This window comes from Colossoma macropomum, unplaced genomic scaffold, assembly GCF_904425465.1.
Source record: "Colossoma macropomum unplaced genomic scaffold, Colossoma_macropomum, whole genome shotgun sequence".
Classification (NCBI taxonomy): domain Eukaryota; kingdom Metazoa; phylum Chordata; class Actinopteri; order Characiformes; family Serrasalmidae; genus Colossoma; species Colossoma macropomum.
In genome coordinates, this window is record NW_023494804.1 from 15,690,383 (window position 1) to 15,815,196 (window position 124,814).

The following is a 124,814-nucleotide window of genomic DNA, read 5'->3' on the forward strand; positions in this document are numbered from 1 at the left end:
ATTGATTTATCAGTCTACTCAGACTTTAGCAGGAGCTTCAGTGTTTGTAAAGAAAGAGTTCGTCTAATGAGCATGTTTGCTGTGTGCCAAGGTTAATAGTTAATAGTTAACCATAAATTCATGGTATTTCTTTTGAACGTTGTATGTTCATTGTATGTTTTTTGTGTAGTTGGTAAGTATTCTAAAAGCATTCTCAAAATGTAAAAAATAACTGTATACTACAAATTCCGGCTTTTATAAAATGTAAGTTGGACTGAATACAGATACTTAATGTCTGTATTCTGAATATGTATTCCCAACCCTGTGTACAGCTCAGCGGCTAGGCTAGCAGTCCGCTAAAAAAAGGGTTGTAAGCCATATTTGAATAACAATGCTGGGTCAAAAAAGGCTCAGGGATACGGTGCTGCGCAATTTCAATAACACAAAAAATAACACCAAACCCACGTTTTAGGCCGGAAAGCCCAATTTAAGGGCACACGTGGGACTATCAAAGTATGCACTAGCCAAGTGTTCTAGAACGCGAGTGCGCAGATTGGAACGCGCCCAGTGCGGCGTGTAATGCTCTGGCTGACCGCTAGAGGCCGCCTGTTTTAATGTGACGTGTTCATGTGCGTTGCCTTGCCTGCCAGTCCGGTTTCTGCTCTTCCAGGATGAAGATGTTTTTTCCTTTTTAAGCAGATTCGGCGATGTTGACCACAAGAACGCACCAAAACAATACATGACAGACTCCACCAGCACAGCAGACTCGGGCGGCTGCGCTACACGGCGCCGGTTTAGACGCAAAAGGAGCGAAAGTGAAGGTCTGTACGAAACTGTGCCAGTTGGACAAAAGACGGAGAGGAGGATGATGATGATGATGCTGAAGGTGGCGATGATGATGATGGCTGCGGTTCCGTGTTTGAGGCTCGTAAGCTCTGAACATGTGGCTCCTGCAGCTTCTTTTGGCCTTTTTTTATCTCGCGTGTGTTGGCTTCCTGTTGAAACTCCGCGTTCCACCTTAAATAGTGCAGCGGTTACATTGTGGTGCCTCAGGCGCCACAATGTAATTGCTGCACCATTTAAGGTGGAACGGGTTATTCCAGCAAGCACCTAAAGTTCGTGTTGTTAATCAGGTTTTTGGGCTCTAATATTAAAAATAGTACCCCCTGGGTGGACACTGGTTGTTTATCGATTATTCACTGGCAACTTTCTCTTTCTGTTGACTTGCCTTTCCTCAGGTCAGAGTGTGTTTAGGTGGGTGTAATCAGCCAGATGTGGCTGTGAACCTCACAACTCATCACTTTGCTTATATTTAACGTATTTAAGGTGACAGATTCATTCCCGCTTCACATCATCGCCATCTGACTAACCCTCGTCTATCTGTGGAGGTGGAGGCTTTAATTTGTACGGGAGTTTTTAAAGTTTTCAACCTTTTGTTTGACTTATTTTCACACTGACACCTTTCTAGTGGTCATAAATCCTGTCTTCAGTGTTTAAACTAGCTTTAAGGTCTAATAGAGGGGCATTTCAGGAAGCAGACCTGCTGGTCATTGAAGGGGAACGCCACCTAATTTTCAAAATCTGCATAACTAAAGGGTTAGGGTGTAAATAGAGTAATTCCGAGTGGTTTGGTGTGAAATGCTCTGTTCTGGAGAAACTTACCAAGTCAGAACTGTTCACAGTGATGGTGATAGGAACCAAACATCCACCTCTAAAAGCTCCCTCACAAATACATGAAATGGCTAGGAATATGTGTAAAATGTATCTTTAAAATCCATTCATGGTGGAGGGACATATTCTGGGGCAAAATAGTTCCCAATGAAAACTTCTCATTCCAGATTTTCCACTATTTTCCCATCAGCAACATTCCATATAAACCTCAGAAGACTCGTGTAGGTTCACTGGTGGTTTTGGGTAGTAAATAAAATGTCTGTATTTGTGTTGTAGTCATGGCGACCCCTGGTTCCTATCACCACCACTGTAAAGACATCTGAACCATTCCACACTAAACCACTCTGTTCACATCTCACATTGAGTTATGCAAAGAATTCAGAAAATTGGTGGAATTCCCCTTTAAATGAACAACTGCTTTATGAAATGCTCTTCAGGTTCTCCTGATCAGCGTAAGCAGTAAAACCTCTGTGTCCTCCTGACCCTCAGGGCACAGGTGCAGTGGACTGCTCTAACTCACCTGGCCTAAAGATGAGGAAGAGTTTGGACAGCGGCTTCATTGCTGAAGTCGTGGTGCGTCTGCTGCTGCTGGCTGTGTTCCTGTAAGTCCTTTCACTCATGCAGAGATCCAGCTGCTATAAATACAGCACACAAGTGCTAATTAAATCTACATGGTGTTTAGTGAGTTCATGTCTTGTGGTACGATGACGGTCCACGTCAAGGAGCCTGTCATTTAGATCGAGCCCAAGCTTGTTGTATATACAGTTGTATGCAAAATATTTGGCACCCCTGGTCAAATCGCATCATTATGTTGTGTTGGTTTTTTAAGTGTAAATAAGTGAACACATACTCTACAGAGACACCCTTCTGCACATTTTAATGTACACTTACTGTTTATTTGCTGAATTTAGCATATTGGGGGTAAAAATATAACAATGTAAATAAAAACAAAATTAAATGATGTGCAAATCATTTAAATCCTATATTTCATTGAAAATAGTACAAAGACAACAAATCAAAGGTTGAAGCAGAGAAATTATGTTGTTTTTTGAAAAATATTTGCTGATTTTGATTTTGATGCCAGCAACACATTCCGAAAAAGTTGCGACAGGGGCATGTTTACCACTGTGTTTCATCACCTATTCTTTTAACAACAATCTGCGTTTGGGAATTGAGGAGACCAATTGCTGTAGTTTTGAGAGTGAATTGTTTTCCCATTTTTGCTTAACATAGGATTTCAGCTGCTCAACAGTTCGGGGTCTCCTTTGTCGTATTTTTCATTTTCTAATGTGCCAGATATTATCAGTGGTGACAGGTTTGGACTGCAGGCAGGCCAGTTTAGCACCTGAAATCTTTTAATATGGAGCAATGCTGTTGTAATACATGCAGAATGTGGTTTGACATTGTCTTGCTGAAATAAGCAAGGCCTTCTCTGTAAAAGATGTCGTCTGCATGGCAGCATATGTTGCCAAAACATGTATATATCATTCAGCATTAATGGAGCCTTCACAGATGTGCCAGTCACCCATGCCATGTGCACTAATGCACCCCTGTACTATACCATCATGAATACTGGCTTTTGAACTGTGCGCTGATAACGAGCTGAGTGGTCTTTAGCCCGGAGGACACAGTGTCCATGATTTCCAAAAAGAATTTCAAATGTTGATTCGTTGGACCACAGGACACTTTTCCACTTCCCCTCAGTCCTAAGCCTGTGCAGTGATTTCCACTACAGAATCATGTCTGTTTTTAATGCAGTGCTGTCTGACGTCCCAGAAGACACAGCCAGCAAATACTGGTTTTTGGCCTTGTCCCTTTCATACAGTGATTTTTCAGGTTGTCTTAATCTTTTAATGTTATCATTTATGGCAGATAATGAAAAGCAAAAGTTCTTTTTTATGTTGAGAAATTTCACAGAGTGGTGAACCCTCCTCATCTTTACTTCTGAAAGACTCAGCCTCTCTGGGATGCTAGTTTATACCCAGTCATGTTATTGACCTGTTGCCATTTAACCACCAGGTGTTTTTTAGCATTACACAACTTTACCAGCCTTTTGTTGCCCCCGTCCCCGTGGCATCAAATTTAAAATGGCCATATATTTAAAAAAAAAAACAATAAAATTTCTCAGTTTCAACATTTGATATGTTGTCTTTAAAGCACTTTCAATCAAATATAGGGTTTAAATGATTTGCATATCATTGCATTTTGTTTTTATTTATATTTTTTACAGCATCCCAACTTTTTTGGAAATATGGTTGTATTAAATCCAGCAAATAAACAGACATTGTGCACCAAATTTAACAAAATATGCAACCTGACCAGCCGTATTCAAACTACTGTATATAACTGTGTTGGTAAACAGTTTGGTTTACGTGTTGAAAGCAACAACAGAGGCTTTCACAGTAATCCAGTGCTTTAACCGTGGACACAACAGAAAACAGGATAGTAAAGGTGTTTTTTATACTTTTCCATTGCCAAACGACCCGTACTGTACCTGAGCACCTGTGCTGAATTTGTCGAGGTACCGTATGGGTGGAGCTGCTATTAGTGCAGACCATTGATTGGTGGGGAAAAAAGTGTATCCGTTTGGAACATTTTTCTTTACTACAGGACGCAGTAACAGCGAATTTCAGAAATTCCATTCATTTTCTGCATAGATAAATCTAGCGTCGACCCACAGTTCCTAATGAGGGCGTGACGCCAACTACAGAACAACATATCTTCAGAGGCCTGTAGACTCAAGTTATACACTGCTAATAAACAGAACTGTGCAGCTTGTTCAGCATATCAGTGGATGACTGAAAAGCTGTCCCTGAATATTACAGTATTAATATTGCAAACCCAACAGCCCCTATATCTCAAGGTTCTGTGACTTGTAACAACAGCAAAACCCTCTATGGTGATATATGAAGAAAGTACTTTTTTTCACAGCGACTGTTGGGGTTTAAGCTTTCATTACCTGTAACTATATTAGCATCGTAGCTCCAGAGCTAAAACTAAAGCAGACTTCAGACACCAAACACGTCTTGGCTGACTGACTACATTTGGGGTAAACTGTGTGAATTAGATTTTTTTACTGAACTGTCACGTTAAGGAACTGATTCAGGTGGCTGTTGGGTTTTCAGAGTGACGGAGGAGCTGTCTCCGTTCAGCCGGGAGATCCAGCCGGAGGAGCTGTGGCTCTATAAGTTCCGGCATGTGAAAAACGACCGCGTTCCCACCTCACTCATGTTCGTAAGTGGGTTCCTGCCTTCATTCCTGTTGATCTGTTTGGTGAAAGAGACTAAAGGTCCTCTGGACAGTGTAAATTGCTGTGGATGATTTCTCTGTGTTCTGTTTTTCTATCTTTGCTGTAGAGCATCGCTCTCTTCACACCACTTGTCACCATCCTCCTGTTTGCACTCCTGAAGCAGACTGAAAAGGGGGATGTCAAAGAGGCTTCGCTGGGTGAGTCACGCACTGACAAAGACAAAACACATTATATTGGAGATACAAGTAGGCCTGGGTATCATTTGACAATTTTCAGTAGTGATCCTGATCCTATAGCAATTCATTTTTCTAGTGACAAACAAGACACAGTTTATTAATAACAATTTCATCTTCTCCTCTTCTTGACCCTCCACATGAATCACTCCTCCAGAAAACTGTACTTAAAGCAACACTGTGTAATATTTTTTGTTAAAACTGAAAGAAGTAGCATTACAAAATGTCAGAGGCGTTGGGTCAGGAGTTTTTCACACCACGTCGTACGTCTTTACGTATTAACGTCACACACACAGACTCAAAAAGAAGGTCTGGCTCGGATGTCATCAGTGTTATACTGATGAAGATATGATGACAATAGTAGATAATTCATTCACATCCTTAGAAGACGCATCCTTCACCAAGTTTGGACTAAGATCTCTTGTGATACCCTTTAAATGCTCCTGCTAAAGTCAGATTGATCCGCTTGTGGGGGTCCACCAGAGAGGGCTCCAAATCACCAAATCCTACGTAGTGTTGCTTCAAAAAAACAAAAACAACATAAGGGTGGAAAATACGTCTCAGGTCTCCTGTGGTGACAAACAGTGTTAATCCATATCACTGATTTGGTAATAGCTTCACTGTAGAATGTGCTTAACCCCTAAATATAGTCGTTTTAGTGCACCGTTTCTATGTAATTCGCTGAGTTTAACATATTGGGGGTAAAAAAACATATATCAAATTGTTGTTTTGTATGTGTGAAAAATTGTCATTTCTCACACATACAGCTTCACACAGATTCACAGATTCACAAAAGCTTTCTTAAGAGAAATCTTGTAAAGTTCTTAAGACAAACACTAAGAATGTTCTTAAATGCAATTTTCAAAACAAGTTCTCAAATATTCTCTTGAGATAATCTTAATTAGTGCCTACAATTTTCTTATGTAGGCTGTGGCGCATTTTACAGCTTAAATAAACGCTGCAAGATACATCTAGAATTTGTATTAACTGTTATTTCTGTTATAAGTTTAATCCGCTCAGGGGCGCAAAACAGAGGAAAAACATCAAACCTAGCATTTAAAAAAATTAGCAAACGAGATCTAGAGGAGACGGAAGAAACAGCCAACAAGAAAAAATCCTCCTTGGAAAATAGGATAATTGTGGGGTGAAGGCAGAAGAGACAATAAGGAGCAGCATACGAGTTTGATCAGTTTAGATGCTCAACTCATCGATTCTTATAGCACAAGACAAGTGTGAGTTTGTCGTAAGGTTAAGAAAACATTTAAGAACATAATGTTTTCAAGAATTCTTAAGAAGTTATTTGAAAAATAACAATTTTTCATAACTTTTTTTTTTCTTACGAATGAAGTTAAGAAAAAACAAACATTTACGGTGATTTTCTTTCTTAAGACACTTTTTTGAGTCCGGCCCCTGATTCTGATATCTGATGCAGCATGAAATCTCATTGTGTAATATTGTAAAGAAGGTCATATAAATGTCTGTAACGTCTGTCTTTTATCAACTGATCCTTGAACTGCTCTATTTGAGCGGTGTTGTTTGGGTCCCAGCCTTCCGCCCAATGACAGCTGGGATAGGCTCCAGCACCCCACTGTGACCCAGAAGGATAAGCGGTTTAGATGATGTGTGTGTGTGTTTGGGTCCCACAGCTCTGCCATTTTCTGCAAGTCACACTTACTCATAAACCACTTCTCTGACGCTGATACGTTTATAGTACTTGAGTTATCTCAGTTACTTATTTCATATTTAGTTGTTGAAAGACATCATGTTTAAAATACCAGAAATGAAGAAGCGCTACGGAGGTCACAAAAATGAAACAAAAAGGCAGGTGCTCCTGGGGCGTGGGTGCAGACATCATGTTTATTTTAGCTTTTTACTCTCCAGTGCAAAACAATCTCATAATATGAGTGCTGTATCAGTATTAACTTGTCTTTTGGCTGGATGTTTCCTCAGCTGTGACGTTGACTCTGGTACTGAATGGAGTTTTCACTAATGCTGTGAAGCTTGCTGTGGGAAGGTGAGTGCTGAGACATTAATCCAACCCCTCTGACCACCAGTAAAAAAGAGTATTTATCTGGAGTTTACAGGACCATATAATTTAAAACTGAATTCTACACACTTATTACATGCTTTGCTAATGAAATTGAGAATATAGGAAAAACCCACTAGTACTGAACCTGCTGTTTTCTCTGAGCTCCCTCTCCCTTCTTTACTCACCCTCTACTAAGGCTTAATGTTGTCTGATTGAAAGCCTTAAGCTCTCCAGGCTTTTCTCCACTTTACAGTGAGCTGTCTTTTATCTCTGTTCTTTTCCTCCAGGCCACGTCCTGATTTCTTCTACCGCTGTTTCCCGGATGGTCAGATGAACCCGGAGCTGCGCTGCAGCGGTGATCCGGAAGTGGTTATGGAGGGCAGGAAGAGTTTTCCCAGCGGACATTCATCATGTAATTACACATTCTCTCTTTTTCACATTACATTGGCTTCTAGGAACACGTACCTTGTACTTAACCTCACTGACCTCTTTATTAGAAACACCCACCTTGTGCTTCCATTAACTGGCCACTTTATTAGAAACACCTACCTTGTACTTCCACTCACTGGCCACTTTATTAGAAACACCCACTTTGTGTGTCCACTAACTGGCCACTTTATTAAAAACACCTACCTTGATAAAGTGACCAGTGAAATATAAAGGCAGTGATAGAGTTTCTGTGTTGGTATTGTGATTGTATTGAGCTGTGCTGTTTGACTGTGCTCTTCTGTGTTCTGCTCTGTGTTCAGTTGCGTTCGCTGGTCTGGGTTTCACAGCACTGTATATTGCGGGGAAGCTGCACTGTTTCAGTCCAGCTGGCCGGGGAAAAGCCTGGAGACTGTGTGCCTTCCTCACTCCGCTCCTCTTCGCCATCATGATCGCCCTGTCCAGAACCTGCGACTACAAACACCACTGGCAAGGTGAAGACTCCATACAGTATTTACACTGAGCCCATATCACACACACACTTTCACTTGGGAAAGTATCTCTGATTAAACAGGAAGATATGGAGTTAATTTTGTGCCAAAATGTTTGAGAGAAGATCCTGATGTTTGAGAGAGGAATGTTCCAGTTTGAGAGGATAGCGGTGCTCTGAGCACGCAGCTAATGAACTTGAACACACTTGTCAGCACCAAGTGCGCAGATAAACACCTTTGGATTTGCTCAACAAAACACTCTGGTTTCATTCAAAACTTGAAAATCTGCACAACAGTGTTTTTCCCTCTCAAAACTCGAACGTGCAAAACACTCCGGTTTTCACTCAAAACTGGAAAACCTGCTCAATCATGCTCTTCACCTTCAAAACTCGCACGTGCACACAAATCATTTCTGCCCTCGGCTCTGCAGCGCGCGCTCAACTTTCACATCTGCTCGCTGTAAAATGTCTGAATGTTTGTGTCAAAACTCCAGCCAATCAGAGCTGCCGAGGGGCGGTTCCTGTCAGCGCACCAATCATGGCATCTTTTCTTGAGCAGCTTTATGCCAATTGGTCAAGGCACGTTCGTGGCTGTGGTATTGAGTTAGCTAGTGTGCTTATAGCCTTCTGACATTAGCTAGATGGTTTATAGCTTTCTAGTATCAAATTAATAGAAATGATTGATCAGTTATGCCCTGTCATAAATAATATCGTATTAATCTAACATTTGTTTTGTTGAGCAAATCCGAAGGTGTTTATCTGCGCACTTGGTGCTGACAAGTGCGTTTAAGTTCATTAGCTGTGCACTCAGAGCGCCGCTGTCCTCTCAAACCGTGACATTCCTCTCTCAAACATCAGGATCTTCTCTCAAACATTGTGGCACAAAAATGAACTCCATAGGAAGAGGTTAAGTGTGAACACAAGCTGGAGTTAAAAAACGTTCACGTAGAGCTGGGCAATATCACAATATTTATCATTATCATGCAAAATTACATCACAGTATGTCACAGTATGCTTTTCTGAGCATATCGTGGATATTGCCATTATTTAAAAATCACTTTCCAACTGCATGCTTCATTATAATGAGAGTCTGATTAGTCCTGCTTAATTGATTCAGTGCAGCACAGTGTGTGAAATGTTGAATATAAGTAATTGGATTCATAGTTTTTGCTGGTGTTTAAATGTGGCATTACTTTGTCTGTTCATATTAAATGTCAGAAATAATAAATATCGTGACATGTTTCATAAAAATCTTCCTGAAGTGTTGTGATATTACACAGAGGTGGGTGGGGTAGTCTAAATCAATACTCAAGTAAAAGTATTGATACTTAGGAAAAATAATGACTCAAATAAAATTAAAAGTAAATAACTTGAGTAAAAGTACAAAAGTATCATGTCAAAAAACTGCTTAAGTACTGAGTAACTTACAGAACTGCAGTGCAATGTCTTAGTAAATTCAGCTTCTGTCAGCACAGGATCTGAAGTTTGTACGGCTCTATTTTTCAATTTTTTTTTTTTGGTTATTTTGGTCTAAAATAAAAAGCTAAAGCTCTAAAATCTAAAATCGTTGTGACCAATCAAAAAGCAGTACAGATGTTGTCAACAGCAAAACAAAATGAAAACAAAATGGCCGCTACTGTGCAAAAGTGGCTAAGCATGGTGGACAGAGGAGAAAAATTAAGTGTCGCTTTTGTTTTTTACAGTCAAGTTTTTTCAGCTTTCAAGAGAGCTGAAAAAAAATCACTATATTTTTGTACATGATCCAGAAATGAAGGAGCTGTTTATTCTGAGAATCTTTGTGCCAAGGATGAACGCAAGAATCCCAGTACGGTTTAAGGGCTGCATGTGTGAACAACGTAAAGCCCGAACATTACTGTTAAAAATATCCTGATAATGTACCAGGTTTTGAGTCTGAAACGGTCTTATGAAGCTGCAAGTGTTTATTTAAAGTGATACTTTGGTAAACAGAGTGATTCAGAGTGGTTTGGTGTGAAATGGTTCAGATTTCTTTACAGTGGTGGTGATAGGAACCAGTGGTCACCATGACTACAACACAAATATAGACATTTTATTTACTATCCAAAATAACCAGTGAACCTACACGTGTCTTCTGAGTTTATATGGAATGTTGATGATGGGGAAAATAGTGGAAAATCCAAAATAATATGTTTTCTGTGGGGACTGTTTTGCCTCACAACACCCTGCATGTATTCTTCCACCATGAATGTAGTTTAAGTTCTCAAAACTATCATAATATAATAACTTTCTGTGAGGGAGCTTTTAGAGGTGGACATCTGGTTCCTATCACCACCACTGTGAACAATTCTGACTCTGTAAGTTTCTCTAAACCTGTGTTTACATTTCAGCTGTTCTATTATGCATGAATTTAGTAAAATTGGTGCAATTCCCCTTTAACAATGCTACACAGTTTGATCTCAGACACCAAACATGTCTTAGCTGGTCGTCATTCAGGGAAAGGAGGAAGTTATGTAAATTCTTTATTGTTATTGCCATAAAGATACAGTATCTTCTGTTATTTTGACCCTGACGTTGTGTGTTATGTCTCTTTGTGGTTCCCTGCAGATGTGTTGGTGGGATCTCTGCTGGGATTGGCCTTCTCGTACCTGTGTTACCGTCAACATTACCCCGCGCTGAATGAATCAGACTGCCACAGACCGCTCCGGCTCAGAGAGACGACACAGTCTGTGCAGAACCGCAAACAGGCTAACACAAGCTACCTCTTGCCTCTATAGGACCCTAACTATATTAGCCCCTAAAACCCGTATGATGGAATATATTGGAATACGTTGTCAGTGTTTTACAAAGTTATAAGAAATATGTTCTGCATTTTGATGCATTTTTAATATATTACATTTTGTATGGGTTGAAATCATGAACTGTATGGGCGTGTGCAGAGTGGCCAAGTATGCCTCAGGCATTGCCCACAACCTAATGCTGCCAGATTCTTTCCTGTGTTGCCTGTGACCTACGAGGACCAATTTCTGTTTTGGAATGTTACAGACATTAAAACCAACTCACGTTTCCAGGCCCCTCATAGAAACATGTTTTTTTTGTAGCTACTGTTGTGAGGTTGGACAGGTTTTACAGAACGCTGGTAAAATCCCATCAAACCTAATGAGAAACTGTAAAACAGACTCTGTTTGTATCACAATACCTACATTTGGAATGGGGATCTTCACCAGCATTCTGTAAAGCTTGTTCAGCTTCACAGCAGTAGCGATGAAGTAACACATTAGTGGGCAGAGCCTGGATGGGACAATTGCGTATTGTAGAAAGTAGTCTTTGAGCTTTGTTTTTGCTTTGGGCTTTCTGTTTTAGATGTAAGTGAAAACACGTCTGCTGGGTGTGTGGGACCTAAATTTGCACCATTTTTAAAAATATTTCTCCATACCTCAGTGGTTGAGATGTAAACAGAGTGATTCAGAGTGGTTTGGTGTGAAATGGTTCAGATTTCTTTACAGTGGTGCTGATAGGAACCAGGGGTCACCATGACTACAACACAAATATAGACATTTTATTTATTATCCAAAACCACCAGTGAACCTACACGTGTCTTCTGAGTTTTATATGGAATGTTGATGAATGGAAAATAGTGGAAAATCAAGGGAAGAAAATTAGGGACTAATCCCTCCACCATGGATTGCTTTAAAAAGTTAGGTAAAAATCTTCTCAAATCTATCATAAAACAAAGCCTCAGACATCAGGCAATGTATTCGTAACTATTTTATGTAATAACTTTCTGTGAGGGAGCTTTTAGAGGTGGACGTCTGGTTCCTATCACCACCACTGTGAAAAATTCTGACTTGGAGCATTTCACACCAAACCACTGGGAATTACTCTGTTTACATCTCAACTGTTTAATTATGCAGAGAATTTTGAAAAATTGGTGGAATTTGCCTGTAAGGATGGGTGTGTATGTGTGTGTGCGTGTACAGTATAAATGTCCCTCGGTCGCTGTGTTTATGAAGGTGTATGTCAATAAAGATTATTACAGCCAGTCTAATGGATGGTTCTTGCATCATTAGTGTATGTTGGGAATTTTCTTTTACATCATCATCATCAGTCACTCCATTTGCCCTCTCACCTAGTTAGATTTAGAAAAAATAATTTTAATATAAAATTGTATTTTTCCATTTTCCCCCCTTAATGTAATCGATCAGCCATGTTTGGTGCCTGAAGTTTGCTTATTTAGTCTTAGCACAGGAGCTAAGAGGCTAATGTAGCTAACAAGCATTGGACACTGATTACCATTGTGCTAACTATGCATTATCACTTGCGACAAGCCATCGTGATGTTATACATGCTGTATAACACTATAAAAGTTGATATAAATTAAGACAAAATTCAGGTTTCAGTACGTTTTTAGCTGGTAATGTACATGTTTATAGATAACAGTGAGTCATACAGTGTCAGTAACCGCATAATCAAGTCTATTAGAGATTAATGAACATCTCCACACAGGTTAAAGCAAGTGTGATGATTTAGACATGCAGTTAGCACCATGCTAATTTGTGGGGTATAAGCTTCCATTACTTCTAAGCTACAATAGCCTCATAGCTCCAGTGTTAAAACGAAAGAAGCAAACTTAAGACATCAAATATGTCTTTACAGAATATTCACTGGTTTTTAACTGAGCTATGTTTTATTGGCATGCACTGGCTGTGATCAATAAGGAGTGATCACTGAAAGAAACCTCCCAGATATGAGCCTATATCAGTCTGCTACCTTGATGACAAGATGACAGTGTGCCACTGCTGGTCGACCCTCGGACCACCTAAGTTACTGTACTGCACACAAAATCTAGTTTTTAATCCTTAAACAGATTTTAAACCTAAATTTATTTTGAAAAATAAAAATATTATAAACAGCTGTGAGAAAAAATGGCTAGGCCTAAGAAAATGATTTTGAACATGTTGCTGACACAGTGCTGGATTAAAATAATTTTGCTGTTGTTGGAAGAAAACCTCGTAAACCTTTACAGGCAAAAGGAAAAAACCTACTTTACTTTTAATGTAAGTCAATGGAACCACACTTTTTTCCAGGTCGTTTTGGGTTATTTCTTTTGGTCCTTTCTTCATGAAATGTACACACAATGTAAAGAGCAACAGGCATTTTTAAATTTTGCCAAAAACTACAAGAATGGAGATACGAGGTTTTCTTCTGAGAACAGTGATTTACTAAACTAATTTACAAAGGATAATGAAAGAAAATAGAAGGAAAAATAAGTAAATTGGACTGTAAAAGTGGCATTTTTGTCTAATATTCTGTTTTTTACCACGGGTGAACCTCCCGGAAATGCTGAGCAAAAAGCCAGTAGGCCGCCAGCTTTGTCGTCAGCTGGCCAACAGTGGCCTGATATCCTCTTACTGTCTGAGCTGTTTTGGTGTAATAAAGTCACGCTCCATACAGGCCTTGCCAAAAGCAAAGGTCAAACAGCAGGACGCACAGCTGTACACTACTGATTCATCTGCTCATCTGAGAGACAATAAACTGCTCATAAACCTGCTCTACTAAATATTAAAATAATTTAGGTTTAGGAAACAAACCAGCACTGCAGGTTTGTAATTTATCATATAGCTGTATATAGCCTACCCTGGAACTGGACAATGTTGTTGCCAGTTAAAAACCATTATAGTAAACTGATGGGAAAGAAGTACTGGTACATTACTGTGCATAAGTTAGAGACCATCCTGCATTGTTTTAATTGCCAGAGTTTGGCGTGTCCATATTTTGCTTTTGTCAGAGCTTCCAGTTTCACTTTCAGTTTCTCAAAAAAAAAGTGGTTCAGCATTTTCTGGTAATCCCAAACAAAGTCGGCGATGTTGAGGCTTGGACTCTGGGGAGGCCAGTGGAGTCTACCAGGTCTTCCATGTGGTTGTTAGGAGTCCCTGTAGCTTTTAATCATTTTTTGAACTCTAGTTTTGGAAACAGAATCACTTCATTTCACCAAGAACGTTACACATACAAGGAATCACTACTACAATGAACAGACCAGACAGCACACAAGTATTAAAGTAAGGGACAAATAAAACAAAAACTACAATAAGTAGAATACAGATATTCCTTTTTTCCCCTTTGAGAATAAATCTATTAAAGAATACATCAAATTTAATAAATGTATTCAATATTTGGTGAATTGATTAAAGAGTAAATTCACTTTCACCTTTTCCTTCATTATGCAAGTAGATAATCTTATATCTAATCTCATAAATGTCTTCTAAAGAAATGAATAGCTTGTACTTAAAGGGGAGGTCCACCATTTTTTCAATATTTCTGAAAAATTCAGTCCTTGAGATGTAAACAAAGTCATTTGGAGTGGTTTGATAAGAAATTGTTCATTGTAGAGAAACATACAGACTGAGATTTCTTTACAGTGGTGGTGATGGGAACCAGGTGTCACCATGACTACAACATAAATATAGACATTTTATTTACTATCCAAAACCACCAGTGAACCTACACGTGTCCTCTGAGTTTTATATGGAATGTTGATGATGGGAAAATAGTGGAAAATTTAAAATAATACGTTTTCTTTGGGGACTATTTTGCCTAACAACGCCTTGCATGTATCCCTCCACCATGGCTTGATAAAAATCAGTTAATTAAAATACATTTTAGGCCAAAATTGTTTAACAAAACTATCAGAAAACAGTGTCTCAGACATCAGGCAGTGAATTCATAACCATTTCATGTAATAACCTTCTGTGAGGGAACTTTTGTGAAATATGTGAACAATTGTGACTCAGTAAGTTTATCTAGAGCAGAGCATTTCACACCAAACCACTCTGAACGACTCTGTTTACATCTCAACCATTTAATAATACAGAATTTTTGAAAAATCTGTCAAGTTTCCCTTTAATGACTGGAAATGAATTCAATGAAGGTTGGTCTCTGACTCTGTGGTCTGTACACGTTGCTCTTATGGCATGTTTAGATGCAAACTTATAATATGTATAAACAAGTATTTGTGTAGTATGTTAAACTATTTTTTGTTGTTGTTGTTAAAATGAAGTATTATTCCCTTATTATAAAGATGATTCTTCAAGGGTTCTTTAGTAAAGAAAAGTTCTATGTAGAACCATGAACATTCAAAGAACCTTTTGCATGATTAAAGGGTTCTTTGCATCGTGAAAGCGTTCTTCAGATTGGTGAGGAATGCGCTGTAGATGGTTCTATATAGAACCTTTTTGAAAAAGGTTCTGCTATTGTTATGATGTCAAGCCTGTAACGATAGAAGCATCCATTTCAGTGCTATATAGAGCATTTTTCAAAAAGATTCTATGCATCCATATTCAACACAATCTCAAAGCAATGCAAAGAACCCTTTAATCATGCAAAAGGTTCTTTGAGTGTTCATTGTTCTATATAGAACTATTTTCTTTTCTAAAGAGCCCTTAAAGAAGCATCTTTTTAAGTGTGTATTGTTAGGGAAACCTGATCTAATCCTGTGCCTGCTGTTGATTTCTATCACCATCTTTATCTTATTATCTTTAGTATCTTCATAATGTCCTCCTGACTCACTGATCCACATTGATACGTTCACTGAATGACCTCATGCTCACATGAGCGCTGATATTTCACTGATTCCTCCTCTCAGTCGACCTTTATCCTCTTTCAGAGCAGCTCTGTGTGTATTTATATCCTGCGTGTTTTCCTGCAGTGTGGAAAACACTGTGAGCTGAAACGCGGTTCTCCTCGCTTTTTGACCCTGCTGTGTGCCCGTATGTCCGAGCTGGAGGGTAGGACTCTGTTTTGATGTCACATTGTTAGCTGTGAAACTCGATTTTGTGGTTATAATGTGTAAAACCAGGAGAAATACGTCACTAGTCTTCCATCCTGAGGGCTCGGTTGTGTGTAACCGGCGCTGAGAGGAAAGTTAATGATATCTGTGAGGGGTATACATTATATATATATAGGCGATGTAAATGTACTTATTCTGACCCGTCTTCGTGTTTTGATGACCGATTATCTTTCTGTGGTCATTTTCTGTCGGTTTTTAACATTTTAAAATAGTTGTCTGTGTCCGGATCCTATATAATATATTATATGTTAGTCTTTTGTTGATAGTATTCCTGTTGTTGTCAGCGGTTGATGCTGTTTTCAGTGGACTGACTGTCATTCACTGTCTGAAGTCTCTCCAGTTCCATTTTTGCCATCTGTGTATGTTTGTTTGTTTGTTTACGTCACAGACGGTTCAGTTAGACAGACATTAACCAAAGGTCGGGTTTGTCCAGTAGAAGAAGAGATATATAGGACAGTCTTCACTTTGGATTCAAAGAGGTAGTTTGGACAAAAACCAAATGTACACAGTTAAGCCCCTTACCCAGAATGTCAGTCAGCCAAGAGATATGATATACGCTCCTATCTGAGAGGTTTCTCTAGGATTTTATTCAGTGATGTTTACTCCTGATTGACCACAACTAATAAAACAGCTCGGTTCAAAACAGTGAATATTCTTTAAAAACATGTTTGGTGTATGAAGTTTGGTTCTATAGTTTTAGTACTGGAGCTATGAGGCTAATGTAGTCATGGAAGCCTATAGCCACCAATTAGCATCATGAAAAAACAGGAGTGCTCAATCCTGGTCTTGGAGATCCAACACACCTGGCTCATATAGTCAGATGCACCTGAAGACCTTGATTAGCTGGATCAGGTGTGTTAGATTAGGGTTGGAGCTAAACGCTGCAGCTGGTAGATCTCCAGGACCAGGATTGGGCACCCCTGATCTAAAACATCAGTCATGTCTGCGCTGGATCCACAGTTTTTGAGATGTAGAAGCGGACAGTTGGGTAGAATCGATTTTTATTTTATGTTATCTGGCTAACTGAGATACCCTGCTTTGTGAAAATCAGGTGGATATTTTTTCCCTCTTTAGGCTTCAGAGGTGCTGTGTCATCTATTTTGTAACTCTGGGTTATTATAGTTCACTAAAGCTATCTCTAATGTGAAAAATAGAGCTGCACAACTGTGCTTATAAACTGAAATAAAAATAGAAATGACTATATATAAACAAAATAGAATTACTCAGAATCAACCTTTAGTTTTAGTTTTTGCAGTGAATGAGAGTGTAATAAGTTTTTTCTGTTTTCGGCCGTGTTTAAGGAAAGTTGGAGCCGAGATGAGCTCAGTCTGCTGCTGTGTTCATCCTCATCAAATACCTTCTATCACAGTGTTCATCATAATACCAGCAACTACAATGAAACTGAAATAATAAAAAAAACTAAGACTATTACTTTTTAGACAAATAAAACAAAACTAATACTTTTAATGCACACTAACTGAAAGCAAATGGAAAAAAAAAATAATAAAAAAAAACGAATAAAAATTTCATATGTATAACTCTGTAGCTATAAAGTAACTTTGCTCTAAGTTGTTTTTCTCTATGTGAAATATGAGTGGGATTTTCAGAAATGTTCCAAAGCAGGTCGGTTTTTGTCCTACATAGTTTTTCCTCTGAATATTAGTGGATCCTCTGAATTACGAGATTGTGTATACATTTTCGCTACATGTGAGCTAACACTGCCGCACACAAAATTGACATTATCGCACTGACCTCACAAAAACACCCTAAACAAACCTGCACGCTTTGTCCAGTGTGGTAGTTTATTGTCTTTGGCAGTAGTAGAGTACATTAGGAGTGGCTGGTGTTACTATATAACAATAGTGTTGAAGTTTAGTCATATATCATTTCAGTGCGCAGGGGTATTAGCAGTGTTCATATATCAACTCCTTAATGACCTCATAATTCAGAGAATCAGTGGCATTTAGAGCGAAAAGGTACACAAGACAAAACATACCGGCTTTGGGACATTTTTGTGTTTTGATCCCCAGATCTTTAATCCTAAATCCAGTTTAGACCCAGAGTTTCTAATGTGGGCATGACGGCATACAGAATGACACAACTTCAGAGGTCTACTGGACAGGCTTGACTTTTGCCATAGCTGGCTGACTGACAAATATCATCGCCTCATAATGACATCATGGTCAAGAGTCCATTGTGTAAAAATGAAAATCCCCCTGATGTGATGTGGTCATGTGTATCCATTGCAATGGGGCCACCAGCCCTCATTCTGGAGATGTGTCCTGTTGCAATGAGTTTCAACCCTGATCTCCATCTGATTCAACAGATTCTCAAAATATCTCTGACGGATATTTCTTAAAGCAAGCTCTACTAAGCTGGATCAGGCTTAGGAAAAAAAATCACACAACCCAGTTTTCCCCTTTGAACTAAATGTAGACAATCACCATAGTCATGTTTGGAGTCTGAAGTTTACTTCTTTAGTTTTAACACTGGAGCTATGAGGCTAATGTAGCTAACAGTTAATGGAAGCGCGGTGCTAAATGCATGACTAGATCATCACACATTTGCCTCAAACCCTGGACAAGAAGTAGGGACAAAATTAAGGCTTCAGAATGGCTGCTAGTGTCTTAGCTATGCTAACATACTTTTGTCCATGTTTATAGATAGCAGTGAGTCAGAAACCACATAATCAAGTCTATTAGAGATACTGAACAGCTCCACACACTTTGAGGCATGAGATGACTAGCACTGTATAGGTATAACCTTCTATTACTTGTTAGCTACATTAGCCTCATAGCTCCAGTGCTACAACTAAAGACATCAAAACATGTCTTGGCTGATTGACTATGTTTGAGGTAATAGGGGAAACTGCAAATTAGATATTTTGCTTAGCTATTTCTTTAAGCCAAAAGTAACAGAATTGTGCTTTGTGAAACAGACGCAGTAGGATGGTTGGTGATAGAGAATGATTTGGAGCAGGTCAGCCGGCTGGCAGTCACACAGAGTAAAGGTCATCCAAGACCATGACCTTGGTTGCTTTACCGCCGTGGTGTGCTAAATCTGCCCTGTGAAATCTGCAGTGACCTGAATTTTCATGTATTTGATTATGGAACAAAAGTTAGATCTAACTAGATGTTAGCATTTAAGCACAAAATGTTAGTATTTCTCTAGCATTGTATTTCTGTGTCTGCCTAAAGGCAAAGCATGTAAACGTAGGGAACTATTTTGTATGTGTAAAGCAATTTGGTCACTTCTAACATGATTTTGAATGCTTGTTTGCTTGTTTTGTTTTGTTTTGTTTTTGCCCCATCTGGCACACTCAGCCCCTAACACACATGGGTCAGGCTTTATGGCCTGCACCCTTAAAAAAAGTTTTTTTAAGTTCTTTGTTAAAAACAGTGTCAACTTCAAGAACCATTCAAATGCTTCTTTTCCTGTTTAAGTGGTTTTCTCTGTGAAGATAACTTGTTGTATATGGTTCTTTACAGAGGTAAATATGGAACCCCTTTTATCCTAAGATGTACTTTTGGTTATAGTCATATTATGACGTTATGAAATGTCATAGTAACACTATAAACTGCCTGTCGAAAGTTATTTTTAGTACTTCGGCCAGAAGTAAGAGTACAATTTGAATGATGTTCAGACCAAAGCTTTGTGTAAGTAAGTGTAAATGGGTTTGTACAGGAAAAATGTGGACCGAAAGATTTACAGATGTAATGTGTTGCAGGTTGTGGAGCTCAGGGAGGAGGTGAGGGGTCCTGACTGGATCATGATCGAACCCCCTGAGCCGTATGAACCAGTTCAGCAGCACTGGTTCTACAACCAGAAGACGGATGGCAGGGACTGCTGGCAGCCCTTCAGCAAGGAGGACTCTCAGAGGCTGGAGGACGCCTTCGCTCGCGGTCAGTGGGACTTTTATTAATGATTTACACTTTTACATTCATTACTGTTCTTTTACTATTTTCAGTCACTCAAAGTTTTCAATGTAACCATTTAAAAGCTAATATACAATAATAGAAATATCACTATTGGCACCCCTGGTTAAATTCCTTGTGTTGATTTTCTTAGTGATATTAAGTCAACACATCCTCTACAAAGAACACATTTTAATGCACAATTACTGTTTATTTACTTAATTTAACAAACTGAGGGAGAGCAAAAAATGTGGCCTGTGCAAAAGTTATGGCACCTTTTATATTATGTGTTTTTCCAATATTTTAAACTCAGCAAATAAATATAAATCGTCCACTAAAATCAAAAATTGGCCCATTGGTATTGAAACTCCCCCATACCACTGTACTTTTAACGTTGTTCAGTCATTCAATATATTCAAAACAAGTTTCATGCAATAATTAAAAGAGTGAAAAATGGAAATCATGAGGCTTATGCTGTCAGTGTGTGTATTCTGTGTGTAGCAGGTGAGAGTGAAGGTGAGGTGATCATAGCAACAGAAGGTCGGCGGTATGACGTGTGTATAAAGGAGAGGCGGCGTTATGCTGTTTATTGGGATCAGACATCCTCGGAGGTCCGGCGCTGCTCCTGGTTCCATAAAGGCAGTAAAGAGATGAGCTACACTCCCCACACCGAGGACATCAGTGACCTGCTGGAGGTGAACAGCAGCAGCATCACTGCATCAGCCTCTAACCTGTTTGTAGGGCTGCAAATCTGTGACCTCACAACCTCTGACTTTCATTACAATTCTTTCGGATTCCACCTCATTTCAGTATGATTTGGTTGATTTGACTGTTTTAATACTGACCTACGTTGAAACTACACTGAATACACAAATATAATACAGACATAGAGGGGTGAGATGCAGCTGGGAGTCATATTTGATTCTTCCCCATCCTACAGGATGCCTACATGATCGCTGTGACCCTGGAGGAATGGAAAAGGAATCTGGAGCTGCCCACAGGGGAAACGGTCATCCTCCACAACCCAAAGGTACTCTCACAAAGTGATGGGGAGTCGATTCTTCGACTCTGACGCATCTGGGATTTGGGGTCCTTTCTTGGCTAACAGCTGAAATTTGACGATGTGACAAACGTAACGTCATGATCGGTTCAAATGAATCGTTTTTCCCAAAGTGTGTTATTTACCGTTGAAGCCTGGCTGTTTTGACGGTGTGTGGAATCAGCTGGAAACTTCTTGTGTTTGTGTAACATTTTTTTTTTCCATTTTCTGCCTTGAAGAGCATTGCAGAGCACTAATGTTACCCTGTTAGCTTAATTTAGTCCTCCCATCTATTTCATGCCAGCGCTGATCACCAGCTGCTGTAAACACAAACTGTGGCTGCAAAATGTCTTCAAGATGTCTGCGCTTCACATTAAACATCAACATGTGCACTTCAAGTTTTTCACAAATATTCTTCATATTCATCTGGAGGATGGTTATTTTTAAATGTGGTTAACTGGTAAAAAACAGCATTTTGTTCGGGGTAATTTTCATAAAGCTGACTAAATGAGTGATTTTCTCAAAATTCGTTTGAAATTTTGTATTTCAGACCACATCATTGCTCAGCTTCTGTCTTCCTTCTGCATGGCTGCTCCACAAGCCTCTTTGTGAATTTGGCTGTATTTGTTTCCTTTTAATAATTAAAAATGTATAATTTCTTTTCTTTTTTTACTTTTTATAAGCGTGTTTAGTAATTTAGTCCAGCTTCCATCTGAGGAAATTCCAGTAGATTCGGAATAAATTTGTATTTATGTATGGTAACGTTACCCAGCCAAAGCTTTTTAAACTCATAGTGATCAGTATCACTGTGACCTGTGACCGCTTTTAAAAGTGCCAGTGGGAATACGGGCTCTATGCGGAACCAATTACAGGTCACACTTGATTATGAAGCGTTTGTCTTTTTTGTTATGTTTTTAAGATTTCCCACACTTTTAGAATAACAGTGAAGATCATTAAACTGTGAAATTATGTAGGGAGCAAAAAAGTGTTCAAAAAATCTGTTTTAGATTCTCCAGCAGCCTCCCTGAAGAAAAATGTACATTTACAATGTATATTTTGAAAACAAATCCATATACAGGCCTAATTTCACTGTTTATATTTGTCTTGGAAACAAATTTCAAGCATTTGTTATAGTCTATAAATCAAAATGTCTTTAACACTGCACAACGTTCTTTGGTAAACTGAAGGTTTTTTGTGTAACCTGGCATACTTTTATCTGATCACATGGCCTAGCTTTCAAACACAGTGTGTAGGACCTTAAAATTACTTTTTTTAGCAAAGAAACCAGTTTAGATGAGATACGTTTTATATAAAATAATGAAATATAGTTGTTGCCATAGGGCAACAGCATATAACTGTGATCTGCATTGAATACAATTTGAGTAAATGAATACACTGCCATTGGTCACTGTTATTTTATTTCAACTTGATGTTTTTACCTTGACTAACTATGTGTACTCTGCGTACCCTATATGCATTGCAGCATGTAGTTCCATTGTCACATGCTGTGTGACAAAAAAAGGCAAAAATATTATATTATTACTTTTTAAAAATATTTGTGTTACTAATGCTTAGGGCTAGGCATTACGACAATATATATTGTTAACGTGATAAGTAATGTCACAAAACAATATATTATGCTTTTCTGAGCATATTGTGTGTATCAGCAGTGCTTGTAGACCCTGACCAACTGCATGTTTCATTATAAAGCAAGTAAAAGCCCAGTTTAACTGGATTTAGTGCCAAATGCTGAACAGAAGTCATTGTGTTCATACTTTGTGATAGTATTTTTTAATATAGCACTCCTGGTTCTTTGTTCTCAGTTTCAACTGATCAGATGTCTGAAAAAATAAATATCGTGACACATCATGTCCGTGAAAATTTCTTGAAATATTGTGATATATTTTCTCCACCTCCAATAATGTTCCTTCAATAAGAAGAATCACAAATGTTTGTTCATGTATGTTTCATAATCCAAGATCTGGTCGTTTGTGTATTGGTTTGACTGATGGTTTGACTGATGGTTTGACTGATGGTTTGTGTTTCCTCTCTCAGCTGATGACTCAGCACCCAAACTACTGCAGAGATTTCCCTCCGTCGCCCGGCGAGCGCACACAGGCCAGGACTCTGAAGAGAGGAATAGAGAATATTCCAGTGGAAATCCCTCAGGGTGAGTCCAGACCCCAGAAACGATATCCGATTATCATATTTTAGCATATGTTTGTGATAAAGTAATAGTTCAGCAAAAAATTCAAATTTCAATCCAGGTTACACAGATTCACCCCTAGATACTCCAAATGTAGTTTATCATCTGAGACGTGTTTGGTGTCTGAAATTTGCTTATTTAGTTTTAGCACTGGAGCTATGAGGCCAATGTTGCTAACAAGCGCTGGAAGCGTATAACACTTTTACATAAAACTGATTCTGAATCACTGTGAATCAGATTTGATTCAGATTGAGCTCTGGTAGATAATACTAATCTGTTAAAGCATAACAGACAATCCAGATCACTTCACTCAGCTGAGGCAGGCTTACAGCACTGATCTCTCACAGCTCAGCTGGTAGAAGATCATTGTCTTACAGATCTCCTAAACTCTGGAGCAGCATTCAAGGGAATGCATGATTTCAAACTCGATGTCCAGATAAAAAATGTATTTGTTTAGGTTAGGATATGCCTCAAAGTGGCTCATTTTTTCCTGATTTTCATTTAGACTGTATTGTTTTTTTTTATCCTTTGAATATTGTATTTATATTCCTCTATAAAGCACTTGGAGATTTTGTAAGTAAAGTGAAAAATGCAATATTTTAATTGTTGTTGTTGTTGTTGTTGTTGTTGCTGTAATGCAGAAGGTTAAGCACTCAACACTGTGTTCAGTATCTGTCTTGTTAAATGTGTGATATTAGCTGTGTGTGTGTTTTCTGCAGGAGAGCCGGACTCGGTGGATCATCTGGTGTTTATGGTACACGGGATTGGGCCAGCGTGTGACCTGCGTCTGAGAGGCATCGTCCAGTGTGGTGAGATTAAACTCCCTACCTTCTTCACCTGTGGCCTGTGAGGATGTTTGCTTTAGCTCGACAGTAACATTACACTATATATTTTGAAAGTGAGATTGAGTGCTGATCAGTGCTGACATCACAGCACTGGGAGAAAGTGGGTTTGTCCTTTGGCTTTATTGCCAAGGTAGCACTGTCACTAACATTGGCACAAATATTTGCACGTAGGATATTGATTTTCTTTAAATAAACCTGATTCAGCTTTAATATGTGCAGTTATTGCAAACTGACAAAGAGTGTGTTTACATGCACTAAATAATCTGAAAACTGCAGAAAATCAGATTGTGTCAGTAACTGTTTTAGTGTGTTTACACTTACTAATCTGATCACTGCAGAAAATCAGATGTGTCAATAACTGGCTCACTGTGTTTTCATGCTCTTGGGTAATCAGATACTGGGGAAACTCCGGGTCTACATGAGTCAGGCTGTAATCGGATTTCGGTTTTACAACCGGCCAATAAACTCACAGAATAAGATGTAACGTAATGAAACTCAAACTCAAACTTCATGCTGCAATTACTTTTTATTAGCTATTTAAAAAACTTTTAACCTTAATGTCAGAAAATATGAAGATTAAGAATATTTAAATCCTTCATTTCGTCAAGCAGAGAAACAAAAGTAATCAGAGTGAAGGTTTACATGCACTGAAAAACCCCATTACTGAGCTCAAATCCAGCCTCTTTATCAGATTTGTTAATCAGATTTCTAGACCTTAATCTGCTCTAAGAAATCAGAGCGTGCTGATTACACAACCCACTTAATAATCTGATAACTGGAAAAGAAACAGTTATGATTGTGTTATTGTTGTGCATCTCAAAGAAAACATGATCATTTGGACCAAAAACATTATGAAAAGGTAGCTGTCCCCAAACATTTGATGGTCAGTGTAGCTCCCTTTGTTTAAATGAATGTTTAAATTAATTAATAAAATAATTCTTTTTTTGTTTGTTTTTTTTTGTTTTGTTTTTTTTTCTTTTCAGTGAACGAGTTCCGCAGTGCGTCTCTGACACTCATCAGCAGCCATTTTAGCTCTACTGTGGATCAGGAATCCATCGGCCGCGTGGAATTTCTGCCTGTAAACTGGCACAGAGTGTTACACGGAGAAACCACAGGAGTGGACAGGTCAGATAAACAGACATCACTAATGGGATTAAAAAATCCTACACAGACTCAGTGAGAGAGGAGGAGGTTAAGTCTGCTCTTATAAAATAGAGAGTTCCAGTCCTAAAATCTGATTGGCCGAGCAGCATAAAAACCTGTTGTAGAATCCATGATATACGCTCACCTATGACCGCCTCACAACAACTGAACTCTGTATTACTGCGCCACGGCACAAAAAAAAACTCTTGTGCTGTTAATGGAATAATCTTTGACTCTCATGCTACTCACATGGACCACCGAGTATGTTGATGAAGTAAGAACCCGTTTTTGATCAAACTGAGAGGCTGACAGCTTATGTTCTTAACTAGAACTAGGCTGGTCAGCTAGCTGACAGGCTAAAAGATAGCAAACATCCTAAACACCTCCATCATTAATATCACAAGCTTAAATTAAAGTACTTACGGTATGATTCACTGTAAAGCGGCAGTATAAAAGTCAAAAAATGTCACTTGAATGGCTGACACGCTTTAAATGTTCATGTTTCAGTCAGAAGTCACGTCAAACCCAGGATGAATCCCAAATGGGATTCCTAAATAGTTTGCTAGCTATAAAAGTTTTGAAATTCTAGCCTCTACAGCCAAATAGTGCATCATTTGTCGAGTATTGATGTGTCTGAGTCCCAAATGACTATTTCTTAGTTATATTTTACACCGTTGGGCTCCAATATTTAAATTCCTATGTAGTGCACTATGTAGGGAGCAGGGAGCCTTTTGAGATTCAGCCCCAGTGTGAGAAGAGGGCGCCGCTGTATCGGTAAAAAATAAGACTCACAGTGGTAATTTGGTGACAAAGAAGTACTTATAAAGCGAAGACTTTTGCATTAAACAGTGATATGTTATCATATGTTCATCGTTATACGGCAAAAAGTTTTCAAAAATCATGAAATGACCGCAGTATACAGCGATGGGCGGCCGATTGTTCTCCTCATTCAGCGATCCATGGCTGCTTGACAGCAATACCATGCTCTAAAGGAACTACATTTCTTGTCGGAATACTTGTTTATGTCAACTATTGTTATTAAAAATAACTTATACAATTTCTCAGAAAATAATTTATCATATTTTATGTTGTCCGCCATTTTTAAAAAGCAACAAAAAAGAAAAAAATTGCATTGTGCCTAACAGCACCCGGCCTCTCGTGGCTTCTTGATTTATTATATGCTCACTGTCCACTTTATTGGAAACACCGGCTTAGTAAAGTGGATGAAGTAATTAGAGCACTAATAGGCCTTTTTGTGGAAATGTTCAAAACACATGTAGATGAACTTAGTTGTTCATCAGTCTGTTTGGTGTCTTTAGCTTTGCACTGGAGCTTTGAGGTTAATGTACAGTACTGTGCTAAAGTCAGAGATTTAATTTCCAGACAGAACACCGTTAAGGTACAAGTTATTGATTTTGTTTTTTTTTAAAGAGATATTTTTAAGGAGATTACATAAGATAATCCACTTGCATAAGGAAGATGAAAGTCAAAGGAAAGTAAGTGAAGTTTCTGAAACTGGAGTTCAAAAACTGATTTAAAGCTACAGAGAAAATGGGACCCCTAACAACCACCTGGAAGACCTGGTAGACACTAAAACTGTCCCCATCAGATAAACAGCACTTAAAGCTTTCATCTTTGAGAGAGAGGAGAAAATCAAGCTGCTTCAGATCTGAAAACATCCACAGGTGTTTCTGTCCATCCTTCCACTGTGAGAAGACAACTCAGCGCTATGGGTCTGAAAGGATGTGAAGCTGTCAAGAAGCCTCACTGAGAACAGGAGACAGACACATCAAACAAAGAAGCTGAACAGTGGACTGACCACCCCAGAGTCCAGACCTCAACATCACTGAATGTGTTTGATTACTTCAGAAAATGATGAACCAACATCTAAGACTGAACTTTGGAGGTGTGTCTGCAGATTTCTTTGAGAAACTGAAAGTGAGTCTCCTAAAAAGAGTGGAAGCTGTGTTAAAGGTATAGAATGGACACACTAAATACTGAAAAATGTGGTAATTATGTATATAATGTTTTCTAATTTTGATAATAAATGAATAGTGATCTCTGGCTGGGCAGCACGGTGGCGCAGTGGGTAGCGCTGTCGCCTCACAGCAAAAAGGGCCTGGGTTCGATTCCCGGCCAGGCGACCGGGGTCCTTTCTGTGTGGAGTTTGCATGTTCTCCCCGTGTCTGCGTGGGTTTCCTCCGGGTACTCCAGTTTCCTCCCACGGTCCAAAGACATGCAGTCAGGCCAATTGGAAATGCTGAATTGCCCCTAGGTGTGAATGTGTGTGTGATTGTATATGTCTGTCTGTCTGTCCGCCCTGCAATGGACTGGCGACCTGTCCAAGGTGTATCCTGCCTTCCGCCCAATGACAGCTGGGATAGGCTCCAGCACCCCACCGCGACCCAGAAGGATAAGCGGTTTAGATGATGTATGTATGTATGTATGTATGTATGTATGTATGATCTCTGGCTTGTGCAGGACTGTAGCTAATGAGTAAAGGAAGCTTACACCTCATCAATTAGTGGTTCAGTATCTCTAATTACTTGTAGTGTGCATGTAAACAGAGATTTCCATTGGATATGTTGAGTAGAGTGAGCATATACAGTGGTGTAAAAGTGTTTGCCCCCTTCCTGATTTCTTATTCTTTTGCATGTTTGTCACACTTAAATGTTTCAGATCACCAAACAAATTTAAATATTAGACAAAGATAACACAAGTAAACACAACATGCAGTTAAATTTCCCTAGCCGCACCCAGGCTGATTACTGCCACACCTGTTCTCAATCAAGAAATCACTTAAATAGGACCTGCCTGACAAAGTGAAGTAGACCAAAAGATCCTCAAAAGCTAGACATCATGCTGCGATCCAAAGAAATTCAGGAACAAATGAGAAACAAAGTAATTGAGATATATCTGTCTGGAAAAGGTTATAAAGCCATTTCCAAAGCTTTGGGACTCCAGCGAACCACAGTGAGAGCCATTATCCACAAATGGCAAAAACATGGAACAGTGGTGAACCTTCCCGGGAGTGGCCGGCTGACCAAAATTACCCCAAGAGTACAGCGACGACTCATCCAAGAGGTCACAAAAGACCCCACAACAACATCCAAAGAACTGCAGGCCTCACTTGCCTCAGTTAAGGTCAGTGTTCATGACTCCACCATAAGAAAGAGACTGGGCAAAAATGGCCTGCATGGCAGAGTTCCAAGACGAAAACCACTGCTGAGCAAAAAGAACATAAAGGCTCGTCTCAGTTTTGCTAGAAAACATCTTGACGATCCCCAAGATTTTTGGGAGAATACTCTGTGGACTGACGAGACAAAAGTTGGAAGGTGTATGTCCCATTACATCTGGCATAGAAGTAACAGCATTTCACAAAAGGAACATCATACCAACAGTAAAATATGGTGGTGGTATTGTGATGGTCTGGGGCTGTTTTGCTGCTTCAGGACCTGGAAGACTTGCTGTGGTAAATGGAACCATGAATTCTGCTGTCTACCAAAAAATCCTGAAGGAGAATGTCCGGCCATCTGTCCGTGACCTCAAGCTGAAGTGCACTTGGGTTCTGCAGCAGAACAATGATCCAGAGCACACCAGCAAGTCCACCTCTGAATGGCTTAAGAAAAACAAAATTAAGACTTTGGAGTGGCCTAGTCAAAGTCCTGACCTGAATCCGATTGAGATGCTGTGGCATGACCTTAAAAAGACGGTTCATGCTCGGAAACCCTCCAATGTGGCTGAATTACAACAATTCTGCAAAGATGAGTGGCCAAAATTCCTCCACAGCGCTGTAAAAGACTCATTGCCAGTTATCGCAAACACTTGATTGCAGTTGCTGCTGCTAAGGGTGGCCCAACCAGTTATTGGGTTTAGGGGGCAATCACTTTTTCACACAGGGTCCTGTAGGTTTGGATTTCTTTTTCCCTTAATAATAAAGATCTTCATTTATAAACTGTATTTTGTGTTTACTTGTGTCATCTTTGTCTAATATTTAAATTTGTTTGGTGATCTGAAACATTTAAGTGTGACAAACATGCAAAAGAATAAGAAATCAGGAAGGGGGCAAACACCTCAGTCTTAATCTATAATCCGAATGTATTCAATCAGATTGGCAAAAATCTTTTCATGTAAACACAACCACTGCTAGCTTCATTAGCTTTGAAACTCCAGTGCTATAAGTAAAGAAGCAAACTTGCATTTAAACTTACAAAAGTATATTACATAGCTAAAAACTCTAGTAACAAATTCTGTCCATATTTTTGTCCTCTTTTTAAATAGATAATTAGAGTTTTTGCTGTTTCTTTAAACTGAGCTCTCTCTCATATCAAACAGAGATATTGAGCGGATCACTCTGCCCAGCATCAGCCGCCTAAGACAGTTCTGCAACGACACAGTGTTGGATCTGTTCTTCTACAACAGCGCCACCTACTGCCAGACCATAGTGGACACAGTGGCGTCTGAGATCAACCGCCTGCACAGCATCTTTCTGCTCAGACACCCACACTTCTCAGGAGCCGTGTCTGTGGTTGGACACAGCCTGGGTCAGTAACTTTGGCCTTTACTAACAACTTTATGACGTAAAGGAATCATTTGATGAGACACTCACATGATTTTCTACTTACCCCAAATGCAGTTGATCAGCCAAGACATGTTTGGCGTCCAAGTTTTTTTTCTTTATGAGGAAAATGAATATTAATTTCTCATTCTCTTGTAGGCTCATTAATCCTTTTTGACCTCCTGACCAATCAGAAGACAGGATCAGAAAGCTCGGAGCCAGAGGAGGTTTGTTTGCTTCTACATTCATATCTGAATTCACTAACAATATCTGAGGAAATATTACAGTAAACATGATCCCATCACGACTTTTAATGTTTATGGGCTTTCAACATGTACTATAAACAAAGCTGTAATTCAGATTTTCATTTTTGTTTAGGCAGCAGAGCATAATGAAGACTTCAGCTCTCTCCCTGACTTGGACTGCAATTCCTTCACGAGCCTGGAGGAGGCGCTGAAGAATGCAGGGCTGGAGGAACATCTGAGAGTGCTGCAGAAAGAGCAAGTGGACCTGGAGGCTCTGGTGAGGCTTCAATTCAACTCATATACCAAAACACATGTGATGGGCTAACTACCCATTAGTGGGAGATTCAGTTCATAGCAGTTCATAGATAGCAGCTCCAGTCTACTGAGAGAAAGTATGTGCAAAAGTGAAATGGATTGTTCTTAACCTTTGAGTTAAATTTGGGTCAAAATTAGCAGTTCATAAGGCCTTTAGTAGAGTTGAAGGGGAATTCCACTAATTTTTCAAAATTTCTACGTAATTAAATGGTTGAGGTGTAAACAGAGTCATTCCTCCACCATTTTTCATGGTGGAGGGATACATGCAGGGTGTTGTGAGGCCAAATAGTCCCCAAAGAAAATGTATTTGTCCAGATTTATGACTATTTATCATCATCATCAATAATCCATATAAAACTCAGAAGACACGTGTAGGTTCACTGGTGGTTTGGGATAGTAAAAAAACATGTCTGTGTTTGTGTTGTAGTCATGGCGACCCCTGGTTCCTATCACCACCACTGTAAAGAAATCTGAATCATTTCACACCAAACCACTCTGAATCACTCTGTTTACATCTCAAGGACTGAAAATGGTGGCTTACCCTTTAAGGCAGTGTAGACTTTGTTCTTTTCTTATGTTTTACAAACAAAACCGTGCTCTTAGATTAGATTGTTTTTTCAACAGCGACTATATACACAACCCCAAATTCTTATTTGGAGAATGCAAATAAAAAAAAATGTTGAAAAATAGACTTTTATTACATTGGAGACAGCATAAACGCAAGATATTTCATGTTTTGTCTGCTCAGTTTTAGTTCATTTGTAAATATACATCCATTCCTGCCAATCAGGCCTGCAACACATTCCAAAACGTTTGAGGTGATTTAGGGCTAGTAATGAGGTAAAATAAATTATGAATGTGATTTAAAACAGCCAACAGGTAATCATGATTTGTTACAATAACAACATCCAGGAAAACCTGAGTCCTTTAGGAGCAAAGATGGGCCGAGGATCGCCAATTCGCCAATAAGCACTTGAGAAAATTATTAAAATGTTCAAAAACAATGCTCATCATTAGGAAGGGATTTGAATATTTCAGCCTCTGTGAGGCTCAGCATAATTAAAAAATGTAAGAAATTTGGAGGAATTTGAGTGCATAAAGGGTGCTAGCTTAAGCTGAATAACTGAGCTCTCTGATGGTCCCTCAGATGGCACTGCGTGAAGAATTGTCATTCATCATTAGCGTTTGAACCACACATGCTCAGAATTACTTTGGCAAAACTTTGGCACTACAATACGTATTTACATCCACAAATGCTGGTTAAATTTTTACTGTGCCAAGGAAGCCTTACGCTAACCGTGTCCAGTAGCGCCGTCGACTTCTCTGGGCTCGGAGGCATCTGGGATGGACTATCTTACGGTGGAAATGTGTATTGTTGTCAGACTATTCAGGTCATTTTTGGAAGAAATGGACACTGTGTACTCAGACTGTTACCAGCAACTAGTCAGAAAGCCAGCGTCTGTCATGGTGTGGAGGTGTGTCAGTGCTCTTGGCAAAGATCACTCACACCGCTGCGATGGTGCCATACTAAAACATACATGGAGATTTTTGAGCAACATATCGCTGTTGTCAGAAGAAAACCTTGTATCTCCAATATGGTAACTTTACGGGAAAAGCAATTAACCTGCTTCACTTTTAATGTAAGTGAATGGAACCAGACATTTTTCCAAGTCATTTTGGGCCATTTTTTGCAGTCCATTGTTCATGAAATTTACACACAATGTAAAGAGCAACAGTCATTTTCAAATTGTCTCAAAAAGGGAAAAACGACAAAATGAAGATACACGCTTTTCTTCCGACAGCAGCGATACGCTGCGTTCAGGACAACATTTTTTCCAGGGACCCCCTGCATATTTCAGTCAATACAACACCATATTATGCACACATTACAGATGTGTGATCAGTTTAGAAACACCTACTAAGTAGTTATTAGCCATTTTATCAGAAACGCCACTCTTGTATCTCTACTATGTAGGTGTACAGTTACAGACTGTAGCCCATCTGTTGCTGTAGAGTTAATCAGGCCCCTCTCTCCTGTCCATTAATGGAAAAAGACCACCACAGGACCATTGCTGTCCAGATGCTATTTGGGTGGCAGGTCACTCTCAGCACAGCAGTGATACTGACATGCTTGTGTGTTTTACTGTGCAGACTTTCTCCTAATACGACTTTCTGTTTTCCAGATGCTGTGCTCTGAGAGAGATCTGAAAGAGCTGGGAATCCCCCTGGGCCCCCGCAAGAAGATTCTCAACTATGTGAAGAAATTGAAGGTATCTGAGGCTGTAATTTGAATGTCATGTACTGCAGCTTTAACTCTGTGTGGAGAGGGCAGAGCAGGTCACAGCGAGACTTCCTCTGAGACAGAGCGGCGCTGTGGCTGTTTGACTGGAAGCTAAAGCTGATAGGGCTTTATTGTTTCTGAGGTACTTGTCTCATCCTGACCCTGTTGCTCTCCTGCTGCTCCAGCTCCATGCTCCAGCAGCCCAAACCGGAAAACATTCCCAGAAGTCCTCCAGACTGCACAGTCTGATCCAGGAGAGCCCGCCCACCACCAGCGCCGTGGACTACCAGCACTTTGACGTTGGCATTGGACAGGTGGAGCGAATATTTACTCTTTCTATATTGACTGCTGTGTGTGCTGAATCTTCAAGGACACATTATAAGACAGATGAGGGGCTTTATATAGATAAGTTAAAATAAATGTACATTGAATCACAGTACTCTTTGAAAATGAAATGACCCATATCTTGGAAAGTCACATGTCCTGTCAGCCTGCAGCAGTTTAGTCCCGCCCATTCAGCCTACAGCAGTTTAGCCACACCCATTCGGCCTACAGCAATTTAGCCACACCCATTCGCCCTACAGCAGTTTAGCCACACCCATTCGCCCTACAGCAGTTTAGCCACACCCATTTGCCCTACAGCAGTTTAGCCCCGCTCATTTAGCCTACAGCAGTTTAGCCCCACCCATTTAGCCTACAGCAGGTTAGCCCCACCCATTCGGCCTACAGCAGGTTAGCCCACACCCATTCGGCCTACAGCAGGTTAGCCCCACCCATTCGGCCTACAGCACTTTAGCTCCACCCATTCGGCCTACAGCAGTTTAGCCCCACCCATTCAGCTCATTTACAAAGATCAGTCTTTAACAAAAACAGCCAGTTTAATTCTAAGAGATAAAGAGGGGTTGGAAAAGGGTTGTGTAGAAATTAATCAAAATGTTTTTTTGGTACATAAAAAAACAAAGGAAATATTTCTGCCTTCAGTTCTGTTTACAGAAGGACAGCGTGAAGTTCAGGTTGCTGTTGTGTTCTGTAAACATCCGTGATGCCCTCTGTACTGTAACATAGCATTTTTTATGTGACATTAGCTGATCAGCTGTCTTGTCTTGCAGGTGTCGATCGATTACCCTCAGCTGGCCTTCCACCCTCAGGCCTTCTTTGCCTTCGGGTCACCAATAGGAATGTTCCTGACGGTCAGAGGCCTGAAGAGAATCGACCCAAACTACAGCTTTCCCACCTGCAGGAGCTTCTACAACATCTTCCATCCTGTAAGAGCAACACAAAACACAGCGTCTAAGAATCAGGAGCTGTTCACAAAAACAAAAATCAGTATCAGTGTATTCCTAATAATCTGTCCTGTCCTCGTGTGCAGTTTGACCCGGTGGCATACCGGATCGAGCCCATGATTCTGCCTCCAGACATGGACGTCCCGCCCATGCTGATGCCCCATCACAAGGGGAGGAAGAGGATGCATCTGGGTAATTTCTACCACTGACAAATATCTGTAATAGGAGCATAAAATTGCATCAGTTTGAAGGTTATGATTCAACTGCACCAATTATGGATGTTGCAGCTAATTAATTAATTACAACAATATTCAGTAAAGAATGTGCTCACTTTCTGGCCATGATAAACTTATTAGACTATTAAAAAATTTGTATTATTTTATTCTCTATATTCCACTACCGAGAAAACAAGGCTATTCAGTTCCATTAGTGTAGTCAGCATATTGTAAAAAAATAAATCTGAATTGAAAAATGTAATTCTTAATTCCAAACCAAAATTAAAGGGTCCATAGCTGACATTTTTCTTGTATTTGTCACCTAGTCCACTTCATTTTTTGTAACATTGTGCACCAAAAATGGTCAGAATTCCCTTTTATGTGACCATTTTCCAACCTTATATTTAAATTAAACCATTAAACAGGCTATTTTTGTCACTGTGTCTTGAAGACTGATATATCGTTGTTGTTGGAAGAAAACCTTGTATCTCCAAAATGGTAACTTTACAGGAGAAGGAAAAAACATAATTTTCTTTTAATGTAAGTCAATGGAACCAGACTTTTTTTCCAAGTAATTTTGGGTCATTTATTTTGGTCCATTCATCATGAAATTTACACACAACGTAAAGGGCATTTTCAAATTATGTCAAAAACCGATAAAAATGGAGATACAGGGTTTTCTTCCCACAGCAGTGAAATGTAAATGAACTGAACTGAAAATGAATTAGCTGCACTGTACTGTGCCTTTTTCAAAGGGATGTCTGGGCTGAAACACACCTTTAGAATAACTTTAGAACAAATGGGCGAGGTAAACTGCTGTAAGCTGACCAGAAGGAGTACATGGAAATGATTATTTTTTAATTTAATTTATTTATTTGGCAGGAACAATACAGATAAACATAGTTACATAAAGTGCAGTGCAAGTAATATGATGTAAAGGACATCTAGCTTAATGACATCACAAAAACAAACAAAAAAAACAGCCATTTTGCAGCTTAGTTTGGAGTGTACAGCCTGGGGAGTAAATGGTACACTTTACACATAACAGTGTTTACATGCCACATCAAATTGTTTTACTTTAAAAAAAGTGAGGAAAACCTTCTTTTTCAATGTTATGGGCCCTTTAATAGAATTTTGAGTTGGCCTGGGGTGGTCTGAAGAAGGGTAATAAGGGTCTTTTCCTGTCTGTGTGCTGTAACAGAGCTGAAAGAGGGTCTAACTCGAGTGGGTTCGGACCTGCTGGGCTCGTTAAGGACCGTGTGGCAGAGTTTCTCTCAGCTGCCCACTCCGGCGCTGGCTGAAGGGGGCGCTACAGCTGCAGCATCCCCACTGACTGAGGACATGGAAAGTGAGTCAATACCAAAAGCACTGTAGAACTTTAAGCAATGTTACCATCAACCAAACCAAACACATAGGCTACTGTGGTTGTTACATTTGAGAAAATAAAAATGCCAAAAAAAGTACTTTTTGTAATCTCTAAATGTGATGCTGATAAAGCTGAATGAAAGTAAACTGAACTGTGAATGAATATTTGTGCTAATTCCAATGTGGTCAAGTCTATATCAAAGCTACTGCTGCATGTGCTGCATGAACTCCATCTCTGATGCTCCTCAGCGTCTCCGGTGGAGGATGAGGAGAGGAAGGAGGTGAAGGTGGGGAGGCTAAATGGTGGTCAGCGGATCGATTACGTCCTCCAGGAAAAACCCATCGAGAGCTTTAACGAGTACCTGTTCGCCATCCAGAGTCACCTGTGCTACTGGTGAGAGAGCACACAAACATACCACAGATATCACACAAACATCTGCCAGAAAGTAGTCAAAGACATCCCCCATGGTAAGACCGCTGCGGTGACTGGTGGTCCTCCCTGCCAAGCTGATCCGTCTGGCGTCATAGATGTTGTTCCATTGGCTGAAATAACCCGCACGATTTAAACTATGTTGCTTGCATGAATGTCATGGATGAAATGGAATATAAACTTTAAACCATTACTAAGAACATTTTGCTCACCACAGTGCTCGTAAAGTAAGCTACATAGACAAACATCAAATATACTTCCAAAAATAATCTTTTCTTTTCTTCTTCTTCTTCTTCTTCTTATTATTATTATTATTATTATTATTATTATTCTATTATTTTTCTGCAGTGAACAGGTTTTTTGTAGTATGACGTTAGCATATATTCATAGAAATACTTGATGGAAAACCCTGTTACTGTCCCCTTGTACATATGTTAAGGGGAATTCTGCCAATATTTCAAAATTTCTGTATAATTCAGTGGTTTGGTGTGAAATGGTCCAGATTTCTTTACAGTGGTGCTGATAGGAACCAGGGGTCACCATGACTATAACACAAATATAGACATTTACTATCCAAAACCACCAGTGAACCTACACAAGTTTTATATGGAATGTTAATGATGGGAAAATAGTAATAATCTGAAATAATACGTTTTCTTTGGGGACTTTTTTTGCCTCACAGCACTCTACATGTATCCCTCTACCATGAATGGGTTTCAAGTTCTCAAAACTACAATAAAACAATGTATCAGACATCAGAGCGTTTCACACCAAACCACTCTGAATGACACTATTTACATCTCAGCCATTTAATTATGAAGGAATTTTGGAAATCGATGCAAATTTGTAATTGTGCAAATATGTCATGTTGTTTTTTTTGCAGGGAGTCTGAAGACACGGCTCTGCTGGTTCTGAAGGAGATCTATGGGAACGGTCCACATAAATCATCTCCTTAGCAGTAATGAATTCACCCTAGAGTGTGTATGTGTAATGACAAAAAGACAAAATGGTGTTGCACTGCCAAAACCACTTGTGCTTGCTCGTGCTTCATATTCATGTTTACATGTGTAGCCTCTGACCCCAGCAATACCGAGGTCCCAGTCCAGGACCAGGTGCCCACGACCAGTCGCACAAAATTATTGCATTAACTACCAGCAATACGGATCCAGATTTGAGTACCTCTGTTTTATGCCATGTTCACAGCAAGGCCAGTAATCTGCTCCAGGTTTTCTTCTCAGCCAGCAAGCTACTGGAGGAGATACCTTCTTAAAACGATAGTTCAGCTAATATTATGAACACACGTTCTGACAAAACCGTTTCAAGACTGCTGCTACTGTTTTGAGCTATATGACATACTTTTGTCTTAATTTTAATGATAACTGTGTTATACAGTCTCAAAAACCAGATCAAGTCAGTAACAATTTACTGAGGCATTCGTAAAGCTACAAGACACCAACATTAACCTATATAACATTTATGAAGGCTCATTCTAACTATCCTCACTTTCATAACAATTTCTTAGATGAAATGACCTAAAAAGTGATAAAAACAGCCTTTATGACAGCATAATTCAATCACTCAGATGTAAACAGAGTGATTCAGAGGGGTTTGGTGTGAAATTATTTTATATGGAATGTTGATGATGGGGAAAATAGTGAAAAATCTGAAATAATAAGTTTTCTTTGACTATTTCGCTTCTGCATGTATCCTTCCACCATGACTGGATTTTCAGAACTAATTCTCAAAACTATCATAAAACAGTGTCTCAGACATCAGGCAGTGTATTCATACCCATTTCATGTAATAACTTTCTGTGAGGGAGCCTTTAGAGGTGGAAGTCTGGTTCGTATCACCACCACTGTGAACAACTCTGACTCAGTAAGTTTCTCTAAAACGGAGCATTTCACACCAAACCACTCTGAATGACATCTCAACCATTTAATTATGCATAAATTGTGAACATTTGGTGGAACTGCCCCTTTAAAGACTTAATTGACCTAACAAATGCTGCCCTTCAGCAGGTCTATTCGAGATTCTTAAACAGCGACAGGGTTTGAGGGAAGTGACTTAGGCATGCCATTAGCACCATGCTAATTGGTGTACATAAGCTTCCATTACTTGTTAGCTATATTAGCCTGCTGAAGTGGGGTGGGCTGTAAATTTGATTTTTGGTTGAAGTATCACTTTAAGAGTGACATTAGAGCAGAATCTCAGGCCCAGTTTGGGAAGCCTATGCACTGCACATGTTTGCATTTTTCCTGCTCTGGTAGACCTGACTCAGGTGTGACCTGGCCAGGTGAGTCAGGTGAGTTAGAGAAGGTGGCAGAGTCTGGGGTTCCTCCTGCCAGTGTTCCCAAGAAGACCAGTGTTCTACTATAGACCCCTTACTCTGCGCTACTTTGTGGTCTGAAACTCATTTTTGTGTGAAAACAAATATTTATTGTCTCTTTAACCACTGTTTTCTAACTTTTCCATGAATATAATGAAGGATTCATCACACTGTATAGACATCTGTGATGTTTTATATTAAAATATTTAACCTACACAGTCTGTCCTTTTTTTTTTAAATATCTATTCATTCTCCTTTATTACCTCAATTTTAAAGAATGTCCACATAGACTGAAGTTATATTAAAGAGTCTGTATAGTACATTTTTCTTTCACTTTTCACTGCTTTGAAGTCCACTTAAATAACTGTTGTGTGGTTATACGTACCAAAAACATTAAATTTGTATATGACCATATTCCATCCTCTCTTTATCCCTTAGAATTAAACATATTGTTTTGTTACAGTGCCTTTAAGACTGGTATATATAAATGAGCTCTGTTCTGATTGGCTGTCGATCACTCAAAACCCAGTCCAGGCTGAAACACTCCTTATAACTTCAGTGTAAGTGGATAGGACTAAGTTGCTGTAGGCTGAATAGTTAGATATATGTAAATGTATTGGTTTCTGTGACATCACAAAAACAATTATGAATTAAAAAATCGTCTGTCTGTGCTTTCAACCTCATCGCACAGTATGTTAGTGTGTGTTGCGCTGGTGTGAGTGGATCAGACACAGCAGTGCTGTTGGAGTTTTTAAATACTGTCCACTCACTATCCACTCTTAGACACTCCTACCTTGTTGGTCCACCTTGTAGATGTAAAGTCAGAGACGATGGCTCATCTGCTGCTGCACAGTGTGTGTTGGTCAATCTCTCATCCTTCATCAATGGTCAAAGGACGCTGCCCACAGGATGCTGTTGGCTGGATGTTTTTGGTTCTCAGTCCAGCAGCACTGCTGTGTCTGATCCACTCGCACCAGCGCAACACACACTAACACACCACCACCACCACGTCAGTGTCCCTGCAGTGCTGAAAATGACCCACCAACCAAATAATACTTAATAATAAAACAGTCTGTAACTGTAGAACTATGAAGTGCTCCTATATAGTCAGTGGAGCTGATTAAATGGAAGATGTGTACAGAGTGTAGTGATGTTAAATCCAGTAGATAAATATTAATTGTGTTTAAAAATGTGCAGTACTGTATGTCTGTAGAGGATGTGTAACTTATTTACACACAGAAACAACAAAAATACAAAATATGGAATTTGACCAGGGGTGTACCAACTTTTGTGTACAACTGTATTTGAATCTCAGGAAAAAAACTGAATACAAGAAAAAAGTAGGATATGTGTCCTATATATGACATGATGAATAACTGATAGCACTGGTGATTTTAATGGGTACATCAAGAATAACACGTCCACCCCGTCACACAAAACAGGGAAACATTTTTATGAGATGTTTTTTTTTCAATATTTAGAGAAAAGTTGTGCGATTTCCTGCTAAAAAATGACATTAGAAGGTCTAACTTTGGTAACAGCAAGAATTAAAATATCAGACCTCATCATAATTATCTTTGTCACAAGTTCAGTGTGATTGAGTTGTACATCTCAGTGTTATAAGAAATGTTTACTTATAGGTGGAAAGTCTGTTTTTGAAAAAAAACCTCAAATTTACTTGTGCGTTTGGCACAGAATTTCTTTTTTTGAAGGGAAAATACACTGCACTGTCTAACAATTTAAAGAAAAAAAAATTGTGAAAAACTTAATATTCCTCACGTTGTGCTTTAAATGAAAAATTGCTATACTATATATACTATAATATACACTAAAGTTTCAAAACATACACAGCCTGTTTTGAAATCATAATTTCTGTGATGTCATCCACCTATTCAACTTACAGCAGTTTAGCGCCCACCCATTCATGCTAACGTTACGTTATGTGTTTCAGCCTGGCCTGCTTTCTGAATGAGGCCATAGCCGATTTATGAGGAGCCTGGCCACTTCCTATTTCCCCCATTATATCAAAAACTGGACTGCAAAACACCACAGGGCACCCACGAGCAAGTCCTCAATGAATGGGAGTAAATGAAGCTCAATGGCTAAAAATGAAAAATTAAATAGTCTCTAATCACTCGCCCAGAATGTTTCTTTAATTTTAGAAAGTAGAAGGATGTATTTCACTAAAAAAACAAAGAAAACTTACCTATATATTTCCTTTTTTTCTACAGCAAACGGGTTTTGGGCAGCAGAATGCTGGCATTACTGCTATTGAGTGCTGATTGGTTGGCGAGCGGAGCAGCTCATTGGCTGTTCACGCTCACAGATGTCATGCATATACATGAGATGCCATTTTAAACTCCTATAACTCGAGTTTAAAAGCTCTTAAAAATATAACAGCAGTGCTAAAATGTTTTATGCTGTTCTGTGTTCAGGAAATAAATGTATCCTCTCACATTATAAATGTTTAAGCATTTCTAAACTATGATTTTGCTCAAATGCTCCATCTGAACCCATTCACTTTGGACTCGCTCGGGAGCGCCCTCTAGCGTTTGAGAAACCTGGAAAACATTACAGAGTGGTAATTCTCATCTCTACAAGCGCCCTGATGAGGCACAATGCAGGACTAATCAGAACAGAGCTCATTTACATAAATTAGTCTCAAAGGCACAGTAACAAAAACAAACTATTTAGTTCTAAGGGATAAAATGGTCATGTAAATATGAATACTGACTCTGTTTAGTGTTTTTGGTACATAAAGCTCCGCTAACATTACAAGTGGACCTTAAGGGGAAAATATAAGATGTATGTAAAATGTAGGATATGAGCCCTTTAAAGCCCACTGTGTCTTTAAAGCGCATTCCTGGCATAGCCAACACGCCACCGGGAAACTCGAATCATTTCCCATATTACCAAACATCCTTTTCCTTACAGAGGCATGCCTGCCCTCCTACTCTCTCTCTCCCTCTCTCTTACTCATTCTCAGACTCTCCTCATCCACTTTTCCTGTTTTGCTGCTCAGCAAACCGGCCCTTTAACTCCGGAAAACTCAGTAACTTCTGAAACATCTCAGCGAACTCTGGCGAACAAACCGAGGTGAGTCTCTTGCTGTTTACTGAGCTTTTACTGTGTTTTCAGACATGGTTAAACCGCTGTTTCAGCAGCGTCGTGTGTTCTTGTTCGAATTTTCCGTTCCACCTTAAATAGTGCATCAGTTACATTCTGGTGCCTGAGACGCCAGAATGTAACTGCTGCACCATTTAAGGTGGAACGGAAAATTCAAATAAGAACACACGACGCTGCTGAACAGAACGGAAGATTCGAATAAAAAGCCTTATAAACTTCGTTATGATTAAAGACTGTCATACTTTTGGTGATTCCAAGCTGTTTTATGTTATTATTATGTTATTAATGTATAGATTAATGATCACTAATCGGCTTTTAAACATTTACCTTTTTACGGTAAATTTAATTGGTCATTTCAGGCGGTTATGTAAAGTTAGTTAGCTAATATGTTAGTAAGATAAAGTAGATAAAATGTGATCTTAGCTTAATTTTATGTCCCTAAAAGACTATTGTCATATTTTTAATTGCTGATTTCAAACGGTTTATATTCATATTGACCGTTTTGTTTGTAGTTCATGCATTCATTGATATTCGATCTCGGCTAAGTTAACGCTAGCTAGCTAACTAACTAACGTAGCTAGCTAGCTAGGTTAGCTAATTTAAGTTGGATTACCAGTAAGCACGTCTTATCAGTTATCCTCGTGATTTTAACATTTATAGGTGATAAATTCATATTTTTACTCGTTTGTTTTCTGTTTATTAACGTTACACAGACAGATAATGTGTTTATTTTGGCGCTAGCTTCAGTCTGCATTAGCTTTACACTCGGTTTCCATGGAAACCTTTAAAAGTAATGCGAGTAATTCATGTTGCAGAAGTAATATTACTCAAATTAAATGGATAAATGTGGAGACTATAAGGTGACGTGGTGATTATTTTTTTTAAGACATCGTGGCCACGAATTCATGCATTAAGGCCACAAGTTAAGTTTCTAATAATTTGTGGCCCAAGTATGGTAAATTGTCACCTCAGTATAGTCAATTGTGGCCTCAAAATATTATTTTACTGCCTTGATGTATTAAATTGTGGCCTCAATATAGTAATTTGTGGTCTCAAAATAATGATTCATGGCCTCAGTATAGTAATTTGTGGTCTCAATATAGTAATTTATGACATCAAAATATTATTTAGTGGTCTCAGTACAGTAAATTGTGGCCTCAATATAGTAATTTGTGGTCTTATTGTAGTACTTTTTGGCCCCATTATAGTAATTTGTGGTCTCAGTACAGTAAATTGTGGCCTCTGTGTAGTACTTTGTGGCCTCAAAATTTTAATTAGTGGTCTCAATATAGTAATTCATAGCCTCAATATAGTAATTCATTGTCTCAAAATATTCATTTGTGGCCTCGATTTATTTATTTGCAGCCTCAAAATTTTCATTTGTGGACTCAATACAGTAAATTGTGCACTCGAAATATTAAACTGTAGCTTCGAAATAGTAATTTGTGCTGTATTTGGTGTTCTTTTTGTTTGGTATTCCACCTTTTTACCGTCAACTAAACACTCAGATCTCTTGTCTTTGGCCACAGTTTTGTTCTTCAGGCTGAAAGCTCTAAAATACAGCAGGTGGCTTATTTCTGTTGGCTAATTTGTCATATTTAACCTTTTTGAGGGGAAAATTATACTTCACAGACTAAAGCACATCCGTGTGGGTATAAAAAAACACTCTTTGTTTTTATAGTCCTCCTGCGTCTGGGCCAGGATGAGCTTCAGACACAGTGTTTACATTCAGAACCTCTGAGCTGTTCTCAGAGCTTCACCTGAACAGAGCCCTGTTTTTCACAGCTTCACACGACGCATGCTTCATAGCACAAATCTGTCAAATCCCCAACAGACGGGGGTGAGGGGGGTGGGGGCTGAAACATTCCTGTGTTATTATCCTGTAGTGCACAGAATCAGAGAAAGTCTGAGAAGTGTAAAGACCACCATAACTTCGCCACTGACTACAGAGGTGTAGCAGATATCCTAATGTTGGATGGAAGGCTGATGATGTTTACAGGCTAAATATTGCCAAATAAAAGATGTAAAACTTACGAACAGTACACAGCATCACTGTACAGCAGTGGTTCTAAACCAGTCCTCAGGACCGGCCCAACACGCAATGCTTAGTCAGCGTCTCATTCCAGTTTTCTGTTCCAGTTTAAATGCTGCAGCAGGTACAGGTGCTGAAATGTAACTGCTGCACCATTTAAGGTGGAATGGAAAATTCGAGTAAGAAACCAGCTTCAGCTCCGTGCGTTGTCGCTGTTTTGTGTTTAGTTGGTGATTTTAAGCTGTTTATCATCAGTTTAGCTTCAGTTAATATATTGATTAATAAGAAAGAGTTAATGTATTGATTAGTGAGCAAAAATGTGGACCATCTGTTGGTCCTGAGGAGCTGTTTGAGATCCACTACTCTACACATACGGAAATAGATTTAACAATTAGGCCTGTCACACTATAACATAATCACACTTATTTGAGATGATCAGTTATTTAAGCTGACTGCAGTTATTTTCCATAGTCGTTAGATTTCAGTCATATTAAGCTGCAGCAAACAGAATGTGAATTTGAGGCAGATAAGGGTCAATAAAAAAAAAGCAGTAAATGCATTTTCTAATACATCATGGGAATTATGAATATAAAAGTTCTAACAGTTCTAACTTGGTGCTCTAAACTGTTTAGAGCGCAGCAGTGAGTAATGTTTGTTTACTTGTTAGCTGTGTAGCTAATTCTAGTATTTTTAGCGCGTATGCTAGCAGAAAGAGTGTTTTTTTGCTTATATTTTCAGTCTTTTGAGGAAGATGTAGCTTTACACATAATTCTGTGTAAATATAGATGTTTGTGTGATTGCACACTGTATTGATCCGACACTACCTTTTAGGCATTTTAGGCCTGTGTTTTAATAGTTGGAAACAATGAACAGATTCAATTGTTAATCGAAATTTTTTATAATAATTTAACATCAGTTACAGTTTCATGTGAATAGGATATGCGTTAAATGGTATTGGTACGCTATCAGTATCACTATCTCCAAAAGTCTAAACATGTCAGGTGGTGCCACCATTCAACCATGTATGGTTGTTCAGTAATTTATCAAAAAAAGTAATTTAGTAATGTAAAATTCTAAATAAAATAGTTTGATTTTATGTTTCAAAACTTTAAAATAAATCCCATGTTGCAAAATAATGTCAGGTGGTCTGACCTCAGGAGAACCATGAATGTGGAATTGTTATTATAATATATTTTTTTTTAAATGTGAGTATAATGAAGGTCAAATCTTTCTACGGGTGTCTACGTAGATGCCTGTTTAATTTGAAATTAGACTGAAAAGTCAGGCAGCTCAACCAGTCAGTCAGATGGAGAAACCAGACCAGCACAGTTTAATAACTGAAACAAGCAGTTAAAAGATTTGATAACACTCACTGTGTTTAAGAAAGAACATACACAGAGATATAGATGCAAATATATATGCAAATAAAATTAATCGTAATTTTTGAAAACCTTATTTGTCGTTGACCCGTGTGCTATTTTATATATGTGCAGTTGACATGCTCTGTATGTTCACGTGGTTGGAATCACTGACGTGCTGATCATAGAGGCGGGATGTGGGACTCCTCTGTTATTATATTCCTTCTTTTATGGGTTACTTTTTTTTAATGTTTTTTTGTTATGAAAAGTGTGAGTAAGGGCACGTGGGAGTTAGCTAGGCAACTTTGAGCAGCCCAGCCTGAGCTAAAAGAGTGTCCTACAAAGCTGACATCATAGTTTATCTTAATGTGACTGCTTTTCTTAAAATTATACCAAACCTTACACAGTACTGCAAACAGGAACAGAAACCACACATTCATAATGGAAACTTACTGCCTATTTATTCTTCATGCATTCTTTCAAAACAATCTGAAGCACACATTGCAGCTAAATAAGTTTCTGTTTCCATTTGCGTTGCTGTGGTTTGGTATAAAGAGCTGATATCCTCCTTTATTTTTCTTCTATTTTATTTTTTTCTATGAGGTCCACATATAACGTTTGTGTGGGTATGTACCAAAAAACAGTACTTCATTTTTACATGACCATTTTCCCAGCCTCTCTTTATCACTTAGAATAAAAGTTACTGTGTTTGTTTTTGTGACATCACAAAATCAGAAGAGTTAAAAACAGGTTCTTTTTGCAGCTTAGTTTCCACGAATGGACAGTGTGGACTGAAGGGTGTATGTTTTGTAACTTTTACAAACATCAAACTTTATTTTAAAAAGGTGAGGAGAATTGAGTTTTACATGATATGGGCCCTTTAAGAAACAGTCCAATCAAAATAAACTGCGATGTCAGGTTTGTAAGACCTTCATTTAGCATAAGACAGGACTCTGACAAAAGCCGTAAATTGTCACTTGCATGGATGATACACCTCAAATGTGTTTCAAACCCAGGCTGAATTTGTCACTTGCATGGATGACACACCTCAAATGTGTTTCAAACCCAGGCTGAATCCCAAATGGCTCTGTACTCCCTAAATAGTGTGCTGGATATGAAAGTTTAGAGATTCTAGCCTCTACAGCCAAATGGTGCGTCATTTATCAAGTATGGTTGAGTCCCAAATGACTGTAAAAGCAATAAGCGACAAGAAGCTGTCCGTTACTGCGATTTTATCAGGAGCAAGGGAGTTTTACTCCACTTTGCATTGTGCCTAAGAACACCCTTCAAAACAGAAACCTCAGTTGACACTCCTGACCGGGCCATATACTGAAGAACCCGCACACCAGAGGCTTCTGGCTGACCCCTGCCCTCTGTCTCAAAGGCCTTCAGTGTCCACCCACTCTCAGGAGGCTTTTACAGCGTTTTTCCTCTGAAATGCCTCAGAAACACAGCAGCTATTGAGAGCGGGGCGTTTCAGTGACTTAGTGTTCCCTTAAATGCAGATTCCTCTTCAAAGATCTTTCCAAATGCAGAAAATTCAAGAATACAAGCTTGCGTGCCTATTGCATCATATCAGATTCTCTTTTTTCTGTGTTATTTTCATGCTGCTTGGCGCTGAGAGAGGGTGAGGTTGTCTCCACCCATGCCGTGAGAGCATAGAGATGTGGTGATCTAGCAGTTGGAAGGACTAGCAGGAAGGGAAACACTAACAGGTGGTAAGACTAGCAAGCTGGAAAGGAAAGTTAGCAGTGAGAAAAGAGCAACAGAGAGAAAGCTAGCAGTGAGAATGGACTCACAGTTCCTAAGACTATCGATTGGGAAAGATTAGCAGTGGGAAAGGACTTACTGGTGGGAATGGACTAGCAGTTCCTAACACTGTCCGTTGGAAATAGAGTAGTAGTCAATAAGATTATCAGTTGGGAATGGACTAGTAGTGAGAATACACTCACAGTTCCTAAGACTAGCTTTAGGAATGGACTAGCAGTTGGTAAGGCTAATGTGGGAATATATTAGCAGTTGAACAGGCTAGAAGAGGGAATGGACTAGCAGTGGAGAAAGACTAAAAGTTGGTTGGACTGGCAAGAGGGAAGGCTAGTAGTGGGAAAATACTAGCAAGTCATAAGGCTAGCTATGGGAATGGACTTGCAGTTTGAAAAGAGCAACAGTGAAAACACTAATAGCGGGGAGATTTGAGCAGCTGGAAAGGCTAGAAGTGGGAATTGGATAGCTGTAGAACAGGTTAGCAGTTGGTTGGACTGGCATTGGGAATGGGCTTGCAATAGCTAAGACTAGAAGCAGAAATCAGCTACCAGTTGTGAATAAGATGGCAGTGAGTACTTCCTATTTTCTATATCTGAGACTACGCTCTGCACTATGTGCATACAGGGTTCCATGGAACACTCAGTTGAAGAACCATTCCTTACTGGATCATTTGTGTGATCATGTATCTTAGTCTTAGTCTTACATTTGTATGATCTGGTTATTTGATTTAAGAACTCTCCTTTAGGTGCAGTAGAGCTCTGGAAAAGTGACCTGGTAACATTCAAAATTTCCGCAAATTGGGATATGGTGTAGCGTGACATTTTTGTGTCTTCTAAGAATTTGTCTCATCAGTTAATACACTTTAAATTAGCTCACAGGATTTGCATCACTCCCTGCTTTTCGAATAACAAAAATTGTAACAGATGTCAGCTGGGTTGAGTTGGAGATTGTGTTTATATGTTTTGGTTATGTTCAGTTGTGAAAGCTTAATGGCTGTATGTCACATAAATCTTGTCTGGTTATTTATCTGTCAACATTCCTTTGTCTCCAGCTTTACTTTTGCTTCTTGATGGTTCTACTTTGACACTTACTGTACAACAAAGAAAAGTCATGATTGCAGCCTTAACTGTGGCCAAGAAATCAATCAATCCTTGAAAGGCTGGTTAGTAATGGGGAAAGAACTAGCAGTGGTGATGTAGAGATTGTTGGGCCAAGTCTCTCTGTCTGTTTTAGTTTTTGAGTTGGTTGATCCCTGACGTGGAACTGAGTGAAAAGCTGCTAATACAAACAGTTTGTTTCTTCACGATTAAACAGGCATTTACCTGTTTAACACCCCATTTCAGAAAATGTTTGAGGCTAAAAATGTAAAATTTAGTTACTTGTAAATATTTAAGGATTTTTATACTGATAACGAGCTGAACTTTAAATATCAGAGATGTTAATTAAGCTGTAAAAAATCAAATATTCTTTTTTTTTTTTTTTGCATTTTCATTTTCACAGTCAGAGTGAAAATTCTGCCGTCGTGACCGCTCTGTACGCTCTTTCTCAGGTTCTGGTTCCACCATGTGTGTAGTGAAGTGTGTGATGGGCCTGTGTCCCAGAGGAAGAGGTTGAGTAAACAGGGGGATGCTTCCCAGCCTCAGATTGCTCATGCTCCTGTGCTTCTGAATGACCCCAAATCCGCTTCTCCTCACTTTCACTACCCCACACTCTGTATTTCTCTAAAAGGAGCTTCGCTAGAGCACTAACTTAAGAAGGGACGCTTCTTTAAGCTCTTCCTTTTAAAAGTCTGAGGTCATGTTTCTTTCTTTTTCTTTTTTTTTTAAGTAGTTGGCAAAAAAAACCAACACATTTGCACAAAAATCCACTTTCCACAGATATGTTTGGGCAAAACTTCATTGCATAGCTAAGAACAGTAGCAGCCGCCCTGAAGACTTTTATCCATACTTTAGTCCATGTTTATGGATAACAGTGAGTCATACAGTGTCAGAAACCACATAATCAAGACTATTAGAGATACTGAACACCTCCACACAGTTTGAGGTCAGTGTATGATGATTTAGACATACAGTTAGCACCATGCTAATTGGAGGAGTATACGCTTTCATTGCTTGTTAGCTACTTTAGCTTCATAGCTCCAGTGCTAAAACTAAAGAAGAGAAATCCAGACACCAAACACATCTTGGCTTATCGACTACATTTGGGGTCAGAAGGGATTCTTCACCGAACTGTTCCTTTTAAGTAGCTAATTTGGGAAAGCATAGTTCCTTAAAGCCCTTCCTTGTAATCGTCTGAGGTTACGCTTCTTGTCTGTCAGCTTTTTTTAACCGTCAGAGTGGCACTGTGAGTAAAAGCCGGCAGTGTACAGAGTATTTGTGTATTCTTAACTGAATTAGCTTCTGTACTAACCCTTAAGTTTTTCAAATGTGCTATTGGTATACTCTTTTTGTAAGTATGCTTTTGTTTTACTTTTTATGTGTTTATCAGAGATATACTAAACAAAATTATACTCAAGTACACTTGGCTTAAACTGATAAGTGTACAGAAAAGTGTAAGTATATTTGGCCTGTGCTTGTACTTATACTGGTATGTATTTATATAATAGTAAACTTTATAAAGTGCACTGTAACTAAAAACTAAAAAGAGGATTAGAAGTATATAACTAGTACCTATAAATTTTATTAATATTTCACTGAATGGTTGCAGTACAAAATGATAAATTTACTTAGATGTAAATTAGTTGTGTTCATAATTTACTACTCTTACACCTAAAGTATACTTTTTTGAACTAAAAAGTGGGCCAATTTCATCCCAAGAAGTATTGAAATAGTATACTTACAAGTACAGAATTAGTACACTGATATTAGTATACATACTGCATTAAGTATACTTGGGAAACATACTTGGACTTGAATTTATTTAATAAGTGAACTTTAGGTATACTTTTTTGGTAAAGGAATCTTGTGTTGCATCTTAAACGTAATGTAACAGCCATTCTCTTTAGCTACTCATCTTCTTTTAGCTCTTCTCTGCTCTGCTGACCATCCCTACATGACTGCAGTACTGTGCAATTTAGTGTTTTCTCAGCTCTGACAAAGCTGATATAATTTATTGAGTAATTACAGAGTGTTTGAGGAGGAAGAACTCTGGACTGATGCGTCCGAGGACCTCAGGATCTGACACTTTGTTGTACTTCCTCGTCTAACCACTAGATGTCAGCCTGCGCACAGTTCTGAATGTGACCCATGCAGTGTTTACAGGCTTAATAACCTTAATATTAGTTCAATTTAAGTTTAAGATATATCTGCTCTCTTAAAAGAATGGTTCTTCAAGGGTTCTGTAGTAGAGACAATGGTTCTATATTGAACCCTGAACTCTCAAATAACTGTTTGCATGCTTAACAGTTTCTCTGCATAGTAAAATGGTTCTTCAGACTGATGGAGAATGTGTTGTATATGATTCTAAAAGGGTTCTTCTGTTGTTAGGTTGTCAAGCTTGCATACAATAGAAGAAAAATTTTTGGTGCTGTGTAGAACCATGTACAACACATTCTTCATCGGTCTGAAGAACAATTGTACTATGCAGAGAACCTTTTAAGCATGTAAACAGTTCTTTAAGTGTTCATGGTTCTATATAGAGTCACTGTCTTTACTAAAGAATCCTTTAGAATCATCTTTTTTAAGAGTGTGGGATAGTAACCCTAAACTAATTAGGATCATGGGAGAGGGATGATGGTGTGTGTATGTGTGTGTGTGTTTTTGTGTGTGTGTGTGTGCGTGCAGCACTCTAACGGAGACTGCAAGAAAAACGCAGTCCTGGATGTTTTTTTTAACTTCAGAGTGTTTGGTGTGAAATGGTTGATTGTAGAGACTCAGGTTTCTGTACAGTGCTGGTGATGGATTGTGTCTCTTCACTATTAATGTGTTTTAAAATTACATTTAAGGCTGTGAGTGAATGAGTGAGTGAGTGAGCAGGTTAGAAATGTGGCACCACTGTGAGAGGACAACTCACTCTCTCTTTCGTTCTCTTCTCTTTCTCACTCCATTGTTATTTATCTTTCTTTTCTCATTTCTTTCTTTGTCTTTCTTTCTGTCTTGCTTTGCTCTCATTTTTCTCATTCCCCTTTCTTTCTGTCTTTCTCTCTTTTTTCTCACTGCCCCTTTTTTCTTTATTTTTCTGTTTTTTTCTTTCTTTCTTTCTTTCTATTGCTCTCTAATTTTTCACTACTTTCTTTTTTCTTTCTTTCTTTCTTTCTTTCTTTCTTTTTCTTTCTTTCTTTCTTTCTTTCTTTCTTTCTTTCCATCCCTCTCAGTTTCTGTCTTTTTCACATCCCTGTGATTGATGTATTGATTGATGTATTGACGGCTCTTATTCAGCGCTCAGGTTTTCCTGACTCAGCTGAGTGTGTGAGATTACAGTAATAGTTTGTCCTGAGTGATGTAACACTTTTTCTAGTAAGTAAACAAGCAGAATGTTATACTGCTGCCTAACGAAGCCTTTCATTTACAACCCCGTTTCTAAAAAAAAGTTGGGACACTGTGCAAAATGTAAATACAAACAGAATACAATGAAATTTTGTTTTTTGAAAAAACTTCCCATTTTCACGGTGGCGCAGTGGGTAGCGCTGTCGCCTCACAGCAAGAATGGCCTGGGTTCGATTCCCGGCCGGGCGACCGGGGTCATTTCTGTGTGGAGTTTGCATGTTCTCCCCGTGTCTGCGTGGGTTTCCTCTGGGTACTCCGATTTCCTCCCACAGCCCAAAAACATGCAGTCAGGCTAAATGCTAACATGCTAAATTGCCCCTAGGTGTGAGTGTGTGTGTGACTGTGTATGTCTGTCTGTCTGCCCTGCGATGGACTGGCGACCTGTCCAGGGTGTATCCTGGCTTCCGCCCAATGACAGCTGGGATAGGCTCGAGCACCCCACCGCGACCCAAAAGGATAAGCGGTGTAGATGTATGTATGTATGTGCCCATTTTGAAATAGATGCCAGCAACACATTCCAAAAAAAGTTGGGACGGGGGCATGTTTACTGCTGTGCTGCATCACCTCTTATTTTAACAACACTCTGTAAGCGTTTGGGAACTGAGGAGACCGATTGCTGTAGTTTTGAAACCTAAATGTTTCTCGTTATTGCTTGATACAGGAGTACAGTTGCTCAACAGTTCGGGGTCTCCTTTGTCATATTTTTCATTTCATAATGTGCCAAATGTTTTCAGTGGGTCACAGGTCTAGACTGCAGGCAGGTCAGTTTAGCACCCGGACTCTTCTACTGTGGAGCCATGCTGTTGTAATATGTGCAAAATGTGGTTTGACATTGTCTTGCTGAAATAAGCAAGGCCTTCCCTGAAAAAGACGTTATCTGGATGGCAACATATGTTGCCAAAACCTGTATATATGGTTCAGCGTTAATGGAGCCCTCACAGGTGTGCAAGTCACCCTTGCCATGATCACTAATGCCCCTCAGACCATCACAGATGCAGGCTTTTTTAAACTCTTTAGCCTGGAGGACACAGCGTCCATGATTTCCAAAAAAGAATTTCAAATTTTGATTCGTCAGATCACAGGACACTTTTCCACTTCGCCTCAGTAATCTTAAATGAACCTGAGATTTCTCCGGATTCTCTGACTCTTTTAATGATATTATGTACTACAGGTCATAAAATCCCTAAGTTCTTTTTTACGTTGAGAAACATTATTCTTAAATTGTTGCACTATTTGCCTGTGCAGTCTTGCACATAGTGCTTCTGGAACACTCAGCCTCTCTGGAATGCTCTTTTTATACCCAATTATGTTACTGACTTTTTTTAAGCATTATACAACTTTACCAGTCTTTTGTTGCCCCTGTCGCAACTTTTTTTAAATGTGTTGCTGGCATCAAATTCAAAATGGGCATGTATTTTTAAAACCAATTAAAAATTTTGCATAGCATCCCAACCTTTTTAGAAACAGTTGTACATTAATGTATACTCCCTTATTAAAATCAGCAACTTTATTTCCACTTTTTTATCAAGAAAAATAGTCTGAAACGGACTCTGTCCTGGTTTGTTGGATAAAGCTCATGCTTCTTTACCCTGCAGTGAGTGGCTTCAGCTGGTCACTGATAGACCCTGAGCTCTTCCACACTTTAAACTGCCACCAGATACTCAACTAGACCATCAGTGGAGCTACCAGCACACTGTAGAGGACAGTAACCCTTAATTTAGTCTGTACGAGTCAATATGCCACTGACACCAATGTTAACCATGTTTGTTACAAAAGATGTTTTTTCAAGGGTTCTTTGGTAAAAGCAATGGTTATGTTTAGAACCATGAGATCTATATAGACCCATTTCATGCTTAAATGGTTCTTTGCATGGTAAATTGGTCCTTCATGTATATGGTTCTATATAGCACCAAAAGGGGTTCTCCTACTGTGACAAGCTTGACATGGTAACAGTATCAGAACCCCCAGGAAAATTCAAACAAAAAGCTGGCATGGCAAATGAGAAGCTGACTTCAGCCTCATAAAAACTCAAACACTGAGAGACATGTTACAAGAAGCTATTCTACTTTTGTTTCCTGCCAGAGATGAGAGAAAAGTGGCTTTAGCTGAGCTAAAGCTTAAAGCAGAGCAAAGTAAGTCAAAGTGTTTTCGTTAATATTATATTTTTTAGTTTAAAGTAGTACATTAACACATACTGAGACATATTTGCAGTCACAATGGTAAAATGGACATAAAATGTTGTGGCTCCCAACATTTGCATTTGGAATGCTGCATCTGGAATAGGTAGAAAACTGACTATGTTTAGATAACACTATTGTTTTCTTTTCCAGGCCCGTAAAGGTTAGTAGAACCAGTTTTTTGAGTCATGAAGTCATGGGGGTTATTTATGTTTTTCTGACAAGGCGCAAGACTTTGCATGTCTCAAATGATCTGTGGTTATCTGCATGTTTTTGCATGCTGGCCTGCTCTGATCTGATAAAGTGCAGTGGACCTTTCTGCCCCACCTCAGTCTACCCTGCACTCATCCAGTTAAAAACTTACCTGCTGGCCTTTTTATAGCACTCTGTATAGCAATCTTCATTCATCTTTATGGTACTTTTTATAGTAGTCTTTACCGAGACCTGGAACAAATGTTCAATAACGTTCAATAATTAAAATCTCTTTTATTTAAGGGCCCATGTCCTATTCTTCATGACTTTGTAACCCCTGATATCCATTTATAAAGTTTTGCCCACCAAAAACAGTAATAATTCATTTTTAAAGACCATTTCCATGCTCTCTTCATTGCTAACAATTAAACAGGCTGTATTTGTTACTGTGCCTTTAAGACTGATATATGGAAATGAGCTCTGTTCTGATTAACTATGTGTGTGAGTGGGCAGAGCTGAAGTAATGTAGGCCTAATAGGTGGATATGTGCAAATATGTGAAACATTACAAAATCAGTGAATTCAAAATGGGCTGTTTTTGCAGTTTAGTTTCTATATATAGACTGAGTAAATAGTACTTTCTGGAAACTTGTTTACATTTTATTTTTATGTTTTATATGCATTTTGTATCTCTTATTTCGAAATGGTGAGGAATATTCAGTTTAACATGATTTGGGCAATTTAAACAGAACAAAGGTTTTCATTTGTAATTACCTTAAAATGCATTTTACAGATTAAAAGCCATAAATATTAAACTATCCTCAATACAGCATTCAGAATATTGAAAATTTAAATGAATATCAATCCCATAACCAAGAATCATATATAATCTTATAGAATATGTGTACTGTTACATCCCTGCTATATGACATAACATATTAAAGGGGAATTAAAGTTTGTTGTGAAATTATTCAGATTTCTTTACAGTGGTGGTGATAGAAACCAGGGGTCGCCATGACTACAACACAAATATTGACATTTTATTTACTATCCCAAACCACCAGTGAACCTACACATGTCTTCTGAGTTTTATATGGAATGTTCTTGATGGTAAAACAGTCTGAAATAATAAGTTTTCTTTGGGGACTATTTTGCCTCATAACACCCTGCATGTATCCCTCCACCATGAATGGATTTTAAGTTCTCAAACCTATCGTAAACCAGTGTCTCAGACATCAGGCAGTGTATTCGTAACATTTCATGTAGTAACTTTCTGTGAGGGAGCTTTTAGAGGTGAATGTCTTGGTCCTATCACCACCACTGTGAACAATTCTGTCTCTGTAAGTTTCTCTATAACAGAGCGTCTCACACTAAACCACTCTGGATGACTTTGTTCACATCCTAATGATTGATTTATGCAGGAATTTTGAAAATGAGTGGATTTCCTCTTCAAAAACCTGAAATCAGTAGTTAAAATCAACTCTGAACACATAAGCTCTTGTATAAAGTTCTCTGTTTAGGTTTTGTTTGACAGTGAGCTGCTACAGTTTGGACTATTGTGTGTGTGTGTGTGTAAGTGTGTTTTCTGGTTGAGGACCAACTAAAAAGAGCTGATGAGATTTGACCCACATTACACGCAGCACACTGAGCCTTAATTAGACGTTCTCAGGAGATCCCTGTTCTCCAGAGATCTGCCTCAGTTCCACACTCCATCAGATCCTCATCCTGAGAGGAGGGGCAGCAAAGAGGTTTGACCTTTGACCCCAGTCACATGTTGGTGTGTTTTCATGCAGAGCTGAAGCTGATTGTTTCAGATTATCGATTATTTTTAATCAACTTAAAACAAACAGTTGTTGTGGATTAAAGCAGCTTAGAAAGAACCACACACACACACACACACACCTCCAAAAAAACACACACAGAGTGGAATATTTCTCATCAGGCTGTGAACTTTTGTGCGTGCCTGTATATATGTGTGTATGTAAGTGCATGTATGTGCTCGTTTTTCCATCTTTGTGAGGGCTACATGTCTTAAGCTGTCACGTCGTATCAATGTGTCACGTCCTGTCATTGTGAGGACGTTTGTTGTTATCACCACAATTTAAACTATAGGAGCAGAAAACCTGCCTTTTGGGTCCCGTGGTTGAGGTTAGGGTTAGAATTAGGTGTAAGTGTAGTATTGTTTGGCTACAGTAATACAACAATCAATAGAAATCAATGGAAGTCCGCACTAGCAATGTAAGTCAAACGTATATGTGTATTTTGGGCAGGGCAGGGGGGAAAGGGTTAGTATCAGGTTAGTCCAGTTTAGTTTGTATAGTGCAGTTTACAGTTGATATCATCACAAAGCAGCTTCACAGACATATTACGTCTGACCAATGGAGTGTTTGTATAGTTGTATGCAAAAGTTTACACACCCCGTTTGAATTCCATGTTTTGTTGATTTTCTAAGTGTAAATATGTTCATCCTCTACAGAGACACACCTAAATATGACATTTTCCTTCAGTATATTACATAGAAAAAAAAAATATATATATAAAATGATCCACAGTCTATTGTGCATTCATATGTTCAGAAGTGTGTCTCTGTAGAGGATGTGTTACTTATTTACACTCAGAAAATCAACAAAACATGGAATTTGACCAGAGGTGTTTATACTTTTCTATCATCTATACAGTCAGTGTATATTTCAACTCCATGATTGTAGTCTCTCGTTTGACTTGCTGTACTTACTGATGTTGCTGTATCAGTGCTGTTATTTCATACTACTCAACGTTCTTCATATATAAATTCAGTGTAGCAGTAGCCGGAAATAACTTTGTACTCGGTTAACCGCTTGGGTTTGGTTTTGCTCATTTGTGCGAGTATGTCATGTTACGTGACATTGCCAGGGATGCATTGTTAAGGACGTGACTGAGATGGCAAGCATAGCGCAGCTGTATCAATAATGATCCTAGTTATTCTAGCTAATGTTAGCTAGGCCCAGAAATACTGAAAATATATTTCTCTGACAAAATTAACATGTTTGCATGTTATCCATTGAGGAGAAGAGACAACAACTCCATACTAGCATCCAATTAGCTGTGTTAGCTCATTTGCTCATCTGAAGGGGCAACTTCCGTCACTTAACCAATACAATAACCTTCTATTTCTTTCAGTTTTTTTTTTAATAATAAACAACCCTCTGCCTGCTTTATGTTTGGCTTTTTATTTTTGTATTTATTATCTGTTGTAGTTTTCCTGCAGGTAACCGAACATTAATTATTAGGGATACTCAGAAATTAAAATTAATCAAAATGCGTATTGCTGCTTCGGTTTTATCAAGACGGTCATCAAGGGAAGATGTCATATAAAAGCTGTGTTTAAACGAGAAGACTACAGTCATAGCAACTGTGCACTGCAGCTGGGCTTCAGCCTGGAAATACGGATTGGTCAAAAGGGCAAAGTAGGAAAATGTGTTAATGACCACTAGTTTCAGCACCACAGTTTTTTTTTAATTAATACATAGTGCAGTAGTATTGAGTGGTCTCTAATACTTATTTAAGTTGAAAATAGTCACGAAAGCCCATGATTGATTGATTGACTGTTTTTTTGTTGAAAGGACAAAATGGCTCTTCTTAACGTCGGGCTTGCCGACCCCTGAGTGAGACCGATCAGAAGCAATAGAACAATTCACATGCTGTGACATCACAACAACGACTAACTGGTAGTCTGGTGCACCGTGTTCAGCGTTCAAACCTCAACGCTATCTAACAAAACCTCGCATTTCCTTTTTTGTTGTTAATATAATAACATCTTTTTTGTGGCATTTAAAAATACCTGTTATTATTCACATTGTGTGTAAATTTCATGATGAGTGCTTAAAAAAAATGGACCAGATCTTTGGGAAAAAGCCACAGACTTACATTAAGTAAAATACACTCTTAGCAAAACGGTTCTTTGTAGTCCCAAAAAGGGGTCTTTGGTTTGTAACAATAGTGGAACCCTTTTTGGTGCTGTATAGAACCATCTGCAGCAAATTCTCCATCAATCTGAAGAACCTTTCACCATGCAAACTCTTTAATCATGCAAAGGGTTCTTTGAGTGTTCATGGTTCTATATAGAACCATTTTCTTTACTAAAGAACTCTTGAAAGAAACGTTTTTTAGGAGTGTATGTTTTTTCTTTCTCCTGTAAAGTTATTATTTTGGGGATACAAGGTTTTGTTCTGACAGCAGTGAAATGCTGGTCTTTATGGCCTAAAAAACCAGGCCTGAATCTTTAATATATAATTGCAGTTTAAATCGCAGTCACAGTGTTGGTAAAAAAAAAAGGCAATTAGATATTTTCCCTGAAAAATTCAGCCCTGGTTTGAGGAATGCATTGACTGTAGTGTGTGTGAGAGAGCTGAAATAGGTGGGATTAGCTGACGTGTGTGTGTGTGTGAGAGAGAGAAGTAGGTGGAGTCAGTGGAGGTGTGTGTGTGAACTTGGCTGAGTTCCAGCTGCTGAGCGTTTCTCTGCTGTGTCACTGCTGCTCCTCTGGACTCCAGCAGCAGATCAGCATGAGCTCAGCCTGAACACCAACACTAAGACTAACACTGACGTGCCTCAGCGCTAAGATGGGGGGCTCTTTATCCCAAAACAAGAAAAGCGCCGGGGTCGTGACCTCTCTGAAGCAGAAGAGCAGCAGCCTGTGAGTTCCAGTCCATTTAACTAGTAACTTATTCATGTCTGAATAGCTTTACATAGTGATTATCAACACAGTCGTGTCTTCAGCAGGTGAACACGTTTACCTGTTGAGTGCTATTTATGACACCACAGTACACTGCAGGCATATTTAACTGCTCTGACTGTTAATAGCATTATCATTATTATTAATTTTATTAAAAAAAACCTTCACACCTCATTGAATGCTTGCTTTAATATTGATTGGTGGTGCATAAACCCTTAAGATCTCAGGCTTATTACACACTCAGGCTTACCACTCAGTTACTACAGTGACGTTTTGTGCAAACTGTCTGAGCTATTCTTACGTTACAGAAGTGTGTAATAAAGCTTTTGGCCTGCTCGTGGGCCCTGACCATTTAAGGGGTTAAAGGAACAGTTTGGTGCCAAATCAAATTGAAGCATTTTTCACTGTATTGTTACTGTAAGACATGTTTCACGTTCTTCATTTTAGGCTAACAAGCAATGTAACGTACACCTTTTAGCGCTTGGCTGCCTGCATGTCTGTCAAACTCTGAAGACCGGCTTGTAATAGATTTGCATGTTTATGCACTTTTGTACAGATAGTCTGCAGTTTTGATGACGCATGTGGTCGTATTAAGGTCTAATGCTAATGATCAGCGCACTGATAGTAATACACGCACAGTCATTGCTGCTGGGGGTCGACAGCTGGTCTACACACGTAAAAAAGATGGTTCTTCAGGGGTTCTTTAGTAAAGTAAATGGTTCTATATAGAACCACGAACACTCAAATAACCCTTCGCATGCTTTAAGGGTTCTCTGCATGGTGAAATGGTTCTTCAGATTGATGGAGAATGTGTTGTAGATGGTTCTATAGAGCACCAAAAAGGGTTCTGCTATTGTTACAATGTCAGGCTTGTTATAATGGAAGAACCCTTTATGGTGCTATATAGAACGCTTTTCAAAAAGGTTCTATATAGGCCCCATCTACAGCAGATTGTCCATCAATTTGAAGAACTGTTTCACCATGCAAAAAAATTAATGATGCAAAGGATTCTTTGAGTGTTCATGGTTCTATATAAAAGCATTTCATTTACTAAAGAACCCTTGAAGAACCATTTTTTTAAGTGTGTATTTCTTTCCCTGGCCCCACTGTACACTGTCTGTTCTCTACTGTTCTGTTCTCAGTGCTCGTATACATATTTGTATATTTTGGGCTAAATGATTTTGAGGAAAATATTAAGGCCAAAAATAGTTTGTTTTTCTCTGTAATATTGTCAGTGCGATTTAAGTCGTGATTATTTTCTATTAATTAATTCCAGGCCTGTTTTTTTTTGGCCACTCTTTCTGGCTTGAGGCTCGCACACTGCGCCAGACTGCCAGTTAGTGGAGGCTGTGATGTCACAGCACATGCTCTTTTGATTGGTCAAACTCATTTGCAGGCAAGCTCAGTGTTATACAGTGTTATAAGGGTTAGATTTCCACACTTAAAACAACACTGTGGATGATGTAAATTAAAACAGCAGCCCGTTCAAAAGGTTAGATATAAAAAATGTCAATGTATTGTCGTGTGCAAAAGTTTTAACTCCCCTTTTTGACATGTTTTTACATTTTAATTGTCTATTAAAATGTGCAGAAGTGTGTCTCTGTAGAGGATGTGTAATTTATTTACCCTCAGAACATCAACAAAATATGGAAATTTGATTTTGCATGTGGCTGCATGTTGTATAGAAGAGTTTTTTGTCTGGTGTTTTGTATGGTTTGCCCGTTGTTATTGAATGTATTGTGTTTGTGCAGGTCTTCTGTGGTGCTGCGTGTCCTGGAGTAACTATGTTCTGTTCCTCACTTAACACATCTGTGATAAAGTTGACTTTCACTTTGACTCTTATGTAATTTCTGACACAGTTAAAGACGCTGTTATCTAAAAAAACAATACAAAATAGTGTATATAATGAAATGGTGTGAGAAACCGCAGCAAGTCTTTTCTGTTGCTGGCATGTCTTGACATTTAGAGCAAAAGAAAAACTGTAAATCAGATTTTTATGCCAAACTCTCACTTTTAGACAATTTTACAGATGAACGTATGTTATTCTGATGCAGTCACATGCCTTGAGCATGTTTTATTGTCTGTGTAACCGAACACTCCTTTACAAACAGCTCCCCACCTATAAAGGACAATAAGACGAGTCCTACTGCAGTATAATGCTTTAGCACACATGGATATTTCAGTGTGGCCTTATTTGCACAGCGTTCAGTTCAGATCCTGTTAGATGAACTGGACTGTGTGGCCTCTTTCTATGAATTAAAGCTTTCATATGATCGTATTGAACTTGTTTGTTGTGGTTTTGCCGATAGGCAGATTAATTTGAGCTGTAGTCAGTCATGAGTTTTCCAGCAAGCCTGTAATTACTGTACTGTGTGTGTTTCCTTCTGAATGCTCTGCTGAGGCTTTTACTCAGTGCACTGCAGTGCCACCTGCTGGTCAGTCCGGGTATTGCTGAGTGTTTAATCAGAAACGTGAGGTGAAGTAATGTTTATTTGCATACACAAACATGCACTCCCTCCTCATTTCTGAGTCTGTGAAGCTCCACAGGGAGCTGTGCTACTAAAAATACACAACTACTTTTACTGTGTGAAGTTCATGTGGCCATAGAACGATTTCATTCTGTTGGTTTATATGGCTGATAATCTAATTTCACTGTAACAAATTGAATTTGGTGCAGGATTTGATGTGTGTCGTTTCTAGTTAAGGCTCCATTAGGCCACGAAGGGCAGCTACAAAAGAATTTGGATTGTGGATTTATAGAAATTTGAGGTTGGTTCTCTTTCATTCCTTATTAAAAGGTTTGGGGTCAGATTCACAAACACTTTCTGAAGAAAAAAACTTGCAAACGTTCTTAAGACAAACACTAAGAAGTTCACAAGAATGTTCTTAAATGCAATTCTCAAAAGATTTAAGAAGTTCTTAGATATTCTCTGAAGATAATCATAAATAGTTCCTTAAGATTTTCTTAATTGTTTTCCTAGATATGCTACATTGCATTTTACATTTTACCATAAATGACACGAAATGCATTTTAAATGTATTAACTGTTATTTCTGTTATTTAGTTTAATCCACTCAGAGGAGCTTATAGGAAAAACATCAAACCAAGCATTTAAAAAAATGAGCAAACAAGATAAGCAAGATCTAGATTTTTCTCCGTAAAAGAAAATAAGAGAATTCTTAAATTTTTTGAAGAATAACTTTTTTTTCTTTTTATTTTTTTTGCTTAAGATTTTCTTTCTTAATACACTTTTGTGAATCCGGCACCTGAACTGTTGGAGAGATCATCACTGAGGTAGTCAGTGTCAGGAAACTCCCTGAGTGCATGAAGAAGCAGTCTTGGATCATCACATGGGTATTACAGGGCGTGTGCCAGGGGCAGTTGTGAGAAAATGTCATTTTTGGCTCATGGTGGGAACTTTACTTGCAGAACAGCAGAAAAATGAAGTAATTTGTCAATGTGTATCAGCTGATGATGATCCTGACGCTGTCCACATCTTTCCTGTACATCTGCTTTATTTTCTCCTCCAATCACTGCTTAGCAGCCATCCCACTATCTGCCTCTACCACTGTGAATCTGAAGCTCCAGATATTCAACAGATGAGCCTGGGGCATCTTTATAAGTGAGACCGGACTAGGGCTGAACAATTTGAGGAAAATATCTAATTGTGATTTTTCTGATATCACCACTGCGATTTAAACTGTGATGTCTATACATTTAAATTCTTGCCTGTTTTTTTTGCCAAGAAGACCAGAATGTCCCTTTTTGACTTTAGGCTTGATCCTTGAATGTAGTGTAGCAGACTGCCGGAAAGTTGTAGTTGTGATGTCACAACACATAGAGGTTTGGTTGGGTCTGATTGGTTCAACTCAGGAGTCGCAACCCAAATGTTAAGAAGGGCCATTTTGTGCTTGTAACAAAAATCAAACCACCTTGGGAGCTACAACATTTTGTGTCCATTTTTCCATCTTCGCTGTGAATTTGTCTCAGTATGTGCTGATGTGCTAGTATAGGCTAAAAATATAATATAAACACAAACTCAGAGCAAGAAGCTTTTCCTCAAAAGTAGATAGTTTCTTGTAAAATTTCTCCTAAAGTTTGATTTTTTACAAGGCTGAAGGCAGCTTAACATTTACCAGCTTCTTACTTCAATTTTCCCATTCCACCTTAAATGGTGCCTGAGGCAACAGAATGTAACTGCTGCAAAATTTAAGGTGGAATGAGACAATTAGAACAAGAAGGTGGTGAATGAGAAACTGACTTCAACTTCGTAACTTTTTAGTGTTTGACAGTTTGTCACTGCAGATTAAATGTATCAGAAAACCAACTGGAGTGATTATAAATTCAAATAAGCCCGTTCATCTCCAAATTATCGATGTTCGTCTTAAATCTTTCTCTTTGCCTTTTCGTTAGCTGCTAGCTAGGTGAAATTATTGCCTGCGTTGCTATGGTGACCAGCAGTCTGCGCGCTGATCTTCAGGGTTAAAGGGTGAATTAGCAGGTATACACTAACTCCAGTGTTTAAGCCTATTTATTGTTAAAACTGTGTTAAAATGATCAGCAGAGCTTTATTTTACAGCTTTTTATTTTACCTACGAATCTAATTCTGCTGGAACAGGGCAGTAAAAGAGCGGCATGCAGCTCCAGAGCCACAGGTTGCCGACCCCTGATCTAACTTATCTACAGGTAGTTCACAAGCTCTGTGTTGTTAGGTTCAATTTCCCCACTTAAGACGTGTTTGATAGTGCAGGCTATAATTCAAAAAACTGCAGCTCTTGCAGTTTCAAAATTGCACTCAAATTGCGATTTCAATATAAAAATGATTAATCTTTCAGTCCTACAAATACGACAGAGCAGAGGATGCTCATTTCCAAAGCCAAATATAAAATGTCAGCCGCCTAAATAAAAGAAAAAAGTTTGTTTTGCTTTTGTTTGTTTTAAGTTTGCTGCTTTTTCCATCTTTACGTACATTTTAGCTGTCCGATTTTAACTTATGTTGTCTTCATCGGGCTAAATGTTGTGCTTGTGAAGAGTGAATACTGGACGCATGCTTTATAAGGAAGTGCTGCATTTGGTTGTTGGGTTTGTGTTACGCTGGGTACTGGTTAATGTGTGTAATCTTGCCATTGTTTTGTCTCTGTCGAAAAAAAATGCACTTACAGCAGTGATGTGTGCTCAGTACGGTGATTATGCAGCCGTTGTGGTGCTGCATAGGCCAACTTTGTAATGCAAAACATGTTTTGAGGCGTGTGAACATAAAGTGTAAATTCTGTGAATTATTGCTTTGGCTGACAATAAGCCTGAAGCCATGGAATCGTATGGCATGGTAACCACGTTACTGGTGAAAAATATATTTCTTTACTTTCGCTTTTAACTAGGTTTTTATTCTTTCTCTTGTTTTTACTGGAATGTTACTTCTATGTTCTTGTTAGTTGTATTTTTATTGTTTTCTTTGTTTATTCTTTTGTACATTTTAATTTTAATTATTATTAAAATATCCCCTTTTCTGGTATTGCTTTTATGTTTTTTATATGTTTATTTTTTTTATCTTTTTTCTCTTCTTCCTCTGTTTTTACTTTGTACTGTGAAGCACTTTGAGCTGCCTTTGTAATGTATGAAAGGTGCTATGTAAGTAAATATTATTATTAGTAGTAGTAGTAGTAGTAGTAGCAGTAGAAGTAGTAGCAGTATTAGTATTAGTACTATAATAAATGGATGATTATCAGAGGAGAGCTTCATCAGTGTAGATTTTGTTATGCAGTACTAAGATCATCTGTAATTCAACAGCGGCTCCCAAAAAATTACCGTCTGGTTTATGCCACCACTGCGGTCAATGGCAAGAGTTGGGAAAGTAGTTTGTCTGTTGCGGCTCCATTTAAAAATGATGGAATATCCAGTTTGCCGGTGTCTGACTACCGCTTACATGTGAACACAGCATAAACTGCTGTAGGTGGAAGCAGATATATGTAAATGTGATTGTTTTTTGTGACATCACGATTCAAAATGAACTGCTTTTGCAGGTGTGTGTTCATTTATGGACTGTATGGACTGAGCAGTGAGTGGTTCTGAAACTTTAACAATGTTTATATATTGCGTCAAACTTTTAAAAGTGAGAAGAGTGCCTTTTTCTGTGATCTGGGCCCTTTACAGCTGTTGTTCTCAGTTGCACGGCTGCTGGAGTTGCTGCTGTTTGCTTTTGTAGGGCAGAATATTCCTTAAAGAAATATTTATGGAGTCCCAAGGGAGTCTCTGCAGAAACGGAGTGGATATTCAGTCCCTGTTTCAGTCATGATGGTTAATCAATGACCACCAGATGGCACCATGAGCACGTGCTGATGAAACGGTGATGGGGAGATTCAGGTCAGCATGTCTACAGTGTGGACATTGTGGGTCAACATCAACCTTTCCACACTCACTGGAGTCACATTTCATTATATTTTATAAACTTTTATGTTAGATAACTGTTTACATTATTTGTAAGCTTAGAAAAGCATTTCATTTATTTAAAATTTATATTTATTGTGTTTTTTTTCCAGGTAGGACAAGTTTATAAAGAAGATAAAATGGACATAAGATGAGCCAATAACTCAAAGTCTGCCAATAAATAATCTTTTTTTTTACAGCATTTACATAAAAATGCAAGCTATTTTGCATTGTATGAACATTTCATAATAAATGGACCAACAGAAATGGCCCAACATTACTTGGAAAAGTCTTGTTACATTAGTGTACATTAAGGCCAAGAACATTTTATCTCCTTCTATAAAGTTACTGTTTCTGATAAAGTTTTTTTTTTATTATTTCTTTTAAGCCAGTGATGTCAGACCTACATAGTATATGAACACATAGGCCTACATATCCACCTCTATGGGGTCTCACATACAAAGGCACATCTTAGTTTTAAAGGGCCCATATCAAGGAAAAATGACAATATAGTGTTTATAAACATTATATCTTGTTAAATCTTGAAACTATTCACTCTCCAGTGGAAACTAAGTTGCAAAAACAGCCTGTTTTGAATCAGTTAGTTTTGTGATGCCATAATACCCAGCACAATTACATATATCCATTTCCATTTAGCCTATAGCAGTTTAGCCCCACCCATTCACGCTCAAGTCATAAGGAGTGTTTCAGCCCTGGACCGCGTTTTGAACAAGGCACAGCAGAACAGAACTCATTTACATACATCAGTCTTAAAGTAGCAATAACAGTCTAATTGTTCAAATATGAGGGATGAGAGAATTTGGAAAATGGACATTTAAAAATGAATTCTAGCTGTGTTTGGCACATAAACATAAATGTCATTAATGGACCAACACTAAAATACAAGAATAAAAGTAGGAAAGGGGCCCTTTCATTATCCAGTGTTGCAGTAAGGCTGAGACTGAGTTAGACGCCTAACTGAGGAGTACAGAGTTAATTTTCTTACAAATAAAAAAGTTACAAATAAAATAATAGTGGACACTTCTAGGCTGGTTAGGCTAGTTAGTGCTAGCATCTGCAAACCCGGAAGGTGCTACAGCTTCATTCAACAGCTGAGTTTACCTGATATATCAATTTCCAAATTATATATTTAACTCAGGGAGACACAGGACCCTGCGCATTTGTTGATAGTGCTTATAATATTGGACATGTCATCCCAGTCCTCTCTGGCAGTTACATGCTCAGTTCGAAGTGCTCCATGTTTGAGGCAGAGCACAGCTCCTGAGTGGGCGTGGCTACGTGTTCAGAAGACCTGACACTCCCAATGAGTTGACCAGTATTGAGTGCAGGTGAATGCCCTCTTCTAAGACCGACCCCTTGGTAAAAATATGTCAAAACTCGGCCGCCATCTTTGCAACACCGCCGGGCAGTTATTTCCAGCCGTACAAGACCAGACTAGTCTCTCTCTGAATGACGAGAGACCAAAATGCTCAAAACTAAGGGTCAAATTACCATTTAAAAACAGATTTGAAATCACTGATAAAATCGGTCAAAAGCTTCATAAGTAGTTTGTAGCATTTGGCTCAATAACACACAAAAAATGCATAGTTTTTGGGTTGTTCTGGCTACTGCGCTCGCATAGATCTCCACTATGAGGGAGGCTTTCCCCAATCACGGCATAAGCAGCAAGCTGATAGGATCAATTTTATTGAAAGGCAGGACTTTCTCCCTAAACAGACGCCATGTTGACAGTTACTAGCTTTGCCATTCATATTTCAACAATTGACTGTCTATTCTTTTATAATGCCTGCCAAAAGTCAGAAGCAAAAAAGCAATTCCAGAAAAAAATGATACCTGAAATTAGAAAACATTAAAGCAAAAACTGGCAAAATGAGTAATACATATAAATCACAATGAGTAAATAGTAATCCTTTTGAAAAATTAAGTTTGATTTAACGTTGATTTTTGCATTTGTAGCATATTTTGGAGATTTTGATATTTTACATTTTGCTTGTGGATTTTAGTATTTTATTTAAAACTTTTGGCACAAAATTAACTCCACAGAAGAGTGGTTGCACAAACACCGAGCACATTTTAGTTTTGTTGTGTCTTTTTAACACAAGCTGTATTGTTTGATCACCCCCTGCATTGCCACCCAGATGCTCCAGTCTCCATGACGACAGTTCTGAGCTTCTGTTGTCATGCCAACCGTCTGACTGTTTGTTTCTCCAGCACATTTTGGCTGCTGTCTTGCACAGTGTAGTGAGCCTCTATATGCACTAACTGTGGGACTTTTATAGATTGTTTCAGCGCTTTCTCAAAACACTGGATCTTAAAGCGATAATTCAACAACAAACCTAAATTAGCCAGTTTTTCACTTTTATTTTGAATGTAGTTTGGTGTCTGAAGTTTAGCTTCTTAGCTTTAACATAATCATAATAATATATTTAGGCAACATAATTGTACCATAATCCATTGAAATTATATTTTGTAAGTTGTATTGACTCCACACACCCCGTCTCGTCTCCAGGCTTTTTATTTTATTGTTCTGTTTTAAAACATTAGGTTATGAAAAGGCAAATACATACTTTTCACCTGGAAAAACTTACTTAAGGTTCACAATCGGACCTTAAGACCACCGTTGTACTTTTTAAGGGTACATTTACATTGTTTGTACCTTGATGAATGAAAAATGTACCTGCACAGAACCTTTATTTCAAACAGTGTGTGACACACTGTTATCTATGAACATGGACTAAAGTATGGGCAGAATTTAGGCTTGCTGTTTTTAGCTCTGTGACTTTTGTGTGCATGTCAGAGAGTTGTGGACAGCTGTAGCTCTCTGCTTTGTGACGGGGTTAAAAATAACAGTGATTATTATTGCTTTACTGTAACAGGCATGAAATTTTTGCCTTGGAGCAGGAACATTAAAATGGCCCATCATGCACATAACACGTTCGCATGAGTTGATGTACAGATAACATATTTGAATGGTTTTCCTATAAAACAAATTGTATAATAGAAAATGTATGCATTTATTAAGATTTATGACTGTAACCAGTTGCACCAGCAGTGATTGTGTTTGTTTATGTCCTGCATACAGTCATAATTAAACTTCCCTTTATCTCTTATAATTAAACAGGCTGGTTTGTTACTCTAAAAGGGGAATCCCACTAATTTTTCAAAATGTCTGCATAATTCAGTCATTGAGAAGTAAAGAAAGTCATTCAGAGTGATTTGATGTTAAATTATTAAATGTAGAGAAACTTGCCAACTCAGATTTCTTTACTTCATTTCTTTCTTTTACATGTCTTTCTTTAAAAAGTTGACAGTTTATTTATTATACAAAATGGCCAGTGAGCCTACCATGTCTTCCAAGTTTTTGTATGTAATGTTGATGTTGGTGAAACAGTGGTAGCCCTGAGAAAATAGGATATCTAAAGTAAAATAATCTTCTTTTATTCTACTCTTTTGCCTCACAACACCCTTCATGTACCCCTCCACCATGAATGGCTTTTAATATTTTTTGTTTTAGGCCAAAACCTTGCCTCAAAACTATCACAAATCAATGTCTCAGTCATCAGGCAGCATATTGATAACCATTTCATGTAATAAGTTTCTTTGAGGGAGCTTTTAGAGGTGGACGTCTGGTTCCTATCACCACCACTGTGAACAATTCTGACTGTCTAAAAAAAGGCATTTCACACCAAACCACCCTGAATGATTCTGTTCACATCTCAACCATTTAATTATGTAGAAATAAAAAAAAATGGTTGAATTCCCCTTTAAGATGGATATGTAAATGAGCTCTGTTTTGATTGGCTGTGGCTCATTCAAAAAGCACTCCGAGCTGAAACACTCCTTAACAGCTTCAGTGTGAGAGGCTAACCTGTAGATATTCCTCTTGTGACATCACAAAAACAATTCAGTACAAGCCATTTCTGCAGTTTAGTTTGCATATAAACTGTACTTTACAGTGTTTATGTACAACATTAAAGTCATTGCAGTTTTAAAAAGTGAGGAAAATTGGGTTGCATCACTCAAGCTAGCTTTTGAGTTTAGAAGCAAACAGATATTTCCACCTTCACTTAAGCAGCTGTAAATAATCTATTTTGACTCTTAATTTAGTAAATTCTGTATTTTAATCATTGTGCTTTTTTTGTTTTTTTTTAATAGGATGTCGATTTTAGTTGGAAATCATGTGAATGTTAGCTGATTTTTGTAGCTCGGGTCAATTTGACTCCAGAAATAAAAGCTGTATCTTGTTATGCAGTATTATGGAGGATTAGGTAAACATGTGTGGGTTCTAAGGACATTTTCTGAGTGTTTTGGAACACGTAGTGCGGCTGAAAGCCATAATGAACTGCAGCTTCACATGCAGACAGAAACATAGACATAAATAATTTAATGTGCTTGTTTAGGTTACTTAGGTTAGTTCTTATTAGGTTAATGGCTCTTTATTCTGCTTTCAGATTTGCGCTCCATCAGCTGATTCAAATCAAAACACTGACGTTGGCATTGTGCTCTGGAGATGTTGCATAAGAGAGAATCTGTCTTTTTTGTTAGCAAGGAATAGATTAAAAAGACTATTGTTGCTGGATTAAAGTGAATAGCTAGCCTGAATTAGCATGGCGCTGCTAACTGCTGTTGGGCAACGTGACGCAGAGAAAAGGCTTCTTATCTGCCATAAAATCCCTGTAGCACGTGACCACAAGTGGTTTATTGCTTTTATAAGACAACAGAAATATGATATATAATTAAAGACACACATTTTCACTAAAGAACTTAAATTAATAATCTCACTGAACAGTACTTCCACCAGGACACGTGGGTCATGTTAGCAGGCAAACAAAGACTGCTAAAGGAGGCCAAGAACTTTCAGCCACCTATCGTTGTGGTCATTTCTCAACTTTTAAAACAGCATCTGAACGTATCATAACACAGCAGTGTTAGAAACCTTAACTTTAAAGAAATTACCACAGCACTGATAATGCTAATTTCCACTAGCATCTCTGTACGCTTTCATGTTGTGTTAGCATCAGGCTAATGCTGCATGTCTGTTTTCCCATACTGTGATTAAATATGACGACATTTGAAGCGTGTAAGACGTTTAAGTTACATATTCTAGGATAGTTCAATCTCTACCGTATCCATTTATCACCAACTTGAGGAGTCGCCAGAAAACCCGGAGTCGTGCGTCACTAATATTTGCAGTTTCTGCCATCAGAAAAGTGGTTCCAGCACAAATTATATAACAAATAAAGGTAGAACAATACAGGTAGAACACTTTTCAGGCAACATTGTATTTGAATAGTACTCTTCAGATGCTTTGTATGTCCTTTTTTTTAAGTACTAAACATCTACTAAATTCATCTTCATTTTCTATAACTCTTTCTTAATCCTGGCTCTAATCCAAAACTTAACCTCAACCCAAAACCTAAGTCCTATGCTCACTCTGGTCCTACTCCTAACCGTAGCCCTAGTTTCAACAGATCGTTTGTTAACATTATGTGTAGAGGTGGGCAACATGGAAAAAATATAATATCCCTATATAATAATAATATAATATCCCTAAGCATTACTTAAAGTGAGACATACAAAGTAAAGAATGTTACTTACATGCATGTTACGTGCTAAAAATGTATTTAAAATAGAGCTGACATAAAAGTCCTAAATAGCACCAAGCTAACACCACTAGCTTGACGCTAACATTGCTACCATGATGAAAATACAAGGAGCATTATTGAGTGCTGGTTTAAAAACAGATTTCTATGTTAGGCAGTGCTGTGTAATGGCACTGCTTTGTGTCACAATGCTTTGTGGCACTGCTTTCAAAGAATACTAGCAAAAACTATGAATACAATGATTTATATTCTGTATTTCACATGCTATGGACTAATCATGCTCTCTTTATAAACAGACATGCAGTTTGGGAGTGTTTTTAGGTACTGATGATTTTTTACAGTATACTCAGCAAAGCATATTGTGGCATACTGTGATATAATTTATCACGATAACAATAAATATCGTCATCTTGCCCGGCAAACGCTCTCAAAAAAGGTGATTCGTTAGTAAAGATGAATGTTTGTACATAGAAGAAAATGGCCACTCAACACTCAAAGAATATTTGCACACTCAAAGGGTTCTTTGCATGGTTAAATGTTCTATATAGGATCTTTTTGAAAATGGTTCTATATAGCACCAAAAACTATAGAGCACCAAAAACAGAACCCTTTTTGGTGCTGTATAAAACCATATACGCATTCTCCGTCAATCTAAAGAACCATTTCACCATGCAAAAAACCTTTTTAGCATGCAAATGGTTCTTTGGGTGTTCATGGTTCTATATAAACTCTTTTCTTTACTAAAGAACCCTTGAAGAACCATTTTTTTTAAGAGTTCACTGTTGTGTACTATCCAAATAAAGTGAGACCCTTTTTTCGGCTAATCAGATCGAGTGGGTGGAGCTAACTGTCTGTTAGCTGTGTTAGCGTGTTTGTTTGAGCTGTTCTGTTAATCTGAGCGGTTGTTGCTTCTTCTCCTGAGAGTCTGTGTTCTCTGGGCATCGTCCCTGTTCTGACTTGCCGCTCTCGTCTGTCTCCAGCTGTGCTATTTCTGGATCCGCAGGGACGTTGGTTAAGAGTTTTTGGCTCTCTCTCTTCCTGTTCTTTTTGCCCCAGTCAGGTCCATTTCCCTCCGTTATTCACCCCAGAACTTCCGGTGACCCGGACAGTGGCCGTAGTGGGCCTGAGTCTGCATTAGAGGATTAGGCCGTGTACTCAGCCCCCATTTACAAAAGAGTTGATGCTTTTTTTATTTTACATTTCCATCATTACTGGATTAATCTCTGTTACTTGGTTTAGAATCGTCTGCACCGTCTTTGAAATGATGAGTGTTTTTTTAAAGGAATGGTTCAGTGAATTATTTCCACTATTTTCCTCTTGCCCTTGGTGTAGTTAATCAGCCAAGACATTTACTAAACCACATCGACATGTCTGCGCCACATTAATGAAGACCTGGATGTGATTTGAGAGAAGTTTTTGGGGATATTTTACAGAAAAGAGTTGGGTGACTATTGACTTGTGTTTGTTAGGTACATTAACCTTGTAGTTCCAGCTACAAAACTAAAAACTAAAGAAGCACATTTTGCACACCAAATATCATTAGGCTGTCAGGTAAGTGGAAAACTGTAAATTTGACTCTGAACTATTCCTTTAAATATAGTTAACTGCAGAGTTAGTTGGCTTTTTATAACGCTGAAATTGCAAGTTAAAAAAAGAGCTCAAAATGTGGATTTTTACTGATTTTGTTTTTTCATATTTGCTCCTCTAATCATCTAATGCTTTATCTTACATAATTTTACACACACACACACACACACACACACACACACATATATATATATATATATATATATATATATATATATATATATGGCTTTAATACCAGCATAATAATTTAGGGTTCATAATAAAACTAATGTCTTTAGTAATGATCAACAGTTATCAATATCTTATGATAAAACATATTATATCCCAAAATATAATACTATATGTTATACTGTGATTGGTTCTAGCTGTGGGTTTGGGATGCTTCAGGGGGATTCGAGGGTTTCATATCACATTCATCCACACAGACAGCCGCTTATAAAAGCCTGTAAAAACAGATAATATTGTCTGATAGTTCTGACCTTATCACATTTCACTAAAGCTCTCACAGACTTTCTGGACAAATCCAAATAAAGTGAGTCCTTCAGAGATTGGCTGCATCTGCCCACTCAGATCCCTTTGGCTAAACTCACAGTGGCCTGTGCCTGTTAACTGAGTAGCCGTGGTAACAGGCTCATTACAATAAACACTTGTTTTAACCTTTATTTAAAAAAAAACATTATTATTATTATTATTAGCAACTTTATGTGGCACATTTCATATGTATAGTGCAGCTCAAAGTGATTGACTGAGGGTTAAAAAAAATTAAAAATAAAATAGAAAATAGAACTATAAAATCAGCAAGTTTGTGGTAGAATAGCACAAAAACAAAAAACATGAAACAAAAAAAAATTAAAAATGTAAAATCTGAAGTATAAAAGGCTGTACTAGTAATAAAAGTAAAATCGGCAGCAACAAATAAAGGGTTTCATTCCAAAATGCATCATAGACCACTTTCAAGATTTTTGTTTGCACAGTATGCATTGTTGGAAGAGTTACACATATAGGAAATATCAGTGCTGTATTATGATCATGATCGTAATAGTGGGCCTGAGTCTGCATTAGTTATTCTTTTCAGAAACTCATTTTATCCAAAACTGTCACAAATGGATTTACAGCATTTTGGATTTAAACTTCATAAATAATAGAAACAATAAAAGAAAAAAAATAGTAGCAGTGATAGAATACTAAAAGTAAGTAAAAAGAAGGAGTTTATGAAAAGTAATGTTTGTAAAATCTTCTGATCTTAGTTGACAGATTGCTGCCTGACCACAGTGTTTCTTGCTAACGACTTTTCTTACTATCTAGAGCTCCTTAGAGTTCTCTCTTTCTGTAAACCAGCGTCAGAACGTGCACACCCTGCTCTGGCTTTTTGGAATTCCTCACATTTTTCACCTCCTGTTCTGCTCTTTTACTTTCCTGTGACAAATAAAGCTATTGAAAGTGGCTGGAGGAACCTAATACCTTAAAACAATGCTTTGGCCAGAAATTAGGTTTACGACCGCCCCCCTTTTGTAAAACAAGTGTATCATATAGAATCCTGAGTTGTACCAGTTGTAAGTATGACTTGAGTGCAATTTACAAGTGGGAAAACTGTTTTTTTCCCATTTCCGACTCAAACGCAGTATAATTGTGTTTATTTTGAGAAGTAATGCTTAAAACAAATAAAATGATCTTCCCATACAGTACGACACAAGTTAACAAGTAAAACATTGTCTAGAAGTAAGTTTTAGATCATGTAATATTCTTACAACAATCCCATTATGGGAAACATTGACTAGATTTAAGGTGTTTTTACTGGCTAAGATGGCATTTTTGCAGTGCGGGTGGAGCATGGATAGCTTCTGAATTCAGACTTTAGAATGGCCGCTACTGTTGCTTTTAGCTATGCTAATGTATTTTAGTCCATGTTTATAGATAACATTGTGTCATATAGTGTCAGGAACCACATAATCAAGTCTATGGAGGGTACGGACACGATGTCACAGTTGGTGGGAGTCACTGTGATCACGCCCACTGAGTGGCAGAAGGACTGAGTGAAAGCATTAGCGTTCAGTGGGAATGCTGGCAAAAACATAAAAACATCAGACTAACCGAGTGGTAGCGTTAGGGTTCAGTGTGAATGCCATCTGCAATAGATAAGAGCAGATACAACCAGTTGTGTGATTGAATGTACAAACAGATTTAGCAAAATTCTGAGCTGGTGTTTTACAGACTTCTGAAAGCTGAAGGAAAGAGAAGCAAATGCTGTCTAAGGTGTCAATAGGGGGTGCTCATTCATCCTCTGACTGTGTTTTATGTGCACAGGAATAAAACGTTACTGAGTGGCAGTGTTAGCTATGAACTAGCTGGGGCTAACTAGCTTACAGTTTTCCAAATAAAAGTTGTAATAAATTAAAATATTTGTACAAACCTGTTCACATACAACCAGAATATCCACTGGTGTCAGTGTCACTTTAATTTTACCAACAAATCCCACCTTGAAGTAAGACCAAGCATCAGGGCTTTCATATGCCTTCGGGCTTTGCTTAGTGTATTTCCCCAGCGTCAAAATTTAGGTACTCATAAATAAACTTAATGTTCATAGACCACTGGTTCTTTGAGAATTTGGATGGATCGCCACTGAGTCCAACTGTCTTTAATTTAAGCAGATACTCACTTGTTTCTTCACGGTTTAGCCGTTTCCTCTAATAAATGCAGCCATGTTGCACAATGTTTTGCTACTCAGTCCAACTGAGGGGGGACGTGACATCAATGCAAACCATCTATTGGAGATTACTGAACAACTCCAATTTAGACATGCAGTTAGCAGCTAATTAGTGCTCATGTTTGGTTCTATTACTTCTTAGCTACATTAGCTTTGTAGCTCCAGTGCTAAAACAAAAGAAGCAAACTTCAGACACTTCGAACACGTCTTGGCTGATTATCTACGTTTGGGATAAGGAAGAGGAGAACTGGATACATTTTATTTTTGCTGAACTACAGCAGTTCGGAGAGCACAACAAATCTCTGCTCTGTAATTAGCAAGCCAGACATACAAGCACCAATTAGCGCTCGGCTCTCAGGACATCTTCTGGACGTGGCTCAGTTTGTTGGTGTGTTTTGAGAAAGTTCTGCCCTGTCTTTTGTTCTTCAGACAGGCGGAAAACCTTTCTGCTCCTTTTTCCTGACTATTTTAGTCCCTCGTTTCTCAGGAGCCTGCTTTTTTGTTGTTATGTTTTTCCAGCTCCTGTGGAGGCTCATGCCAGGCCTTCCGCAGCCGTTTGAAATGTGAGACCCCCTCGTGTGGTTCTGCTTCGGCTGCTTAATGGAATCTCAGCCTCATATCCTCCGTGGTATTTGAGGGGGGAAAAAAATGAAAAAAAAAGGGTCTGGGTGGCCCTGAGTGAGGAAAGAGCTTCACAACCACTTACACAAGCAAACTCCCCTTTTATACAGGCTTTCTAGCTAGTCTTACTGCTTGTTTAAAGAGGAGTTCTTCCATCTTTTTTATTTTTCTTTTTTTAAATATTCTGAATAAATTAAATGGTTGGCATGTAAACAAAGTCTTTCAAAGTGGTTTGGTGTGAAACGCTTCGTTGTAGAGAAACTTACCAAGTCAGAATTGTTCACAGTGGTGGTGATAGGAACCAGACGTCCACCTCTAAAAGCTCCCTCACAGAAAGTTATTACATAAAATGGTAAAATGGACTGATGTCTGAGACACTGTTTTCTGATCGTTTTGAGAGCTTAAAATCCATTCATGGTGAAGGGATACATGCAGGGTGCTGTGAGGCAAAATAGTCCCCAAAGAAACCTTATTATTTCAGATTTTCCACTATTTTCCCAACATCAACATTCCATATAAAACTCAGAAGACACGTGTAGGTTCACTGGTGGTTTTGGATAAACTGGCTGTATGGTGTTTTTAGTTTAAGACTGGAGCTATGGACAAAACCATAGACAGGATTCAGGAAGGCTGCTAATGTTTTTAGTTATGCTAATGTACTTTAGTCCATGTTTATAGATAACAGTGAGTCATACAGTGTCATAAACCACATGATCAAGTCTATTAGAGATACTGAACAGCTCTGCACAGTTTGAAGCAATTGTGTGTTGATTTAAGCCTGCAGTTAGCATGATGCTAACTAGTGTACATAAGCTTCCAATAGCTTGTTAGCTACATTAGCCTTGTAGCTCCAGTGTAAGACTAATGAAGCAAATATTTGGAGGAAGGAGAAGCGAGGAGGACTGTAAACGTGATTTTTAGCTCAACTGTCCCTTAAGGTTTAATCATGCATTTGCTTATTGGTCTGTGTTAAATGGCTCGTGTTTGTAATAATGTTAGATAACGCTGCTCTGAATTTGTTTCATAATTTGTCTTATTGGACTGTTTTTCTCATCTTCTGCTTGTCTTGTTTTTCCCCTCTTTAACCATCACTCTCGGTATGACTGGCCTGAGGCCTCGGCTGAGCTCTGACGTGGAACGCTTCGTTTTTTCCTCCCTGAGTTTGGTTACATAAGAGATTCGAGGCTACTGCACACCATCTGACTTTTTTCCTGACCCATTTGAGGGCTCAGAGGGGAAGAAGTGTTCTCCTTCTGTCTCTTTCTACTTTAACTGAACTGATCATTAAAGGAGATCCTTATTTATACAGCCTACATTTTGCATAAGCAAAGTTGACATACATTTAAATGAACAGCTCAAGCAAACATGCTTTAAACAGGAATTCCACCCATTTTTCAGAATTACTGCAGAATTAATGGTTATGGTATAAACAGAGTAATCCAGAGTGGTTTGACGTGAAATGCTCTGTTGCAATGGTTATAAATACACTGCCTGATTACTGAGACATTGTTTTATGATAGTTTTGAAAAGGTTTTGGCTGAAACCTCTATTCATGGTGGAGGGATACATGCAGGGCATTGTGAGGCAAACTAGTTCCTAGGAAAACATATTTTTTTACCATCATCAAAATTCCTTATAAAAACTAAACATTATGCTAACATGGCTAACAGCAAATGGAAAGTAAGAAGCATCAATTAGCATAATGTAATTTACATTACACTGATTGGTGGGCATTCACTTTCATGAACTTTTAGCTTTTATGTCTGAGCTGTTCATTTAAGGCATAGATCCCCCATAGAGCCCTTGACTTTCAGGCTCTGAATTTCGCCTGCTGTCCTTTAGCGTAGCGATGGTATTGTTTGTGGTGCCTAGCATAGCAACACCCACCAACACTGCCACTGTCGCACATGCACACTTTATTTTTAGAGTGTTTATGGAGGCCAGAGAATGTGCTCTGCTGTGCTTGGAGACTTTGGAGAATCCATAAAGAAAGGACAGGCTGAGTCTCCATCAGAAGAAGATGGCCTGGTGCTACTCAGTGTTATGTAACCTGCTAGCCAAGTGCACTGTGTGCTCCATTAGGCGCGCTAGTTTTAGCACTTGGGATTAGTGAGTGATGTTTCATTTGCAAGCGATTCATTCTTTTGTGAACTGATCTTTTGGATGAACAAATTGAACTGATTCTCCTTAATAGATCATTTCCGCTGAGCTAACTTACTTAGCTAGAGCTAATACAGTGAGGCATCTAATGACAGACTTCTACTGTATTGTTTTTTTAGTGATTGTGCATTGCATAGCAACCGCCGCAACCACCTGGGATACCATAGCAACACTCTAGCAATCACCTGGGATAACATAACAACCACCTAGCAACACCCTAGCAAACATTTGGCATAACATAGCAACTGCATAGCAACACCCTAGCAACCACCTGCAGTTAGCATGATGCTAACTAGTGTACATAAGCTTCCAATAGCTTGTTAGCTACATTAGCCTTGTAGCTCCAGTGTAAGACTGACAAAGCAAACATAGCAAACGTAAAGTAAAGAAGGGGCAGGGCAGATTTCAAATGTGATTTTTGGCTAAACATGTCCCTTAAAAATAAGACGTGTTTGCTTATTGGTCTGTGTTAAATGGCTCATGTTTGTAATAATATTACATAACGCTGCTCTGCACCCTAGCAACCACCCGGGATAACATAGCAACCACCTAGCAACTTCTTAGCAAATTTAAGCTGCGGGATCACTCCGCATTTTTTTCAGGAAATGTACTTTTCCTCTTCTTCTTCTTCTTCTTCCTCTTCTTCTTCTTCTTCTTCTTCTTCTTCTTCTTCCTATTTTTTATTTTTCTCTCAGATTTGTGTCCTCTAAGTCATCCTGCAGCTTTCGAGATATCAACAGTCTGATCAGGAATGGTGTACTTGTGTACAGCATTTTGATTGGACGTATGGTTTTCGTACAAACATACGTACAGATGATATTTCGTACAGACAATATTGTTTCCCATAGGACCAGCTTACATTATGGTGTTAGAAATCCATTAGTTACACACTATTAACCAAGTAGGATATCATAGCAAACACCAGCAACGGCCTAGCAACACCCCAGCACCACCTAGGTTACATTAGCAAGTGCAAAGCCACATCTTAGCTAGCTTTAAGCTGCACAGTCACTTTTCGAGTTTATATTTTCAAACCCAATACTCACTCAGTGTCTTTACTAAAGAACCATTGAGGAACCATATTTTTTAAGAGTGTAAGTTATTATTAATGTTGGAGTAAGATTGTAACTGTTTCAGTGATTTTGAAAGGCGCTATAATGCCCACCGGTCGCCCTCTGAGGGAATTTTTCACCCTTTGTGTCTCTGCAGCCAGGATGAATTGTTTTATCCTGCTTTGCTAACAGGCATCAGAGCTGATAGTGGAGAGTGAGGTCACAGAGCGGACTGTGCACTCGTCCACCTGCTCACAGGTGTGTGTGCTGAGCGAGGGGGCGAGAGATGGTTTGAGAGAAGAGCCGTGATGTGAACAGAATGTTTCTCAGGCAGTGTGCAGGCATGCTGAACAGGTGTGTGTGAGTGAGTGAGAGTGTGTGTGAGAGTGCTGGAGCAGGTTTGTCAGGGTGTGTGTGGCGGCTGTGTTGCTGTTAAAGCGCAGGTTTGCAGGTTTTGCTGGTTGTGAGGGCAGCGAGATGGTTAAAGCTGAACTGAGTGAGGAGGATCTGACTGCATTCCACAGCCGCTCTGCCGTTACCATGGAGACACACACACACACACACACTCACACACACACACACACTCACACACACACACTCACACACACACACTCTCCCTTTCTGTCACTCTTTTTTCTTCTCTCTCTCTTTTCACCCAATTTCAAATCTGATAAAAGTGCACTGTCACTAAAGAACCATCAAGTGTATCTGTTTATACCTGTCTGTCTGTCCAACAGACAGACAGTTAGGAAGACAGACAGACTGACAGAAAGGCGGTTAGACAAACATTTGTTTATCTGCTTCTATCTTTTTTAAACTGCCTGTCTGTTCTTCTTCCTGTCTTTCTGTCCTAATGTCTGTCTGTCTCTCTGTCTTTCTATCTGTCTCTCTCTCTATCTATCTGTCTGTCTGTTTCTCTGTATCTGCCTGTCTGTCTTTCTAACTGTCTGTCTGCCCTAATTTCTGTCTGTTTCTCTGTCTGTCTTTCTGTCTCTCTCTCTATCTGCGTGTCTGTCTACCTGCCTGTCTGTCTTTCTATCTTTCTTTCTGTCTCTCTCTGTCTGCCTGTCTCTTTCTTACTGTCTGTCTGTCCTTCTTTCTTTCTTTTTCTTTTTAACTTTTTTCTATAGCTTGCATATTTACTTTCTTTCCCTCTGCTCCTTCTGTTTCACTCTCTTCTCTCTCACTTTCACATTTCTCATTATCTCTATCTCTTCTTCTGTAACTCACATACTCACGCTGTTTCAGTTAGACTCTCCCACACTTCCTCTCTCTCTCTCTCTCTCTCTCTCTCTCTTTCTCTCTCTCTGTGTTTGTTTTCCCCTCTTCTGCTTTTCAGATGAGCGAGCTCATGCAGTCTGATGGAATCTACCATTCTTATTCAGAGGGGGAGTTTAAACCACTCAGTCTGGGAGAAACTAGCCTTTTCTTTTAAAGTGGGAAAACTTCCCCTCCTCCCCCTCGGAGTCTGCAACATAGTCCAGCCTGAGGTGGGGGGGGTCGGGCAGCCAGCTGATCACTGCCGAGGTATTCAGAGAGAGAGAGAGAGAAAAAGAGAGAGAGAGTTCAGAGTGAGACAGGAGAGTTCAGAGTGAGACAGGAAAGAAGCAGAGAAAGCACTAGAAAAGGGACAGAGAGATAGAGAGGGAGAGAATAAGGGTGAGAAAAGAGAGAGAGTGAAAGAGTTCAAAAAGGAGGGGGAGAGTGAGTGAGAGAGGAGAGAGAGAGAGAGAGAGAGGCTGTAGCCCTCCTTCTCTCAGTCGCAGTAGGTTGAGGAAGCAGCTCGACTTCACGAGTTGCCACGAGGAGAAAGAGGAAGAAGCCGTAAACGCGTGAGAAAGAAAGAACGGCCATGAAACGCAGCCTGAGGAGGACGAGAGGAGCATCCAGCTGCTGGAGCAAACTGTAGGAGGATAGAGTGTCAGAGAGAGAGAGAGAGAGTGACTCAGACTGGGTGGATCAGACTGGACTGTTTTTATCCTGACCAGCGCAGGAGTGTGTGTATGTGTGTTTAGACCAGTCTAAGCAGCGTGTGTGTTAGTGAACGGAGATGTCGTGGCTGTCGCCCGTTCAGTGGGCTAAATGGACGTGGTCGGCCGTGAGAGGAACGGGTGAGGAGGAGGAGGATGAGGGGATACGAGAGGAAGAGGATTCTCTCAGAGAAAGAGAAGAGGAAGAGGAGAAATCACAGAGGTACAGACAAGACTATAAACAACTACAGAGAAACTATAAACAACTACAAAGAACTGACACAACTACAGCATTTGTAAACTGCAGGGTTTAACTAAAAAGATGATGGATGGATCAATGGATAGATATACTTCTGTTATTGGATGTTTAGGTGCTACAGTAACAGTTAAAACATTATTAAGGACACTGTAAAGACTGCGTAAATACTGTGAGGATCCTATAAAGACTGTAAAGAACGTGTAAAGACCGTAAGGAAGAGTGTAAAGACTGTGAAGACTGTAAAGACAGCCTTAAGACTATAGGGGCACTATACAGACAGTAAATAGCGTGTAAAAACTGTAAGCCAGCATAAAGACCGTAAGGACAATATAAAGACAGTGAAAAGACTGTAAAGACAGTTTGAAAACTGTAAGGACACTGCAAGGACACTATAAAGACTATAAAGACTGCAAGGACACTAAAGAGGGTGTAAAGACTGCAAGGAGACTGTAAAGACGGTGTAAAGACTGTGAAGACTATGAAGACAGTAAAGATTGCAAGGACAATGTAAAGACAGTGTAAAAGCTGTAAGGACATTGTAACGTCTGCAAAGACAAGATAAAGACTAATCATTGTAAAGACCCTACAGATACTGTGAAGACGCTATAAAGACTGTAAAAACTGTAAAGACAGACAGTTATAAACTTTATTATTTATGTGGATAATTGCAGAGTTGCTGCCACAACAGTACTGTATGAAGTGCACATTAGAGGAGCTCTAACACATCTAAACATCACTGTGGTTTTCTAAACGTGGTTGGTGAGAGTGAACGTGTACAGATGATGTAACGCGAGTCAGTGAAGCTGCAGTGAAATGAAGAGCAGGTGTCAGTAATGAGAGTCTGCAGAGCTGCTGAAGCTGATCTGAGATCAGTGTGTCTGTGCGTTCAGTGAGGCAGTGTTCAGCTTTTAGACTGAGGATCTGAATACAGATGTGTGTGGTGTTGTGGTAACAGCTGGCGAGAGTCGTGCGTTTGCGTGTGTGTGCGTGTGTTTGTTTATGTCTGTACACACACATGATCTGGGCCTGTAGGGATGTTTTTATTCATGTTCTGGCGACCAGCCAGACTGTGTGTATGTGTGTGTGTGTGTTCCTACAAATGTGTGTGTGCCATGGTAACGGTTGGCAAAAGTCACGTGTGTGCGTGTGATGCTTGTCTGGGTATTTTATTTACGTCTTATTACATAATCAGACTCTCTCTCCACTGTGTATCTCTCTCTCTCTCTCTCTTCACTGTGTATCTGTCTCTCTCTCTCCACTGTGTATCTCTCTCTCTCTCTCTCCACTTTCTCTCTCTCTTTCTCTCCTCATACTCTTCTCTCTCCCTCTCTTTCTCTCCTCACTGTCTCCCTCTCTCTGTCCCTCTCTTCAGTCTCTCACTCTCTCTCTTCACTATCCCCTCCCTCTCTTTCTCCCCCTCTTCACTCTCTTATTCTTTCTCTTCTCTCTCTCTCTCTCTGTCTCTTCACTGCCCCCCTTCACTGTCTCTCTCTCTCTTCACTGTCTCTTTTTTGCACTCTTCCTCTCTCTCCCTCTCTTTTTTTCTCTTCTCTGTCTCTCTTTCTTTCTCTCTCTATCTGTTTTAATGTTCTCAGTGTAGACAGTGTGTTAATGTGTGTAACAGTGCAGCTGTATTTTGGCTGTTTACAAACTTTAACCGTCACCTCTCTGGGAGTGAGTGTGTGTGGGTTGTTGACATCCTGCCTTTGTGTGTGTGTGATCTGTGTGCTAACATTCTTTTCTGGAGTGTTCTTTTCTTCTTTTCTTCCCTTGTTCTTGAAGAGAAACACAGAAAAAAGAGCCAGTAGCTTATTTACATGGGAATAACTGAGACACACAATCAAAAAACAAAAAGTCTCTCTCTCTCCTCTCTCTCAGTGCTGGAAGTGACTCAGAGCTGCTCAGAAACGAGTTTTAGTCCAGTCATGCAGTGGGGAGCTTTAGTGATAACGGCTGCGTCCAGAGCCACAAACTACTCTATAACACACATACCGTACTGATGAGTGCACTGCTAATAGTGCTGGACTATTTTTGACCTGTAGTTTAGTGGTGTTGAACCGTGACTATTAGGGCGAGGCCTTCAGTTCTGTGGTGTTAGTTTTGTCAAAATGTTCAAAATATGTTACAAATAATGAGTTAAATAAAACTTATTTTTTCAAGAAGAGTACTACTCACTTTCTCTCATTCTGATATAAATGCATTACTCATTTAGGCAGTTTTTGCTTTAATCTTTTTCTCTGTGCTGAATTTGCTGAGATATTTTTTGCTTCTGAAATGTTTCTTTTGCTTCTGACTATTGGCACTTTTGACAGGGGGCGGGTTTTAGGAGTGTTCTCCTGCTTTTTTCCATGTTGATGACATGGCCTAACAGGTTTCTCCCTTCCCCCTCAGATTGTGTCTAAAATTGGATCATCGTCTGCCAAACCATTTTAATTTTGTGTGTGTGTTTCCTTACGTTTGAGACACGCTGTATATCCAAGCTTATATGTATCAGTTTTACAGTGAGTCTTTCTGTAAAGAGTTCTTGCATAGAGCTGCCACTGCTGTTTTACATTCCTGACAACTAACCAGAACCTGCTTAGACTACAGCTCACATTCATGGTCAGTGACATATCTAGAACCTCCAGAAGGACTAGAGTGATGTTTTTTTGTCACGGAATTGGTCCCATTGTAAGTCAAAGCGTGATTGGTTGGTTTTTCTGTCTTTTTCTAATTATGTCGGTAGTTAATCTAATGTGTAAGGCCTTCCGTCCAGCTCCTGAAGTCCTAACCAATTGGAGAGCTTGCTTGGCTGTATCTACATAGATGCCACAGAGAAGATTGGATAATTTTCCATTATACATTCAAGGTTTTAACTATTTTGTTTCCAACCAAAACCATAAAACCACAAAACCACAGTTCTGGGAGAGTTCCTAAATGTAAACGTGATTCTGTTAAATTAAAGTGAACTGAAAATTACAAAAATGTAATTCACCCAACAAACATTTTTATGCTATTTTATAATTTTTTTACTTATTAAACTTATTCACATTTTCCCAGGCCAATTTAATGTGTAATTTTGGTCAAAAAACTAAAACGTTTTCTCTTTGGTGGCCAAAAATTTGGTGCATCCTTACTTTTTTATTATGTATTTTGAACTGTGTATGTGATTATTATTACTATTGTTGTTGTTGTTGTTGTATTTTAACAGAAAAGAAAAGTCCTTTTAAATGAGTGTCCTGGGCACGATATGCAGAAACACAAACACAAAACAAAATACACATTACAAACATAAAACAGAAAAATCAATAATCAACAACCCATAATTAATCATTTAAAACACTGATATACAGTTTTACCCACTTCCACTGTATGTGTGCTGGTCTGTTTTGCTCAGTTTTAGAGGAAGTCACTGATTCGGTTGCATTTCAGCTGCAGAATTAAATAGAAAGCTGCTTATAAAAGCTCTTTTCAGACGTGTGTTAGGTCATTTTCCTGCAGGCAGTGTGGAATTGCAGGTGGCCTGCAGAGCAGGACTGGGCACAGCTCTCTCTCTCACACGCTCACTTACTTATCATTCCTCTCGTTTATCCTCGGGCGTCTACGGCCTCAGTGCTGTGAGTGGCAGCTCTGGTTTGAGGGGGGCTCGTTTTTGTTCCTCTCCTGAAAGGTCACTTCAGAGTTTAATCCAGTGTTTCCAACTAATCCTGTAATCCACCTGTACAGGTGTGTCCCCGCTCTGACTTAGCTCCTGTAGGACTATAATATATATATAGATAATGATGTGTCTCAGGTGCAGGTAAACCACACCTGTACAGGGCAGGTAGACTACCCTGGGGCTGCAGACAGTACCTTAGTGATTTGCCTGCTCTAATGTGCCTTATTAACTCAGAAGGATCAGACTAATAAAATTCCAAAGGGAAAACACTAAACTGTTTAGTGCTGTGGAGTCCATTCAGCGGTCATTAAAGGCCAACAGTTGGTCAAAAAATCTGTACCCCAGATGTAATCGATCAGCGGAGACGTGTTTGGCATCTGACGTTTGCTTTGTTAGTTTTAAATTAGACCTACGAGGCTGATGTGGCTAAGAAACACTAAAATTCAACAGTCCCCCAAATATTTGGGTGAACAAAACTGAACACCAGGCGTCTAAAATAGCTGACCACAGCGTTCAGCTAGACGAAGTTTTGTTCAAGTTTATAGCTCACAGTGAATCACCCTGTGTCCTAAACCACATCAACAAGTCTGCATTACCTTAATGAAGAGCTGGATGTGGTTTGAGTGGGTGGAGAGATGTATTTTTGGGGATGTGTTTACAGAAAAGATTTGGGTGACTATTAACGCCTAGTGTGTGTTAGCTAAAGTACAGAAGCAAAATTTGGACACCATGCTTGTCTTGGCTGATAGACGATATCTTCTATCTGGAGGAAGTGGAAAAATACGTTTTTTTTTTTTTGTTTTTTTTTGGCAAGGTAGCTGATTTAAACGTCAGAAAATGTGCTGTCTGTGGCTTTAAGATGCTGAATTGGCAATGGACTGCTGGGTGGGAAACTTTGTCCGACCTCTGCTTCCGTCCGTTCAAAGCAGTATGTAAAGTAACTGCATTGTTATTCTATAAAAAAGAGGCACTCCCAGACTTCTCCTCTGCACTTGCCTTCAGGGAAATCCCCTCCTCCACGTTGAAGGGCGTTCAGAGTCTCAAAAGTGTCGAGGAAAATTTCCACAGGCAGCCGTTTCAACCCTTTACAAAACTGTAGATTTCAGGCAGTGCCGTATTTTTCTATGTGTACTATATATAAACTAATACATTGTGTATAAACTAATGTATACTGCATATAAACTGACATATACTGCATATGAACTGACATATACTGCATGCAAACTGACATATACTACATATAAAGCTATATATATTGCATATTAACTGTATAAAAAATGATATATGCTGTATATAGACTGATATTTACTGCGTATATACTGATATGTACTGGATATAGGCTCATGCTGTATATAAATTGATACATGCTGTACATACACTGACATACTGTATATAGACTAATATTTACTGTGTATATGCTGATATGTATTGTATATAGGCACACTTTGTATATAAACTGATACATACACTGATATTCTGTATATAGATTAGCATGTACTATGTATACACTGATTTATACTGTATATAAATGTATATGTTGTATATACACTGATACAGTACTTAAACTACAGACTCTACAGGCAGTGCCCTATCCCAAGAAGCATGTCTGTTGTTCATCACAAAACTTTAGCAAAGAGCTAATGTTAGCTAACCATTTGTGATCATTTAATCGTTGTCCATGTTTTCTGACTACAAATTATTTCAGTAAAATCCAATCAATTATCAAAAATAAATGCTACTATTAGCCAAGGTACAATGTGTACAGTCAAAGTGGCTAATGGCTGTTATCAGGGTTAGTTAGGTTAGCTAACTAAGGTTATAACCTGATAGAGCTGTAAAATTACAGCACCCCCTCACTTCCTTCAACAGTTAGCACTCGTCCTAGATAGTAGGAGAATAGTGGGTCACTGTTGGCCCGCTAACAATAAAGCTGGAGGTCCAATTTACTTAATTTTCCTTCATTTCTTTCTTTCGTTATCCTTTATAAATTAGTTTAGTAAATGATTTTAATCTAGCACAGTGTCAGCAACAACATTTTCAAGATTATTTTATATTAGGCCTAGTCATTTTTTTCTCTCAGTTTGTAATATTTGTCTTATTAGTTTATTTTCCAAAATAAAAGTCTCTTTGCATTTAAAATCTGTTTGAGGAGATTAAAAACTAGTTAAACTTTGTATGCAGGTCAGTAATCTGGGTGGTCTGATCAAGGGCTGCAGTGGGAAACAGTCAGCAGGGTGCCACTTTATCAAGCCAGCAGACCGGTATATGACACAGATACAGAGTTCGGGAGGGTGAAGGGGAAGCCAGCAAATTGGAGAAAAGATTTTTTAACTGTGGTTTTTGTTTAGGTGAAAGAAAAATAAGACAATTGAGTGTTAACATGTTACACAGCAATCAGAACTTATTTCCGGAAGGAAACTACTGGTAGTGCTGCATCCACAGAACAGGATTTTGTACTAATCCTAAGAGTGATTTTAACAAAGATATTGGAAAAAACAGTTTATAGTGATGAAAGATATTTGCACTTTGACAAACTGTGCTCCTAATGACAGTGTTGTTGTTGCCTGTATGCTACTAAAGCTGGTGCAAGTTAGCAAACGTTCTGATTTGGTCCATACGTGTACTACTATGTTATATTCAAATGATTGTGCTTATGTGGTACGTTCATCTACACCACAGCCATTTAGCTAACTGCTGAAAACTCACCAAGCTGCTGCTAATGTTGTGTATTTGTTAGTGATGGGGAGTTAATTCCAAAAGAGTCGATTCTTCGACTCCAGCATTTCTGTTTTTGTTGTGTTTATCAAATCAAATATTTAGAATCGTGTAATTTGTCAGTGTTGACTACTAAAACTATTGTGGTATCTCTACTGTGCAGACAGCTGGGATCCCATACTGTTTAAACAGCACTTTAGTAAAGCCATTTTATTTCACACCTGGCAGTTAGAAATGGTCAGTCTACGTACTTTGTCTGACTTGAATCTCTCTCCCTGCTGTAGTTCGGACTCAGAGGGCCAGTTCGAGACGCCCGAGACGGAGACACCCGTCCATCACCCACTTAATGACCCAGCAGCCCTGGCCCCGCCCACAGGAGACATCACAGGTACAGCAGGCTTATCTAATCTCACTTGTTAAAGCAATAGTTCAGATAAAAATCAAATTTTACATATTTTTCCCCTCAGACCAGATGTAGTTGATCAACTAAAACATGTTTGATGTCTGAAGTTTGCATTTTAGTTTTACCACTGGAGCTATGATGCTCATGTAGCTACAAATAATGAAACTAATAGCTCACAGCATTGTACACATGTTTATGTTGTTCCTGACACTGTATAACATACTCATCATCATCATCATCATCATCGTTAACCGCTTAGTCCAGATAGGGTCGCGGTCGTATAACATAGTTATTTGTAAAAAAATATGGGAAATTGTGGACAAAATTCAGGCTTCAAGATGGCCGCTACAGTTCTTAGCTATGCTAATGTACTTTTGTCCATGTTTATAGATAACAGTGAGTCATACAGTGTCAGAACATAAGTGTCAGTCTATAAGGCTGTTTTCAGACTGCAGGCTAAACCAATGTTTTTTTCTTGAATCAGATCTTTCGAGGCGACTGTCCGCTCTGTTATTTGAAGTGATTAGATTGGATTTGTTTGTCCAGGCATCACCAACCTACCTGCATGGGTTGCCATGGTAATGATGTAGGCGTCAGTAATTATGTAGCTATGCTGGTGATGCGGATTTCAAACACAGATGCAGGAGAGACGGAGGAGCATCATCTCGCCCTCCAAACTCTTCAGAATTCTCTTCATCAGCATGAATCTTTGGAACTTGAATCCCAGCACTTCTTTACTCTGAATTTGACATCGTTGTTGTTTGTTGCGTTGCAAGTGACACAAAAGACACTTTGAAATCTGATTCAGTCCAGAGCGTCCAGACTGAGACGCATCTGTAAAAATCTGGTTGGGTTTACCTCTCAAACCATCTCCAAATATGGTTTGGATCCAGTTTGCAAAAATTTGATTTCATGTGTTTTGCGCTGTCTAGACTATCAAAAATCTATTTTTGGGCTGGAAGTCTGTATATAGCCTTAAAGATTACTTAACAACTCCACACAGCTTTATAAGACTGTTTCCTTTCTTCTTAGCCTCATAGCTTCAGTGCTAAAACTAAAGAAGCCAAGCATGTCTCAGCTGATTGACTACATTTTAGGTAATACAGGAAACTGTGTGAAGATTTTCCACCCAGCTGTCACTTTAATGCTGGTGGACTGGACAGACAGGAGCAGATGAAAGAGACTCTCTGAGGCACCTGTAACTGCATGTGCTTCAGTATTTTTATACCCTACACTGTTGCTATGGCAACTAGAAGGGATGAAAAAGGCTGTCGTCTCTCGTAAACAGCCTCACTGTTATTGTGCGTGTGTATGCGTGTTTTGACATGACTGAAGTGACCTTTATAGAGAAACACATTAACACTTTAATGTCTGTACAGGCTGTATATGGGTTCAGTCCTCAGTCTGTCAGTACAGAACTTAGAGAGTTTCACTGTAGATAATAATTCATAGTAGATACTGAATAATTCATAGTAAATACTAAACAATTCATGTTAGATACTGAACAATTCATAGTAGATACTGTATCATTTATGGTAGATACTGAATAATTCATAGTAGATACTAAACAATTAATAATAGGTACCGAATCATTTATATTAGATACCGAATACTTTATAGTAAATACTGAACAATTCGTAGTAGATACTGAATAATTAATAGTAAATACTAATAATTCATAGTAAATTCTGAATATTTCATAGTAGTTATTGGTTAATTTATAATATGTACTAAATATTTTATAGTAAATACAGAATGTTTTTCAGTGGTTACTGATTAGCTTATTTAGTGAATAATTCATAGTAAAAGCTGAATATTTCATAGTAGTTACTGGTTAATTTATAATATGTACTGAGAAATATGTAGTAAATACTGAATAGTTCATAGTAGGTATATGAAATACTTAGTTCAAGACTGGACTCAGTTTTTCATTTGTATATTGGATTTTCCCTCATTGGTTATGTAATCTGTATGTGGAAATAATGGCATTGTGTTGGCCTTTTTGTCCCAGTCTGTGTTGAGCACAGCTGATAGAGCCCTTCTTTTTCTTCATGTTGTGGTTGTGAATGATACTGAATATTCCTGCCTGCTGAGATGAACATGGACTACATTTTTTTTCTCTTGTATTTCAATATATTAAAATAATATTGTAGTTACAGTATCTAGCAGTATAACTTCAGTATGGTATTTTGTTCCCCTCTCTCTCTCTTTCTCTCTCTCTCTCTCTCTCTCTCTGTCTGACACGTGGCCAGGTTGGTGGAAGTGTGTGGTGGTGTAATTGGAGGCAGATGGGCTGTGTTGCTGTATTGTTGGGCTGTTTATCTTGCTGTTAAAGGCTTGTAAAAGTGTATGAGTGCTACCTCACAGCAGCAGCACGTTTGCACACAGAGACTAGAAACACAGAGCAGACGCAGTTCAGACTCGCACTGCTAAAGCTGATATCAGTACATCATACAGTGTCTGAAAGCACATGATCAGGTCTATTAGAGATACTGAACTGCTCCACACGCTGTGAGTGAGGTGATGCTAATTGGTAGCTATAAGCTTCTATTACTTGTTAGCTTCTTTAGCCTCGTAGCTCCAGTGCTTAAACTAAAGAAGCATAAAAGAGAAAACTTTGCAAATTTGTTTCCATTTAAAATATCCCTTTAGCTCAGTGTGGGAATCATCAGCTCAGGGCGGTTAGCAGAGCGCTGACTGACTGGGTATAAACCTCCATTACCTGTTAGCTACATTAGCCTCGTAGCTTCTGTATGAACTGCATGAAATGGACAAATACTAAATTGTGATTATATTGCTGCACAAGGTGTTTTGCCATCTGTCTGTCTGTCTGTCTATCTATCTATCTATCTATCTATCTATCTATCTATCAGTCTGTCTCTATCAGTCTGCCTGTCTGTCTGTCGATCTATCTGTCTGTCTAAAATATTCAGTTATTGATCTTCTGTAACATCAGTATTGCAAACGCTAATATCACAAAAATCACAGTGATGATTAACAAACAGTGAACTGTGCAGCTCTATATATTAAAACAGTGTGCAGAGTTAGGGTTAACAGTGGAGTGGAAGAGCGAGGGGGATGGGAGGAGAGATGGGGTGGATGGGTGCGTTTATATGGGCCTCAGGGTGAGCGTGTGGGAAAAGCCTTGAGTTTGGAATCAGTAGCTCAGTCTGGAACAAAGGCTTCTGCTCTTCTCTCAGCTGAGTTATCAATGGCCGAGGCCAAAGGCCTGCAGAGAGCCGTGTCATGTGATCAGGACTTTCACACACTCATTCTTATACACACACACACACACATATGAATGGGGTTTTATATCTATGCTTCAGTACTCTCTTACCTCCAATCTTTTTCTTTTATCCCAAACCAAAACTGTGTTGCTTATGTTGCGTCTAGATCAAGCAACTTCTAAGACTGAACTTTGGAGGTCTGTCTGCAGATTTCTTTGAGAAACTGAAAGTGGGTCTCCTGAAAAGAATAGAAGCTGTAATAAAGGTAAAGAGTGACTCACTGAACACTCAAACAGCTGAGGTTAGATTTAGACTATTTCCTTCCTTAAACAAGTGGATTATCTTATATAATCGATTCAGAAACATCTCCTATAAAACGAATAACTTATACTTCACTGCTGTTTTGACTGGAAATCAAATCAATACAAGATGCTCTGTCAAAAAAAAGACAAATTTCAAAAGAAGGCAGTGAGTTTTAGTTGATGGTGAATGTTTATGTCTGTGGTTCAGGGCTGTTCTTCTTTCAGTCCTCTGATGACTGTAGTTTCTAGTGTTCTTACACTAAATAACTGTGTTTAAAGTTTCTTTAACTGTCATTTCCTTCTGGAATTAGAAGTGTCTGTTAGTTTCAGCAGACTGCAGTAGTCGTAGTCTGTGTTCAGTGCAGACAGAGTGTACACGTGTCACGGTTTAAGTTACAGACAGAGCACATCTGTGTATGTGTGTGTGTGTGTGTGTCTCCAGCTACATTTATTTTCTGTTATAGTTGTGTAAAAGGATTATGTGTTGGTTATTTTGTTTGTGTTGGCTCCAATACAGACAAAAGTATGGGCAAATGCATAGACTGTGCTAGCTCTGTTAGACTGTGCTGGCTCTGCTAGGCTGTGCTTACTCTGTTAGGCTCTGTTAGCTTTGTGGGCTGTGTTAGCTCTATTAGACTGTGCTGGCTCTGTTAGGCTGTGTTAGACTTTGTTAGCTATGTTAGGCTGTGTTAGCTCTGTTAGGCTGTGTTAGACTGTGTTAGCTCTGTTAGGCTGTGCTAGCTCTGTTTGGCTGTGTTAGCTCTCTTAGGCTGTGTTAGGCTGTGTTAGCTCTGTTAGGCTGTGTTAGACTGTGTTAGCTCTGTTAGGCTGTGCTAGCTCTGTTTGGCTGTGTTAGCTCTGTTAGGCTGTGTTAGCTCTGTTAGGCTGTGTTAGGCTGTGTTAGCTCTGTTAGGCTGTGTTTGCTCTGTCAGGCTGTGTTAGCTCTGTAAGGCTGTGTTTGCTCTGTTAGGCTGTGTTAGGCTGTGTGAACTCTGTTAGGCTGTATTAGGCTGTGTTAGCTCTGTAAGGCTGTGTTTGCTCTGTTAGGCTGTGTTAGCTCTGTCAGGCTGTGTTTGCTCTGTTAGGCTGTGTTAGCTCTGTCAGGCTGTGGTGTGTTGTGGAAAATGTCTTCCTTCAGTCCTTTAGAGCTAGTGAAGAGGATCAGCTCCCTACAGAGCAACCCTGCTGTCACACAGCGGCACATCACACTGAACTCCAAAATAAGCTCCATTCATGCAGATAATCTTTCTGTACTTTTAGTATTTGAATACTTTTAAAGGAGGAATAAAGTACCCTGAGGCCCATCTAACCCCCCGCCAGGCCACATCTGGAACTATCTAAACCCCCCCATCCCCCATCTTTATTTTTACCAGGGTGTTGTTTGACAGAGAGACTTTTAATGAAGTAAAATTTTGAGAGATAATTCTCATTTTTAAAGACGTGTGTTCTATGGCATTGTGATCCACAGTTATACTTGAACATTTCCCACAGAGGCAGCGTGAGGGTGAGGCCTGAGATGTTTTGGGTTTTGGGTGGTTCAGAGGCTGTGGGGCGTTGGTCTCTGGGAGTGAGGAGGCTCAGTGCTGACCACAGAGAGTGAGGGAGGGAGAAGGAATGAGTGGAGGGTTATATATAGGGAGAGAATTCCTTGTTGTTGACTAATAATCTTGTAATGACTTATTTTCTGTTGTTCTGTTTCTGTTTTTCCAGTTACACAACTTTAAACTTGAAAAATTTTAGATCACAGCAGGAAAATGGTCAGCTTGATGTTATAAACTAAATGACTGATGTTTAATGAGCTTTAACCGTATCAAAGTTTTAGAGAATATTAGTTTAATGATGCATACTAGCTTGACTTTCTGATTATCCAGAAATAAAAGCTTTAATTACATGAACAGTGACTTAGTAAGAACGCATTTCAGTTAGACTTTGCAGGGAACTCCCACATACAGCCAACCGAAGCTGGAGGATGTGTTCATGTCCGAGTTAAATATTAACTGAATGTCTTCACGGTAGAGTAGAGGGACAGGTTGTGTTTATTTAGAGCGAACTGATGATTTTAATATGGGGTTATATTTAATATATATAATATGGAGTTATTGATAGGAATCAAAAGAAGAACACAGAGTCAATGTGTAAGTAAGAGTTGTGCAGGGTATTATGTTATGATATATAATAAAAGTGCTCTGGAAAATGCTTCATTCACTCTAGTTACTGCTTCATGACGTATTAATCAGCCCGCAGTTCCATTCCATTAGACCGAGGAGAGAACAGAAGGGCTGTTGACCTGAGAAGATTGAGGAACTGAAAAGTTTGGTGAATCTGCTGTGAAAGTGGAACACTGTTAAGATTGAAGTTCCTGTTTTTTTTTAACTGACAAATGTGTTAGAAGAGAATGAACTTCAAAAAATAAAAACTTACGTTTCAAAATAAGAGTTTGATGTGGTGTCTAAACACTGTTAAAATCTCAAAATTTACTCTTCGTTCCCCAGGACATGTGGACACTAAACTGCAAAAACAGCCCATGTTGAATCTGTTGTTTTTGTGATCTCATGACAACCAACACATTCAACAAATAACCACTTTGTTCAGCCTACAGCAGTTTAGCCCCGCCCACACACAGAGGAGTTATAAGTAGTGTTTCAGTCCAGATTGTTTTTTGAATGAGGTACAATCAGTTACATAGATCAGTCTTAAAGGATTTTGGAAACTTAAACTACACAGTTGTCATAAGTAAATAGAAATATACTATATGGGTCCTTTAAACTCATGTTTGTTGGTGCACAGTATTATATCAAAAGCCTTCAATAAGTCCTAAGCTGACAACTCCCTAATTTAATATAAAGATATAGTTCAAATAGAATAATATTCCCCCAGTCTACTAGAGCCTATTACAGATTACTGAACACATGCACATGCTTTGAGGCAGCGATTTAGGCATTCAGTTAGCACCATGCTAATTGGTGGGATGTAAGCTTCCATTACTGGCTAGCTACATTAACCTTGTAGCTGCAGTGCTAACATTAAAGAAGCAAACTTTATTGTTCTCTATGAGCATGGACTAAAATACAGTAGCGTCTAAAAGATACAGTGTGGATTTAAAGATGTTTTATTCAATATTTCAACAATCCTGCAAACAAGAAGTAAATAAAATTACTAAATAAGTAAAAAAGTATTAAATAATATACTGTTATAATATACAATGTATAATATATGTACATGCATACATACATACATAGATACATTTGTACATGGTATAAATATGCTGTTATATATAATGATTTTCTTTTGTTATCCTTGAGTCGTGAGATTTGACCCCAGCTTTTGAAATATAATATTCTATCTATGTAGTGATTTTATTAGAGCCTCATTCTCAATGTTCTACAGCTTTCTCAGTCATTTTAGAATCTAGTTCATCACTCTGGACATGTCAAACATGGCTACATATTTATTTACAGCTTCCTACTGATTATCTGAAAACTGTTGGACAAGATGAGCAGATTACAGTCACGTTGCACATTTTTTCTGCAGCCAAACTTGTTGTATGTTATAGAAAATAGCAATACATAAGCATAGCTAAAAACAGCCTGAATTTATCCCATATTTATAAATTGTTATAAACAGTGTGTTGTACACTGCCATGAATCCCAGTCAAGTCTGTTTGACATAAACACAAGTAATAACACTTTAACACAGCTAAATAATTCCATTTAGAGAAATGATCCCAAAAGCAGCGGAAAGATTTCATAAATGTTTTGACGAGGCTGTAACCGCCAATCAAACCAGCACTCCAGTGAGTGAGTCACTATAGTGCGCTTATAAATAGAGCCCGTCTTCAGCAGTAACCTAGCAACAAGCTGTTGCATCAGAACTCAGAGAAAGCCTCAGGAGCCGCTTCTTTAACAGGAAGTGAGGTTTACTGTTTGTTTACCGTAGCTGAATCTGTTTACTGAAGCTGAGTCTGTTTAGGCTCTTTTCCTCTTTAAGGCCAGCTGCAGCCTCAGCTCTGCTGATGAGTTTTCAGCGGCTGACCCACAGCGTCTGACCGGTGAAGAAAGGAGGCCGTTGTTGGACATCCTGAGTGATGCATTTCCTCCCCTGGGTGATGCGTTTCCTCTCCTTTCCCACAAAGGAAGCGTGTTCTTAAATCCCCTTTACAGCTCTAACAATGAGGTGGTGAAAAATATCCTCTAAGAACACTTAAACCGCCAGAACCCAAACAATACAGCCAGTACAATAGCTATTGTAGTCTGTGTTTGACACTTCTGATTTGTCTGTTTGTTTGCTTATTTACTTATTATGGTGTTCAATGGTTACCTATTACTAGGGCTGAGCAATATGATGATATATATCACTGTTGTGATAAATTATGTCACAATACAATACAGTATGCTTTTCTGAGTCCTGCCAGATATTGATTAAAAATGACTATGTTCACAGTTTTTGGTAGTATTTTTTAAAATGTTTAGTTTTTCTCTGTTCCAATTGATCAGATGTCTGAAAAAATAAATCGTGACATATTGTGTATCATGAATTTTTTCTGAAAAATTACAGTATTTTTTTGCCATATTGCCCACCTTTACCTATTACCAAATTCCTTATAGGAAAGTCTGTTCACTTAGCGGCCATCTTTGCAGCACCGCCGGACAGTTATTTACAGCCATACAAGTCCAGACTCCTCTCTCTCTGAATGAGAAGTGCCCATAATACTCAAAACTGATGGTCAAATAACCATTTAAAAAACAGGTCTGAAATCACTGATAAAATTTGACAAAATTCTTTTAAACAGTTTGTAGGATTTGGCTCAGTGACACACAAAAAATTGTGATTTTTCAGGTTGTTCTGGCTACTGTGCTTGTGCAAATCTCCACAACAAGGAGGGCTTTCCCGATCTATGGCAGAACCAACAAGCCGATTTTATTGAAGGGCAGGACTTTCTGCACAAACTGACGCCATGTTGAGCATTAAGAGCTTTTTCCATTCATGTTTCAACCACTGATCATCTCCTCATTTATAACATCTCTGCTGTTACATGCCATGTTCAGTACAAGGTTCTTATTACATAAGAAGTTCTGCACAGTCTGGCTCCTCGTTACCTGCTTGAGCTTCTGAAAACAAATTACATGCAATAAAAATAAACTTTACCTCTTACAGAGGAAAACGGTTCCGTTAGCTAACGATAGCGTTTCACTGGCTAACTTGTTTGGCTTGTGTTGTCACTGCACTCTGGACGTTAAAAGAGCACAGGCTGCAGGGCATTGGGGGTGGGTTTAGAGGGGCATACTCTAGTTAGCGGCAGACTTTGCCGCATTCCAGCACCAAAAGTTTAACAGCTTGTCCCCAGATGTATATTCTCGTTACGCGACCACATCTGGCCCTGCGAACCTAACCTCATCAAGGGTCTCTATGGAACATTCTGGCTCCGCCCCTCATTGCCTCCTAATTAATTTAACCAGCGTGTAAGTACGAACCTTTAAACATTTTTTCCCCACTGACTATAAATAAACAACAAACAAAAGAGAGACTGTGTGATGCACGGTCAGTTAGGAGACTGTATTATTATCTTCACTTTTATGTTCACTATTTGTTTGAAGGAGTTAGCCAGCCTGCTAAACTGCTATGTTAGCTCTTTGACTAACTGCATCTGCACACAAGTTACCCCACTGTCACCAACTACAGCAGTTATCTGCGCTTTTCTGCTACAGATCTGTATGCAGCATTATACTACCACAATATCTGATAAATTAAGTGTTGTTTCTGTTTGTTGTATTTCACAGCATGTATATACGTCATCAGTGTCTGTTTATCTTTCCTCAGGTTTAGAGGAAGACAGTGAGGACCAGCGACTTTCCATTGCTGAGGAAGCCGAGCAGATCTCCGTCCAGCTTGAAGCGGACCACCAACATGAGGCTTTATCTCTGCAAGACCACAGGCTGACCCCACAGCAAACCAATGACCCCCATGTTAAACCCTCCAGCATGACCACTGAGCCGGCTGAGGGTCCAGAACAGCATTCCCAGCCTGTGTGTAACGGCCACCTTCCGGAACATTCCCAAACTTCAGTTCCCAAACCACGGCCTCCGTCTCTGAAGATGAAATCTCCGCTGAATGCCGTTGACCCGAACGAGGTGGACGATGAGCCTCCTCCAGTGCCAAAGGGCAGCTACAGTTTCGACCCAGATCAATATGATGCTAACTTCAATCCATTTGCTAGCGGCGGATCCAAGCTGCAGAATTCCCCAACCCTACCAAAGGGCACGTATAGCTTTGATCCAGACAGCTTTGACGACTCCTTGGATCCTTTCAAGCCGTCAAAGTCTTTCAGCAATGACTCCGCTGATTCCCAGCCTGCATCCTCCAGCGTCCCAAAAACACAACTTCCAGACCCTGAATCCAATTACCAGGCAGATGCTGGGGAGGAAAATGCTGGACCCAAGAAAATTCCAGCACAGAAGCAAGGAAAAAGGCCTAGCGCTAAAGTCACGCCTAAAAAACAGCGAGCTAAACCTGCACCACAACAGCCAGAAGCTACAGAACAGTCCTCCAAGCCAGGATGTGACTCAGAAGCTCCTTTGAACGTTGACGATATCCCTATTCCCAAAAAATCATACAACTTCGACCCCAGCCAATGGGACGACCCCAATTTCAACCCGTTTGGAGGAACTAGCAAACTTAGCAGCTCCCTAACTCCTGCTAAAGCAGTGTATACATTCGATCCAGACAACTTTGACGACTCCATTGATCCTTTTAAGTCGACTAAAGTTTTTGGAGCAGGCGGTGACTCGGCAAAGGCAGAAACTGAGAAAAATTTGGATATACACGATGAACAAACAAGCCAAGAGTGCCCTCTGGTGGAGGAGAGGAAAGTGCGCCAGTCGCCCAAGAAAAACAAGGACAGGATCATCACGTGAGTGCGCTGTTTAGAGCCGTGCGTGGCCGGCATGCTGTTTGTGTTTATGTGTCTGTGAGTTCTTGCTGTGCGCTAATTCTGTCTGAGAGGGACTTAAAACTAATAGCAGGTCTTAAAGTGATAGTTCAGCCAAAAGTTTTATTTGCCTAGTCTCTCCACTTATCCCAAATGTAGTTCTTGATCAGTCAAGACATGTTTGATGTGTGAAGTTGTTTAGTTTTAGCACTGGAGCTACGAGACTAATGTAGTAATGGAAACTCATACCCCACCAGTTAACATGGTGCTAACTTTATGACTGAATTATCTCACACTGAAGTATCTCTAATAGACTTGATTGTGATTTCTGACACTGTATGACTCACCGGGTGTGTTTACATGCACTTAATACTCTGGTAACTGCAGAAAATCAGATTTTAACAGTAATCTGATCAACATGTTTACATGCACCTCAGTAATCAGATAATGGAAAAACTCCGGGCCTACATGAGTCAGGCAGTAATCAGATTTCTGCTTTGCAAACAGCCAGTAAACTCATAAAAGAAGACGTGATGTAAATGTAACGTAAAACTCCTTTTTTACATAAACGTAAAAACCTAAACATATATAACAAACATCATCTAGAAGATGAATAATATTTAAATCCTTAATTTTGTCAAGCATGTAATCAGTTTCAGTGTGGCTCCAGAAGTGTTTTGTTGCGTCTTGCCACAATGCTGCTGCTTATTTTCTGTACTCGGTCTGTTTTCAAACATACGGAGACTGAGAAATCCGAGAGCACTAATATATAAAAAGCTCTGTTCTGATTGGCTGGCCTGTATTGTGTCTTCTTCAAAGAGCAGGCTGGGCTGAAACACTCCTTACTCTGAGTAAGGGTGGGGCTAAACTGCTGTAGCCTGAATAGATGGATATATTTAAATGTATTGGCTTTCATGACATCACAAAAACAGAAAACAGCTGTTTTTGCAGTTTAGTATATTTGGAAAGTTTTACATACAGCACCAAACTCGTTTTCAAACAAAGTGCTGGTCTTCACTGCTTGAGTGTTTGTATCCAAGGAAAGTAATGAAAAGCAGCAAACAAGACCATTCTGCAAACCTGCACGCAGAAAGGTGATGTATGGATTTGCGCAATTGATCCATTGTACAGATGGAATTGTGTGAAAGCATAATTCCCCCTGCCCCAAATGAGCCCAGAATCGGTCCTGGGTGCGGACTCAGGTATTTGGGACAAGTGTGAAAACACCCTAATTCTAAAAAAGCAAAGAAATGTTGGTTTCCCATCAGCCCTTTAAAGAATTCTATCAGAAAGTATGAATACAGTGATTTAAATTGTGGACTAAATTAGACAGGGCTAATTATGTACTTATTTATACCATGTTGCTAACTGCATTCCTCAGTCATCACACACTTATGCATATGCATGGACTAATAAGTGGACAAGGTTTGAGTGTGATGATTTAACAATGCAGTTGGCACCATGCTAATTGGCGTACATAAACTTCCATTACTTGTTAGCTACATTAGCCTTGTTGCTGCAGTGCTAAAGCTAAAGAAGCAAACTTCAGACACCAAACGTGTCTCACGTGATCTACCGTAATTGGTTTAAGGATGGTTTAATGTATAACTGTGCATTAGGTTTTTGGCCGAACTCTTGCTTTACTGTGCGTTGAGCTGAGACTGGCCTGTTCTGGTCAGTGGTGAACGGTCAGTAGGTTCTTCTGCTGGGCTTTGTTTCTGTGTCTGTGCTGTTCTGTGTTCTGCAGTGTCCCAGTTCTCTTCAGTGTTACTGTCCTGTGCGTGTCTGAAGCCCGGCTGCTGCGGCCTCTCTCTGAACTAATCCCACTCAGCTCACTCTGCTCTTCTTTTTCTCTCCTCCTCCCTCCACTCGTCCGATTTTTAACGCTCCATCCCTCTCTCCATGTCCTCCCCTCTGTCTGCCCGTTTACTGTTACCATCAGGACCACTGAGCAAGTGCGGTTTCTCTGTTTGCTCCTGTAAGTATCTTCTCTTCTCTTCTCTTCTCTTCTCTTCTCTTCTCTTCACTCGTCTTCTCTATTCTCACTTCCACACTCTTCTCTTCTCTTCTCTTCTCTTCTCTTCTCTTCTCTTCTCCTCTTCTCTTCCCTCCTGTCTTCTTTTCTCTTCTCCTTTATTCTCCTCTTTACTCTTGTCTTCTCTATTCTTGTCACTTGTCTTCTTTTCTCTTCTTCACTCTTCTCTTATTCACTCTGCTCTTCTCTTCTCTGCTCTTCTTTTCTTCTCCTCTCTCTTTTTCTCTTCTTTTCTCTCTCTTCTTCTATTCTCTTCTCTTCTTTTCTCACCTCTTCTCAATTCCTTTATTCTCCCCACTTCTTATTTCTCGTCTCTTCCTTTCTTTTCTCTTCACCTCTCTCTTCTTATCCTCTCTTCTATTCTCTTCTCTCCTCTGCTCTCTATTCTCTTCTCTCTTCTTCTATTCTCTTCTCTTTTCTTCTCACTTCTTCTCTCTTCTCCTCTCTTCTATTCTCTCTTCTCTTCTCTTCTCTTCTCTTCTCTTCTCTTCTCTTCTCTTCTCTTGTTCTGCTTGTTCCTGCTTTTACCCTTTGTGTTCCACTGCATGCTGTGCTGTTGCATGTATCTGTAAATATAGGCCATGTCCGACTTCCTCTCTAATTTTTTTTGTGTCTAATTAGTAGGTATTGATTAGTCTGATAAGTATTGATTGGGCAGTAGACTAAGTGTCCTGCAGGCTGTTATAGATTTTTGTACAGTATTAAATTCTTTGAGGGTCACTAATTTACCCCCCTGCTGTAAGTGTCCCAGCACTGCATCTCTGACCTTACAAAGAAGTCCATATTGCAGCATTACTTATTAAAACGTTACTTATTATCTCCAACAAACATGCTAACATGGCTAACAAAGCTAGGAGACGCTAATTACCGTGGCAGCACGATGTCACGACTCAGTACATCACTGTGCTTTATAGTATCACAGCTACAGCGTGGTCAATGTCAATGTGTAGCAAACAGTCAGCAGCGTTTAGACGCTGTAGAAGATGACAAGATTTACTGGCCTTTCGCAGCTTCTGCCATCTACAGGCATTAAGGAGGTACTACATCCACACTGACTTAACTGTAGCAGTGGGTGTGAATAGTCAGTAAACACTGATGCTGATATGTTGTTTTTCTACACAGATTATCAGTGCAGAATTGCGCTGATTGAAAAATAGAACTGCAGTTGAGTGATTTATCATTATATGGGCACAGCTCTGCTCTTCTTTTCTCCAGAGCTGTCTGGAAGGAAGCTAGTTTCATTCTGCTGAGTCATTGTGCTAAAATGACCTGATACTGAGGTCAAGTACCTGCATCCAGACACTGACTCTCTGTCTCTCTATCCCTCTGTCTATCTATCTATCTATCTATCTATCTATCTATCTATCTATCTATCTATCTGTCTATCTATCTGTCTGTCTGTCTATCTGTCTATCTGTCTGTCTGCAGGAACTCCTGTAAAGTGAAGAAATATGAGAATAAGTCTTTAGTGCTGGACGTCTGCAATCAGGTAAGACTCATTTTTTATGCAGAGAGAGGGAGAGAAGGAAGAGATGCTCTGTATTGTTCTGTGGGTATTGATCCCCATACAGCTATAAAACCTCCCACTGCTGACTCACTCACTGTGATATTACTGCAGTGACTCAGCAATGTTCTCTCTCTCTTCTCTCTCTCTCTCTTTGCTGTTTTTCTCTCTCCCTCATTCCACAATCTCATTCCTGCCTCTCTTTCCTTCCTTTCTCTCTCTCTCTCTCTTTTCTCTCTCTCTCTCTCACTCTCTCTCTCACTCTCTCTCTCACTCTTTCTCTCTTTCTCTGCTGTTTTTCTCTCCCTCTCATTCCTCTATCTCACTCCTGTCTCTCTCTCTCTCTCTCTCTCTCTCTCTCTCTCTCTCTCTCTCTCTCCGTCTTTCTCTCCCACCTTTCTCTCTCTCGCTCACTTGCTCACTCTATCTCTCTCTCCTTCCTCTCTCTGCTGTTTTTCTCTATGCTGATTTTCTCTTTCTTTCTCTCTCTCTCCTCTTCCTTCCTCTGTCTTTGCTATCTTTCTCTGTCTGTCTGTCTTTCTCTCTCTCTCTCTCTTTCTCCCTACAGTCTTTCTCTTTCTCTCTCGCGCTCCGCTATCAATTCAGTTCAATGACTATGAAGTACAGTATTGCTAAAGCGTCAGATCAGTGGTAGTGAACAATGAAAACAATAATGAAAACAAAATATAACAAAACAACACAATAATAAGCATTTTCATTATTAGAATTACAATGTTGCGATGTTACTATCATGGTAATTATACTAATTATTAAACAAATGATATTTAACATAAATAGGTTGAGTAATGTTAGCGGTCAGTAGAGTGAGGGTCAGTAGAGTGGGTGTACGGAGGGTGGGGGTCAGTAGAGTGAGGGTACGGAGGGTGGGTTCAGTAGAGTGGGGGTACGGAGGGTGGGGGTCAGTAGAGTGGAGGTACGGAGGGTGGGGGTCCGTAGGCTGGGCGTAAGTGGGGGGTGGTAACCCACCGTCTCTCAGGTGGTGACATGTTATGTTTAGCAGCGAGGGGGCTGAGTGCCCAAAAAGAATTAGTAATTGCTCTAATTGAGTACATTTTTCAAAATTTGGGATTAGTTGGTTGAACTCTCTCGTGTTGGTCTGAATTTTTCACAGTAAAGAAGAAAGTGCATTTCTGTCTTGACCTCTTTCTCTCTCTTGTTATTCTCTTTCTCTCTGCTGTTTCTCTCTATCGCTGTCGTCTTTCTTTTTCTCTTGCTCTCTTTCTCTTTGCTGTCCTTCTGTCTTTCTCTCTGCTCTTTCTCTCTCTCTCTCACTCCTGACTTTGTAAAAGATTTGAACAAAAGCAACATGTCACAATTTTGTAACTGAGCAAACAAAAACATTTCTTTTTTGGTTACTGAGGTTAAGATTAGGATTTGGCCTAGCCAAATGGGCCATATTATTATTATTATTATTATTATTATTATTACATATAGATATTTACATATATACATAATTTATATGTGCAGGGTGAGGAGGTGCAGGAGGAGTCTGTTACTCCGTTGGATCTCCCTGTACGACACGCCACTGATGAGGAGAAGCTGGCCTCCACAGGAATGGTGCAGAAAGACCCGACAGACACGAAAACCACAGATGGTGAGAACATAAATAAACTCCAGTGAACCTGTAAACATTCACATTAAAACACTGTATGTGTATTGTAACTGTAATTCCGAATGCAGTTTAATTCAAATAATCATTTTTCCTTCAGTAGTTTGCTATAACTGACCTTATTAAAGGGAAATTCCACCGAATTTTCTAAATTCCTCCATAAGTGAGTGTGTGAGATGTAAACAGAGTGATTCAGAGTGATTTGGTGTGAAATAGTTCAGATTTCTTTACAGTGGTGGTGATACCAGGGGTTACCATGACTACAACACAAATATAGACATTTGTTTACTATCCAAAACCACCAGTGAACCTACACATGTCTTCTGAGTTTTATGTGGAATGTTGACGATGGGAAAATAATAGAAAATCTGAAATCATAAGTTTTCTTTGGGGACTATTTTGCCTCACAACACCCTGCATGTATCCCTCCACAATGAATTGAATTTTAAGACCAAAATCTTCTTAAAACTACTGTAAAACAGTGTCTTTCAAGCAGTGTATTCATAACCATTTCATATAATAACTTTCTATGAGGGAGCTTTTAGAGGTGGACATCTGGTTCCTATTACTACTTTGTTTATATCTTAAACAATATCACACGTGTAAATATTTGTATATTAGTGACAGTGCTACATTGGGAGTAAAGCCAAAAGGCCATGCCCACACTCTCCCATTGTTGTGATGCAAGCACTCAAACCTTTTAGGTGTTCAAAGCACCTTTAGACCAAAAGTGTTTCAATATGAATGTGTAATAGCAACAATTTGGAAAGGAAAACTGTCTAATCATTAGTTAGATGAAAACTTCATAATAAGAATGTATTTTGATGATCAATGTGTTGATTTATGTTAAACTCTTACTTTATTGAGAAAAGACTTCTCCAAACATTTCGCCTTTGTGTCCTCACATGAACATAAAGGATGGGAATCAAAGGGCTCTGTTGATTCTCCAGCTCTGCTTTTTCAGCGCTCATAAACAGAAGGTTCCGGCTGAAACAGTGACCATATTGAGCCGGTCAGTCTGTTAATGAGGCCTGGCTGGTCCAGCTCTGGTAGAAAAGCTCTTTTAGAAAAGCATTCTGCTTCAGTGTCCAAACACAGAGCAGCTTCTCTGCTCAGAACACTCAGCCTCTGTGTGCACAGGGCACGCGGGGCCTGTTTAGGCATTAATGTGCCTAATAAACAAAGACAAACTCCAGACAATTTAATTGGTCCACTGTATTTTGAATGGGAGACACCATAAAGAGCTCGCAGGACCACCAGAGAGTATTGTAGGGACGCATGATATAGACAAAATACTAGCACTGTGATTATACTGCAGCATATTGAGATTGTATACGCCATGCAATAAATTAAAACACACTGGTGAATCAATACTGTGACCTAATTAATGACTGTTCCTGCATTATTTTAACTAAAATATTTGTTAGTGTGCCTAATAAACAAAAGGGTTTTCAGCACAGTAGTGATATTACCTATTCTGAGTGACTGAGTAATTACTGAGACACCAACAAAGGTTTCGCCGAAGGCACTTTTAGTGGATTATATCAATTAGTATGAGTGACAGCAGGCATCACTTCTGTTTCATCAGCTCTTAACAACTTGCTTTGTTTCTCGAAATAATGTCATGTTGAGCATTAATAATATTTTATGCTGCCTGGCCACTTTTTTTGAGAAACATGTACTTTGTACTTCTACTCACTGGCCACTTTATTAGAAACACCTGCATTGTACTTCCACTCACAGGCCACTTTATTAGAAACACCCACCTTGTACCTTCACTAACTGGCCGCTTTATTAGAAACACATACCTGTTCTTTCACAAACTGGCCACTTTATTAGAAACACCTGCGTTGTGCGTCTGTCTACAAGATGAAACTCCAAAGGGGTTTCTGATAAAGTGGTCAGTGAGTGAATGTATGTGTATTAAAGCTTTACTGCCCTCTAGTGGCCATTTAGAGATTTGCACTCAGTATGAGCTGCTTGTCAGGTTGATTTGTATCTAAAGATGTTGAGAGTCTAATTTAAACCCACTTCCTCAGTGTTCAGTTAGTGTCTGCAGTGTGTTGTAACTTAATAATAAAACTGAATGTAATGCCGGTGTTCTTCTGTTCTCAGACCTACAGATGGGCAAAACGGACCACTTCAGTGAGAAGGAAGTCTGCACACCTGTGAGTGGTATTTTTTTTTACTTACTTACCCACCTATTTGTTTATTTAATTGGGACAGTTACACATGTGTAGAAAAGTGCACTCTTAAAAAAGATGGTCTCTAAGGGTTCTTTAGTAAAGAAAATGGTTCCATATAAAACCATGAACACAAAAACAACCCTTTGCATGATTAAAGGGTTCTTTGCATCATCAAATTTTTCTTTAGACTGATGGAGAATGTCTTGTGTGTGGTTCTCTGTAGAACCTTTTTAAAAAGGGTTCTTTCCAGCACCAAAAAGGGTTCTTCTATTGTTACGATGTAAGGCTTGCAAAAATAGAAGAACCCTTTTTGGTGCAATATAGAACCCTTTTCAAAAAGGTTCTATACAAAACCATCTACGACACATTCACCATCAATCTGAAAGAACCATTTCACCATGCAAAGAACCCTTTAATCATGCAAAGGGTTCTTTTAGTGTTCTTGGTTCTATATAGAACCATTTCCTTTGCTAAAGAACCCTTTAAAAACATCTCTTTTAAATACAACACAAAATGTGGCCTGTGCAAAATGTTGTATGTTTATCCTAATATGTTAAACAGAAATTGCAGAAAAATGTTATATTTTACTGTGTCTCTGTTGAGGATGTGTTCACTTATTTTCACTTAGAAAACCAACAACATTATGTAATGTGGGACCGGGGGTGTTTAAACTTTTGCATGCAACTGTTACAACCGTTTTGCAGTCTCTAGATGGGCCATCAATAAAAAGTTTTAAAAGACAATTTACACCTGATTAACTCTTCAAACTTCAGGCTTATTATTCAATTATTAATGAATTATTGAGTATCTACTATGAATTATTGAGTATGTACTATTAATTTTTCAGTATCTACTATTAATTATTCAGTATGTACTATAAATTATTCAGTGTCTACTATAAATTATTCACTGTCTACTATGAATTATTTAGTATATTTTATGAATTATTCAGTATATTTTATGAATTATTCAATAATTACAATAAATTATTCATTATCTGCTTTTAATTATTTACTAATGTGTTAGCTCTGTAGTTGTGAGAGCGGGAACTGAAGTGTGGACCCACACACAGATTCTCAGAGTTTCAGGGGTAAAAATGATATACATTTAGAAAATAAACAAACTTTACCATTCTGTGAAACCCATTGTTGGGGTGAGGTAGCTCACTGTAATGTGTAACAGCAGTGGTCAGAGGAAACACAGAGACTGCAGAAGTCCTATGATAAATAAATGGTCTTTATATGAGTGGAAGTGGGGGTGGGGGTGGGGTGGGGAGGCCAAGTTCCAGAGCACTGGAGACTGAAGCTTTAAGCCACTGTCCTGTGCTCTGAGGCAGAAATGGTCAGTGCTTAACAGATGTCTAGCAGCGCTGCAGCTCCTTATAAAAGGCTGTGCAGTGATTGGCTGAGAAACAATCATATCCTTAAAGAAGATTAAATCATAATCTGACCAAGGACATTGGGTGACCACATGGCTGCTAATTAGCTGGGTCAGACACGGAGGGGAGAATGTGTGAGCTTCTCTTAGACATAATTCCTTCAGTGGATCATGAATAAATAATGGTAAATTAATAAAAGTCCAAGTATATAATAAGTCCAGTTATGATGCATTGAACACATTAGGATATAATGAATATAGTTAACTGTAATACATCAAATAGAGAACATTAAGCATTTGAACCCTAGTTTTATTATGTATTTATACATTTTAAGGCATATTATTCAGGAAATTATTCGTAAGGTTGATATTAATTGTAAGGTTAGATATGAGAGTGAGGGGTTTAATCTGCTTGTGTTGCAGACTGAGGGCTTGTGTAAGCCCCCAGCTCTGATTGGCTGTGAGAAGACAGAGAAGTCCTCTCCAGGTCTGGATTCCATCCCCCTCAGCGAAATGGACAAAGCAGCTGTACTGACCCTCATCAGAGAGGAGGTACATGACATGCTACATATAGTTTTTATAAATGTTATTAAAGCTTTTTATGCTGTCTGCAACACACCCTCCTGTAGCTTTTTCCAGAAATTTGCTGGATCGTAGAGCCTACATACGAATAGTGTGCTTCTGCTTCCTGAAGTGCTCAGACACAAGGTTTTCGTGCAGTGATCGTTCAGATGCAAACAGGAGATTGTTCGAGAACTCAATCAAGTTTGCATTCACATTGTTTTCAATAGAGGCACAACGGAAAATTCTGCCAATGCAAGCGGCGACAGACTGCAGAGTATAACGCTCCATCACAAGTGTAATTTTCCCAACTTTTTGCCGTCAACTGCCGTGGTGGAATAAACAGGATGTTGATTTTTTTTGGGAGCCATGGACGCCAAACGTCTCGTTGTTGAACTCCAGACAAACACAGTATAATACAACAAAAATAAGAGTACAACGCGGCTTCTGAATTTTCCACTTTAAACAAGCTACACTGATAACACTCTCCTCTAATAATCATCTATTTTAGTGGCACCGCAGTCACCATGCCAACGTTTGCGTGGCTTCATGCTGCCATCAGCCGCGTGCTGCTATGAGTTGCGTAAAAAAGGTTTTTTCAATGCAAACATGAACGCAACTTTAATCCCACAAATGACCTCACAATGGATAGATATTACATACAAGTTCACATTACACCACACACTCTAGCAACCACCTGGAATACCACAACAATGGCCTAACAAGCATCTAACAACCTTCTGAAACACCCTAACTACCAGCAGAGATACCACAGTAACAGCATTTCAGCACCATAGAAAATACCATTAAGACCATAGCAACCACCTGCAACACCATAGGAACCATCTAGCAACATTCTACCAGTACCCACTTACTCTGCACCATCACTCTGCATTTTCTTCAGGAAATTCACTTTTCTAGTTATTAGATAAGTCTGGGAACACAGTCTCAGACAAGAGTATTAAAAATGTTTGTATGAAACTAAACTTGAGTATTTTGCTGAACATCCAGCAAAGCTTGAATGAGCAATATAAATATGATAAAACACAGCTTGATCAGACCTATCTGAGAACTGTGTGGGCGTGGCTGATGAGCAGTTTGATTGACAGCTCTCTGTCCAACACTCGCAGCCTGCTCCACCCCTCATACAGAACTAAAACTATTATCCAGCTTTTATGTGATGCTAACTGGATAAAAAAGTAACAGACATGCAGACAGATGGATGGAGGAAGCAATGCATGAATGAAGGAACAGACGAATGAACAATGTTGGTGTTGGATAAACGAGTGAACGGGCGACAGACAGCTACAGACAGGTCTTCTAGCTTGCTAACCTTTCTTTATGCTGGGTTAGCTTTAGCTCACTAAGTTCTGAAGCTCTCTGGCTCTGAAGCTGTTCTGTGTGGGCGGGGCCACAGACACAGCCTTGTCATTAGTCAGGGCAATGCTTACAGAGGCGTTACCCAAGATTAGGACCGCCCAGTTTACATCGATAGGAGAGAAATATGGTGAAATACAGCACATATATATAAACAGACATTTATTAGATGCTGGGAAGGTTTTTATCAGACAGACATTGTACATGTTTATTTTGGGCTCAAAGGAACAAGATTAACATAATTAGAAAGGAAACTCAGATTTCGGTGTCCTGGGGCTTTGTTTAGCTGACTTCAAGTTGTGAAAAAAAACAAACAAAAAAAAAATGTATAAGTACATCACATTGCTATTAGAGTTCAGAGTTTTTATTAAACTTGTAATTATGTAATTTCACTGTAGCTTTAAGAAAAAAGGCCATTTTGCTTTAAGAGTGGCTCTATATAATGTTTCAGTCTGTTCTGTTTTGATGAATAAGCTTGACCTACTCTGCTCTGTGCCATAGATGTGCCTAAGGTTGAGTTTATGTCTCCACAGATCATTACTAAAGAGATCGAGGCGAACGAGTGGAAGAGGAAGTATGAGGAGAGCAGGATGGAGGTGATAGAGATGAGGTACAGCAAAAACTACAGCTCCCATAATGCAACACTTTCCCTGAAGTAATTATTTTGTGGAAATAAAGGAATGATTGTGTTTGTTTGTCTCTTAATAGGAAAATAGTGGCTGAATATGAGAAGACGGTGGCACAGATGATAGGTGAGCCTTGTTTGACATGGCTGAATTAATAGTTTGGCCACCAAAAAAAAAAACCCAGTTTTCCTTCCTTAACCACAAATGTAATGGATTAGCCAAGACATGTTTGGTGTCTGAACTAGGGGGGTTGTACGACTTCAGATTTTTTAAAGTGGACGGTTATGTGATGAAAGCTGAACTGACATCAACTAATCACTGATGACATCATGTATAAAACCACAGGTGAAAAATCTGTGATGACGCCTTCAGGGAACTGGAGATACAGACCCCAGAATCTCGCAGATTTGTGTCTGACTTAGGTGCACCCTAAGCAGACTTGCCGAGACACTCACCCACGGTGAAGGTCCAGAGAGCCAGAGAAATTTAGAGTGCAGTAACTCTGCAAAAATAAAAGTAACTGACTTCAAACTGTACATGATTGCAGGGCTATATGCTCCCTCTCCAACCACACAGCAGTTTTAATTCTAGTCTTCTGGAAAAAACAGAGACAACAACATTCAATATCTGATCTTTGAAACTCTGTAGATCGGTGGAGGACAAAGCCAAACTCCACAGGTGAGTAGAGCGTGACGTGCCCTTTTCACTGAGCCCTGGATCGCATTGCTGGCCTTCAGGAAACCAGAGATACAGACTCTGAAATCTCCAGGCTCCTCACTTGCTGTCTTCTCTGAGGCATCCATGTTGTTTAGTATCATAATCACATGATCAGCGACTCGATGACATCAAGCTTAAAGCGTCATCGCCGAGAAGTTAAGTTGACTAGTTTGTGCAACCCCTAAACTGAAGTTTGCTTCTTTAGTTCTAGCACTGGAGCTACGAGGCTAATGTAGCCAACAAGTAATGGAAGCTTATACCCACCACCAACGATAGATTTGACATGGACTAAATATTGACTAAAGTACAAACAAAATTAGTGCTACTGTTTATGGCCTATTATTCTTACCTATGCACCTATGTAAGTCCATGTTTTTGTCTAGTTGTTAAGTAATCTCAATTTAACCTGCTTATGTAATGTCTGCAATGATTTACAGATAGTAAATCAGTAGGTTGCCAGATGCTAATTGGTGGGGTACTTTCACTACCTTTTAGCTACATTAGCCTCACAGCTTCTATGCTAAAACTATAGATGGAACCTTTAGACACCAAACGTGTCTTGATGGGAAGTTACTGGGGGACACTGTAAACTAGACCTTTCACCACTACCTTTAGGATTGGGGCCACTATGTATATTTTGTTTTGTTGAACTGTTGCTTTAATATGAGTGTGTTGCTCCTCTCAGAAGATGAGCAGAGAAAGAATATGGGCTCCCAGAAGAGCGTCCAGCAGCTGACCATGGAGAGGGACCAGGCACTGGCTGACCTCAACTCAGTGGAGCGATCGCTCTCTGACCTCTTCAGACGCTACGAGAACATGAAGACCGTGCTGGAGGGGTTTAAGAAGGTGGGTACGCTTACATTATATCACTACAGCAGTTTAGCCCCACCCACTCAGCCTTCAGCAGTTAAGCCCCACCTGTTCACTGTACAGCAGTTTAGCCCCACCCACTCAGCCTACAGCATTTTAGTTTCGCCCTCTCAGCCTACCGCTGTTTAGTCCCGCCCACTCAGCCTACCGCAGTTTAACCCCACCCAGTCAGCCTACAGCAGTTTAGTCCTGTCCACTCAGCCTACCGCAGTTTAGCCCCACCCATATAGCCTACAACAGTTTAGCCCTTCCCATTCAGACTACAGCAGTTTAGCCCCACCCATTCTACCTACAGCAGATTAGCCCCGCCCATTCAACATTCAATATTAACAAGTCAAGTCTCCAGTAAACAACACATATATGTTTATTGTATGTAGCTTAACCAGTCTGTAGTGTAAAGTATGTTGAGTGAGCTGACGGCTCTCTCGCTCTTTTTCCTTCTCAGAATGAGGAGGTGTTGAAGAAGTGCGCTCAGGAGTATCTGGCGAGGGTGAAACAGGAGGAGCAGCGCTACCATACACTCAAACTGCACGCAGAGGAGAAACTCGACAAGTAAGACTGACCCACTGCAGCATTTTAAACCCTTTAAGGCTGATGCAAAACAGTGGCTATTTCTGCCACTATGTATCTACTCTTACCTGTTAATAAAGCGGTTTATAAATGCTGTTATTGCATTCACTCTATATGTAAATAACATATTCTAACAAAGGTAAAAATTCTTAGAATTGAGTTTGTGTTACAAACTACTTCTTAAGACAAATAATCACATGAATAGGAACATGAGAAGCACATCAGTCACATTTTATTGCAATTAATTATCTGATGATACAAAACAGTAATAAGCAGAAAAGCCACTTGCATCTTTTATACAGTCATAGAAAACACTATGGGACACTGTAAGCTCTGGTTCAAAACATGCATTAATAAAATGATTTTACTGTTGCCAATGGCAGCTTTTTGTGGGGGCTGTAACAGGGCTGTATGTTTATTAAATACCTGGGGAAGGTGCTGCAGTGTAATTTGGAATGCATCTGTGCTCCTGTGCACCTGAGTGTTTACAGGTGTGCGATTAACACAGATACGTAGCTCACGCAGGCGTGTCAATAGCTCAGGTGTGTTGTTAGTGCAGGTGTGTGTGACGCTATGCTCTGTGCTGCTGTTTCAGGGCAAATGAGGAGATTGCCCAGGTGCGTTCAAGGGCGAATGCGGAGAGCGTGGCGCTAAACGCCAGTCTGAGGAAAGAACAGATGAAGGTGGAGTCTCTGGAGAGAGCGCTAGAACAGAAGGTACAATCATCTTCAGCCTTTACATATGACTCTGGAATTTAGTATTATTTATTCCATTCTGTATAATAAACAGTTTTCCAACTACTTGTAAGATAAGAGAAGATAATCCTTTATTAGTCCCACAACTGGGCAAATTCCCTGTTTATTTAACACCTGTCCTGCACATTTTGGTGTTATCTAGCTCTAACTTCAAGCCAGGAATGGCTTCTTTAGTGAGCAGATTAGCTGGATTAGGGAACTAGAATTGGGAACTAGCTAACTAGAATAGCTTATCAACCGTTTTTTAGCCAGTGCTAAAGCTTTAGCTTTGAGGGTCTCAAGGACATTGCATGTAAAAGAGCAAATCTGATCAAATTTCATAATTATGTTTTTAATTTTTTATGTTTTCGAAATTATTACCTGAACACTCATTTTGATAAAAATGAAAATATATATTTCTGAACAGACTCTAAAAGCATAAACATAAAAATGCAGACCACTATGTTAAAAGTAATTTACTGTGTATTTGTTCCTCTCTTCCTCAGAATCAAGAGATCGAGGAGCTGACGAAGATTTGCGATGAACTCATAGCCAAACTGGGCACAACAGACTAACACTCAGCGAGATAGACTCTTCCAGCCTCCGACACCCTCCCCCAGCTCCTCAAACTTCGCTTTAACACCTATAAACCCACTCCCAAACTGCCCAGAGTGTACATCTGCACATCTGGGCTGCCTCCTGAAGAAGGAGGAGTCCTTGCTTCCTCTCCTCAAGCATGAAAACGCAACAACGGCTGATAAAATGAAGGAATAAAGTGGAATGGAAAGCAAAAAAAAACCCCTCTCAGTTATACCAACACTCTTTTAGAGACTCAGGAGAGATCCAGCAGCAGCCTACACGGGATTAGTTATGTTTTAATGTGAGGTTGTTTTGTGGGCGAAGCTGAAGTTGGCTTCTAAATCGCCAGCTTCTTGGTTGAATTTTCCGTTCCAGCGGTGCAGCGGTCACATACAGAATGTGTGGAACTTAAGGGGGAATGGAAAATTCACATGAGTATTTATTTGTGAGTGTTGTGTTTGTATGTTAGGGCTGCACGTTATGGACAAAATACTAGTATTGTATTATTTGATTATATTGCTGCATATTGCGTTTGCAATATACCTTGCAGTATATTATGTATACTTTGCTAAGTCAGTAATGTGACATGGAAAAAGATTTGCTTTAATTCAGAATAAGTGACTTTTGTTGGATTACATAAATACACAGGTTCATCAAAACACCCACAGAAAGTCATCTGGAGCTGTGACTGGTTGGGATGCTCATTGCACTCTGATTGGTTAGAGACTCCTTTGTATATTACAGCGTGTGATATCAGTATTGCAAAGATCAAAATCATGATAACGATTACCAGCGATATATCGTGCAGCCCTAGTTTGTATGTGTGTGTGTGTGTTGTATGTGTGTGGGTATTGCATTTTTGTTTGTGTAGTGTATTGGGGTGTAATGATATGGGTATTCATATTATTTTTCAATACAGGCAATACGATATGCAACAAATACAGCTATAACATATACTGACATAAATTGCAATGGTTTCTACATCATTATTAAAAATACACTTCTTAAAGATACTCTTTTATGCAACAACCTGACCCTTCAGGCTGGCTTTTTACAGTGAAACTTTAATGCAACTTTAGTTGCTTAAAATCGAATACATAATGATAAAATCATTATAATAATAAAATCAAATAGATAATAAAATAAGTTTTATAATGTGAAACCTCCTGCGACTCATTTAAAACTTGTTTGCAACAGTTGCAAGCTTCTTAAACAAGTTTTATGAAACAGCCAGCCAAAACACAGAAATTGTGTCACATGATCACATTGAAACCATTGATTTGACCAGATCAGCAAATGAGAATAAAACATTTCGGGCAGTTGAAAAGAAAATGTGTTTGGTAGTCAAATGTGCAACTTTCATTGTTTTCAAGTTGATTCATGTAACTGCCAAGTTGCATGGAAATTATGTTGCAGGCAACTCACAACATGCATCTAGTTGCGTGAAAGCTTTACTATGTAAAGCCAGCCTTACACATAGAAATTTATTTGTCTTAACGCCGTTACATACCGAACGCCATTCCAATAAATAACATAAAAATATTAAATATTCGTATGTCATCAAACTGTACACACTGGATGATGTCATTTTTTTCATTCTCTTTTTTGCAAAGCAGGCAAAAACAAACAAGCAGAATGTGTTCAAGTGACAAAAAGCAGAAAACCAACAAATCCAGACATCATCTTGGTTGTTGCCATGCCAACAGTGATTGGTGGAGTTCATGTTGCTTGTGAAAATTTGCAGAAATCTTATAAAAATATTTAAGCATTTTCACAGTCTGGAAAATCACATCTAGTTTGCAAGATATCAGTTTGAGGTCCAGATAAATCACACAAATAAATCGGACTCAGCATTTACAGGCTTTTGGTTAGGTTAGAAAGTTTTAATTATTCTTGCACTAGATGCTTAATCACCACAGCAGTCTTATATTAGAATAAATAAAAGCAAAATAAATGTTTGTATTAATTTTTTTTTGCTTTTGTATCAATCACCACAGTAAGCCACAGCACATATTGTATTGTGAATTTCATGTATCATTACACCCCCAGTACTGCATGTGTGGGCTGTGTGTGTTTGGATGTGTGTAACTTGTTAAAGCAGGTGTTTTGATTTGTGGGGTAAAAATCATCCATCCGCTCGTTTTCCATCCCTCACTCTGTCCTGGTTTTGCTGTTGATCCTGAAGGGGGCGCTATCACACTCACCATACTGTAAATAAGAGACTTTATTGTATGTTTATTTTGGTCAGTGGTTTGTTTTCCAGGTTTGTGGTCCCATCACACTGTGGGTGGCACTGCAGTCTGTCGTATACAGTGATCAAGGGAAAAATATCTGAGTGTTTTCAGTGTTTACACACTGGAGTTTCTGTGTTACAGTGATTTGCATTTATCGTTAATAGTCAAAGTCAAATTTTTATCATCAAAATATGTGCATTACGTTATGTTAAATGAGGTGTGATGCACCACACGATCAAAAAGAAGTGAGATACTGTATTATAAACAGATCTGTTCAGATGGAAAGTTGTTTTTTTTTTAAATAAGTGAACTTGCGTAAATCTTATCTAATGAAACAGCAGCACAACTTTACATTATAACTTGCAGCACTTAAGATCACAAGACCAAGATGACCATTTATCAGCTTGTGAATGGGCTTTAGGTTTTTGTTTATGCTGTTTTCGATCCTTTAAAGTGATAGTTTGGTAAAATACACCCCCACACACAGCCACACCCCAAACGTAGTTGATCAGCTAAGAGACATGTTTGCTTCTTTAGTTTCAGCTTTGAAGCTAGGCTGAAGTAATTAATGCCTGTTTATGCTAATTAGCATGGTGCTAACTGCATGCCTAAATTATTTCATACTTGCCTCAAACTGTGTGGAGGTGTTCAGAACCTCTAATAGATTTGATTATGTAGTTTCTGACACTGTTTTCTTAAAACGAGTCAGACATTTTTCATTCTCAAATAGTTGTAATTAACTAGATAGTAAATTAGAATTTTTGCTACGCAAATTAGCTTCTCCCTAACATTATACATACTCATATTTGAGAGCCTTGAGATATCTGAACGCTGTACTCTACCAGGGGGCAGTGTAGAACCTGCATCGTATGTTTTGGCTGGCCTTAAAAGATTACTGCGGCCGCCTAAAGGCTACCACACACTCTACTCTTGTGGATTTAATTGTATAAAACTTGCAACATCGTTTTGTAAATTTATCGTGTTTGGTATCGGGTAACTAACTTTGCACAAGCTCACTGGTTTTCTAGCGAAAAGCTACGAGGCACAATGTTACGATGTGGCAAGGCTAGGAATGTTAGCTAAGGTTAAAACAGACAATTAGCATTTGTTTGTTTATCTTAAACTCTGTAGCTCGACCACTTTTCAGTCACATCACTTACACTCTTAAAAAAGATGGTGCTTCAAGGGTGCTTTAGTAAAGAAAATGGTTCTATATACACGATGAACATGATATGTAAACGATGAACACTCAAAGAAGGACTTGATTAAAGGGTTCTTTGGATTGATGGAAAATTTTCATGAATATGCTATAGAGTTTGTTTCTCCTTTTTGAAAAGAGTTCTATATAGCACCCAAAATGGTTCTTCTGTTGTTATAAGCTTGACACCACAACAATAGAAGAACACTTATGGGTGCTATATTGAATATAATTATATTTTCAAAAAGATTCTAGATAGAACCATCTACAGCACATTCTCCATCAGTCTGAAGAACCATTTCACCATGAAAAGAACCCTTTGATTATGCAAAGCATTCTTTTGAGTGTTCATGGTTCTATAGAACAATTTTTATTTGCTGAAGAACTCTTGAAGCAACTTCTTTTTAAAGAGTGTACTGTTGATTTGTGGTCTGGGTTTAATATAGCACAGCTATAGATGCTGAGTGGCGCATTGTTTTGAATGTTGCATGTTTCAGTAACATTTGTTCAATATTTTTTACATAATTGAAAAATCTGAATATCAAATTTGACTGAAATGCTCAGGAAAATGGGCTGGCATAGCTAAAAACAGTAGCAGCTGTCAGGAATGTCCATCTGCAAGTAATGCAAGCATGTCTCGGCTGATCAGCTGCGTTTGTGGTAATGAGGTAATTGTGTAAATCAGATTTTTTGCCAAACTGCTTCTTTAATATGGGGTCTGTTGTTTTAACTCTTCAGTTATGCCTTTATCTCTCTGCGAATGCCATGAAGTTCACTGCCTTTCATTTTCACACCTGTGGAGATGTTATAATAATGAAGTCATGCTAAACTGACAATCCACGCTGCCCGATTTGCTCTGTGCCTGTTTGCCAAAGCGACGCTGACCAAGCGGCTGCTGTTATATCCCGCAGTGTCCATTCTCTATATGCAATAGTCCAGCTCTGTGTAATGGACGTCTGAAACTGCCCGCTGTGGAGGACGGTGGGAAGCGGCCACTGCTGTGCCGCTGATGGGAGTTCAGTGTGTATTTTTATGAGAGTAATATTCCTCTTTTAATTGTTTGTAAAGTGGAAGAAAGAGCTGCACAGAAATCATGTTTACTAATATATATTTTGTGCGCAAGGCATTCGCCTGATTAAAGTAATAATAATAGCTTGTCTTGTTGTGCTCTTGATGTTTTTGTATTCATTCCTGTAGCTGTGTGTGTGTGTGTGTGTGTGGCGGGGGTGGGGCATGTGTGTGTGTGTGTTTGTGTGTGTGTGTGTGTGTGAGTACATGATCAGAGCACAAACACTGCATGTAATATTTTGAATGTTTTTGTGATTTATGAATTATTTTGTCTTTGATTCTCAAGAATAACGTCACCTTTAGAACCTTCAATACTGACACCAATACTGGTAGTACCTTCACACTTAAAAGGGTTCCTTAGTAAAGACAGTGGGCTTTATTCACTGTTCTTAAGAAAGAAATTTCTTTTTAAAACCCACTTATGCAATTTTACGAAGATTATGAAATTCACCAGTGTTTTCATATTTGGGATTTGTTCTTACGTAAGAACAGAATCTACACACACTCAAGAGCACAAAGGTGTGAACAGAACTTTTTCTTAGGACATTTAAGAACAAACGTGAGGTCTGTTTTGGCTCTTCAGTTCTGCCTTTATCTCTCTGCAAATGCCATGAAGTTCACTGCCTTTCATTTTCACACCTGTGGAGATGTTATGATAATGATATATATATACATATATATATATATATATATATATATATATATATATATATGTATATATATATATATATATATATATATATATATATATATATATATATACAAACACAGAATTGTTCTGTTAATTCTTAATGTAAAATAATCTCTGCTGATTTTTCTAACACAGTTTTAATAATAAAAGGTCTTAAACGAGTTAAAGTATAACAGCTAATTCCCTCTCTTTAACCCTGAAGTTTGGATGCAGACTGCTGGTCTGCAACACAGACAACAATATCGCCTTACTAGTAGCTAACAAAAAGGCAAAGAGATATTTGGAGACACATTATCCTGTATTAGTCTGAAAGTTTCTAATTTATGGTGTTTAAAAAAATAAAGACATCACACCTTTCAAATGCAGTTCAAAACATGTTTGACAAAGACTACCTAAAGGTTATTGGTAACACTACTGTAGAGTGCTGTTTATAAGGCCACATGACGTCTACTTAAGCTTGTCATGACAACCGACATAACCCTACATAAATGATTATAAGTGCTTATTCCAACAGATGTCATTCTCTATAAAGGTTACATTTGCCAGTCTTGAGCAAAGTTAGCCAAAGTAGCCTTTATAGCGATTGATGCTGATTGCAATAAGCATTTATGAACACTTTTGTAGGGTTATGTCAGCTGTCATGACAAGTTTATGTAGGTATCATATAGCCTTATAAACAGCACCCTACAGCCTACACCCTACAAAGTTTGACAGAATCTGACCTTTAAAGGCAAAATTAAAGGTTCTTTTCAAAAGACTCCTATATCTCAGATACTAATAAAGATTTAAGCCTAAAACTGTACACACTGTCTACTCAGCACAATGATGTTATTTTCTGAAAGTATTCAGTTTCGAGGTCATTACTGACCCCAGTGTCATTTTGTGCACACATTCGCATGCGTTTCTCTTTAACGCAGTCAAATCAGCTGTTTTAGAGCAGTTTTGAGCATTATTCAGAGTGAACTGCAGTATGAAGTGTTCCGAAGGCTCTACAGAGTTAAGCCTTACTGTAATGTCATATGACCAGGATGACCGGTATTAAGCTGAAGGCAAGCACAAGGATTGTCCTTGTGCCAAAGGACAAACCACACGTCTCAGTTCTTCTGATTACTCCACCTTTGTTAACACATCTGATCATATTTTCCATATTTCATACCCTGCCCAATAATGTCTGAGAAGCCTGACCTGACCTTTAGCTTCAGCTAACAATGTCAACATTGGCACATAAATACATGTGATGATGTTTTCCTCTAAATAAACCTGATTAGGCTTTAATGTGGTCAGATGTTATCAAACCGACAAAGAAAACATGATCATGTGTATTAAAAACACTATGAAAAGGAAGGTGAACCCAAACTTCAGATGAGCAGTGAACATACAGGGGACACAGGTGCCCTAATGAATGATTAGTAATTCAGTTAAACTGTCACTCTCATTTAAAGCCACTGCAGTTAAAGCTAATATAATGTATACATAAGTTTGTGCACCCCTGGTCAAATTTCCATGTTGTTGTTGGTGTTCTGATTGTAAACAAGTTACACATCTTCTACAGAGATACGTCTGCACATTTTAATGCACAGTTACTGTGAACTGTGCAAATAAATAGAGATTGTGCCATAAAAGTTGCCCTATTTAAAAGGGAAATTCCACATTTTTTTTGCTTTCCACGTAATTGTGTGTGTGAGATGTAAACAGAGTGTTCAGATTTCTTTACAGTGGTGCTGATAGGAACCAGGGGTCACCATGACTACAACACAAGTATAGACATTTTATTTACTATTCAAAACCACCAGTGAACCTAAAACAGTGGAAAATCTAGAAAATAAAAGCATAAGCTAAATGCATAAATCAATGTCTCAGACATCAGATATATATATTTAACAGAGCATTTCACAGCAAATAAATTATAGTATATACACACATAAAATGTGGCCTGTGCAAAAGTTATGGCACATTTCATATTATTTGTTTTTATTTTCAGAAAGTCAGCTAATACATTTGACTGCTTGACCAGGGGTGCCCAGAATTTTGCATATGGCTGTATGAAGTGGTTTGATTAGCTGCTAATGATGATCAGTAGTTTCTGTTTGTTGGTAACTCGTCTGTGATGATGTGCTGATGATGGTGGGGGCATTAGGGGGGGTTAATCTGAGTGAGCAGCAGGACGACACAGACATTTTCACACACACACACACACACTGCTCAACATGAGGACTGTAGTGACTCTGCTGCTGCTGCTCGCCGTCGCGCTGAACAGTACGTATCTCAGCTTTAATTACCAGCTCTGATGAGATAAAATTACATTAACAGATGTAAAACTGTCATTAATTAGTTATTCATGGTGTTCTGAGATATTGAGGTTTCTGTGATGTTCTTATCATGTAAGTCAGAACTGACCTACATGTGAAAAACTATTGGAGTTTGGAATATTTATGTTTATATATTTTACTGAATAAAAAAACTTGTACAATATGAAAAGAAATAATAGAAGCTTGGCCGTATTTTTAATCAGTATTGTATGTTTAGATGCTAGTTATTTTTTCTTTTTGAAATATAATTAAAAATGTTTTTTTTTTTGATGCGACAATAAGTTATTAAATGATTAATAATATGCTGTAATTGCCTTATTACAGAGGTTTTTTTTGTGTTCCTGGAGATTTGGTCAACAGTTCTGTAATGTGAAGCATTCTGAATTAATTTTATTACAACTTCATTTTGGAGATTATTTTATTATAATTTGTTTTCTAGAAATAGATTTGATTATAAAATCACTCTAGATATTAATTGTATTACTTAATTCTGGATATTAATTTTATTCAAACTTTTTTCTGCATAATAATTTTGTTATTTTGTTAATTCATTTATTAACAAATGTATTATTATACATAATATTTTGTTAATAAATATATTATTGATATTAATTTCATTATAAAACTTTTCTAGATATTAATGTATAACTTCGTTCTGGGTGCTTCTTTTATTAGAACTCAATTCTGTTTTTTAGAACCTTTTCTGGATATGAATTGTATTTTATTAGAACTCAATATTATTACAACTTAATTCTAGATATTAATTTCATTCAAACCTTTTTCTAGATAATAGTTTCATTTTAAATTGATTATTGATATACATTTTTTACAACTTCATTCTGCAAGTAAATTTTATTGTAAATTTATTTTGGATATTATTTATTCATAACTTTTTTCTGGATATGAATTGTATTAATTTATTAGAACTTCATTCTGGACATTATGTTTTTTACTTTTTTTAGACTATAATTTTATTATAAATTAATTATTGATATTAATTTTATTAGAACTTCATTCTGGATGTTCATTTTATTAGAAGGATTTCACTCATATCTAATGCTAGTTGGCTAACTTGTTGCTAAGAAAACTTGCACTGGATTTTCTTTGTGTTTTTTTGCTCGATGCTAAAAACTGCTAAAAACGTCCGAGTTAAGTTTAAAGTAGCGTTAATCTACAGCAGTGTCCACTCTATCACAGCAAGAAGGTCCTGAAGGCCTGACCAATGGGAGAGCTGCGTTTCTTGTGCGCTGTGATGGAGGCTGTGCTGAGCGCCGGTGTGTGAGCTGCAGTCGAGGGTGATGTTGGTTTAGTGTGTTCGTGTTAATCTCAGATCAGCTGTGTGTTCTTGTCCGGTTTGTGAAGGCGAGGCGCTGAAGTGTCACACCTGCGTCGCTGTTAACCAGGAGGACTGTAACAGGCAGGGGTCAGCAGTGTGTCCAGCTCACGCGGACGCCTGCTCCACCATCACTGGACCCAGTAAGTACTTACATACATAGACACAGGTTTGTTTTTTTTATACAATGTCAGGACATGGTGTCATATATATGTCTATAAATGTGTGTGTGTGTGTGTGTGTGTGTCTGTGTGTGTGTGTGTGTGTCTGTGTGTGCGTGTGTGTGTGTGTGCGTGTGTGTGTGTGTGTGTCTGTGTGTGTGTGTGTGTGTATACACACTGCACACTCGAATGAACTGACCCAAACAGGAACCTACAGTTCTAGTTCTAGGTCATTTCCACCTTCCAATTTGGCTAATTAGCTAGCTTTAATGCTAGTTTTCGTTAGCTAAACGTATTGCTAATATGAAACGTGGCTTTACACAGAAAGTCCATATTTTTCTGTATTGTGTGTGAAAATATGAGCAACACTAGTTTTGTGGAGGCTAGCAGAAATGCTAATAGTGTTAGCTTCTTAACTAGCTTGTGTCACCTTAGCGCACATGTTACAAAGTAATATATTTAAAAACATATCAGTGGACATGTCAACATAATGTAGTTTACATTCTGGTGCACGTGATGATGATGATGATGCAAACAGTGCTTGGTGACTTAATCTTCATCTGGAAAAGTGAATTAAGTGGTAAAGAATTAAGTGATTTATTGGCACAGACTTCTTTGGAGTACCATTAGGTTCTTTTGGTACCAATCTTGAGCACCTGAATCATTTTTGGAATAAAATTTATGTAATCAACCTCCTCTTATAAACACAGAATAAAGGACATTAAGTAATATTGAATAATAAAGCTTATGGCATCCTGAGGTCTAGAACCTCATTAATGCATGTGCAAAAATAGTTACAAAAAATATTTTTTTTAAATAAATGCAATGCAGAGATGAACGACAATTAAATAGAAAATTAAAGTCAAAATAATATTAGTGCATCTTTTTTTCCTGCTATACTAGCTGTGTAATCTGTATCTTCCCTGTAATTCTGTATTTACTATTTTTGTTTTTTTTGTTTGTTTGTTTTGTTTTCACTCCTGCTGTTCTGTCACCTCTGGTTTGTTTTTCTTTTACATTCAAAGAGTACAACAATAACAACAAACACATAAAGATGCAGTTCCCACAGTGTCCACAAGAGCCAAAGCACACCCTGCTGTATCGTCACATTTCTAACTACAACCTCCAGTCTGCACATAATGTGGTCATGAGATTAGTATGATTATTGATTATTAGCAGACATTAGCATCACTTTGATTAACTGATTAGCTGAACTCAATTGTCAACACCGTGTCCTGCTAATGCTAATACTAATGCATTTGGCTGCTCCACTAATACAGAGTGCAGTCTTGCATTCAGGTGCAGTTCCCCCAGTGTCCACATGATGGCACTTCATTACACTATCTTTCGTTTAGGGCCTTCTAACCACAAAGTCCAGGGCTCTGATAAACTCCTCAGGTATTAGATTAACATGGTTATTGTTTATTTATTGGTTCATTATTCATTAATGATTAATAGTTCACTATAATAATCCCCTTAGTGCTAAGCAGAAGTATAGATTTTCTGATAGGAAATTCCTCATATAACTCTCACTGGCCACTTTAGCTTTATTTATTTTATAGATCCACGATATGTAGGTGTACAGTTACAGAGAGTAGACTGTGTGTCTGGTACAGAGAAGCTGGTAGATACAGTCTAATTAGAACACTAAAAAGATGTTGAGTTTGTGTACTTTCACAAAATGAGGATTGAAGCTAAAAGTAAAATGTTATATTCCTTTATAATCTTATGTTCCCAAAACCCTATATTTCAAGGACCCTATATTCTCAGGACGCTATATTTCCAAGATCCTATATTCTTAACTCTCTATATTTAAAGGTCACTCTATTTACAAAACTATTTGTTCCCAAGACGCTACGTTTCCAGGGCCCCATGTTCCCAATACGTTTAGTTCCCAGGCCCCCATATTTCCAAGACCTTATATTCCCGGGGTCCTATATTTCCAAAGCCCCATATTGTTAAGACCTTATGTTCCCACGGCCCTATATTTGAAAGACCTTATGTTCCCACGGCCCTATATTTGAAAGACCTTATGTTCCCAGGGTGCTATATTTCCAAAGCCCTGTTGTCCAGGACATTATGTTTTCAGGGTCCTATATTTCCAAAGCCCTATTTATTGTCCAGGACCTTATGTTCCCAGGGCCCTATGTTTCCAAGTCCTTATGTTCCCAGGGCCCTATATTTCCAAAGCTCTATTTTTCCAGACCTAGTGTTCCCAGGGTCCTATGTTTCCAAGTCTTTATGTTCCCAGGGCCCTATATTTCCAAAGCTCTATTTTTTCCTGGACCTAATGTTCCCAGGGCCCTGTATGTCCAAAGTCCTATATTTCCAAGACTCGATGTTTTTAGGGTCCTATATTTTCAAGGCCCTATATAGGGAATACAGGGAGCGCAGGAACAGACCAGAGGTCACTGAAATATAGTTGAATTACAGTAAAAAAGCCACTGGCATAATGAGTCTCACTGTAGATTGTAAATGAGAAAACCAAGTGGTCCTCTGTGGTCAGCAGACCCATAAAAATGGTCAGTGAGGCCGTGGGAGCCCCACACTCCACTGATCCTGCCTCATTGTTTCCGTTCTTTTCCCGCCTCTGCAGACTCCGTGATGAAGTCCTGCTCCTACAAGTCTTTCTGTGAGAAGTCCCACATGAGTGTCGGGGGAGTGAAGCTGGAGTGCTGTTTCACTGATGACTGTAACGGGCCACACCACTCACACAGTCATGGAGAACACCACAACGCTGCGGCGGCACTGAGCTACAGCACCACTCTGCTGCTGGGAGCACTGCTGCTTAAAGCGCTCTAACCTCACACCTGCTCCACTACACGTACCACAAGGGACAGATTTAACCCCTTAAACTCTTAAAGGGCCCACAGCATCAAAAACTAAAGTCCTGATAGAGCTCAATACATAAACATTATTAAAGTTTTGAAACATGCCGCTCACTCCCCAATCCATGCAGGCTATAGAACAGAACAAAGCTGCACAAACAGCCTGTTTTGAACTCATGGTTATGATCTCACACTGCCCATTCAGCCTACAGCAGTTTAGCCCCGTCCACTCTGGTTAAAGTGATGCCGAGTGTTGTTCCTGCAGATGGTCTATAGCAGAGTTATTAGACTGCGAGATGTTGGAAAACATTAAACATTGTGCTGTTCCTGGCTGTCAGGAAGCAAATAAATCACTGCTTGCTAAACAAGGCACAATACAGGGCAGCTAATCAGTACAGAGCTCATTTACATATATTAGACTTTAAGGCACAGCAAAGGGATAAAGAGAGGCTGTAAAATGTTTATGCAGGAATGCACACGTCAGCTGAACCTACGGAGAATAATGAAATGTAAGGAAAATGTAGAATATGGGCCCTTTAAGATCTTTCGTATATCAATATGATAAAGGCTTATTATTCAAGTTAAACAATACAAAATAATGGAGGTTCTGAGATTTTAAGGGGTTAAACACTAGGCTCATTATTCACAATATATTAATATTAATTTATTATTAATTAATTATTTAAAAATTACTATACATTAT

General features: G+C 38.8%; 3 protein-coding genes across 10 annotated transcripts; all 3 read left to right on the top strand.

Moving 5' to 3' along the window:
- Positions 1 to 605: 605 nt before the first annotated feature.
- Positions 606 to 12,120, top strand: plpp5 (phospholipid phosphatase 5). Of its 2 annotated transcripts, none has more exons than XM_036594375.1 (8): positions 606 to 907; positions 2,140 to 2,252; positions 4,776 to 4,884; positions 5,007 to 5,097; positions 7,084 to 7,147; positions 7,450 to 7,574; positions 7,912 to 8,082; positions 10,662 to 12,120. In XM_036594375.1, the coding sequence occupies exons 1-8, from the start codon at positions 719 to 721 to the stop codon at positions 10,829 to 10,831; spliced, it is 1,032 nt and encodes a 343-aa protein (XP_036450268.1). In that variant the 5' UTR covers positions 606 to 718; the 3' UTR covers positions 10,832 to 12,120. The 2 variants fall into 2 exon arrangements, with proteins under 2 accessions (XP_036450268.1, XP_036450269.1); XM_036594376.1 differs by having other exon boundaries at positions 659 to 800.
- A 3,593-nt stretch (positions 12,121 to 15,713) lies between these two features.
- ddhd2 (DDHD domain containing 2) lies at positions 15,714 to 38,284 on the top strand. 5 transcript variants are annotated; one of them, XM_036594373.1, is made up of 18 exons: positions 15,767 to 15,987; positions 19,344 to 19,390; positions 19,628 to 19,802; positions 20,316 to 20,509; positions 20,755 to 20,844; positions 22,909 to 23,023; positions 23,779 to 23,868; positions 24,888 to 25,029; positions 29,383 to 29,591; positions 29,765 to 29,832; positions 29,984 to 30,127; positions 32,349 to 32,435; positions 32,632 to 32,760; positions 33,556 to 33,711; positions 33,816 to 33,921; positions 35,146 to 35,292; positions 35,559 to 35,703; positions 36,623 to 38,284. In XM_036594373.1, the coding sequence occupies exons 3-18, from the start codon at positions 19,670 to 19,672 to the stop codon at positions 36,693 to 36,695; spliced, it is 2,028 nt and encodes a 675-aa protein (XP_036450266.1). In that variant the 5' UTR covers positions 15,767 to 15,987; positions 19,344 to 19,390; positions 19,628 to 19,669; the 3' UTR covers positions 36,696 to 38,284. The 5 variants fall into 5 exon arrangements, with proteins under 5 accessions (XP_036450265.1, XP_036450264.1, XP_036450266.1 ...); XM_036594372.1 differs by lacking the exon at positions 19,344 to 19,390 and having other exon boundaries at positions 15,714 to 15,838; XM_036594371.1 differs by lacking the exon at positions 19,344 to 19,390 and having other exon boundaries at positions 15,763 to 15,987; positions 20,319 to 20,509.
- A 2,707-nt stretch (positions 38,285 to 40,991) lies between these two features.
- tacc1 (transforming, acidic coiled-coil containing protein 1) lies at positions 40,992 to 112,508 on the top strand. Of its 3 annotated transcripts, XM_036594254.1 has the most exons (14): positions 79,639 to 79,649; positions 80,011 to 80,278; positions 86,951 to 87,054; positions 96,416 to 97,505; positions 100,987 to 101,047; positions 102,551 to 102,677; positions 104,808 to 104,860; positions 106,679 to 106,807; positions 108,727 to 108,803; positions 108,902 to 108,945; positions 110,222 to 110,382; positions 110,852 to 110,958; positions 111,572 to 111,692; positions 112,217 to 112,508. In XM_036594254.1, exons 2-14 carry the CDS (start codon positions 80,136 to 80,138, stop codon positions 112,283 to 112,285), a joined length of 2,286 nt encoding a protein of 761 aa, XP_036450147.1. In that variant the 5' UTR covers positions 79,639 to 79,649; positions 80,011 to 80,135; the 3' UTR covers positions 112,286 to 112,508. The 3 variants fall into 3 exon arrangements, with proteins under 3 accessions (XP_036450146.1, XP_036450148.1, XP_036450147.1); XM_036594253.1 differs by lacking the exons at positions 79,639 to 79,649; positions 80,011 to 80,278 and adding an exon at positions 40,992 to 41,164; XM_036594255.1 differs by lacking the exons at positions 79,639 to 79,649; positions 80,011 to 80,278 and adding an exon at positions 57,699 to 57,875.
- Positions 112,509 to 124,814: the final 12,306 nt, after the last annotated feature.

What these genes read in the sequence shown, in the direction of transcription:
- plpp5 (XM_036594375.1), top strand. Translation starts at nt 719, where the DNA reads ATGACAGACTCCACCAGCACAGCAGACTCGGGCGGCTGCGCTACACGG. An exon ending in CTGCTGCTGGCTGTGTTCCT is followed by an intron (nt 2,253 to 4,775) that starts GTAAGTCCTTTC and finishes TTGGGTTTTCAG; the next exon opens with AGTGACGGAGGAGCTGTCTC. An exon ending in TGTCAAAGAGGCTTCGCTGG is followed by an intron (nt 5,098 to 7,083) that starts GTGAGTCACGCA and finishes ATGTTTCCTCAG; the next exon opens with CTGTGACGTTGACTCTGGTA.
- ddhd2 (XM_036594370.1), top strand. An exon ending in TGTGGTTGGACACAGCCTGG is followed by an intron (nt 29,592 to 29,764) that starts GTCAGTAACTTT and finishes ATTCTCTTGTAG; the next exon opens with GCTCATTAATCCTTTTTGAC. An exon ending in ACTGACTGAGGACATGGAAA is followed by an intron (nt 35,293 to 35,558) that starts GTGAGTCAATAC and finishes GATGCTCCTCAG; the next exon opens with CGTCTCCGGTGGAGGATGAG.
- tacc1 (XM_036594253.1), top strand. Translation starts at nt 41,007, where the DNA reads ATGCCTGCCCTCCTACTCTCTCTCTCCCTCTCTCTTACTCATTCTCAG. An exon ending in GCAGAGGAGAAACTCGACAA is followed by an intron (nt 110,959 to 111,571) that starts GTAAGACTGACC and finishes CTGCTGTTTCAG; the next exon opens with GGCAAATGAGGAGATTGCCC. An exon ending in AGAGAGCGCTAGAACAGAAG is followed by an intron (nt 111,693 to 112,216) that starts GTACAATCATCT and finishes TCTCTTCCTCAG; the next exon opens with AATCAAGAGATCGAGGAGCT.